We start from the raw sequence: 144,179 nt of genomic DNA on the forward strand, positions 1-144,179 counted from the left end.
ACAATAGTCTAACCTAGAGATTTGTTAGTTAAATAATTAATCAACCTAAAATAGCTTGTGCATTCAGAGAATTCGAGTTACTCAGCTGAAGTGGAGATGAAAAGGTAGTGCATCAGTTGTATACTAGTCCTGAGTGCATAGGTGTTGCATGAAACCAGTGATCAATCCTTGGGAATTGTCCAATCAATTTGGAGTAAATTCCTAAAGAATAGGGGATGATTTCCTCAAGATTTGCACAAGGAAATATCAGGCTAGGTGAGATGATATTTGTCTAAGTGTTGGCTAGTTTTCCATTGACCAGAGAGAACAAATATTCTTTTGCAGGTTGAGCTAAGAGCTAGAGCTAGCAATTGTAATAGATTCTCTATTCATCTGATTAATGAAAAGAGGCTTGAGGGATTTTTCCTAGTTCAGTTCCCCTAGAAATCACCATGTATTTGTGGTTTTTCTTATTTCATGTCTATTCATGTTATTCCAAATTGTGAATTTCATTTCGTAGATTAGTAGAGTAGAATTGTGTCTCTTGATTTTAGATTAAATTTCTTGAGCAGTTGCAATTCTATCAAATTTCTACAATTCCTATAATGCAATGTTATAGAATTTAGAAAATTTGCAATCCTAAGTTGGAAAGAAGAAATCCTATGACCTCACATTATGTAGGAAATGATTGATTATGCAACTTCAATGGTAGACCCAAAAGAAAAACCCATTTGTTTGGTGTTAGTTGAGGTGCCTTGTTTGGTGGTCCAAATTGGAATGCTAGTAGCTTGGATGACGTTAAAATATCCACATAATACATTATGATTAAATTATTATTCATAGAAAAAATTGAAGACTAATGAGGAAAGAAATGAAGGGTTACAAATGTGCAACGACTAAAGTAGCATTTGGAATGCTCGTTAGGTTTGCAATATTATTTTCCATTGTTATAATGGCAGCCTTTGTTATTCATTTAGGTACTGATACAGGATAATCTATTCTTTGGATATCTTGTACTTAACTAGACCATTATATTATGGAGTTGGGGCCCTAACCATGGTGACATATATCACATTCCCTAGATATATTTGTATCTAAAACAAAATGGAGATTGCAAGAGATATTAGTGAGGGTAGACCTCTCATTCTCTATAGATATTTACACATGATGGGTCTACATGTAGTTGACATAATTGCTTGTAAAGGGCCTCATCTTTTCTAATATATTAAAGGAAACTCATTATTTGATTTAAAGAAAACTCTGGATATTCTTAGAATTAGTCAAATGATGACACGACATATTTAGATGCACATAAGATTACTATTAACATGATGGAAGTTATGTAACTTCCTATTAGTTATGCTCACATTTGGTTGTTCCGATATAATTATGATTGTAGAACATGAACATGTTGGATATCACCATGAATGCTTGCAAAGGTTTACCGAGTTGGCTTCATGCCATTTCTTTGCATTTGAAGAAACAATTTTAGGGAATTATGGAGTTTAACAAGAGAATTTGTTTTTACATCCCATTATCATAACCAAACATTGGGAATCGGGGCACCATAATAACCACCTTGGGTTATCGGGTTAGATAAGGGGGTATGTTACAGGAATAATGAAGAAAGAGTTTTCTTTAGGGATCTCTTTGAGGAGGGAATTATGTTTTAACTTTCACCTTGCGAATCATTAGCAAGTGGGAGTCATTTGGTCATCCATTGGGTGACTCCTTGGGGGCTTGCATCATGGTGTTGGAACAAGGCAGGAATCCCAAGGTGGATTGGGTATAAGGGGGAAAATAGATTATTGAAAACGAAGGGGGAAGTGATCATCTATACTATCAGTGTTAAGTCATGTTGTGATATTTGGGTTCTCTAACTGAATAAACAAATATGGTCCTTAGAGGCTTGGAATTGGTTATGGGGAAGGGGAAATCTTGGTTCCATTCCTCTTTAGAATCTCCTCTCATCTTGTTAGGATTTTTTCAAAATACATTGAACAACAGAAGGATTATTAGGAGGACTTGAAATTAGTGTTATAGATGACTAATCCTAAAAGTGAAGAGAGAAAGCTTCTTTTGAAAAAAATAAATAAACTACAAGATGAAATTCTCAACCTGCAATTGAAGCATAACAAACCTAGATAAATCTTAACTCTAGAACTACCAATCACCAAGAGGTATAAAATATCTTTTCACTCTAAAAGAGGTTTGCATCTCAAGAGATTTGATCCCTCTCAACTTGGTAGATCTGTAGGTAAGATGGATCTACGCTTGTTTTATTATTAATTAGAATTAGAATTATTCATTTTATATATTTTATTTTATTTTATTTATATTTTTAGTTTTATGTAATTTGACCAAGTCAAAATGTTTAAAGGAAAGTACAACATATTTGAGCTCCTCTCCATGCACTTACTTTTAACCTTTTATTATTTTTTAATTGAGGTCACATGTAAACATTTACATACAACATCTCCCCAATACCTTTTTGTTTTTAGATTTAATTTAAGATATCTTATAAAATATATAAAAAAAAAAATTGTAAGCTTGGTGTTGCCTTTCTATTAATTTTCATAAATAAGGCAAGTTAAATCCATATATCCATGAGTTAGGTGGCCTCAACCTTCCTAGTGGGAAACCAAGTTTGTTGGCCACCTAACTGCAAAATAAGCCATCCTTAAACAAAAAAACATAAGTCTTTCCAGCCATGCAATATACACCTAAGAGTCTTTGTACTTCCTATTCTCTAGATAACTGTAAATGTAACTAATAAGAAGTCTATAATTATATAACATAAACATTCAAAAAAAAGATCATGGGTGCAATGTCACTGTTCATCATCAACAAAATCTATCAGAGTGGGGTCCTTCACTGTAGAACCAGGCAGCTCCGAGTGAGGAATACATGGGACGTGTTGCTCAATCTAGCTCAACCTTCCACTCTGATGCTACAACTAAAACTGGATTTTTTACAATTCCTTCGTTAAGTATGACTTCTCTGAATGCCCCCGAGGGGTTGCACGTAGGTATGGATGAAACTATTCCATAACCTTCATTAGGATAATCTTCATCATCTAGAATAGATGCATAGTCTGATTATACTAGGTTACTCTTCCTCTAGTATGACGAGGATCCAGGGCCACTGCTTGCCACTCATCCAGGTCCAATTCAAAATCTTCCACTATCTGTCAGATTTCTTCTTCTCATTCTGTTATTAATTGCTTGACCAGGTTCAAGCTACTGTTGTGGTAAGCTTGGGTTGCTTCATCAATGATACACAAGGTTGTCTTACACCCAAGTCACGTCCTTGTCACCCTGCTAGAGGAGTTGGGTAGGCTACTTGGAGACAGGGCCACCTTTCTCTATATCCCTTGACCACAGTTCCCTCCTCCATTGTTCCTTATCCCCTTCGCTCGAGCCATTTTACTGCCTCTGTCTGTCAATTTCTCTTCTCTTCCCTATTATTTCACCTTTGCTACTACCTAAGGTTGTAGGTTCGGTGCTCGACGCAACCAACGGTCTTACCCCCACTGCAGACCTACTACAAAGTCAAATGACACCAGCTGAGTGAGGATCCCCTTCCACTATCTGCTATGGATTGAATACCAACACAGGATTCTAATATCCTCATGATTTCAAGCCTTCCTCTGCCCATTGCAGAGCTTAAATGAGTAGTATAGGGCCATACCGATTATCACCATGTCATCCATAATACATTTACAGTTTCCAACATAATTCAAATTCATCAACCAAACACAATTACTAAGACTGGAGTGGGTTGCAGGCCTGCTGCGAGGCTGAGCCCCTCACCCACCAAACCCCCTGCATAAAAACCCCTTACAGGATGCTTAGACACTAGAATTTAGACCCATATTGACCAAACTCAGCTTCAATTGCTCAACATAACGCAATAGCCTCCCCAAATCTATTGGGTTTTGTTATATTCTTTCCACGACTAGCCCCAGTAGTTAAACGAGCGGCTAGAGGGGGGGTGGATCGCCCCCTTCGTTGCGTTAGGCGTAGCGAGGGGATCACAACGGGGGTGGTAGCCCCCCTCTACGGAGTCTAGGGCAATGCCTCAAGATTTTTTTTTTTTTGGACCCTATATTAGGTCAGCAGACCTACCTATGGTTTTGTGCATGGATTTCGCACACGGTTTTCGGTGCAATGGTTTTCGTTCCATGGTATTTTGTATATTCGGTCAAGGGAACTAAGGTTATGTTCTAATCCAAGGTTAATGGATTGGGGTTTATGGATTCTTTGACATGTATATATATGTAATGTAACATTGAAAGGAGCATAATGAAAAATCAATGTGGTAGTCTTGATTTTGGGATCCAGGGGAAAATCTCTGTGTATATTTGTTTTATGTGTTATTCTCTCGCCATTGTTTATTTTCTATTTTTAGAATTCGTATGCAGGTAATTTTTGTATAGGGTTAAAACCTACATTCTATAAATTGAGTACCACCCTCGCTAAGATTCCCAACCCAAGAAGTTTGAGACCAGAGGCCCAGACTGACCCAAGGCTTGGCTGCCTTCTCCCCTACCCACCAGATGGTATATCTGGGGTTTCTTGATCCCCTGACTCTCTCTTTACCAACACTGGATGAAAAACCACCCTAAGCTCTACAGAGCCAACCCCCTGTCCACTCTACCAGCCCCTTGGGAGGGGGACTTACACCATCCCAACACTCGAATCCCTCTACCATGCACGTGCCCATCAAAGGCAAACATATCACAAATTCTATAGATGCGGGGACAAGAATGACAATTGACACCGACCCGACCTAGATGATCTGATTTAGAATATAAGATTGTTGGGCTAAGATCCTCATATTAGAAACAAAATGCTTTCATTGTGCTTAAGGATTCATGAATTTTTTTTTCATGTGAAATGATGAGTTTTTATATTATTTTTATGAGAAATTTAACATAAATACGAGACTAAACAACAACATAAACATGTACAGAACATCATCAAAAATACATTATAGTGGGAACATGATAAAGGAGTTCACCCCTCCTAACTACGTCTCCTTGGTCTAGCTTCCAATGGCTTGGGCATCTCTATTATGCTCAAAAGTGTAAAAAAATATGTTTACAATGCTCAAATGCTTTTAAAACATACTCCAATGAGTCCAGAATGTCCAAAAAGTGGCTCTCTATCCTCTTTTTGCATCAAATTTGGTGGAAAACTGAAGAAGTTGTGACATCTCCTCGTTCTCCCAATATTCGCTCCACAAATTGCATCATTTTTTCCATGAACCTAGAATTTTGCTCCAAAATTGTGCTAACTAGGTGAAAAAAATTTTGCGCCACTGTCCATAATCTATCAGCATCGATTGTTCCATCGAAAATCACAATCGGAGGAGAACCAACAGTCTTATGGTCTGTGAACTCTTCGGGGTGATCTGTGATTGCGACACGACGGACCTAACTGAACTATTAACTAAAGCCCATAATCTTATCAATCTAAGATCCATCACAATTCGCAATCAATGGAGTCAGGGGGTAACAGATATATGGGACTCTGCACTTCTGTGATGTGTGATTATGATTATCACATCAAAACTCATGTATGCTGGGGCCGATTCATTAATGTCGACCCGCCTGCGATATGTTAGTTAAGAATCAACTTGCGAGCGTGGTCGTAAAGCTTGGTGTTGTTGTGGGTGAGGTCATGGGTTAAACCCCGACCTTCCCACATATAATTTTATTTGACCTTTGAGAGGGCACGTGGCGGCCTCTGGGTTTGCCACGTGTCACCCTCTCCTTTGTCCACCTATATAGCCTTCAACAAAATGCATCCTACCAACTCATTCTTGTACAAACGTGCCACATGGAACTCAACCATTCATTGATGAGATTACAGTGCTACCTCAGTTGCATAGTCAGCACCAACTTGGTAGCCTAGTCAGCAGTATGGACTGCCTACTAGGATGTCCCCTTCTTTTCCAAAAAATTTACTTGTTTGCAAAAGTGCACAAAACACGTTTCTGAAGCCATATGGTGTCTGTTTCATGCAAAATGAGTTGTGTCAGATTCAAGATGATAAGCACTATGTGGTCATTCAGGTTCCACACCATTATGACAACTTTGATTTTTGAGCATAATTTTGAGCACCTAATCACTCCTCCCCACTGGAAGCCTTTTGGACCCCAAAATATCACTTTCAATTTTCCAACAAGTGAGGGTACAATTCCCTCACCTTTCCAACCTCTATCCATTTGGATTTTAAAAGATTTGTACCCTTGAGCCCCACTCTAAGATAATCAACACTTCCCCTTTTTGATATCCTTGTTCTTCTGTCAAGTATAGTGTCTTGCTAAAGCTCATCAAAGAATTATGGAGAAAAGTATTCAATAGATGGAATTTGAATATTATATCCTTGATCTTCAATCAAAGGAGGCTCATACAACCTTAAATTATCAACATTAACGACATCACAAATTTTCATATATGAAGGCAAATCCAACCTGAAGGCATTGTTACCAATCTTTTCAAAAATTCTGAATGGACCATACCTAATTGGTTTTAGCTTTTTACATTCTCCTTGGAGCCTCTTTTTGTTAATGTGAAGCCAAACTTCATCACCAACTTGGAACTTGTGATCTTGATGATGCTTTTCATGCCTTACTTTGTACTTTCTTTGGCTTTTCTCAAGTTGTTCTTGAACCTTTTGGTGTACTAATTGGATTTGTTCGATGAAATTTCTTGCTTTGTCTATGTCACTATGACCTTCAATAGCAACATCTTTGCCAAAAATAAAATCCAAAGGGGATTTAGGCAAGTATCCCAAGCATGCGTCAAATGGTGAAGTTTGAGTTGAAGAGTTCTTGGCTTGGTTGTAAGCATGCTAAATATAGTGCAAATGGCCATCCCACAACTTAGGATGCTTGTTGCAATACCCACAAAGAAGATGTATCACTATTCTGTTCACCACCTCTATTTGAAAATTTGTTTGTGGATGAAAAGTTGTACTCTTTTTTAGTTTGGTGTCCATGAATCCCCACAAGCTTGACCAAAAATTCCCAACAAAGCGAGAATCTTGATAACTAACAATGGATGAGGGAAATCCAAAATGCACCCAAACATTCTGAAAGAATAACTGAGTAGTTTATTCAGTTGTAACTTTCTTTTTACATGGCATCAAAATACACATTTTTATGAACCTATCCACAACTACATACAAATAATCATGACCTCTTTTTGAAAATGGAAGACCTCCTACAAAATCCATAGAAGCACTCTCCCACGACTGTGAAGGAACTAGAAGTGGTGTGTACAATCCTAACTTCCTATTTCTAGGCTTACTGATTTCACATAATGAACATCCTTTAATAAATGACACACACTTTCAAGCATACGAGGCCAATAAAAATACCTCTGTAGATGTGCCACCGTCTTACTTACTCTGAAATGACCAACAATAAGAGAAGTATGTGCCTCTCTTATGATGTTAACTCTTTCTCCCTATGGAATACAAAGGTTGCCAAGATGGTACAACAAGTTATCATGCAAACGATAATCCAATTCCTCTACTTGGTTACCTTGACCCAAGGTTGCATAAACATCTTGAAATTCATTATCTAAATCATATTGCTCAATATAAATTTCATGTAAAATGGAATTATGCTTGAGTAAAGTAGCTCCACTAACAATAGGCCTAGAAAGCATATCAAAAACTTTATTGTAGATACCTTTCTTATACCTGATTACCAAGTGGAATTGTTGAAGAAAACCCATCCATCGGAAGTGCCTTGATTGTTGCAACTTTGATTGAGATTGCAAGTATTGCAATGGTTGATGATGAGTGTGGATGACAGTTTCCTTACCCATCAAGTAGTGTTTCCATTTTTTCACACTTTGCACTAATGCATACAAATCCTTGTCATATGTAGGATAGTTCATCACTGCATCATTAAAATTTTCCGAATGAAAACAGATAGGATTACCATGTTGCATGAGGACTACACCCATGGTGTAGTCACTAGCATCAGTCTGAATCTCAAATGACTGTTTCAAGTTTGGAAGTTCAATTAATTGAGATGTACTAATCTTTTCCTTCAATGCAACAAAGGCCTTTTGTTGTTTGCCTCTCCACTGAAAAACAATGTTCACACCTGTCAAAACATGCAAAGGAGCTACTATAAGAGAAAAATTAGCAACGAATTTTCTCTAATATTGGGTTGCTCCCAAAAAAATTCTTACCTCAGTAACTATCTTGGGCCTTGGCCAATTCACAATGACATCAACCTTGGAGGGATCTATTTTCAACTCACCTCCTCCAATAATATGACCAAAGTAAACTAAAGAAGTTTTTCCAAACTCACACTTTGACATCTTAAGATACAATTGTTCTTTTTTCAAGACATCAAGTACTTTTCTTACATGCATGACATGTTCATCACGAGATTTACTGAAAATAAATATGTCATCTAAGTAGACTATGACAAACTCATCAAGGAATGGCCTCAACACATCATTCATCACATGCATGAATGTAGCAGGAGCTTTACATAAACCAATTGACATAACTAGCCATTCAAACAAACCTTGTTTTGTTTTGAATGTTGTCTTCCAAATGTATCCTTCAGCTATTCTAATTTGATGGTAGCCACTTCTTAAGTCCAACTTAGTAAAATACCTTGCATCTTTCAATTGATCCAGTATATCATCTATTCGAGGCAGTGGGTAACAATTCTTTACCGTAATTTTATTCAACGCATGAAAGTCCACACACATGCACCATGTTCCATCCTTATTTGGCACAAAGACAATAGGCAAAGAACATGGCAAGGAAGATGGTCTTAGGCTCCCTTTATTCAACGACTCTTGAATTTGCTTCTTAATTTCTGCGCTTTCCATCACTGACATCTTGTACATGCCAATGTTAGGAAGAGGACAATCTTGCTACAATTGTATCTCATGTTGGATTCCTCTCTTGGGAGGTAATCCCTTTGATTCCTGAAACATCTCATCATATTGGTTAACTACGTCAACCAATTTAGATTTCAAATTTGAATAAAAACTTTTAAAAGCTTCATTATCAACATTATTCTCGGGTTTGATCATTAGAAGCACAAAATTCTCGCTCGAATTCACTAGTCTTTTCATCTTCCCTACATTAACAAGCGAAAGATTTATTTTCTTGCTATGAGCTCTCACAATATATTCTACTCCATATTTGAATAAATGATATTTGTTTTCATGTCTATGGAAGATATCTTTTCTATCATAAAGGTACGGGTTGCCAAAAACTATGCCACAGATATCTAACAGAACAAAATCAAGCTCCAGTTCATCTATGACATTTGCAGTAATGGAAAATTTCAGTTTACACTTTCTAGTAACCTGCAATTGCGCACTGTCACACACCCATCCAAGTGGATATGATTTATGATGTGGAACAATTTCCAAGTTTAAAATTTTGACAATGTTTTCAAAGATAAGATTGGCTTGAGAGCCACTATTGAAAAGTGTATCAATCTTGTTGTGTTTTGAGATCACCCTTATGTGAAAAAGTTCTATTCTCCTCTTTTCATTTGGAGTTTCATTTTGTGAGTTTGAAGAACTAGTGCTAGCAATGGATTATTTTCCTTTTAACCCCATGGTTGTGATTTTAGTTTCATCACCTGAATCGGATCCCAAATCCTGTTGAGTGGTTGTAGTTGTCTTTTGTTTTCCCTTCTTGTTGTTTCTTTTTGGTCTCATTTCAGGATGAAGCTTCCAATAATGAACTTCATCGTGACCCTCTTTGGAACAATGTTTGCATGTAACTTTATCTCCTTCTTTTTTGATAGAATCATTTTTCTTTTCCTTCCCTTTACTGTTAAATGGATTTTTGCTACCTTCTTCTGGGGTGTTTTTCCCTCTTGCATCAAGATGAGTGGCTTGGGGACACACATCATCTAGATTATTGGGATTAAACATTAAGACAGTATGCCTAAGGTAACTGTGTAAACCCCCTATGTACTTCAACAATGTGTCCTATGATTGCAAATATACACCAAAAATCAAAGACCTTTTTCTGAATTCTTGGGTGTAATATTGCACATTCTGACCTTTAAGTTGTCTAAAGTTCTGCCAATTCATGATGGCTTTTTGCATATAAGCTAAAGGGTAGAATTTTCTTTTGATTGCAACAATGAAATCATTCAAAGAAATTGATATCTTACCATGTTTTTTAATCTCCTCTTGGGTCTTTGATTCCCACCATACCAATGTTGCACCCTCCATTATCAAGGAAGCTAACTGAATCTTTATGTCATCCTCTTGAAGGTTTTCAATCCTGCAATAGACCTCCAACTAATGAATCCAATTATCAAGCTTCTCTACATTCACTTCACCATTACATGGGAAGCTAAAATTTAACATCAAGTTTTAAAAAAGGTGATTTACTAGTTCCTTTTGAAGTATGATGATGAGTATGAGTAAGGGTTGTGTTAGTGGAAGAGGGTGAATATGCTTGTGAAGAAGAGGATGAAGAATATGGTGGAGAGGGTGGAGCTTTGTCTCCATTTCCATTAACTTCTTTTCCATTACCTCCTCCTAAAGAGCCTTCTCCTTTGGGACGTTTGGAACTTTCCCCTTGCAACCTGGTATTCCTCTCTTCATAGAGGACCTTTACCATCTTTGTCATATCAAAGAAAGCCTTTCTGAAGGTCTTCTCATCTTCTGTCATGTTTGTATTTATCCTTCATGAGATATGATCTCTGGATCCTTAACTGCAACTCGAGGCTGAACTGGTGTTGAAGATTGTGGCAACCTTGCTCTCCTTCCCCTTGACCCAACTTCAGGGCTTCCAGCCAGCTTCTCTTCTCCTCTTTTGAGTTTTAACCTTGTAAGCATGACATAAACTTGCAAATAGATAAATCCTTCTTTCAAAAAGAAAACCTAGTGCTTTGATACCAAATTGATCTAATTTAGAATATTACATTGTTGTACTAAGATTCTCCTCATATTAGAAACAAAATGCATTCATTGAGCTTAAGGGTTCATGAATTTTTTGTGCGAAATGATGAGTTTTCATGTTAATTTTATGAGAAGTTTAACATAAATAAGAGACTGAACAACAACATAAACATGTACAAAACATCATCAAAAACACATTACAATAGGAACATGATAAAGGAGTTCACCCCTCCTGGGCTACGTCTCCTTGGTCCAACTTCCAATGGCTTGGGCCTCTCTATTATGCTCAAAAGTGTAAAAAGATGTGTTTACAATGCTCAAATGCTTCTAAAACCTACTCCAATGAGTCCAAAATGTCCAAAAAATGGCTCTCTAGCCTCTTTTTGCATCCAATTTGGTGGAAAACTGAAGAAGTTATGACCTCTCCTAGTTCTCCCAATATTCGCTCCACAAATTGCACCATTTCCAGCATGAACCTACAATTTCACTCCAAAATTGCACTAACTAGGCGAAAATTTCACCACGCGGCGATCCATAATCTATCAGCACCGATTGTTCCATCACAAATCGAAATCGGCAGTTTTATGGTCTGTGAATGCATCAAAGCGATGTGCAATTACGATATGGCGAATGAGAGGAAACTATTAACTAGAGCCCATAATCTTATAGCGTCCATGGTCCATCATAATTCACAATTAGCAGAATCAGGGGGTAACAGATATACGGGACCCTGCACTTCTGCAATGTGCGATTGTGATTATTGCATTGCATGTGGGTATGTTGGGGCCAATTTTTTAATGCCAACCCGCTTGCGATATGTTAGTCAAGAACCAACTTGTGGGTGTGGTAGTAAAGCTTGGTGTTGTTGTAGGTGACGTCGTGGGTTCGACCCCAACCTCCCCACATAAAATTTTATTCAACCTTTGAGAGGGCATGTGGCGGCCTCTGGGTTTGCCACGTGTCACACTCTTATTGGTCTGCCTGTATAGCATTCAACCAATAACATCTTGCCAACTCATGCCTATACGAACATGCCACATGAAACTCAACCATTCATGATGAGATTACGGTGCCATCTTAGCTACACAGTTAGCGCAAAAAATTACTTGTTTTCCAAAGTTAACAGAACGTGTTTCTAAAGCCATACGGTGTCTCTTTCGCATGAAATGAGTTGCGCCAAATTCGGGATGACGAGAACTACGCAGTCGTTCAGGTTATACACCATTCTGACAACTTTGATTTTTGAGCATAATTTGGAGCACCTGATCACTGGAGCTCGATGAGGCCATGCCTCTGGCCACTCCAAAAACTATCACCCCCAAGCCCAAACATAAGAAAATCCTTGTCACAAGGCTACATATTCATCATAGTTTTTATTGAATTTGCAAGGTGAAGATTGATTACATACCAGGATTCACTACTGAGGTTTGTCGACATTGACAACCTTCGACTACAAGTTTCCTCTAATTTCCACCTCCAGAGGGCCGTTATCACCTACAATGCTCTCATTAACCCTCGAAACAGGTTTTTTCCCTCTCTAGATGGCCTTATCACTTTGTTGGTCCCATGCAAAAACTCCTGCATGCTTGCCGCCACCATTCCAAGTGTTGGCTGCATGCGAAGGGTGGTGAGGACACTCCTAATTAACTGCATGATGTCTTGGGCTGTACACCCCACTAATTTTGGCTCACACCCCGATTGGGGAATCTTATAAAATATTTTCATTTTGAAATGAGTTATAATTTTTGGGGATGTGGTATTGATAAGCCATGGTATTGGCCCATGGTATTGTAACAAAGTCTATTTACAAGTTAATAGCATCCATGGTAAAATGAGGGTGAATAACCATGGTTAAGAATCTTGTTATATTGTAAGTATCAAGTTTTATGTTCTTATTAATTAAATTTAAATATCATTACCTTAATCATTATTTTAATTTATATGGTATAATTAATCCGAATTTATAACTAATATTTATATGTTATATATTTTAATGTGACATGTATATTGTGATTTTGTTTTATCTAAAAAAATGTTCGTAATTTTATTAATAAAAATAAAATTCAAATGCAAGTTGTCTTTAGTGAGACTTTTTGAAGCTTTTCCAGTTGGGTTTTCTCGTCTAATTTCTCTAAAACCCAATAGGAATTTATTGAAATCACAAGCTTGATGGGTAACCCTGCACAATCCAAGTGTGTTAGGGGTTTGGGTTTTCTCGTCTAATTTCTCTAAAACCCAATAGGAATTTATTGAAATCACAAGCTTGATGGGTAACCCTGCACAATCCAAGTGTGTTAGGGGTTTGGGTTTTCCAGGGTGTTGAATCCATATATACAGTAAAAAAAAGTAGTTTAAATAAAGAAAATCAAGATTTCACCTCAAATTTTTCCATGGTGGAAAAATATAAAAAATTATTGAATTTTATTATTTTTATTTTTTAATGAGAATTTTATTATTTTTATTACATTTAACATTTTATTATTAAATGAGGAAACATTTAAATGTTTACACTCATTTAAGGACACTACACCATATCCCCCAATGGTTAAATTTGATAGTTATTTACTTGTGTTTCACTTTTTTAATCGTCTTATACTTGTATTTTTAAAATGGACGCGTCATAAATGACATTCAGTTACTTTTTAAAAATGTCAATGATGTCTATATTTAGAATTCACACACACACACACACACACACACACACACATATATATATATATATATATATATATATTCTAACTAATAAATGAAATGACCTTTCTTAATGTATTTTTGTTGTTGTTTATTTTAACCAAAAGATGGCATATATTTTTAAAACATGAGTTTAATTTGTAGAATTCTACTGAAAAAAATGTTTTTAGGGTTCTAATTCCATTTATGCATTCAAAAATGTATTTTAAATAACAAAAAATCACAATCTTTCTTGATATTGTATTTCATAGTTAGAATGCCCATATATATACTTTAAGTTCTAGATAAACAATAGTTCTAACTCTTAAAATTGGAAAGCTAACATGTAGTATGATCTAGTAAATCTTTAAGATAATATATAATTTTAGCATAAAATTTTGATATTTCTATAATATAACAAGGAATTTTGATTATTTGATTTTTGTTCAAAGGACGTTCTTCAAGAGATGTAATCATTTTGGCCGGGTCCAATTACATAAAAATAAAAAATAAAACAAATAAATAAAATGATAACAATAATAATTTAATAATAATAATTAGAATGAAATTGAGGTGGATGTGCTTAGGTTTTAACAACCATAGTTTTACCATATATATATATATATATATATATATATATATATATATATATATGCTACCCACCCAAATCCATCTTAACTCCAGATTCACCAAGTGCTAAGATGGATCTTTTCACTCTAAAAGAGGTTTTCACCTCAAGAGATTTGGTCTCTCTAGTCCCTTCTTATATTTAGAGTTAAGATGGATATAGGTTGGTTCCATAATTAATTATGGATTCAAACTTTATGGAAAACTATAAATCCCATATGACTATTCAATTGAAGTTTAATCCATTTCTATATATCAATCTAATTAATCACAACACACCCGCTTGATGCTAATACATATTTGTTTTAATGCAATTTTTTTAGATGGATTCTTTTATTTTGATTATAATTGATATTAACGCCCATAGGTCTTTGGATTGACGATGAATGGGTGCACTGTTAAAGCACTCCTTATGATAGGTCACTGGTTCAAATCCCCGTGGGTGTTTACCTACCAAAAAAATTATTTGTAACTATAGAGTTATGAACTTTTTCAATGAGAAATTTGTAGCAAGAGGAGAAGAAAGTATGATCTTTAGTTTAAAAGCTCTTCACATATATATATATTTAAGAATTTCCTAATTTATAAATTGAACAAATATATTCCTTCTTTTTTATTTTACAAATTACTTTTCTTCACATATTTAGTTTTAATTAGTTTTAATTACTTGGGTCATAACCCTATATATATAATAATTAAGCATGTAAATAATATATATATGATAATTAGGCATGCAAATGTTATATATGATAATTAGGTATGTAGATCGTAATATTGATTTTTCCTTTTCACTAAAATGCAAATTGCTTGCTCTTTTATTGATTTTCACACTTTTATTTTTACGGCTATAATCTTTATCATATCAAAGATTGAATAGTTATTATATAATTTCAAAATAACAATTTAGATCACTTTAATTTCTTTTATCTAGCTTAAATTTTAGAAAGTAGAGAACCGTTTCTAAAATTCCTAAATGTGCAAATTTTATTCTTTCTTCTATTAGAAAATAGAAATTATAAACCAAAAATATAGTGGAAGAAGTCTTTTTATGGATACCCAAAGGGGTGTTATGGAGGAATGGTTAGAAAGAAATCTCGTGAAGGAATTATTTAGTCGTTGTGACTAATGGATCTCTACTCAGTGACAATGATTGATTACACTATGTATAGTAAGTTCTAATGATTATATTCTTTGAAATAATGGATCCACTATGAAATATATAATTTCTCTATTAAATTCTAAGTCACTTGCAATTAATAGATCTCTCATGAAATCTATATTTTTTTTGGTTATATTATAGGTTCAATAAAGTTGTAGTAATGTTTTTTTCAAAAGTTGTGACAGGGTTGTGTTGAGAACTATTCTTGGAATCTAGTTTAATGTTTAATTTTTTTTGATAATTAATTGGGAATATTAGATGTTTTTTTATTTCTTATTATGTCTTCTTCATCAAGTAATTATACAAATGTTCAAAACTTAAAGATTTCAATGAGACTAGAGACATTAGAAACTAGGCTAGAGGTCAAGGAAAAACCCACAAGGGGAAAGCCCAACAATCCTTCTCTTTGTTGGAAATAACACTGAGAGGGGGTGAATCAGTATTATCTAGTTCTTTTTAATAAATCTTCCTTATTTATATTTTGAATTATTCTTGTATGTCAGTACCATAAAACAATGAGCATGAGCAAGAAAAATAGATAGTCACACCAAAGAACACCAGATGTAAGGTGGAAACCCAATGTGGGTGAAAACCACCTGCTGCAATATGTCTCTATCTTCTTTCAATTAGAAACTCCTTTTACAATGATTTTGTACTGGTGCAGTCCTTTACCAATACGCAGGCTGCAACCTGCAGAGAGCTACAAATTCTCTCTCGTTTTCAGTCTTTCTTGGAAGGGAGCTACAACCCCCTACTTCTTTTCTTTCAAGGACCACTTTTCATAAATTTTCAAACTGGATCCATGAACATCAAATGATCATCAAGTACAAGTAAATCACCGAGTCAACTGCAGTAACCAGATCAATAGTAACAGTAAACTAGACCCAGAACACCTTATCAACAGAGAAAAGTCAGTCAAATAAATGCCTTAAGAGAGGTACGCAATTTTTCTTTATCTGGCATGCGTTGCTACGCACTTCACCTTCTGCGCCTCTGCGTATCCCCGCAGAGAGCCTTGAACTGCACTGCGTATCCACACACTATTCCTTCAAACGCGTCGCGTACCTTCACTGTGCCCACGCACCCACTGCTTCTATCGCGCCGCGTACCTACGCACCTGCGGCTTCTATAGTGCCGCGTACTTTCACTGTGCCTCCGCACCTGAACCTCTGTCGCACTGCGCCTTCTTCTGCTCTGCGTACCCACGCACTGCGCCTTCTTCTGCTCTGCATACCCACGCACTGTGCCTTCTTCTGCTGTGCATACCCACGCACTGCGCCTTCTTCTGCTGTGCGTACCCACGTACTTGCACTGTTAATCACCTGCGTACCTCTGATTAGGGCCGAATTGGCAGTCACCCAGTGTGCCCCAGATAGTCAGATGCCCAGATCTGATCATGCACTCGAGAGATCACACTTCATAGATTCACTTTCAACTTCACTTTTATATAGATCAAGCTTTTAAATCTATAACCCAATATTTCAGATCTTAAGATATTCAATTTGCAAAAGATACCTTAGCCAAGTGATCTCCTTCCCTATTTACAGTCAAGCCCTTATTCACACCATGGGACAAAACCATCAATAACTAATACAAGGGATTCAAGCCGGGGCAAAATTAGATCTTGTACCACGGGCCAAAACCATAGAATCAAGAATGGCGGGCTAAATACCACGGGCCAAACATAAGAAACCCCACGTGAGCGCGCTTCTTTGCCTTGAAGTGAGTGAACTGGGGGTACGCACCTCATGAACGGGTAACCTGCGGGTATGAACGCACTTCCTGGCCGGCGTACCTGCGGGTACGCACCTTTTGAACCATTCACCTGCGTACCTCTTAATTTCCAACATTTTGAGAGCCTGATCAGAGCATTGCCACTTGAGGGTGTTGCCATCAAGTACAACATCTGTAACATAGAGCCATACCAGAATCATAATGCCAACAATCTCCCCCTTTGGACTTGATGGCAACCTCAAGATCCTCAACGTCATTCTCCCCCTTTGACATCAAGGGCAAAGGGGTATGCTCCCCCTAAGAACATGCTCCCCCTGACTATAAACCAGATCTGCAAAGAAGAACCATAATCCACCAAACACCATAAATGACCATGAAAGAGATAGAGACATATTGCAGCAATATTCAGACCAGCATCCATGATCTCCTTCTGTACGTCCTCCATAATGCCAACAATGCATAATATGCTCCCCCTGAACCTATGCCATTCGATCTTCGACCAGTTCGCAACCCAGCACATGTACGCATATGCCCCAGATGATCCTTGCGTACAACCAACAATCAGAAGAGATTCAACAATATGATGATGCATCAACAACCCCCAGCTTTTGCCTGAGGTATTCAAAAGTCTCCCTGGGCAATGGTTTGGTGAGTATATCAGCAACTTGTTCCTTAGAAGGAACATATTCCAACTTGACCTTTTGTTCAAGCACTTGTTCCCGGAGAAAGTGATACTTGATTGGTATGTGCTTGGTCTTTGAATGCATGACTGGGTTCTTTGAAATGCTGATTGCACTTGTATTATCACATAAGATGGAGATGGGTGGAATACAAGTGATTTGAAAATCTTGCAAGGTCTGCATCATCCAAAGAAGTTGAGTGCAGCAAGATGCAGCAGCAACATATTCCGCTTCAGCTGTAGACAAGGCAATCGAACTCTGTTTCTTGCTGAACCAAGATACTAATCTGGAACCCATAAAGAATGCACCACCACTTGTGCTCTTCCTGTCATCCATGCTTCCGGCCCAATCTGCATCTGTATAAGCATGAAGTGTGAGATCTGTATCTCTAGGATACCATAAGCCATAGTTTTGAGTTCCTTGAAGATATTTGAAGATTCTCTTTACTGCCTGAAGATGAGTTTCCTTTAGATTTGCCTGAAATCTTCCAACTATTCCTACTGCATGCATTATGTCTGGTCGGGTACCTGTCAAATAAAGTAGACTTCCAATCATAGATCTGTAGGTTGGTTGATGCACTGCTGCTGATTCATCATTTGCACTGAGGCTACATCTTGTGACCATGGGTGTACATACTGGTTTTTCATCTTCCATGCCATATTTCTTCAAAATCTGCTTGAGATACTTGGTTTGAGACAAAAAGATCCCTCCTTCTTTTTGTTGGATTTGCAAACCAAGAAAATATGTCAATTCTCCCAGCAAGGACATTTCGAATTCTTTCTGCATTACCAAGGCAAAGCTTTGACTCATAGCTTCTTCATTGCTGCCAAAGATAATGTCATCTACATACACAACAAGTATTAGCAATTTGTCGTTTTCAACTTTTATATAAAGATTGCTATCTGCTGATCCTTTTGAAAAACCTTGTTGATGAAGATATTTGTCCAAACGATAGTACCAAGCCCTTGGAGCTTGTTTGAGACCATAGAGAGCCTTTTTCAATCTGCATACAAGATTTGGATCATTTCCAAGAATGAAACCATCTGGGTGCTCAATGTATACTTCTTCTTCCAAGTCTCCATTCAGAAAGGCTGATTTCACGTCCATTTGAAATACTTTGAAGTTTTGAAAGCTTGAGAGAGCAAGGAACTTTCAGATGGCCTCAAGTCTTGCAACAGGAGCAAAAGTTTCTTCAAAATCTATTCCTTCTTGCTGCGCATACCCTTTACAAACAAGTCTGGCCTTGTTTCTAATTACTTCTCCATTTTCATTCAATTTATTTTTGAAGACCCACTTTGTCCCTATAACATTCTTATCCTTTGGTCTAGGAACCAACTCCCAAGTGTTGTTCTTTTCGATCTGCTCAAGTTTTTCATCCATTGCTTTGACCCAACATTCATCTTTGCATGCCTCTTTCACATTTTGTGGTTCAGTGGAAGAGAGTAATGCCAAATAGCTTGAAGCTTCTGCAATTGTTCTTCTTGTTTGTACACCTGCTTCTTTCTGCCCCAAAATCTGAGATTCTGGATGATTCTTCTGAACATATCTGGATGGAGTCTTCTCTTCTATCCTTATCTGCTCCTCTGGTTCTTCTTAAGGTTCTTCTTCTTCATCATTCTATCTTTGAGGGTAGTCTTCATCTTCTTCGATATCTTCATGATTTACTTGCCTAGGAATGTATCCCTTCTCATCAACCACTACATCAATGCTGTCAACAATTCTTCCAAGTCTTTTATTGTAGCACTTGTATGCTTTGCTGTGTGGAGAATAACCAAGAAGAATGCCTTCATCTGCTCTAGGTTCAAGTTTGCCGAGTTGCTCATCAATATTCTTAATATAGCATTTGCTCCCAAAGATTATGAAGTGCTTTACCGAAGGAGTCTCACCATACGAGAGCTCATGAGGAGTTTGAGTGCTGTTCACCCGGACATTTGTTTTGTTGAGAATAACAACCGCAACATATGCAGCTTCACCCAAGAAAGTTGCGGGAGTTCTAGACTCATCAAGCATAGCACGAGCCATTTGTTGGACTGTTCTGTTCATTCTTTCCACTACTCCATTTTGCTGAGGAGTTCTAGCTGTAGAGAATTCTCTTCTTATCCCATGTTCTTCACAGAAATCGAAAAATTCATTTGAAGTAAACTCCCCACCTCTGTCGGATCTGAGGCACTTAATTTTGTATCTTGATTCATTTTCAACCAAGGCTTTAAAGGATTTGAATTTTTCGAATGCTTCATCTTTGTGCTTCATAAGTCCTAACCAGACAAACCTGGAGAAATCGTCAATGAATAATATCAAGTATTCTTCTCCTCGAGGTGTCGTTTTCCTGAATGGTCCACATACATCTATATGTACAAGCTCAAGAGGCATGCTAGCTGATCCTTCCTTCTCTGGAAAGTTAGTTCTGGTTTGCTTTCCAAACTGACATGATTTGCATATGGTGTTGTCTGGAATTTTGATATTTGGAAGACCGCGAACTGCCTGATATTTGCATGCTTTCCTTATTTGTGAAAAGCTTAGATGCCCCAACCTCCGGTGCCATAACCAGTGTTCATCATCCTTGCTTAGATAGCATTGTTGTTGTCCTTCTTCAAATATGTATAGATTATTTGGAGTTCTTTCACCTTTGATCACCGTTTTACCTGTATCAAGATCACGAACAAGACAACCACTTGATCTAAATATCACCTCGGTTCCTTGATCACACATCTAGCTGACACTCAGAAGATTATGCTTCAATCCATCAACATACAAAACATTTCCAGCTTTGACTTTTTCTTTTAACTGAGCAGTGCCTTTTCCTTTTATAGCTGCAGGAGTATCATTTCCAAAAGAAAATTTCTTTCCCTTTTCTAAAGCAGAATATGATTCAATTTTTTCTTTATCACCTGTCATATGCTTCGAACATCCACTGTCAATGTACCATAGATTTTCCTATCCCTCTGCATAAAATGCCATCCCACATGTTTCTGTTTGTGGTTCCTTTATTCTCCATGTTTTGGTGCTTGAGGCTTGTTCCTTTGTCTGCTGAAACCTGCTCCTGCATTCAGAATCTTCATGACCAAAGTTATTGCAAATAGAACATTCAACTTCATTTTCAAGAGCCGAAAAGTTGTTATAGGTCCTTTTTGTAATCCCGGTCATACTTCTTTGTTTTTGAGCTTCTCTAGTCATGATTGTTTTATATGCAACACATTGAGTTGCTTTGCGACCAAAGTTATGGCAAGAGAAGCATTGTCCATTGAAGAAACTTCTGCGGTTATTAAATCTTCCGGCCAAATGATTGTAATTTCTATTGTCATCCATTCTTGAAGCAAATTGAGAAGATTTTACCTGTGGCTGGTTGTAGCTTTTGTTAATCCTTAGGACGGATTGCCCCTGGTTTACCTGATAGTCTTTGTTTGATGTAATTCGTCCCTGCTTTATCTGATGATCTTCATTGTGCTTTTGCTCATTCCTTCTTGCTGCATCAAGATAACTCTTTGAGGTGGATGGTTGAGAAGTTTCTCCATTATAGCCCAGACCTGTCTTGTTTAGAGGAGAACGCTGTACATTGATGATCTCATCCAGAGTTTCAGATCCTTTGACAAACTTAATATTAATAGCCTTTGTTTTCTCAATCTCTTTTCTAAGACCAACAATTTCACCTTCTAACTTTTCAAGATATTTTTCATTTTCATCAATTTGAGATTGTAGGGTATCAATGATCATATTCTTTTCTTCTATACATGTCTTGAGTCTAGAAATTTCTTCATAAAAGCTATCCACATCTATAGCATCCATGTAATCATCATCTTCAAATGCCATTAAAATTTTATAGTCATTACCTCATTCATCTTCATCACTATTTGATAGACCATCACTATCTTCATGAGTGTAGTAGCTTTTCTTATTTGCATTTTGTTTCTTGTTCCATCTAGCAGGTTCCTTTCCTTTCTCAATCTTATCCTTATGCGGACATTTCGCAGCATAATGTCCTACTCTTCCACAAGCAAAACATTTAAAAGGTAACTTACCTCTGAACCTTCCAGTACCCCGTTGAAGATTTCTGACAAAATTTGATTCTTCTTCTTCTTCTGGCACGTGACTTGCTTCATAGTAGTATCCTTTGCCTGAAGCCTTGAAAGCAGCTTCTCTCCTGTTTGATGGACCTCCCTTTCTCATTTCATAAGCAGTTAGAATTCCGTGTAGCTGAGACATAGTAAGAATTCGTAGATTTTCCTTTTCTTCTATTGCAGACACTTTAGATTCAAACTTGGGGGACAATGATCTTAAAACTTTTTCAACCACAATAGCCTCTTTTATTTCTTCACCCAAGTTTTTCATGCAATTAACAATCTCATCCACCCGAAGAAAATAGTTAGCCACACTTTCATCATTATACATTCTGAGATTCTCATACTGAATCTTGAGGGTTTGAAGTTTAGCACGCTTTACCTGTTCATCTCCTTCGTAGCTCAAGACAATCTTGTCCCATATTTCCTTTGTGGATTTATATTGCATAACCTTTACGAATTCTGTTTGAGATAAGCATCCCAGCAGAGTATTGACTGCTTTAGCATTTGTTTCATATTTCTTCTTCTCGACCGAATCTGTAGGAGTAGCTAAAGGAAAAGTGTAGCCTGTATCTATGATATCCCAAACTTCTGTACTAAGAGATTGAAGATAGGCAGTAACTCTTACCTTCCAATAATTGAAGTTTGTCCCATCAAAAATTGGTGGCCTCATTGATGCTTCCCTCTCGTAATTGCTCATGATAAATGATCTTCCTTCAAGCGATCAAGCTTCTCTGAAGGACCTGCTCTGATATCAATTGTTGGAAATAATACTGAGAGGGGGGGTGAATCAGTATTATCTAGTTCTTTTTAATAAATCTTCCTTATTTATACTTTGAATTATTCTTGTATGTCAGTACCATAAAACAATGAGCATGAGCAAGAAAAATAGATAGTCACACCAAAGAACACCAGATGTAAGGTGGAAACCCAATGTGGGTGAAAACCACCTGCTGCAATATGTCTCTATCTTCTTTCAATTAGAAACTCCTTTTACAATGATTTTGTACTGGTGCAGTCCTTTACCAGTACGCAGGCTACAACCTGCAGAGAGCTAAAACTTCTCTCTCGTTTTCAGTCTCTCCTGGAAGGGAGCTACAACCCCCTACTTCTTTTCTTTAAAGGACCACTTTTCATAAATTTTCAAACTGGATCCATGAACATCAAATGATCATCAAGTACAAGTAAATCACCGAGTCAACTGCAGTAACCAGATCAATAGTAACAGTAAACTAAACCCAGAACACCTTATCAACAGAGAAAAGTCAGTCAAATAAATGCCTTAAGATAGGTACACAATTTTTCTTTATCTGGCATGCGTTGCTACGCACTTCACCTTCTGCGCCTCTGCGTATCCCCGCAGAGAGCCTTGAACTGCACTGCGTATCCACGCACTGTTCCTTCAAATGCGCCGCGTACCTTCACTGTGCCCACGCACCCACTGCTTCTATCGCGCCGCGTACCTACGCACCTGCGGCTTCTATAGTGCCGCGTACTTTCACTGTGCCTCCACACCTGAACCTCTATCGCACTGCGCCTTCTTCTGCTTTGCGTACCCACGCACTGCGCCTTCTTTTGCTCTGCGTACCCACGCACTGCGCCTTCTTCTGCTCTGCATACCCACGCACTGCACCTTCTTTTGTTGTGCGTACCCACGCACTTGCACTGTTAATCACCTGCGTACCTCTGATTAGGGCCGAATTGGCAGTCACCCAGTGTGCCCCAGATAGTCAGATGCCCAGATCTGATCATGCGCTCGAGAGATCACACTACATAGATTCACTTTCAACTTCACTTTTATATAGATCAAGATTTTAAATCTATAACCCAATATTTCAGATCTTAAGATATTCAATTTGCAAAAGATACCTTAGCCAAGTGATCTCCTTCCCTATTTATAGTCAAGCCCTTATTCACACCATGGGACAAAACCATCAATAACCAATACAAGGGATCCAAGCCGGGGCAAAATTAGATCCTATACCACGGGCCAAAACCATAGAATCAAGAATGGTGGGCTAAATACCATGGGCCAAACATAAGAAACCCCACGTGAGCACGCTTCTCTGCCTTGAAGTGAGTGAACTGGGGGTACGCACCTCATGAACGGGTAACCTGCGGGTATGAACGCACTTCCTGGCCGGCGTACCTGCGGGTACGCACTTTTTCAACCACTCACCTGAGTACCTCTTAATTTCCAACATTTTGAGAGCCTGATCAGAGCCTTTATCTCCTTCTTTTTTGATAGAATCATTTTTCTTTTCCTTCCCTTTACTGTTAAATGGATTTTTGCTACCTTCTTCTGGGGTGTTTTTCCCTCTTGCATCAAGATGAGTGGCTTGGGGACACACATCATCTAGATTATTGGGATTAAACATTAAGACAGTATGCCTAAGGTAACTGTGTAAACCCCCTATGTACTTCAACAATGTGTCCTATGATTGCAAATATACACCAAAAATCAAAGACCTTTTTCTGAATTCTTGTGTGTAATATTGCACATTCTGACCTTTAAGTTGTCTAAAGTTCTGCCAATTCATGATGGCTTTTTGCATATAAGCTAAAGGGTAGAATTTTCTTTTGATTGCAACAATGAAATCATTCAAAGAAATTGATATCTTACCACGTTTTTTAATCTCCTCTTGGGTCTTTGATTCCCACCATACCAATGTTGCACCCTCCATTATCAAGGAAGCTAACTGAATCTTTATGTCATCCTCTTGAAGGTTTTCAATCCTGCAATAGACCTCCAACTAATGAATCCAATTATCAAGCTTCTCTACATTCACTTCACCATTACATGGGAAGCTAAAATTTAACATCAAGTTTTAAAAAAGGTGATTTACTAGTTCCTTTTGAAGTATGATGATGAGTATGAGTAAGGGTTGTGTTAGTGGAAGAGGGTGAATATGCTTGTGAAGAAGAGGATGAAGAATATGGTGGAGAGGGTGGAGCTTTGTCTCCATTTCCATTAACTTCTTTTCCATTACCTCCTCCTAAAGAGCCTTCTCCTTTGGGACGTTTGGAACTTTCCCCTTGCAACCTGGTATTCCTCTCTTCATAGAGGACCTTTACCATCTTTGTCATATCAAAGAAAGCCTTTCTGAAGGTCTTCTCATCTTCTGTCATGTTTGTATTTATCCTTCATGAGATATGATCTCTGGATCCTTAACTGCAACTCGAGGCTGAACTGGTGTTGAAGATTGTGGCAACCTTGCTCTCCTTCCCCTTGACCCAACTTCAGGGCTTCCAGCCAGCTTCTCTTCTCCTCTTTTGAGTTTTAACCTTGTAAGCATGACATAAACTTGCAAATAGATAAATCCTTCTTTCAAAAAGAAAACCTAGTGCTTTGATACCAAATTGATCTAATTTAGAATATTACATTGTTGTACTAAGATTCTCCTCATATTAGAAACAAAATGCATTCATTGAGCTTAAGGGTTCATGAATTTTTTGTGCGAAATGATGAGTTTTCATGTTAATTTTATGAGAAGTTTAACATAAATAAGAGACTGAACAACAACATAAAGATGTACAAAACATCATCAAAAACACATTACAATAGGAACATGATAAAGGAGTTCACCCCTCCTGGGCTACGTCTCTTTGGTCCAACTTCCAATGGCTTGGGCCTCTCTAATATGCTCAAAAGTGTAAAAAGATATGTTTACCATGCTCAAATGCTTCTAAAACCTACTCCAATGAGTCCAAAATGCCCAAAAAATAGCTCTCTAGCCTCTTTTTGCATCCAATTTGGTGGAAAACTGAAGAAGTTATGACCTCTCCTAGTTCTCCCAATATTCGCTCCACAAATAGCACCATTTCCAGCATGAACCAACAATTTCACTCCAAAATTGCACTAACTAGGCGAAAATTTCACCACGCGGCGATCCATAATCTATCAGCACCGATTGTTCCATCACAAATCGAAATCGGCAGTTTTATGGTCTGTGAATGCATCAGAGCGATGTGCAATTACGATACGGCGAATGAGAGGAAACTATTAACTAGAGCCCATAATCTTATAGCGTCCATGGTCCATCATAATTCACAATTAGCAGAATCAGGGGGTAACAGATATACGGGACCCTGCACTTCTGCAATGTGCGATTGTGATTATTGCATTGCATGTGGGTATGTTGGGGCCAATTTTTTAATGCCAACCCGCTTGCGATATGTTAGTCAAGAACCAACTTGTGGGTGTGGTAGTAAAGCTTGGTGTTGTTGTAGGTGACGTCGTGGGTTCGACCCCAACCTCCCCACATAAAATTTTATTCAACCTTTGAGAGGGCATGTGGCGACCTCTGGGTTTGCCACGTGTCACACTCTTATTGGTCTGCCTGTATAGCATTCAACCAATAACATCTTGCCAACTCATGCCTATACGAACATGCCACATGAAACTCAACCATTCATGATGAGATTACGGTGCCATCTTAGCTACACAGTTAGCGCAAAAAATTACTTGTTTTCCAAAGTTAACAGAACGTGTTTCTAAAGCCATACGGTGTCTCTTTCGCATGAAATGAGTTGCGCCAAATTCGGGATGACGAGAACTACGCAGTCGTTCAGGTTATACACCATTCTGACAACTTTGATTTTTGAGCATAATTTGGAGCACCTGATCACTGGAGCTCGATGAGGCCATGCCTCTGGCCACTCCAAAAACTATCACCCCCAAGCCCAAACATAAGAAAATCCTTGTCACAAGGCTACATATTCATCATAGTTTTTATTGAATTTGCAAGGTGAAGATTGATTACATACCAGGATTCACTACTGAGGTTTGTCGACATTGACAACCTTCGACTACAAGTTTCCTCTAATTTCCACCTCCAGAGGGCCGTTATCACCTACAATGCTCTCATTAACCCTCAAACAGGTTTTTTCCCTCTCTAGATGGCCTTATCACTTTGTTGGTCCCATGCAAAAACTCCTGCATGCTTGCCGCCACCATTCCAAGTGTTGGCTGCATGCGAAGGGTGGTGAGGACACTCCTAATTAACTGCATGATGTCTTGGGCTGTACACCCCACTAATTTTGGCTCACACCCCGATTGGGGAATCTTATAAAATATTTTCATTTTGAAATGAGTTATAATTTTTGGGGATGTGGTATTGATAAGCCATGGTATTGGCCCATGGTATTGTAACAAAGTCTATTTACAAGTTAATAGCATCCATGGTAAAATGAGGGTGAATAACCATGGTTAAGAATCTTGTTATATTGTAAGTATCAAGTTTTATGTTCTTATTAATTAAATTTAAATATCATTACCTTAATCATTATTTTAATTTATATGGTATAATTAATCCGAATTTATAACTAATATTTATATGTTATATATTTTAATGTGACATGTATATTGTGATTTTGTTTTATCTAAAAAAATGTTCGTAATTTTATTAATAAAAATAAAATTCAAATGCAAGTTGTCTTTAGTGAGACTTTTTGAAGCTTTTCCAGTTGGGTTTTCTCGTCTAATTTCTCTAAAACCCAATAGGAATTTATTGAAATCACAAGCTTGATGGGTAACCCTGCACAATCCAAGTGTGTTAGGGTTTGGGTTTTCTCGTCTAATTTCTCTAAAACCCAATAGGAATTTATTGAAATCACAAGCTTGATGGGTAACCCTGCACAATCCAAGTGTGTTAGGGGTTTGGGTTTTCCAGGGTGTTGAATCCATATATACAGTAAAAAAAAGTAGTTTAAATAAAGAAAATCAAGATTTCACCTCAAATTTTTCCATGGTGGAAAAATATAAAAAATTATTGAATTTTATTATTTTTATTTTTTAATGAGAATTTTATTATTTTTATTACATTTAACATTTTATTATTAAATGAGGAAACATTTAAATGTTTACACTCATTTAAGGACACTACACCATATCCCCCAATGGTTAAATTTGATAGTTATTTACTTGTGTTTCACTTTTTTAATCGTCTTATACTTGTATTTTTAAAATGGACGCGTCATAAATGACATTCAGTTACTTTTTAAAAATGTCAATGATGTCTATATTTAGAATTCACACACACACACACACACACACACACACACACACATATATATATATATATATATATATTCTAACTAATAAATGAAATGACCTTTCTTAATGTATTTTTGTTGTTGTTTATTTTAACCAAAAGATGGCATATATTTTTAAAACGTGAGTTTAATTTGTAGAATTCTACTGAAAAAAATGTTTTTAGGGTTCTAATTCCATTTATGCATTCAAAAATGTATTTTAAATAACAAAAAATCACAATCTTTCTTGATATTGTATTTCATAGTTAGAATGCCCATATATATACTTTAAGTTCTAGATAAATAATAGTTCTAACTCTTAAAATTGGAAAGTTAACATGTAGTATAATCTAGTAAATCTTTAAGATAATAAATAATTTTAACATAAAATTTTGATATTTCTATAATATAACAAGGAATTTTGATTATTTGATTTTTGTTCAAAGGACGTTCTTCAAGAGATGTAATCATTTTGGCCGGGTCCAATTACATAAAAATAAAAAATAAAACAAATAAATAAAATGATAACAATAATAATTTAATAATAATAATTAGAATGAAATTGAGGTGGATGTGCTTAGGTTTTAACAACCATAGTTTTACCATATATATATATATATATATATATATATATATATATATATATATATATATATATATGCTACCCACCCAAATCCATCTTAACTCCAGATTCACCAAGTGCTAAGATGGATCTTTTCACTCTAAAAGAGGTTTTCACCTCAAGAGATTTGGTCTCTCTAGTCCCTTCTTATATTTAGAGTTAAGATGGATATAGGTTGGTTCCATAATTAATTATGCATTCAAACTTTATGGAAAACTATAAATCCCATATGACTATTCAATTGAAGTGTAATCCATTTCTATATATCAATCTAATTAATCACAACACACCCGCTTGATGCTAATACATATTTGTTTTAATGCAATTTTTTTAGATGGATTCTTTTATTTTGATTATAATTGATATTAACGCCCATAGGTCTTTGGATTGACGATGAATGGGTGCACTGTTAAAGCACTCCTTATGATAGGTCACTGGTTCAAATCCCCGTGGGTGTTTACCTACCAAAAAAATTATTTGTAACTATAGAGTTATGAACTTTTTCAATGAGAAATTTGTAGCAAGAGGAGAAGAAAGTATGATCTTTAGTTTAAAAGCTCTTCACATATATATATATTTAAGAATTTCCTAATTTATAAATTGAACAAATATATTCCTTCTTTTTTATTTTACAAATTACTTTTCTTCACATATTTAGTTTTAATTAGTTTTAATTACTTGGGTCATAACCCTATATATATAATAATTAAGCATGTAAATAATATATATATGATAATTAGGCATGCAAATGTTATATATGATAATTAGGTATGTAGATCGTAATATTGATTTTTCCTTTTCACTAAAATGCATATTGCTTGCTCTTTTATTGATTTTCACACTTTTATTTTTACGGCTATAATCTTTATCATATCAAAGATTGAATAGTTATTATATAATTTCAAAATAACAATTTAGATCACTTTAATTTCTTTTATCTAGCTTAAATTTTAGAAAGTAGAGAACCGTTTCTAAAATTCCTAAATGTGCAAATTTTATTCTTTCTTCTATTAGAAAATAGAAATTATAAACCAAAAATATAGTGGAAGAAGTCTTTTTATGGATACCCAAAGGGGTGTTATGGAGGAATGGTTAGAAAGAAATCTCGTGAAGGAATTATTTAGTCGTTGTGACTAATGGATCTCTACTCAGTGACAATGATTGATTACACTATGTATAGTAAGTTCTAATGATTATATTCTTTGAAATAATGGATCCACTATGAAATATATAATTTCTCTATTAAATTCTAAGTCACTTGCAATTAATAGATCTCTCATGAAATCTATATTTTTTTTGGTTATATTATAGGTTCAATAAAGTTGTAGTAATGTTTTTTTCAAAAGTTGTGACAGGGTTGTGTTGAGAAACTATTCTTGGAATCTAGTTTAATGTTTAATTTTTTTTGATAATTAATTGGGAATATTAGATGTTTTTTTATTTCTTATTATGTCTTCTTCATCAAGTAATTATACAAATGTTCAAAACTTAAAGATTTCAATGAGACTAGAGACATTAGAAACTAGGCTAGAGGTCAAGGAAAAACCCACAAGGGGAAAGCCCAACAATCCTTCTCTTTGTTGGAAATAATACTGAGGGGGGGGGTGAATCAGTATTATCTAGTTCTTTTTAATAAATCTTCCTTATTTATATTTTGAATTATTCTTGTATGTCAGTACCATAAAACAATGAGCATGAGCAAGAAAAATAGATAGTCACACCAAAGAACACCAGATGTAAGGTGGAAACCCAATGTGGGTGAAAACCACCTGCTGCAATATGTCTCTATCTTCTTTCAATTAGAAACTCCTTTTACAATGATTTTGTACTGGTGCAGTCCTTTACCAATACGCAGGCTGCAACCTGCAGAGAGCTACAACTTCTCTCTCGTTTTCAGTCTTTCTTGGAAGGGAGCTACAACCCCCTACTTCTTTTCTTTCAAGGACCACTTTTCATAAATTTTCAAACTGGATCCATGAACATCAAATGATCATCAAGTACAAGTAAATCACCGAGTCAACTGCAGTAACCAGATCAATAGTAACAGTAAACTAGACCCAGAACACCTTATCAACAGAGAAAAGTCAGTCAAATAAATGCCTTAAGAGAGGTACGCAATTTTTCTTTATCTGGCATGCGTTGCTACGCACTTCACCTTCTGCGCCTCTGCGTATCCCCGCAGAGAGCCTTGAACTGCACTGCGTATCCACACACTATTCCTTCAAACGTGTCGCGTACCTTCACTGTGCCCACGCACCCACTGCTTCTATCGCGCCGCGTACCTACGCACCTGCGGCTTCTATAGTGCCGCGTACTTTCACTGTGCCTCCGCACCTGAACCTCTGTCGCACTGCGCCTTCTTCTGCTCTGCGTACCCACGCACTGCGCCTTCTTCTGCTCTGCATACCCACGCACTGCGCCTTCTTCTGCTGTGCATACCCACGCACTGCGCCTTCTTCTGCTGTGCGTACCCACGTACTTGCACTGTTAATCACCTGCGTACCTCTGATTAGGGCCGAATTGGCAGTCACCCAGTGTGCCCCAGATAGTCAGATGCCCAGATCTGATCATGCACTCGAGAGATCACACTTCATAGATTCACTTTCAACTTCACTTTTATATAGATCAAGCTTTTAAATCTATAACCCAATATTTCAGATCTTAAGATATTCAATTTGCAAAAGATACCTTAGCCAAGTGATCTCCTTCCCTATTTACAGTCAAGCCCTTATTCACACCATGGGACAAAACCATCAATAACTAATACAAGGGATTCAAGCCGGGGCAAAATTAGATCTTGTACCACGGGCCAAAACCATAGAATCAAGAATGGCGGGCTAAATACCACGGGCCAAACATAAGAAACCCCACGTGAGCGCGCTTCTTTGCCTTGAAGTGAGTGAACTGGGGGTACGCACCTCATGAACGGGTAACCTGCGGGTATGAACGCACTTCCTGGCCGGCGTACCTGCGGGTACGCACCTTTTGAACCATTCACCTGCGTACCTCTTAATTTCCAACATTTTGAGAGCCTGATCAGAGCATTGCCACTTGAGGGTGTTGCCATCAAGTACAACATCTGTAACATAGAGCCATACCAGAATCATAATGCCAACAATCTCCCCGTTTGGACTTGATGGCAACCTCAAGATCCTCAACGTCATTCTCCCCCTTTGACATCAAGGGCAAAGGGGTATGCTCCCCCTAAGAACATGCTCCCCCTGACTATAAACCAGATCTGCAAAGAAGAACCATAATCCACCAAACACCATAAATGACCATGAAAGAGATAGAGACATATTGCAGTAATATTCAGACCAGCATCCATGATCTCCTTCTGTACGTCCTCCATAATGCCAACAATGCATAATATGCTCCCCCTGAACTTATGCCATTCGATCTTCGACCAGTTCGCAACCCAGCACATGTACGCATATGCCCCAGATGATCCTTGCGTACAACCAACAATCATAAGAGATTCAACAATATGATGATGCGTCAACAACCCCCAGCTTTTTCCTGAGGTATTCAAAAGTCTCCCTGGGCAATGGTTTGGTGAGTATATCAGCAACTTGTTCCTTAGAAGGAACATATTCCAACTTGACCTTTTGTTCAAGCACTTGTTCCCGGAGAAAGTGATACTTGATTGGTATGTGCTTGGTCTTTGAATGCATGACTGGGTTCTTTGAAATGTTGATTGCACTTGTATTATCACATAAGATGGAGATGGGTGGAATACAAGTGATTTGAAAATCTTGCAAGGTCTGCATCATCCAAAGAAGTTGAGTGCAGCAAGATGCAGCAGCAACATATTCCGCTTCAGCTGTAGACAAGGTAATCGAACTCTGTTTCTTGCTGAACCAAGATACTAATCTGGAACCCATAAAGAATGCACCACCACTTGTGCTCTTCCTGTCATCCATGCTTCCGGCCCAATCTGCATCTGTATAAGCATGAAGTGTGAGATCTGTATCTCTAGGATACCATAAGCCATAGTTTTGAGTTCCTTGAAGATATTTGAAGATTCTCTTTACTGCCTGAAGATGAGTTTCCTTTAGATTTGCCTGAAATCTTCCAACTATTCCTACTGCATGCATTATGTCTGGTCGGGTACCTGTCAAATAAAGTAGACTTCCAATCATAGATCTGTAGGTTGGTTGATGCACTGCTGCTGATTCATCATTTGCACTGAGGCTACATCTTGTGACCATGGGTGTACATACTGGTTTTTCATCTTCCATGCCATATTTCTTCAAAATCTGCTTGAGATACTTGGTTTGAGACAAAAAGATCCCTCCTTCTTTTTGTTGGATTTGCAAACCAAGAAAATATGTCAATTCTCCCAGCAAGGACATTTCGAATTCTTTCTGCATTACCAAGGCAAAGCTTTGACTCATAGCTTCTTCATTGCTGCCAAAGATAATGTCATCTACATACACAACAAGTATTAGCAATTTGTCGTTTTCAACTTTTATATAAAGATTGCTATCTGCTGATCCTTTTGAAAAACCTTGTTGATGAAGATATTTGTCCAAACGATAGTACCAAGCCCTTGGAGCTTGTTTGAGACCATAGAGAGCCTTTTTCAATCTGCATACAAGATTTGGATCATTTCCAAGAATGAAACCATCTGGGTGCTCAATGTATACTTCTTCTTCCAAGTCTCCATTCAGAAAGGCTGATTTCACGTCCATTTGAAATACTTTGAAGTTTTGAAAGCTTGAGAGAGCAAGGAACTTTCAGATGGCCTCAAGTCTTGCAACAGGAGCAAAAGTTTCTTCAAAATCTATTCCTTCTTGCTGCGCATACCCTTTACAAACAAGTCTGGCCTTGTTTCTAATTACTTCTCCATTTTCATTCAATTTATTTTTGAAGACCCACTTTGTCCCTATAACATTCTTATCCTTTGGTCTAGGAACCAACTCCCAAGTGTTGTTCTTTTCGATCTGCTCAAGTTTTTCATCCATTGCTTTGACCCAACATTCATCTTTGCATGCCTCTTTCACATTTTGTGGTTCAGTGGAAGAGAGTAATGCCAAATAGCTTGAAGCTTCTGCAATTGTTCTTCTTGTTTGTACACCTGCTTCTTTCTGCCCCAAAATCTGAGATTCTGGATGATTCTTCTGAACATATCTGGATGGAGTCTTCTCTTCTATCCTTATCTGCTCCTCTGGTTCTTCTTAAGGTTCTTCTTCTTCATCATTCTATCTTTGAGGGTAGTCTTCATCTTCTTCGATATCTTCATGATTTACTTGCCTAGGAATGTATCCCTTCTCATCAACCACTACATCAATGCTGTCAACAATTCTTCCAAGTCTTTTATTGTAGCACTTGTATGCTTTGCTGTGTGGAGAATAACCAAGAAGAATGCCTTCATCTGCTCTAGGTTCAAGTTTGCCGAGTTGCTCATCAATATTCTTAATATAGCATTTGCTCCCAAAGATTATGAAGTGCTTTACCGAAGGAGTCTCACCATACGAGAGCTCATGAGGAGTTTGAGTGCTGTTCACCCGGACATTTGTTTTGTTGAGAATAACAACCGCAACATATGCAGCTTCACCCAAGAAAGTTGCGGGAGTTCTAGACTCATCAAGCATAGCACGAGCCATTTGTTGGACTGTTCTGTTCATTCTTTCCACTACTCCATTTTGCTGAGGAGTTCTAGCTGTAGAGAATTCTCTTCTTATCCCATGTTCTTCACAGAAATCGAAAAATTCATTTGAAGTAAACTCCCCACCTCTGTCGGATCTGAGGCACTTAATTTTGTATCTTGATTCATTTTCAACCAAGGCTTTAAAGGATTTGAATTTTTCGAATGCTTCATCTTTGTGCTTCATAAGTCCTAACCAGACAAACCTGGAGAAATCGTCAATGAATAATATCAAGTATTCTTCTCCTCGAGGTGTCGTTTTCCTGAATGGTCCACATACATCTATATGTACAAGCTCAAGAGGCATGCTAGCTGATCCTTCCTTCTCTGGAAAGTTAGTTTTGGTTTGCTTTCCAAACTGACATGATTTTCATATGGTGTTGTCTGGAATTTTGATATTTGGAAGACCGCGAACTCCTGATATTTGCATGCTTTCCTTATTTGTGAAAAGCTTATATGCCCCAACCTCCGGTGCCATAACCAGTGTTCATCATCCTTGCTTAGATAGCATTGTTGTTGTCCTTCTTCAAATATGTATAGATTACTTGGAGTTCTTTCACCTTTGATCACCGTTTTACCTGTATCAAGATCATGAACAAGACAACCATTTGATCTAAATATCACCTCGGTTCCTTGATCACACATCTAGCTGACACTCAGAAGATTATGCTTCAATCAATCAACATACAAAACATTTCCAGCTTTGACTTTTTCTTTTAACTGAGCAGTGCCTTTTCCTTTTATAGCTGCAGGAGTATCATTTCCAAAAGAAAATTTCTTTCCCTTTTCTAAAGCAGAATATGATTCAATTTTTTCTTTATCACCTGTCATATGCTTCGAACATCCACTGTCAATGTACCATAGATTTTCCTATCCCTCTGCATAAAATGCCATCCCACATGTTTCTGTTTGTGGTTCCTTTATTCTCCATGTTTTGGTTCTTGAGGCTTGTTCCTTTGTCTGCTGAAACCTGCTCCTGCATTCAGAATCTTCATGACCAAAGTTATTGCAAATAGAACATTCAACTTCATTTTCAAGAGCCGAAAAGTTGTTATAGGTCCTTTTTGTAATCCCGGTCATACTTCTTTGTTTTTGAGCTTCTCTAGTCATGATTGTTTTATATGCAACACATTGAGTTGCTTTGCGACCAAAGTTATGGCAAGAGAAGCATTGTCCATTGAAGAAACTTCTGCGGTTATTAAATCTTCCGGCCAAATGATTGTAATTTCTATTGTCATCCATTCTTGAAGCAAATTGAGAAGATTTTACCTGTGGCTGGTTGTAGCTTTTGTTAATCCTTAGGACGGATTGCCCCTGGTTTACCTGATAGTCTTTGTTTGATGTAATTCGTCCCTGCTTTATCTGATGATCTTCATTGTGCTTTTGCTCATTCCTTCTTGCTGCATCAAGATAACTCTTTGAGGTGGATGGTTGAGAAGTTTCTCCATTATAGCCCAGACCTGTCTTGTTTAGAGGAGAACGCTGTACATTGATGATCTCATCCAGAGTTTCAGATCCTTTGACAAACTTAATATTAATAGCCTTTGTTTTCTCAATCTCTTTTCTAAGACCAACAATTTCACCTTCTAACTTTTCAAGATATTTTTCTTTTTCATCAATTTGAGATTGTAGGGTATCAATGATCATATTCTTTTCTTCTATACATGTCTTGAGTCTAGAAATTTCTTCATAAAAGCTATCCACATCTATAGCATCCATGTAATCATCATCTTCAAATGCCATTAAAATTTTATAGTCATTACCTCATTCATCTTCATCACTATTTGATAGACCATCACTATCTTCATGAGTGTAGTAGCTTTTCTTATTTGCATTTTGTTTCTTGTTCCATCTAGCAGGTTCCTTTCCTTTCTCAATCTTATCCTTATGCGGACATTTCGCAGCATAATGTCCTACTCTTCCACAAGCAAAACATTTAAAAGGTAACTTACCTCTGAACCTTCCAGTACCCCGTTGAAGATTTCTGACAAAATTTGATTCTTCTTCTTCTTCTGGCACGTGACTTGCTTCATAGTAGTATCCTTTGCCTGAAGCCTTGAAAGCAGCTTCTCTCCTGTTTGATGGACCTCCCTTTCTCATTTCATAAGCAGTTAGAATTCCGTGTAGCTGAGACATAGTAAGAATTCGTAGATTTTCCTTTTCTTCTATTGCAGACACTTTAGATTCAAACTTGGGGGACAATGATCTTAAAACTTTTTCAACCACAATAGCCTCTTTTATTTCTTCACCCAAGTTTTTCATGCAATTAACAATCTCATCCACCCGAAGAAAATAGTTAGCCACACTTTCATCATTATACATTCTGAGATTCTCATACTGAATCTTGAGGGTTTGAAGTTTAGCACGCTTTACCTGTTCATCTCCTTCGTAGCTCAAGACAATCTTGTCCCATATTTCCTTTGTGGATTTATATTGCATAACCTTTACGAATTCTGTTTGAGATAAGCATCCCAACAGAGTATTGACTGCTTTAGCATTTGTTTCATATTTCTTCTTCTCGACCGAATCTGTAGGAGTAGCTAAAGGAAAAGTGTAGCCTGTATCTATGATATCCCAAACTTCTGTACTAAGAGATTGAAGATAGGCAGTAACTCTTACCTTCCAATAATTGAAGTTTGTCCCATCAAAAATTGGTGGCCTCATTGATGCTTCCCTCTCGTAATTGCTCATGATAAATGATCTTCCTTCAAGCGATCAAGCTTCTCTGAAGGACCTGCTCTGATATCAATTGTTGGAAATAATACTGAGAGGGGGGGTGAATCAGTATTATCTAGTTCTTTTTAATAAATCTTCCTTATTTATACTTTGAATTATTCTTGTATGTCAGTACCATAAAACAATGAGCATGAGCAATAAAAATAGATAGTCACACCAAAGAACACCAGATGTAAGGTGGAAACCCAATGTGGGTGAAAACCACCTGCTGCAATATGTCTCTATCTTCTTTCAATTAGAAACTCCTTTTACAATGATTTTGTACTGGTGCAGTCCTTTACCAGTACGCAGGCTGCAACCTGCAGAGAGCTAAAACTTCTCTCTCGTTTTCAGTCTCTCCTGGAAGGGAGCTACAACCCCCTACTTCTTTTCTTTAAAGGACCACTTTTCATAAATTTTCAAACTGGATCCATGAACATCAAATGATCATCAAGTACAAGTAAATCACCGAGTCAACTGCAGTAACCAGATCAATAGTAACAGTAAACTAAACCCAGAACACCTTATCAACAGAGAAAAGTCAGTCAAATAAATGCCTTAAGATAGGTACACAATTTTTCTTTATCTGGCATGCGTTGCTACGCACTTCACCTTCTGCGCCTCTGCGTATCCCCGCAGAGAGCCTTGAACTGCACTGCGTATCCACGCACTGTTCCTTCAAATGCGCCGCGTACCTTCACTGTGCCCACGCACCCACTGCTTCTATCGCGCCGCGTACCTACGCACCTGCGGCTTCTGTAGTGCCGCGTACTTTCACTGTGCCTCCACACCTGAACCTCTATCGCACTGCGCCTTCTTCTGCTTTGCGTACCCACGCACTGTGCCTTCTTTTGCTCTGCGTACCCACGCACTGCGCCTTCTTCTGCTCTGCATACCCACGCACTGCGCCTTCTTTTGTTGTGCGTACCCACGCACTTGCACTGTTAATCACCTGCGTACCTCTGATTAGGGCCGAATTGGCAGTCACCCAGTGTGCCCCAGATAGTCAGATGCCCAGATCTGATCATGCGCTCGAGAGATCACACTACATAGATTCACTTTCAACTTCACTTTTATATAGATCAAGCTTTTAAATCTATAACCCAATATTTCAGATCTTAAGATATTCAATTTGCAAAAGATACCTTAGCCAAGTGATCTCCTTCCCTATTTATAGTCAAGCCCTTATTCACACCATGGGACAAAACCATCAATAACCAATACAAGGGATCCAAGCCGGGGAAAAATTAGATCCTATACCACGGGCCAAAACCATAGAATCAAGAATGGTGGGCTAAATACCATGGGCCAAACATAAGAAACCCCACGTGAGCACGCTTCTCTGCCTTGAAGTGAGTGAACTGGGGGTACGCACCTCATGAACGGGTAACCTGCGGGTATGAACGCACTTCCTGGCCGGCGTACCTGCGGGTACGCACTTTTTGAACCATTCACCTGAGTACCTCTTAATTTCCAACATTTTGAGAGCCTGATCAGAGCATTGCCACTTGAGGGTGTTGCCATCAAGTACAACATCTGTAACATAGAGCCATACCAGAATCATAATGCCAACACTCTTATAGAATTTGATAAAAATGAGAGATATCTAAGACCAAGACCAAACTCCCACAAAGACACCAATTCAAACCTTCCTCGAAGTCTCCTCCAAAAATTATTCAATGATGGTCAAACTCCTTCAAAATGTGGTCAAACTCAAAATTTTGATCTTGCAACAGAGGCAGCCTGCAATTACCTCTTAAAATTCAACCCTGTTCCACATAAATTTCATCACATGTGTGAGCTAGAAATTTCATCACATGCATGAGCTAGAAATTTCATCACATGTATGAGCAATAGTAGGGTAGAAAATTTTGATTTTCTTCTTATGTATTGACTTCCTTCTCTCTCCTTTGACTTTGGCCTTCTTTCTTCTTTGTTAGGTGCATAAGATACTAAATGATGTGATGATTGAATGAGCACTCCAAGAGGTCCTCCTATCTCACATATATAGCTATCGTGGAGGGTTGAATAGGTGCCACTAGGTCGACTTCACCATGGAGGGCCCACTTGATCATCTTATGGGCTTAATACTTGAAAATAAAATTTCAAATTCTCTTTCTTACAAATTTTCAAATAGGACACGACTCAAATTAATTTTCTTTTGACTCTAACCATGAAGAACATGCTTTGGCAAAAATATAAATATAATAAATATAGCAATGATAAATTTATACTAGTTCTAACACCAATGATAAAAATAAAGAATATTGTGTGCATCTAAATTATAATATTCAAATGACATGAATAAATAAATGTTGAATGTGACTTGAATGCAATTTAAAAAAAAAAACCATCATAAAATTTTTACTTGACATGCCATAGTGTCCTTCAAATTTATACCTTGTCTCCCCCATAATTTTTACTTTTAGATTTAATTTTTAAAATGTTATAAAATAAAATTAAAATAAACTATTTATAAAATATTATGGTTTTAAAATGAGTTATGGTTTTTGGGCATGTGGTATTGATAATCCATGGTATTGACTTATGATAACAAAATTTATTTTCGTATTAAAAATAAAAAATTAGATAAATCTTATTTAATATTTTTCCAATCATATATAACTTATATATTAATTATTTATTAATAATAATAATAATTTAAAATAAAATTATTACTTAACTCGTTTTATGATTAAATTATTTAATCATAAAGAGTATTTTGATTATTATCATAAATTAATGCAAATTTAAATTTGTATCAACTATTCAATTTGAAATTAATATGAGTAAGCTAACAAAGAAAAAAACGGATTTACTTTGTTGTTGACTGAGTCATCCACAAAATATGTGTTTATCTCCCATCCCGCACTGTCACTCGAAATACCAGTGATTTGTCAGCAGTTCGCTTCACGGCTACATAGAGCCCGAGATTCCCACAAGTTGAACATTTCAAAGTTACGCGTGTAATAAAGCATGAAAGTTTGAGGCCACGTACAGGCAATTGTAACAACACGTAATCATTTCTGTTCGGCCATTAAAAGGAGTTGAAACACACTGAAACCGCAGTGAATCTGAACCAGTGAAGGGCGAGCTCAACCGAGATGAATCAGCGAAGGGCAAATTTGGTGACGCGAGTTGTGCTGGGTACCATGCCGAGTATGGATTCTTTTGTTCCCTTGTCAGGACAAATGCACACTGTTCGTCGAGTCAGCAACGTAAAAAGCAGCAGCACAGGCGAAGAAAAAGAAAAGGAAGGGGGAGATGCAGGTCCGGCAACTTCAACATCAAGTGGGTATGGGAAAGTCCAGGAAAACCCTCGCGGTGTGGCAGAGGAACAACAAAAGGCTTGGAAATCCCAACAGGAAAATGATGATTTGCTGACATTCAAGGACGCTGATCTTGACATGTCCAAGAGAGCTCACCCTTCCGGTGGTGGCTGAAATTATATCAAACTCATCTCTGCTTTGCTGAAATACCAGGCATTCTCCCTTCATTTACCTGTATGTGAATATCTATAGGGTTTTTTGTGGCAAGCAGTATATTCAGTTTTTGATACTTAATAAAAGAGATATGTATATGTACTGTTTATACCTGATGACAGAGATGAGCTCTACGGTATCAGCGGTAATCCTAGAAGCCATTTTAGCAAAAAAACTGGTTCTATTTTGGTTGGTTATGGCCATGTTTGGAAATGAGGGTTGTTCAGGGACTATAATTTAAACTTCAATAAGGGAAAAGTTTTTGGGAGTAGACATCTTTCTAATACTTTAATATTTTTTTCTGTAATTATATCTTTTAAATAGATTTTTTTTTTAATTATTTCTTTTTTAAATAGAATATTTATATCCCATAATTATATCTTCTAAATAGAATTAAGATAATTATATCTTGGATATATTGTAAATTCTACAATATATATAGTGTATGCTTTTACATCAGAACAAAGTGTATGCTTTTTACATCAAAATAACCTATTATGAGAATTTATTTACTTATGTAACTACTTACTATACCATTCTAATTCTTATGTTGGATTACTATTGGACTTATCCAATCTGACTCTTCCACAGGAAATATCAGTCCAGCCACAAGCATCCTATTGATTTCTTCCTTGACTTTTTTCTCACTCGACGATTCAGTCAGTATGGCCTTCTTTTGATTGGGTTGGCATGGCATCTGGTTTCAGCTCGATCCACATCTCGCCAATCTCTCCCTTAATCCCTTTCATCTCAGTGAAGTGAAGTTCTGTGGGAATAGGTCTACATATTTTTGAAGTAGTTATATCCATAAATTAGTTTATGCTCAATATAAATTGAAGTAGTTACATTTATAAATTAGTTTATGCTCAATATAAATTGTAAGTAGTTACATGCATAAATTATCAATTTATACTCAATATAAATTATCAATTTATACTCAATATAAATTATCAATTTATACTCAATATAAATTGAAGTAGTTACATCTATAAATTAACAATTTATACTCAATATAAATTGAAGTAGTTACATCTATAAATTAACAATTTATACTCAATATAAATTGTAAGTAGTTACATGCATAAATTATCTCCGTGTGAAGTTTTGCTCAATATAAATTGAAGTAGTTACATCTATAAATTAGTTTATGCTCAATATAAATTGTAAGTAGTTACATGCATAAATTATCTCCGTGTGAAGTTTTGTGGGAATAGGTCTACATATTTTTGAAGTACTTATACTGATAAGTAGTTACATCCATAAATTAGTTTATGCTCAATATAAACGGTAAGTAGTTGCATCCATAATTTAGTTTATGTTATGCTCAATATACATATTAATATACATATTTTTGTAGTTACATCCATAAATTAGTTTATGCTCAATGCTCAATATATTAATATACATATTTTTGTAGTTACATCCATAAATTAGTTTATGCTCAATGCTCAATATAAACGGTAAGTAGTTTCATCCATAATCTATTTTATGCTTAATGCTCAATATAAACGGTAAGTAGTTGCATCCATAATTTATTTTATGTTATGCTCAATATACATATTTCAATATACATATTTTTGAAGTAGTTACATCCATAAATTAGTTTATGCTCAATGCTCCATATAAACGGTAAGTAGTTGCATCCATAATTTAGTTTGCTCAATATACATATTTCAATATACATATTTTTAAATATTTTTAAAGTAGTTGCATCCGTAATTTAGTTTATGTTATGCTCAATATACATATTTTTGAAGTAGTTGCATCCATAATTTAGTTTATATTATGCTCAATATACATATTTTTGAAGTAGTTTTTGAAGTAGTTACATCCATAAATTAGTTTATGCTCAACATATTAGTTTATGCTCAACATATTTTTGAAGTAGTTACATCCATAAATTAATTTATGCTCAAAAATATAATTTATGCTCAACATATTTTTGAAGTAGTTACATCCATAAATTAATTTATGCTCAATATTAGTTTATATTGAATTTATGCTCAATATAAGTTTATATTAAATTTATAACTAATATTGAATTTATGAATTTATGCTCAATATAAGTTTATATTAAATTTATGCTCAATATAGGTTTATGCTCAATAGTTTATGCTCAATATTAGTTTATACTCGATATAAATTGTAAGTAGTTACATCCATAAACTAATTTATGCTCAATATAAGTTTATATTGAATTTATGCTCAATATAAGTTTATATATTAAATTTATGCTCAATATAAGTTTATATTAAATTTATGCTCAATATTAGTTTATACTCAATATAAATTGTAAGTAGTTACATCCATAAACTAATTTATACTCAATATAAGTTTATGCTCACTATAAATTATAAGAGTATCCTTGTAATATTGTGAGAGTTCATTTATCTATCAACTATACTTTGTTTATATTAAATTTATAACTAATATTGAATTTATGCTCAATATAAGTTTATATTAAATTTATGCTCAATATAGGTTTATGCTCAATAGTTTATGCTCAATATTAGTTTATACTCAATATAAATTGTAAGTAGTTACATCCATAAACTAATTTATGCTCAATATAAGTTTATATTGAATTTATGCTCAATATAAGTTTATATATTAAATTTATGCTCAATATAAGTTTATATTAAATTTATGCTCAATATTAGTTTATACTCAATATAAATTGTAAGTAGTTACATCCATAAACTAATTTATACTCAATATAAGTTTATGCTCACTATAAATTATAAGAGTATCCTTGTAATATTGTGAGAGTTCATTTATCTATCAACTATACTTTAAATTATATCTTTTACAAATTTCATATATCCAACAATACCATAATTTATCCAACTATACCATAAATTAAATTTATTATATATATATATATACTACAAATTTTATATATCCAACTATACCATAAATTATATTGAACGATAAACGATATGAACCATATAAATTATATTGAACGATAAACGATATGAACCATATAAATCAGTGATATTGAACGATATAAATTATAATATCATAAATTATATTGAACGATGAACCATATAGATCAGTAGTGTTGAACGATATAAATTATAATGAAGTATATAAATCAGTAATATTGAACGATATAAATTATAGTGAACAATACCATAAAGTGAACAATACCATAAATTATATTGAACGATGAACGATATGAATCATACATTGAACGATGAACGATATGAATCATACAGATTAGTAGTATTAAACGATATAAATTATACTGAACAATACCATAAAATATACCATATTTTTATACAAATTTTATATATTTAATTTACAAATTTTATATATCCAACAATACCATTATTATAGTTGTGTACAAATTTTATATATCTAACAATACCATAAATTATAGTGAACAATACCATAAGTTATATTGAACGATGAACGATATGAACCATATAAGTCAGTAGTATTGAACGATATAAATTATAGTAAATATAAATCAGTAGTATTAAACGATATAAATATATGAACCATATAAGTCAGTAGTAATGAACGATATAAATTATAGTAAATATAAATCAGTAGTATTAAACGATATAAATTAGAGTGAACAATACCATAAATCATATTGAACAATATCAATCATATAGATTAGTAGTATTGAACATATGATATGAACTATGTCAGTTTTGTACAAATTTCATATATCCAATAGGGGCTTTATTGAGTGTGCAATACCATATCACAAGTATGGGGCTTTATTGAGGGAGCAATACCATATCACAAGTATTTATAATGGGGTAATGAGGTATAATGGGGATATATATTGAGGAAAAAATGATATAATATATTCAACATGTCATAGGGATAAAGGGTTGTATATTGGAAGGTATAAAAAAAAAGTTTGTATATTGGAAGGTATAAAAAAAAGTTCAAAAAAAAGTATAAAAAATGTTAATGAAAAAATTGGTACCTACAATATCTAGGAAAAGTAGGGGTTTAGAAATTGGGAAGTTGTATTAGGTTCATATTGTTACGAGATTAAGTAATGTTATTTTTAGAGACATTTTCCAATATGTAGTCAAATTAAGAGTATTGTTTAGTATGCCACGAAAGCACGTGCAAGCACGTGCTATATCAAAGTTTCATTGAGTGAAGCACCCATGACTATACCATAAATTATATATATTTTTACAAATTTTATATATCCAATTATACCATAGGTTCATATAAATCAGTTTTCTACAAATTTTATATATCCAACTATACCATGAATTATATAAATTATATATTCTTTTACAATTTTTATATATCCAACAATACCATAAATTATAGGGAACAATACCCTAAATTATATTGAACTATATGAAACATATAAATCAGTGATTTCATATATCTAACTATACCATAAATATAAATTATATATTTTTTATAAATTTTATATATCCAATTATACCGTAAATGACAGTGAAGAATATGAACCATGTAGATAAATTTGGTATAATTCAATTTGGTATAAATTATAGTGAACTATATAAACCATATAGATCAATTTGGTATAATTCAGTTTGGTATAAATTATAGTGAACAATATAAACCATATATCAGTTTTGTACAAATTTCATATATCTAACTATACCATAAATTATATATTTTTGTAAAAATTTTATACATCCAACTATACCATATATCCAACTATGCCATAAATTAAATTATATATTTGTGTACAAATTTTATATATCTAACTATACCATATATCCAACTATGCCATAAATTAAATTATATATTTGTGTACAAATTTTATATATCCAACTATACCATATATCCAGTTATATCATAAATTATATATTTTTTTACACTATACCATAAATTATAGTGAACAATATGAACCATATAGATCAGTTTGGTATAAATTATAAATTATATATTTTTGTACAAATTTTATATATCCAACTATACCATAAATTATAGTGAACACCATATAGATCGGTTTGTTATAAATTATAGTGATCGCTATGAACCATATAGATCAGTTCAAGGGTGCAACAGAGCGTTTTTCCGAATGACACGAGTTGGTGATAGGTGGTATCATAGCTAATAATCAGGTTTTGCAGAAAACGCTGATGAATGACGAGAAGCTAATCCCACTACACTAACATGAAATGTGGTATCAGGCGCTGGTGAATTGTGATGAGAAGCTGATCCCACTGCACTAACATGACAAGTGGTATTAGAGGTGATCGAGACAAGGAATCTGAAAGGTGATTCGGATTGACAGTTTATGATCTATACTAGATCACAAAGAAGGCTGATGGAAAAGATGGCGGAGGAACCTTAGGTTGTGACATGTGAATCTAGTCATAATGCAGGTGAAGCTTTTCTAAACAAGGTATTGGAACAAATGGAGGAATTGCGTTCTGACATAACTTCGATGAAGGCCGAACATGAAGGCTGTGCAAAAGTGATTGAAGAACTTGAAGAACTCAAGGACTGATATGAGTATAGAATGGAAGTATATGCAAATGGAAGAAGAGGTGAAGAAGATTGGTGAAGTAAGAGATCAAGGTTTGGCTAAAATCTTGGATTTGCAGCAAGCTCTTGACGAAGCTTGAGATGAGATCGCGGTTTTAAAGAAGGTCGTGAGACACAACTCAGGTGGAGGAGTGACTATGTCAAAATCGAAGAGCCAGATTCTTATGATGGTACAAGGAGTGCGAAGACTCTTGACAACTTTCTATGGGACACGGACCAGTACTTGGAGCGCTTGGGATTATCCGATGAGGAAACCAAAGTGAAGGTAGCTGCTCAATTCTTGACGAAGGATGCTAAGATGTGGTGGCGAAGAAGGATGGACCAAATTTCCAATGGAAATGCTAGGGACATAACTTCATGGGATGAAATGAAGAAGGCTTTGCAAACCCACTTCACTCCACAAGATGAAACATGGGATGGAAGGTTGAAGATAAAGTATATGAAGTAAATTGGAAGTCTGCAGGCATATCAACAAGAGTTTGTAAGTGCAGTTTTGGAACTTCCAGACATGGCAGAAAGGGACAAGGTGTTCAACTTTATCATAGGTATGAAACCTTGGGCGTGGAATGAAGTGAAGAGACAAAAGATTAAGACACTTGAGGAGGCTTTTGCTGCTGTGGATCGTTTGGTAGAAGACTTTGATGAAGGTTTTGATGAGAATAAGAAGAAGTATGACAAACCAAAAGAGAAGACTATGAAAGAGGAGACTTCGATATTGAATGACAAGTCGAAGACGAAGAAACCCTTGAAGTGTTGGATATGTGAGAAACCACATACGGTGAAGAATTGTCCTTCTAAACCAAAGGTGGTTGCCATGAAACAATCCAATACAAAGAGAGAAGAAACTTTTGTAGGGGTTATGCAGATATTGGGAGCTGCAGTGGCCATGGAAGCGGTCTCTAGGAGAGATCCTGAGAGAAATAGGTTGGAGTATGTTGAAATGAAAGTTGGGAGTGTGGATGTGCTTACTATGGTGGATAGTGGAGCAACTCACAACTTTATGAGTGAGGATATTGCAAGAAGGATTGGGCTGAAGTTTGTACCAGTGCAGGCACAAATGAAGACAGTGAATTCTCCTCCAAATTCTGTGATTGGTGTAGCTAAAAAGGTGGATGTGACACTTGGTGAATGGACAGGGAATGTCGATTTCACTATAGTGCGAATATATGACTATGATGTTGTACTAGGTATAGAATTCATGAAGGAATTCGATGCGATGATTGTTCCCCATATGAGGAAACTATAAATTTATGACGGACGAGAGGATGTACCCATTGGTGTATTGACTGTGGTAGTAACTAAGGCCGAGTGTCAGCTAACAATGATGAGTATGGAGGAGAGAAAGAAAGATGAAGAAATCTGTAAGTGATTGTCTGTTGTAGAGACAGAACTTATGGAGCAGTCACAAGTTATCAACGAATTGTCAAATAGCATATTAGATTTATCTAGGAGGTTGGAGGCAGTGGAGGATGACGATGACGATGACGAAGAGTATGTGAGGCTTAATGTTTAGGTAGAATATCGGGAGGCATACTTGCAGAGAATGGAAGTGGAGGATCCGGATAGGTGGATTGAGTTGATATGTGAGGGAGAGCCTTCAGGCTTTGCTCCCTCCTCATCATCTTAGACTATCAGGGAGCATGAGGCTCATTGTTAGCTGCTCATGGCAGTGAGTCTCCAAACACTTTGAGCAAGCATCTAGGGGTGAAATGACACAGGTTGACAGACAGCATGCGGTGGACAGTCATGACAATGTAGGGGGCATGAGTTATTGTGGAGGCAATGCATGGTTGGATTAACTACCCAACTAATCACCGACATGAGGGGTACCAGCACATGATTCCTTGCAGAATAGTGGCATATCTATGGAATGAGAGATGGTTGAGTAGTGGACATCTGGACTACCCATGTACATAGTTGTGTGGATGATATCTTGGCGTCAAATGGTTGTTGGGATGGAAGATTGTCAAGGATGACAATGACTTCAGATGGAGGGGGATGTAAGGACCACGAGCTGCAGGAGGAAATGCGAGCGGAGGTGACGAGTTGGCGAGTTGCGGCATGGTGGGAGAAGTGTTGAAATTCGACCAAGTGTGGGAGCGTTTGGATATATACACTGTGGGTGGTCTCAGTGGGCTAACGAGAGGGCAAGACAAATGATAGACACACATGAAGGTTGGGTCAGCCGACGGGCAGGCCGACCCGTTCAAAAAATTAAAATGGATGAAATGGTGAAGTATGGAGGTTGGACAACATAAGGATGCAATGGTTCAACGTTGGGCAAGCCATATATATATGAGTGGCTTGGCGTGGACCTAAGGAATCATTCATTCAAGAAATCAAACGCACAGTCATAAGGTGAAAGGTGAAGTGCATGGGTTTGAAGTTTGAAATGAGTGAAGGTACAGGTAGACGAGTGCACGGCCGAAGCACCGAGCTAAAATGAAGTTGTTCGAAGGTGTCGTGAAGGAAGTCGTTCGAGGGCGTCGTGCAGCAAAGTCGTTCGAGGGTGTTGTGCAGAAAGGTCGTTCGAAGGCGTCATGCGAAAAAGTCATTCGAAGGCGTCATGTAGAAAAGTCGTTCGAGGAGGTCGTGCAAAAAAGTCATTCGAGGGCGTTGTGTAGAAAAGTCGTTCAAAGGCTGCATGCAAAAAAGTCGTTTGAGGGTGTCATGCAGAAAAGTCATTCGAGGGCATTTGTGAAGGGTCATTCAAGGGTGGTCGTGTAGAGTCGTTCGAGGGCATTCAGGCAGGGTCATTCAAGGGCGCGACAGGGCGTCTGTTCGAATAGTCATCCAGGAAGTCGTTCGAGGGCGTAGCAGGGCGTCCGTCCGAATGGCACGAGTCGGTGAATGGTGGTTCATGTGAAGTCTTGAATAGGTGCACAGTGAACGACTCGCCATTGGAGACTTAGTGAGTTGGGCATTCGGTGGAGAGTGCCTACCGTTGGATGAGTTTGATGAGTTGGATGAGTTGAACGAAACATGTTCGGGTGAATGCTCAGAGGCAAAAAAAGAGTTGGGCAGAGTTGTTCGAACGACCGTGTGGGCGTGCCGACAAGCTGGCTAAACATGTTGTGCTGGTGAATGTAAAAATATTCTAAGTGTAAATCTGGGGTTTCCTCAGGATTGTAACTTACATGTATGTTGTTGTTGTGGGCAAGCTCATTACAGGGAGTTTCCCCTCCCAGTTATACTGTTGTGCATTTATGTTAATGCTGATGAATGTTTAACTGCTATTTTATAATGAATGAAAGTACTTGGTAAAAGAGAAAAATAAACCAAGTATAGAAAGTAGGCATAGTCCACGATCACAAGTATTGGTGAAAAGGAAGTGGTCGGTGGTGCCGCACCTCCTATAGTGCGGTTGGAAGAGTATCGCCAGTGTAGGAGCGTGACACCCAACATGTCTGTGCACCAACTACTCTGTTCTTCTCACTGTAAATATGGGCAAAGGAAATCTTCTTAAATGACACTTTCAGCTCACTGATTTGTTGTTTCTAGTGAAATAGAGAGGGAGGACCAAAAGAAGTGAGCCCCTGTATCCACTCTATAATATTTTTGGAATTGCCAACAACATGTAACTCCTTGATTGTCATCCAATTAGCACACCTCAGAAGCTCCCATAAAGGAACTTATTCTTATTAGTCCTTGCCTACAACAATGAGACTATAGCAATTAACTGTTGATTGATTTCCTATTAATTTGGGTGGACCAATCTATTTAACCAATGTTCTTAAAAAAAATCGGTCAAAAAAAAATTTTATACAAAGTTCTGTTGTGGAGGTCTTAGTGTAGGGTTTCATTTTCATATCTAATTGCCCCTTTTAACATATCCTAAGTTGTTAAAAGGGGTTATTTGTTCTTTGCTTTCAGCCTGGAAATCTTCAATGACAACTATACGACAATCCTAGTCTTACATTTGGAGAACCCTAAATTAACACCTATCACTCAATAGGGTTAGCTTGGAAAATGGTTTTGCAGAATAGGCTCCAGCTGGCTAACATGCTCCCTCTCCTACGCAGCTTGAACTTGCCAGTGGCAAACTTCACCTTCTTCTCGAAAACTTCAAGGAAGGTTGAACACAGCGTGAACGTGCCATTGGTAAACTTCACCCTCTTCCAGAAAAATTCAAGGAAGGTTGAACATGGAACCAGAAAACATGTAAACAGGAAATACCAAAGGTGTTAGAGTGTACGGGTTGACTCCTACAGGTAAAGGAGACAAAAGAAGGGAAGTTCATGAAAAATCAGGTGTGTTTAAGAAAAACCTAATTCCTTACCTGACCTCGTACTTCTCTTGCTTGGTCTAGTTCGGAATTGCCATGAAACTACATTAAATAAATCATTCTGCTAGACGTATAGAAGGTGATAAGTATATATCTACGATGTATGGTCGGGCTAACCCCTAATACCTGAGCTGGGTATTTTCATATAGTGCTTGATTCAATCCCCTCGAGCGAGGTACCTAATACTAGAGTCTTATTTGTTTGGTCTTGAAAGGTCAACCCTCCCTGGCCAAGCACAAAATCCATATGCCTCCGCCATATCGAAATGTTGCAAGGGTCAGTTGCAGTAGCCACCATTGCTATCCCGGAGAGCATAGTTTGGTGGGCAGAAGTTAGTGGCTATGACCCTCACTATCCTGGACAAGCAACACTCTGGATCGTCGTTACATTTCATTTCATAGCAGGCTTCGTAGCTGAGTCCATTGTTGAAAAGAATAATACTCACAGTTTGAAGTATTAATGCCATAATCTTGGCTGTACAGGTTCCCATATCCACACGCCCCTCCTGCAAACAAGCATATATGAAAAATCAGAGTACAACTAATTTATATTCACAAGATAAAGAAGAAATCAGAATGAAGCCAGAATTCAGATTAATTTGTATGGCCGACTCAGTTTTGCAAGCAAATGTCATGCATACTTACGTGCAGACTTAGGCCATGCTAGGGGACTGCTTTAGGCATCCCCCTTATATGACTGACTATCCATTTGGGAGCCTTTATTGGAATTTCAAACAGTTCCTAAAACCAAACTACAACGTTACTTACAACCTCAAGCTTTGAGAATTCTTTTCTGTTTGATTTGATCAATGGAACCAGGGATCTACAGGGGTTGGTTGTTTGCCATTAAGCTACAATCTCATTTTCAATTTCATAGGCTACCTTCTTCGGTACCCATATGTGTATTGCAGGTTTTGAAAACAATTGATCTTTCTTCAAGTTTGAGATATATCCAGAATCTGCAATCCAAAGTCCAGGACGTTGGACAATATACTTTTATTTGAAATAATAGTTCTACCACAATTTTATAGTTTCTTTATGAAAATTTAATTTAATTTAATTAAATTGTAGATTGGTAAAATATTTTAAAATAAGTTCTGATGCAGAGGTTAAGTGTTTCACCTCAAATTCCAAAATATTTACAGATATATACATATTGTGTCCTTTTTAATGTAAATTTCCAACATATTTACCAATTATCCATTAAATTCCACAAAATTTCCAAAATCTACCATATTAAATTTCCAACCTATTTACCAATTATCCATTAAATTCCACAAAATTTCCAAAATCTACCATATTATAAACAAAATTTTGAAATATGTTCTAACCAAATGTCCTACTTACCCATAGTTTTGGAACCATCTCTGCCATCGTAGAACGTGGCATGGCCAGATTTCCAGCCACCGTATCCATAAGCTTGAGCAACCATCCATAGTAATCCCTGCAATGAAATTAGCACAATGTTGTGTAACTGAGCCATTAGTCTGCAACGAAACAAGCTCGACAATCCAATGACTAGTATCATTGATTACAAAAATCAATTTAATGCATAGCATCTACTTTAAACAAATGAAGGGCTTCCATCATAGCTGAATAAGATCAAACGAAAAACAAACAAAGCTTTCAAGCCAAAGACTTTTCCCGTTGGAAAGTTAACGAGCAAGTGGTCCAATATATAGAACCAGCCCCTCGATCTGTTCCATAGCATGCATTTTCAACTCGTTTGATTATGCCATGGTGAACATGCCTATGCCTAGCGCCACACCGAGAATTAATGGGGTTGTTTCTTTTAGAAATACAAAACCCTGCACGTGCATGGACTCTGTTTAAAGTACCACCGTGGACACCATCACGTGGAGCTGGTGGCTTGCTATATCTACTACAATATGGATAAATTGCCAACATTTTGCAACAAGATGCATTCGGTGAAATATCGTTTTCTGTCTATTACACAATCTTGTTGATATAGTTCGGGAGAAAACAGAATGTGAAAGAAATTTTCTGCCTATTACACAATCTGGTTGATACAGTTCGAGATTAAATGGAATGTTAGAGAAATTATTGTTTCAATCGTATTTAAATTTTACAGGCCATATATGTTTTTTAAACGGGGAAATGGTACTGATTAAATATTGTTCTAATCGTTGTTGGATTTTACACGATATATAGATTTGTTAAAGCTTTAAGTGACAATGAAAATATTTGAAAAATAAAAACAGTATTATAAGTCATATTTAAAACTAAATTTGTGTTTCAATAAATTAAGGTTAAGGATGGGTGCTTCTCTGGAAAAATAAGTTAACATTCTAAAAATGCATTTGATAGGACCGATTCTTCTATTACAAATCTGCAATTGTTACCATATTCATTGAAGACTATGTTAGAGCACCCAATGGCCTATCCAAAGTATTTAATGTGGCTGGCCTGAAAAAGTATTGGTTTCCAGTGTCAAGAATGCCCAAAAATGTTGAGAACTGGCCTATTATAGCAGACATGGTAGCCCAAACTCAACGTCTCATAGTATTTACTTCAAAGACTTTGAAAGAAGCATTACAAGGCATTTATTACCAGTGCAAATATGTTGTTGATTTAAGCAGAATGGAACTATAATTAAACTCTATGCTACAGTCTACTAGGCTTTATAGCATGATAGGAAATTAAAGAAATGTGAATTTAGAGTTGTTTGAGTGGTTTTTCTTTTGTTTCAGGTTGGGAGTCTCCCTTTCAACAACTACTCATGCTAACTACTCACAATTCATTTGTTACTTTTATTATATTATCTCATAGGAATAAATTTATCCATTTCCTATTTGAATGACAGAAACCATATCGATTATTAATTTATGTTTTAAAAAATATAATATAAATGTAAAACGTAAAGTTCTTGATGGTACAAGCAAGAGAAGATAATAGTTTGTCTTTATTTGTTGCTAAATAGTTATGTTACATTTTCTCAGTTGGTAAGATAACACGCCATTGCCAATTTTTATAATTTTTATATTTGAAATAAATCACTGAAACTATATGGGATTATTGATTTATGAGTTTAAAAGAAATAATATAAATGTGTAAAACCTAAAGTTACTCACCACTAATTACTCACAATTCATTTGCTATTCTCTTCCTATTCTAGGAGAACGGAGTTACACTGGGACTCAACAGTTGTCACCCTCAAATCCTATTAGGCTGCATAATAGGAAATAAGGAAATTCAAAATGTGAATTTAGAGTTTTTTTTATTGGTTTTTTTTTTGTTTCAAGTTGGGAGTCTCTCTTTCAACATCTACTCATGGTACGGTCTTTATTTGCCAATCTTTAGCTCCCTTTAGCGTTTAAATCTAAAGTAGTAGATAGATAACAAATATTCATGGCTAACTACTCACAGTGCATTTGCTATTCTTAGAAAATGGACTCATGGTTGTCACCCTAACAATATAGCTTAATGTATGGTCTTTGTTTGCCAATCTTTAGCTCCCTTCAGCATTCACGGTTGTCACCCTAACAAGATAGCTCAATGTATGGTCTTTGTTTGCCAATCTTTAGCTCTCTTCAGTGTTTAAATCTAGAGTAATCTAGACTAGTAGATAGATACAATCAAAGAATTATTCAAATTGTAGTCGAATGCACTCTTTTGTCTATTCTATTTGACTCTATCACATATAAAAAATGTATCAAATTATATATCTTCCACCCTTATCTATTATACACATTTTGCAAATGGCTTGATTGCCATAAATATCTTCCATGGTTATCTATTATACACATTTTGCAATTGCCTTGATTACCATAAATATGCATTATAGCAAATTTAAAATAGATTATACCAAATGTAAAATATGTTTTTTCAACTATTATACACATTTTGCAATTGCCTTGATTGCCATAAATACACATTATAGCAAATGTAAAATGGATTATACCAAATGTAAAATATGCTTTTTCAAATCTGCAGGGACTACTATTGCATGCAATCTTGTCCCTGCCAAGAGAAAGTTTGCAATGATTGTGTTTATTCTTTTGATGATAGCTTCAATATGCATCTAGTATATAGAGATACCCTGCAAAACTGCTTTGATCGTGACCAATCTGCCACCCAGGGTTAGCTGCCATTTATGAGCCCAAAAATTCAATTTTTCCTCTAGTTTCATAGTTAGCCACTCCTAATCCACACATTCATATTTGTTTTGCTTCAATATAAATCCCAGATTTTTAAAACCTCAGCAATTGGTACCACTTTAACTTCAAATATTTTGGCAATCTCCCCCACTGATACCGCATCCAAGCAGTCAGTGATCAACTCTCAACTTTTCTCTATTTGTAATTAGCCCTGACAGTAATACAATGGAAAGCCAAAATCTGAAAGTAATACAATGGAAAGCCCAAATCTGAAAGTAATACAATGGAAAGCCCACCATTCGTTTCATACAGTAATACAATGGAAAGCCAAAATCTTAAAGCAATACAATGGAAAGCCCAAATCTGAAAGTAATACAATGGAAAGCCCACCATTCGTTTCATGTCGGTAGTTTTTTCCTGTGAGATCTGGTATTGCACTTATCCATATAGATGGATTGGAATACTCTCCGACGTAGCACCTATGACTGAAATCGTAGTCAGAGCAGCTTGACATGCATCGTGGTTACTCGAGAGGAAATGGGGTGACATGTGGCATATAAGTTGTTTCCAAATAAATAGGTTACATTAGAGGAAGCTTTTGTAGGGTAGGAAGGGTCATTCGTCAAAGGAAATGATGGATGATTTGAAATATAAGCATGTTTTCTAAGAAAAAAATTAGGTTTGCACTAGTTCATTTTGGTTGGTTGTGTAGAGTTCATTGGGTTTGTTGTGAACATTACTAATAGATAAATGTAGGTAGTTTGGGTAATCAATGATGGTCAAAGGCATCGAAATATATACGTGAAATGTATTTCTTTTACATCTCTTACATATTAAAAAATAATAATTATATATATTAAAAATTAAAATTAATGAAATGATAATATGCACTTTGAATTCACGTCGAGAATAAGTTCAAAAATTAAACAAAATTGAAATATATATATATATATAAGTTGATGTTGATTTTTTATTAGCGAAAATATATTACATTATTAGTTCAGGGAAACTAGATAATCTCAACTTCCTTAGTGGGAAACCAAGTTTGCTAAAAACTAGATGATCTCAATATGCCCGGTAGGAAACCAAGTTTGTTGACCATCTAGTTGCTGAGTAAGTTGTCCAAAATTTGTAAATCTGCAAAAGTTTCAAATTGACACAAAGAAAAACATTATCATCAAATCAACTAACACTACGCGGCTTCCCAAAAGAGACTTTAAGTGAAAAGACAAAGAAACCACTCATCAGATGAATCGACAGGAGCTGAGGCTTTTGCACTAGAACTCGGAGGAGCTGAACAAGGGATATATGGTATGTGCTACTCAATTTTGGTCATCCTATTATCCAAATGGATCATATGGAATCTCATATGCTATTGATCATTCCTAATACCTATCACACTATCCAAAATTCTTGGTTTATTTTGTTGCCCTCCCTTAAGTGTTCATGCCAACAAGGCCTTCATTTTCTAGTATAGAGACAAAGTTTGGATGTACTGAGTATGCTGTCCTCTGGTGTGTCTAGGGTTTGGGATGAGATCGTTAAATTCATTTATAAGTTTCACATCTGATGGTGGTCCTTCAATGTTTTCCATGGATTCTTCCCATCCCTTTATCCTATTGCAAGCCACGATAAAGGTGGACTCTCTATATGTCGTGGCCACCTCTCGACCCTAAATACGACCCCAACCTCTTTCACATCCATGCCATGACCTATTTTTTTTACCACCTCTCCCATGTAAGGGTGATCTCACCGTATTATCAAGCAAGGAGCCCTTGAACCTGAAGCTACAGAATAAAACTCCCTGCTTAGTGCAATGATATATGAGGTTTCACTACTCTGTGGACTCAAACTTGAATAGAAATCTTTAGTGGCGAATAGTGTTGCAGTAGTAGTTTTCCGAGCCTTGTTGAAACTAAATAAAGACAAAATATTTCAATATTACAAGCATTAAACAATAAATTTTCCCGTAATGGAGGATCCCGCTAGCCACCAATTTCCCCTCCATCATATCATGTGATTAATCCAAAGATACCAAATTTTAAAATGAACAGTAATAGAATGTAAAACCTCTCCATCCACCATGCAAATTACAACCCTTTGCTAGGACTTAAGCCTTGTTGCAAGGTTGATACAAGTACAGATGATTAGTTTTCTTCCTAGCAGGACAAATGATTTAGTTGTATGATTGGAATTATCATCCCCAACATTGAGATTAAGGAAATTGAGAGTTAAATAGGCTAGGGTGGCTACATTATTAACATTTTCCAATATAGAACAAAGATGTAGCCTCTAAACCCCCATAAGCAGAGCATGTTTTGGGTTCAAAAAAAATGTGATTTTGGTTACCTTTCCTTCTCGTCCCTACTCAACTTTCCAAGGAGAAAAAACCAAGCACATAACAAATGACACTTGAACTGATCCATGAAATTTTCCAAATAAAATTTCCTTTCAACAAGCACATCTCCTCATTCAAAGAAATTTCCATAATCCAAATTCCTTCAAAATGGAAATTTCCGAGACGGCTTTCAAGGAAGTGAGAAGGAACATAACCCCAAAAGTTGAAGCAGGTGCCATACCTAAGTTGCATCGCTCCTTCCACATTGTATCTCCTCACCAATGACCGATGAAACTGGTGAACCTATCTTGAAGGCAACTTCCCATTTAGGATTACCAACCTGTAGTTACTCCACATCACACTCCATGTCAGGTATAGTCTTGAAATGAACACCCTCGTCCTCTCCATGCTTCACCGCATGTGATTGCATGTGCGAGGGTCACCACACCGCCCCTTCCATTCATTACGTTCTTTAATTCCATCACAAAAAATGATCAAATCCCAATAGATCCCTTGGGCTTCCTCTCATCCCCATTGAGGAATCCATCTCTCCCTAGATTATATTTTCCTAACTTGTTGTTCTATCTTGTTCAAGGATTATAATGAGATTTTGGACATCCTCGTACTCTGTTGCAAGATGCCAAGTAGTTTCCAGTCATTGGCCAACATGTGTACACCTCGAGTTTTCAAAATAATATGTTTCTTTGTTGGCAGTGCGCCTTGTGTGGACATAGATCACATAATGAAAATCTTGAAGAAATTGATCAATTTTGTGTATTAGCCTAGACAGTCTCCATATTTTTTCCAACTTTTCACTGCTTGTCCCCTGTAACATCTTTTGAATTGTGTTGATAGCAAGGCAAGAGTCACCATCCCCCATTAGCTTAGTGAAACCCTTTGCCTAAGCTATTGTCAAACCCTTTTCCAATGCATAAAATTATGCCTCATTGTTGCTAGCCTATCCACAATCTATGACAAATATTTTTAACACTCTGTTGTTCCTATCTCAAAGAAGCCCCCAAATCCTGCTTCTCCAAGGTTATCTTTTGAGGCCCCATCAAAGTTTATCTTGATAAAACCTTCCAATGGGTGTAGATAGTTGGCATTTGATGTATCTAGAAACGGAATAGGCTTCAAAGCCATCTAAGCTATACAGAGAAATGTTTAGAGCAATTAAGATCTAAGCTTCATGAGGTTGGACCTACCAATCATTAGGGGCCATGGTTTTTCCAATATTGTTTCTCAAATATTTTGGAGAATCCCCTGCCATACTGTCAGGTCCCTACACTACTAGTGTAACCCCTTATTTTTATTTTATTTTTCTCATTAAAACTATTCTATTATTTACAGGAACAAGAAAGAGAGTTACATTCACAGAGTCATTTTACCAGAGGCCAAACTGTGGCACTTTGGAATGGGAGTAATCAAAAAGAGCAGCCCTCGCAGGGGCTCCACGTCTGAGCAAAACAACCCACGCAGGGGCCCTAAACCACAAAAGTGCAACCAAATCAAACTAGACATCCCGCGCAGGGGCTCTGGACCAAAAGTGTTCATCCCTCGCAGGGGCATCAAAAGACCTTCAGCAATATCCCTTTCGGGCAGTACAGACATAGCAAGAACAGACGTTAAGCCAACATGACATAAACAGAAAACCAAAACAAGACCTGAGCAGCGCTGGAGGATGTGATGCTGAACAGATGGACGGCTATTCGTCCGGCTCCTCCTCGACCACCCTGCACCAGCCATACTTCTCCATTTCCTCTGCAGTAGGAAAGGAATCCATGTTGACATTGTCCCCCTTGGATGTCGACACCTCCTGAGTCTGAGGAAGGTTAGAAACATGCTCTGGAGCATCCGCTGGCATCTCCTTGACGTCCTCTGAGCTCCCGCCCGGGTGCTTCCCCTTGCTGTGATGACCATCGCCATCATCCTGAGATTCCTCAAGGAAGAGAACCGAAATGTGGGCATTGATACGGGGTTTGTCCAGAGAGCTACTAAAGGTGAAAATGGCAGAACCGAAGGCAGGCATAGGTGCCGGATCAGAATCTGGGCTACTGGAGTCCATGAATTGGCTTGTTTGGAGGGGGTTGGCCTCAGCAATTCGATGGCAATGGCAACGACAACAGTGGGATTGGGATTCTTCGACTGGAGGACGTGAAGACCCTCCCCGGGCAGAACCTCGACGGCTGAGCAAGCGCTGTCGAGGCCTAACCATCTTTGCAAGAGCACCGGGGGTATGGAACAATGCGGAATAGGATGGCTTTTCAGACTTGAGACGGCACCCAACAGACTTGAGACGGCACCCAACCAGCCTTTCAGACTTGAGACGGCACCCAACAGACAGGGGGATGGCAAGAGCTGTTGCCCGGAGAACCATAGACCAGGCAAGAGCCTGAACTCCGAAAACCAAATACTGAGCGTGAACCAGCGCATGGCGAGCCGACCCACCACCTTTTTTAACCTCTTCATCACCTCCTCGAGTCCTGTTCTCCATAACTGCTCGCTGCAGTCGCACCAGTAACCCGGACAGAGCATTGAATTGCTTCTGTTGTTCACCCATACTTTTATTCCTTGGCGGCGATCCTCGTATTAATTTCCCGCCTTAAGCTTGAGGCAGCACATGGCTAGCATGTGGCTCCTCATTACCACACGTCGTGTCACCCGCATCCGGGGTAACCCCTTATTTTTATTAGTGCAACCCCATTTTTATATTATTTTTCCCATATAGTCCCCATGTTGTTATTATTATGCCCCATAGAAGCCCACTATTGTTATTGTTGTGCCCCTACAATATTATTGTTATGTAGGCTTTGATTGTATTGGGACCCCTTAGACTCCTATATATAGAAAGGAGGTATTTTCATTTGTATCATCCAATAATTGTTCATTTGTGTAATGTAAAGGAGGTTTCCCCCTTGAAGAGGCTGATTTTGAAGTCATTGATCTATATTTTCTATCTTTTTGTGAGCTGGTTTCATAACATTTGGTATTAGAGCTCTGGATTCTAGGGTTTCGCTGCTCCAAATAGGTCATCGTAGAATTTTCGCTATAAATTTTTCTCTACAAAGTTTCAGAACCTAAAAAAAAATCCATTTGAGCAAAAGTCATTCTAAACCTCGAGTCTGAATTTCAAATCTTTTCTCGCTACATTTTAGGAGATATGATCTGAGGAAGTTATGGTTTTTGAAAACTCCATAATTCCATATCAAACAGGCCATCATGGAATTTTCGGTATAATTTTTTTCTACGAAGGTTAAGACTCTTAAATTAAAACCCATTTGAGCTGAAATCGTGGTGAATCTTAGGTTAGAACTTTAGATCTTGTGTCACTATATTTTCAAATATACAGTCCAAGACATTTAGGGTTTCTGCAAGCTCCCAAATTACATCCCAAACAGGTGACCTTTGGAAAATCGTCATAACTTTCTCTCTAAGCATCAAATTGAAATTTCATCTGAATTTATAGAAATAGGACAAACTGTACTTTTCTGTGTATTTTTTCAGGTTTGAAGGTCGAAATAGTGACACGTGGAAGGTCATACAAGTTCGCTCTACTGAACTAGTCTATAATCAGGTCATCATAGGAGATTTGGCATAACACTTTCTTGAAAAATCCAATATTGATCAAACTAGTGGGGTTAGAAAGAGGACTCAGAGAGCTACCACAGGACACAATTTCAGAACTTGGAGATCCAAAATTACAGAGTTACAATTGTTTCAATATTGAGCTCCTAAAATCAAGAAAAAGTGATCTGAGGAAGTTTGATGGCAAGGATCCAATAAATTGGATACTACAGATGGAACAATATTTTGATCTACATGATATACAAATATTACAAAAGGTACATATTGCATCTTTATATTTAGAATTGAAACAATTTTTATGGTATAAAGGGCTTTCTTCTCATAAACCACTTGTCACTTGGTCAATTTTCACAGAGGAAATGATAGCATTTTATGACGATACAAAGACAAGTACCTTCTTTAGCTAATTGATAAATCTCAAACAAAAGGTTTCAATGGCAGAGCACATTGAGGACTTCCAAAACTTGAATATAAGGGTAAATGGTATTCCAAAGAAGCAAATGATTGATGTCTTCATAGGGACTTTAAAGGATAACATTCAACATGAGGTTCATCTTTGGGAACCTGATTCATTGGAGAAGGAATTCAGGTTGGCAAGAAAAATTGAAAGTGGAATTGTGGAAACAAGGAATCCTACCACTCACAACTATAAATATGGAAGTGTTTTTTCTCCTAGCCTTCCACAACCTACAAGGTTTACACCACAACAATTGGAATAAAAAATAGAAAAAGGGCTTTGTTACATTTGTGATAGCAAATACCTTAAAGGTCATAAGTGTGTTGAGAAGAAATTATTTTACATAGATTGTGAAGAGAAGGAATAAAAGGATCAAGAAACATCAAAAGAAGAGGATATACACCAGGAACCAACCCCATAGAAAGAAGAAATGAATCCAACCATATCTTGTAAAGCATTGGCAAGAATTACCATCCCTCAAACTCTCAAGATAGAAGGACATATAAAGAAGAAAAATGTTCAAGAAGTGATAGATCACATCGAGCATCAAGAAATGAATTCGACCATATCTTGTAATGCATTGGCAGGAATTACCACTCAAACTTTCAATATAGAAGGACACATCAAGAAGAAAAAGGTTCAAGCAGTGAAAGATCACATCAAGCATCAACAACAAGTTCTCCAACTTTTAAAGGATAAGCCCACTTTGATGAAGAATAGAATGAAACAATAGGCAGATCAACATCGCAACAAAATAATTAGGTACTATGGCATACAAACAAACATATAAACAAATGTCCCTCATGTAAGCTAAAAAGGATAATAAATTATCACCAAAGTATTATGGTCCATACAAAGTGTTACAAAATATTGGTAGTATGGCATACAAATTGGAGCTTCCTACATCTTCGTGAGTGCACTTGGTTTTCCATGTCTCATGCTTAAAAAAGGTTATAGGTGAGAAGATCCTACTTCAAACAATATTGCCAGAAATTGACAAGGAAGGAAAAATCATATCAGAACTAGAAGCAGTTACAAGAACAAGAAATTGACCACTACGAAATCGATCAATTTTAGAGTATCTCATCAATTGGAAGAACTTACTCATTGAAGATTCCACATGGGAAGATGAGAATTATATACAGAAGCATCCATAACTACTCAAGCATTGAGGACAACACTTTTTGAAGGAGAGGGGCATGTTAGGTCCCTACACTACTAGTGTAATACCTTATTGTTATTAGTGCAACCCCCTTTTATATTATTGTGCCCATATAGTCCCCATGTTGCTATTATTATTCCCCATTGAAGCCCACTATTGTTATTGTTGTGCCCCTACAATATTATTGTTATGTAGGCTTTGATTTTATTGGGACACCTTAAACTCCTATATATAGAAAGGAGGTCTTTTCATTTGTGTCATCCAAGAATTCTTCATTTGTGTAATGTAAAGGAGGTTTCCCCCTCGAAGAGGTTGATTTTGAAGTTCTTGATCTATATTTTTATCTTTTTGTGAGTTGGTTTCATAACACATAATTGTTCCTAATTATGATAGATGTTCTTGAAAATTCATCGATTTCATTCCTTCCAGCTTTCCCATAGCAAGAATATTGGCGGTATATTCCAAGCTCTATTGACCACTAGGCTAGAAAATGCAACCATTCTCCATAGATCCAAGGTTTCAAGGATACTTTGTCGGTCTTGATCTGTGTGATCAGACAAATAGTAGTTGTTCTACCAAAGGTTATATGCAAATGAGCAAGTGTTCAGTAAGTCCTCCATTTATTCTTCTTGTTGTCTACATATATACAATATGATGGCCTAATATGTTCTCTATTCTGGAGTTGATCCCAAGTCAAAATTGTTCTTTTGCACACTAACTATAAGAATTGAGATATTTTCAACCATAATTTTTATGTCCATATTTTTCTCCATAGAGATTCTCTCCGGAGTTAATGATGGTTTTTTGTGAGTTGATATGCTTCATTAAGGGTGAACATGCATTTAGGTTGATGCCCCCACTGTAATATGTTTGTATTTGTTGCCTAAGGGATCCTTATTGAATTTAATTCTTGTTTGAATATTTCCCATTTCCCTGTATCCAATGGGTTTTGTCAATCATCCATGTCTTTCCATACTCTCCACTAATAATCCATATCCCCTCGTTGTCGATATTTGTTAACTATATTGTCTCCTTGTTGCATGTTGTAGAGGAATATCTTTGTAAGTTCATTACGATTGCATAGTTTTGGTCTTTGTTTCCATGCATCATGCCAGAAATGGGTGGTCTCTCCATTCTTGATTTCCCAAAAAACATGTTCTTTTATGATATTTCTATTTTTTTTGGCGAGATTCCAAGTTGATGACCCTGTCGAGTAATTTTACGTTCTAAGGCTATCAATTTGTGAATTTGGGGCATCATATTTTCTACTCTAGATCTTCTTTCATATATCATCTCCCCCTTGAAGCCATCACCACGAAAGCTTTGCACCTAAGGCTTGGTTGATGATTTAAGGGTCCTAGAAACCAAGCCCACCAGTTAGTTTGGGTTTAATCAGATGGGACCAAGCCACTAAGGCCCAATTTATAACCTTCTGGGATCCACTCCAAAGGAACTTGTTGAAGATATCAGTCATGAATTTGCATACATTCTTGGGGGTAGATAGAACTGATATATTATAGTGGTATCGATTACAACACCGATTTAATTAGAACCAATTTGTCGCCCTAATTTAGGGATAAAAAATTGCACTCTTCCAGCTTGGTTGACAACTTTTGTATGATTTCTTTTTTAGAAATATTATTTCAAGGAGTTGAAGAAAAAGTATTTGACCGAGAGAGAGCCCACCTTAAAACCCAATGTCCTCGCTAAGAAGGATTGGGTCATGATAGAAGTATGGAAAAATAATATGTTAGGTTTCTCTTTGTTAATGAGGGTCCCCAAGGCTTGCATAAAGTCCACAAGGAGAACCTCAATTATTTTGATTTCCCACATGAAAGCTTTACAAAATAACATAATATCATTAACAAATTGCTAGTAAGTTAGACCTAGGTTTTCCCCCCATGGTCTTAACCCCTTGACGGTGTTATTTCTTACAATAGTTTTTAGAGATATCCCTAAGCCTTTGGATACCAAGATGAAGAGGAAAGGGGATAAAGGATCACCTTACCGCAAACTGTAGGAGGGATTAAATGTGGAAGACAAGGACCCATTAAGTAATATGGATAATTTGGGCATTGAGATGAGGGAATGGATCTAGGAGATCCAACAATATTCAAAACCAAATTCTCTAAGGACATTAAGGAGATAAGCCCAGTCTAAATAATAGTATGCCTTCAAGATACCTAATTTTATCATGATACCTAGCAACTTATTCTTCTTGAGTGTGTGAACCACTTCTTGGGATGTGATAATTCCATCCAAGACTTGTCCACCCTCCATGAAGCTAGTTTACTTATGGAAATAAGTTTTTTGAGCAAAGATTTTATCCTTTTAATTACCATAGTGATAATTTTATAAATAACATTACACAGGTCTATAGGTCAAAAACCACTGGGTTCATAAGAACTATTATATTTGGGAATAAGGTTAAGGAATGTGGAATTTAACCCATGACATCCTTGTTGAAGTCAACACACTTCCATAACCACCCCATGAACGTTTAGCCCTAGAAAGTACCATGCACCCTGGTAAAATTATGCAGTGTAGCCACTAGGTCTTGGAGCTTTATTCCATGACATTTTCATCACCACTTCTTGAACCTCCTGAAGAGTGACTTCTCTCATCAGTTCTTGATTCTGATCCCTAGAAATAATTAGCTTGGGGATGTGTCTTGTAATGTAGTCTATGGATGCACTCCTATCATAGACTAGCTCCATGAGGAGGTTATGAAAGTATGATGCCATTTCATGTTATATGTCCACATGTTGGATCATTTGCTTCCCCCCAATCGTCTTTAATGAGAATATGCAACTATGTAAAAACTTTGTGTTCTTATCCCCCTATTTGATTCATTGGATTCAAGGCTTTTTCTTCCAAGGAATTTTCTCTTGCTTGCAATGTTCCTCTAGTTTGTTTATAAGCTAACCCTCCTCTTAAATCAATTCTTCCATTTTTCCTACAATAATCATTTGTTGTTGAATTTGACTCATATGACCTTGAAGCAAATTCTCATCCTACATTATATTACCAAAATATTTTTTGTTCCAATATTTGATTCATTTCTTAAGTTCTTTCAGCTTGAGCTAGAAAGTATGCATTTTATTCCTCCCCTGAATGCTTGTCTCCTCCCACCATCATTTGACTTGAATTGAAAATCTCAAGTCTCTCAACCAAAATCCTTCAAATCTGAAGGGGTGATTCCTGGGTGTGATTTTCATATCCAGTTCCAATCTTACTAACCAATAATCAAATCCCATGCATGGTGGTAAGGGAGCTTCCATATATATATATATATATTCCCATTATATTTTTTAAAATAAGGAATCTATCTAATCTGCAGGGTACCCAGTGGTTACCCCCTCGACAATTGTTCCAAGTATATACTCCATTATTAATTTATATATCTACTAAATTGATATCTCTAATTAGATCTATGAAGTGCTATGTTTCTGGACCAAGTTGGTGGATCCCTCCTTTTTCTCTTCTAGGAGGTTATTAAATTGAAGTTACCACCAACTATCCAAAGATCATCATTATAAAATTCCCTGATTACTTAAATGTCCCTCAGAGATCCTTCCTTTTCCATAGGAGTATGGGGCCCAGAAACTTCTCTAGGAGATACGATTTCCCGCATTCCTATATATATAGATATTCCTTATAGGGCTCTGCAATATGCTATCACATTATCAAAGACAATCTCTACTAGGTTCCAAAGGATTGTTATTCCTCCGGCACTACCCTTGGCATCTAGTGCCATTACTTCATATTTTGAATCATGTTTAGATATTATTTATTATATTCTTTCTTCTGAAATTTTGTTTCTTGTAAAATAATAATCTCTAGTTGATCTTTACTAATCTTTCCTTCCAATATCTCTACTTTGAAGGCTATTGAGGCGATGGATGTTCCATGTTACTATTTTCATTTAAAAAGTTTATAGGATGGTATAAACATCGTTGAGAGAAGTATTAACTATTAAACACAACCATGGTGAAGACAAGAGTGTGAAAGATAAGCATTGAATGCATATATTATTCACATGATATACATTTATAATACATTGGGGTGAATCTTGGATTCATATTCCAAGGTCTCTTGGATTCCCTTTGATTGTTAAACTTCCTCACCATAACCCTTAGTAGATTAGGTGTCCAACATTTCCCCCCTTAATTTGAAGGGGTATGTATGAGTCAAAGAAGAGAGTTGTAATACGAAATGTGCAAAAATGCATGGAAGCACTAGGTTGAATGTGCTCTCTAAAATGTTGACATAAGGTGGTGGTTTAAAGATGACCACCAACACTGAAATGCTTAGTTTTGTTCCCTAAACTCTTCCAAATATAGCAAGAAGTCGAAATATTATGCTAGAGGAAGTGTTACTAATTCTTTGGAGAGGGAGATCTTCAACGTAGAAAAGGGATGTCTACAAGCTTTGATGGTTTAAGGATGACCACCAACTCTAGAATTTTTAATGAAATTCCTGGAACTCTTCCAAAACTGGCAAGAAGTTGAAGTCTTCTGCTAGAGGAAGTACTCCCAATTCTTTGAAGATGGAGAAGCTCAAGCTGAAAAGGAAGGTCTCAACCCCATATGGATGGTTTAAGGCTGACTACCAACCAAAGGCATGCTCAGGGGCATCTTTGTCTCTGGATGCAACTTTGAATCTGGTACGGGAGGTTGTGGCTCAGGCCTGCTTGATTTTTTGTGTCTTTGGCTACAACTCTGAATCTAATACGGGAGGTTGTGGCTTAGGCCTACTTGATTTTTTGTGTCTTTGGCTACAACTCTAAATGAGGCAGTAGGTTCACATTGTGGCTCAGGCTCTCTTAAACTTTTATGTCTCTAGCTACAACTTTGAATTAGGCAGTAGGTTCATATTGTGGCTCAGGCTTGCTTGATGTGGCTTTGAAGCTTGTATATGATCATCACTCCCCCCCTATCATATACAAGGTGAGAAGATGGAGAAAAATCAACTGCAAGACTATTCAATATTCTAGAACAGGTTCTAACATATGATTGAAATATATTCTTGGTTGTTGAAGCCCATTACCAAGAAGCGATCCATCCAAGATGAATCGTTGTTCTTGCAGGAGGCTTGTTTTTGAAGCATCTATTTGAAGAATGAGTGGTTTTATGACTGTTCACACATGGATGAAGATAAAAAGAATGACCTTTCATATGGTTGATGAGGTCATAATGTTGACATTTAAATTTTTGTTGTTGCTATTGTACAAGAGGAGCAGAATCTGGAACATTTGAAGGTGAACTGTCATGAATAAATCCAACGCTCTAAAACTGTATGTGATTTACATAATCTAGAATATGAAAGGACGCATCCTTGTCATATCCAAGACCAATTATGTGCTTGTTATGGAGAAGCTCTTCCCAAGGTCTGATCATGGGCTTGGGAAGTGTATGTTGAATCTCTGCTTCTACATGCAAATATGCTCCTTCATTAGGCACTAAATCTGAATGAACTTCAACATTATTGACTTGTTGTTGACAGGAGTCCGTCTTAATGTTCTGAAAAAAAATAGGTTTAGGATGATGACTCCACTGTTGTAATTCTACTTGCTAAAGCTGACATTCAAGCTCCAAAATATCTATTTTTTCTTGTGTATTCTGCAGATAGGTTTTAATATCACATAGAGTGTTCTTGCTGATTTTCACTATGTCATCAACGTTAGATTGTATCAGAGTTTTTATGAACTCTAATACTTCACCAATTCGATCCATTTTCTAGACAACTCAAGTAAGAAAATACATGTTTCTATTTCAACCGAAAATGCACATGCTCTCCATTTTAGTTGGCGTTTTTTCTATAATAGATGAGGAAGACTTAGATCTTCCAAAGAAAATATTTACACTTTTATGTAAGAAAAATAACTCTAAAATTCCTACCAAAAGTTAGGAATTCAAATCTGCAATGCAAGCCCTCAAATCTAAAATCTTAAAGGTCTTATATCCATATTTTTAGTGGAGAAAGTATGAGACCTTTGAAAGGTGTTAAATTCATAGAGACTACTTATACTCACTATATTATACCTTTTATTGGAACTGTTAGGAAATACAGAATTAGAGAAATACTCAAATGCTTACGAATTAGAGAATTTGGCTAGTTCAAGCACCTTTAGTTGAAATGTTTAAATGGTAGTGGTTGGTAGACAAATTGGAACACAAATCTTTTCGATTATGATATTTGTGTTGCATACACGGATGCAAATAGATGTTCTAGACACTACAACTGCTACAATACTTCTTGAATGAATCACAACAATTGTCCCAAAGCCATGCCCTGCCATAACTGGTGCTATTATGCATGCCTTAGATGCGATGTCTACCTCTTCGTTGAATGCAACTGTCACTCCCGCTTTGAATCTAATCAGCTAGTTTTGGCCACATTTGACTCAATGGAGAGCCTATTACATGCACGTTATTAGGGGTTAATTAGCCCTGGTCCCCAATTTCAACTCCATCTCATTGTAGTCATGCATATCAAAGCATAAAGGATCCCTCATATAATTGAAACAGGGGGCTTGTTATATAGTTCTAAAAGTGACAAAGATTAATAGAGTAGTGTGCCATTAGAATCACGATGGATCAAGGTTCCAATCTCATCAACCACACTTTCTATGAAAAATTTGACTCAAGTAATGACTAGCAAGAGCTCGAAGTCGTTCACACACACATTTCAAACCCATTACTCTCAACCATGGAGAGAACGTGGTAAACTGGTGGAAGAACATGTTGTTTTCACTGTAGAAAATAATCATGGTTCTCCAACAATATAGAAATAGTATTACACTGCATTAGATCATATGATGAGGCCTTCTTGGCTGGATTCACAATTCCTCACGATCCAACTAGTAAATTTCAATAAATAAGATATGTAGGATTTGACAAGTTGGTTATGGTGGATTTGGGCTCCCTTTAACTGTTCAACTTCCTCACCATGACCCTTCGTGGATTAGGTGTCCAGCATTACCTACCCAATATTTACCATATAGTCCCCAACCAATTGTGTAGATCCTTTATGGCCTTACATCCTCTTTTCCTACTTTTCTTTGGATGTGAAATATGTTCTATATTACTTGAGTTTTTTGGGTTGGTCTAGTTGTTCAGAGGCTTTTGATTAGTGGAAATATGGCCTTGTTGACTATGCATTTTTTTGAAATACCTCATGGTAGATCCTCTTTCAGTCTTCAAAAATGAATCATGAGTTAAAACACCTCCATTCCATTATATATTTTCAATACTTTCTCCTCGTTGCTAAATTCCTCTATCATTCTATCAACCTCCATATCTTCAACCTCCTCTATGTTTATTTCATCTCTCAACTCATTTGGCTCATTCTGCATCTTGTGCTTCAACTTCAGATTATGACTCAAAGAGACCTTTTATTTTACAGTATGTTGTGGACAAAGCTTCATATTCATTACCTTTGGATTTGGGTTTATGGGATTTCTCTTATAATTAAACACCTTTTGGAAACCTTCATTTTCTTCATTGATTTTCGGTGTAGGTCATTTTTCCTCTTGAACTTGTAGATCTTATTTGTTTAGAGGGAAATCCCTAAAACTATTTTTGTATTCACGACACCGACAAAATCTGAAGGGCACATGCTCATAATCTAAGGATTGTTTCCAAATCTCGTCGTGAATTTCTAGTTCTATAGATTCAGGCACGGGTTCCGTCATATTTATATAAAAATGGAGATACACACATATGAAGAATAATGACCTATTTTGGAGGAGTCCGTGATTTAAGAAAAAACTTTCGATCATGTTTCCAATACATTCTAAAGTTTTTGGATCCCATAAGTCCATTGGAAGGGAGAACAATTGAACCCAAACTGGGGCTGTCATAAATTTTTCTTGATCTTGGTTGTAGCATTCCTCTTATTATCTCATGAAAAGGCCTGGATTATCGAAAAAATAAAGACCATTTTCAAAGATCTTGAATTTGTCTTCCATATTTCTAAATATTACTATAAAGAAATCCATTGCCCCCAATTTTAGATTTATATGCCCCATGGGTTTCCATTTGGTTTGGATCCGTTTTACTGGATCTCTTTCAGAGGGTCAGATTCCAATAGACTTACAAATAAGACCATGATCTTTCATGTATTGTCTATAATTCTCCATCTTGTTGTTGTGGATCACAAACTTTGGCTTCCTTTTTCTACTCTTGGTAGGCATTGTCCTCATGTCTTTTCTTGCCACTATGCTCCTAGGTTTATGGTTCTCTTCCTTGATATGTATTAGATCCAACTGCTCCTATGTTTTCGTTCTTATATCCTGAGATGGATTTTCTATAGGAGGGAATATCTCCACGCCACCCCCTCCCACCCACCCCCCCCCCCCCCCCCCCCCCCCCCCCCCCCTTCTACCTCACTCATACGTGGAACAAGGATCTCCCTTTATTGGGGCCATACTCCTTTTAAATGTTAAATGTACTAGATTTAACTTATTCTATGATTCAGAAACTCTACAACATACTAATAACCCTAGTAGAGCTCCCTAACCCAATAAATTTTATATATATATATATATATATATATATATATATATATATATATATATATATATATATATATATAGTTAAAAACCCACATACTAAAAAAAACTAAAAAGAAAACTTACATACTTAAAAAACCAAAACTTAATTCATAATAAAAATATTTTATATATTTTAATTTAATTCTCTCTCTCTCTCTCTCTCTCTATATATATATATAAAGTTTCAATTATATTACCTCACAAAATCAAGATTCTAATATATGAGTCATCCATTCACTGGCATCATACTTTATGGTAGATGGGCTCAATCTACCAAATGGGAAACCAAAGAATTTTGACCATCTATTGATAGAATAATTTGTCCAAAACTTTAAGAGTTTTAATAACTATAACATTATTGAAAATCCTAGTGCATAATCACAACAAAAAAAATTATTGCAAACATTTAAAAGCTAGGAACCAAAATAGGTAACACATGCTAGATCTTTCAGTCTAGAACCTAGAGGAGATCACATAGTTTAAATGCATGGAATATGCCACTCAATTTCAGCTAGACGAGCATTCATTCTCTCCATACAAAATCATAGGTTTCATTGTTCACGTGTCAAATCTTCGAGATTTACAAATACATTGTACCTTTTAGCCTGTATCCCATTAACGACCTTTCCCAACAGGGTTTTCATATACTAGTAGAGCGATAAGGCTCCAAATACTACTTTTTCCTTCCCTTGGGGTGGCCAGGGTCAAGAAACCATTGTCTGACATCCTCCATGAGCTTCGAATTAGAGAAATATTGTTTGTCTCTAGCTATGATAATCTCTAGGTGTTGGATTTCATTGTGGGTTTCTATGGGGGTCGACGAATGAAAGGTCTTGATAGCCTCTTGGGCCTATTTTTGGACTTGGTTGTGTCTTTGAGGGCCGAGAACTTGAATTTTTTAACTCTTTATGGAAATTACCTACAAATAAATTCTTAAAAACAGAAAACATACAATGGAGAGAACATAAAATATGAAGAAATTAATAGAAATTTGATACTACTGATGAGATCGAACTAAAATAAAGAGATTACAAATTTCATCTATAATACTATGGAATGGAAATCACAATTCAGAAACACATGCAAGGAAATTCAACCATCAAAAAAGCAAGAGCACAATGATTTACAGGGGAACCTAGCCGGGAAAAACCCCTCCACTACTTTGCATTAATTCATATGAGAAAGAGAAACAATTGCAATGTCTTTCTTCAACCCTAAAGCACACTCTGCACTACAATCATGTTCTCCTTCTTCTTGATTTCCTCTAACCAACACATAGCCCATTCAAGCCTCAACCAACCTCTTATTTCCTTGCACAATCCTGGAGGAGTTAGCCCCTAAAAACTAGGAGAATTCCCTATTTCCTCACGCAATATTTTGAGGAATTGATCATCTGCTTAGTGCAAAATCATTGTACACTCAATAATATACAAATATAAATACAAATATTCTTTTTCCTCCACTCCAACTAGGAAATTCGAATTCCATGCATGATTATGCCTATTTTTAGTTGATTGACTAGTTTAACTAAGATATCATTGGGTTAACAACAATTCTACTACTCAACTAACCTTCAAATGACTCAAATAATGACTTGAGCTCAGTTAACTGAGTTCAACTAACAAGAAATCAACTATATTTCTAAATCTTAGCAATATTTACATGAACAAGTATACTCTTAGCCTACAAACTTGATTTTATTGAGTTAAATTATAGACAAGGCCATGTTACTCTAGCTAACTACCATCCAAGATATCCTACTAATGTGGAAAATTGAATTACCCAATTTTACTAAGTCACAAGTAAAAATTGAGCCTTTTCTTGCTACATTTTTAACACTCCCTCTTAGCAAGAGAAGGGCTCTGCACAACCCCAATCCATATCCCATGGAATGTACTGTAGCACTACCTCTCACTGTTGTTCTTGCTACTCCAACAATGGCAACTGAGAAGCATCCAAAATACTAAATCACATGTTTCTTTGTAACCATCTAGTAGGAAAATTGCACTATTGTTGATTTTGCACTGTGCCTCCTACACTAGTGTCAACATTTCTCTGTGCTCCTTAGCATTTGACTGCACCAATTGACATTGATCCTTCTGCTACTGAATACTATGGGCCCTTGTAGAAAGGTAATGATCCATGAGGAAAGTAGACTACAACTGCTACTTCTCTCTTATGGATCCTTCCCAATTTTGAAATTCTAGGACTAAGGCTCTACATTTCCCTATGTACTCTTGCAAGTGTAGTTGCATGCATGGTGAAGTCTACCTCTACTTGTAGATATTTTTCAACCTAACTTCAATCTATTTCACTTTCTCGATAGCCACATGCTTCATAAATGATTTACCCTTATTGAATACAACATCATAGCCTTTATCCTCCAATACAGCTACAAAAATCAAATTCTTCATTAGCCATGACACATACATAACATTTGGTAGATGAAGATGGTAGCCCAAATCCCTCTTAAAAGTGATAGTATCATTTCCTTGAGTATTATACTTCCCATCATCTCCAAGTTCTATTTGCATCTGTAGATACTTCTCCTCTAGGCTACTGAAGATTTCTTTGTTTCTTGTCATATGGTATGAGGCACCAAAATCTAGGTACCAATAACTCCCTCTTATTGTGCTTTCCATGAAATCATAAAGGGTGAAATATAACTTGAATTTAAATTTCAGGGCATCTCCTCCTGCTCCTACTATAGGATCCTTGTTGTATTTCCTATGTGGACACATGGTTGCATAGTGTCCATATTTATGGTAGCGAAAACATTTTATTTTTCTTAGGTCCTTCTTGCCATTGTTCTGGATAGACTCTAGCTCATATTGGGCCTTCTTGCCCTTGACCTTCTTTCCTTTACAACTAGAAAAAATCCTCTTCCTCTTCAAGTTTGGATGTTACTCCATCTCATTGTTCCTTCAAATTTCTTCCTGCACCAAATCAGACCATAGTCTCTCCTAGTTTGTTAATTTTGTCCCTTCCATTTTCAAATTCCTGGTAACTATGCTAGGATTTTGGAATGACTAGGAGAGCTAGGTTCACTAGCTCCAAATATGGTATATTTTCTCCATCTCCTCTAAGCTCATCTTGATGTTGAGTGAATCTAGAGAGGTAATGTGGAATGGTTTCATTTTTTTTCATGTGGATGTTTCTGAGCTTGTCCCTCAATTCCAATTTCCTGTCATCACTACCATTTTCGAAAAGCTCAATGAAGGTCTTACACATAGAAAATGGAGTCTCCTTTCCATGTAAATTCAATATTATGTGGTCTCTCACACCCTCCAGGATGATCCTCCTAGCTTTTGCAATATCCTTCTTCCACTGGTGTTGTTGGGAAAAGTATCTATTCAGAACGCCCCTATCCCACTCTAAGGTGTGATAGTGCCTTAGCAACAAACAAGGAAAACTATTTTCGTATTCTTCTTTATGAAATGTAAACTAAGAGGAAGGATGTAACTAACCTGTGTCTTTCGCTAGTTTGTTGATCCACTCGCTCTCCTCTTTGTTTGCTTCCCGCTGCCTGATCCCTTACTAGCCCAGCTTCACCAAGTTCCTGCAAGATCACAGAAGACGAAAACTACACAAAAGACATAGATTTACATTCATAACTAGCTTAGGATCAGATTTAAGCTAAACATGCAAATATAACAAAGCATCATTGATATACAAGCATATAGGAGAAACTCAAATAGTTTTATTGATATGATAAGAAAGTCCAAGAGGAGATACAACCAAGTGAGTCCCAATCCAGCATCTACCTCCCAGCAAAGGAATCCCTTCCTCTCCTCCAACAAAGCATAAATCACCCAATGCACTAATCTCAATCTCAAACCAACAACAATTCTCTGCAAAGTCCAAATTCCAGCCTCTTGGATCTCTGGGATGAGGGATCCATATATAGATGTAAGCAAAGAGGATGAGTCAGCTTATGTTTTGACTTGTGGCTTCTCTCTGTCAGTTCTTGTTTCCACTTGGAGGCTGAGAGCCTCTTACTCATCCTTGATCGAACTGAGTGAGGCAAGTGTCATTGAGGAAGATTCTGGAAGCTTCCATTGTCTGTACACCTCGCGGAATGACACTGCCATTTGGCATTTCTCGCTCAGCGCACCCTAGTAGTGCATTTAGGTGCGTTGCAACGCACCTAGCTAGTGTACTGGGGTGCTTTGCAATGCAGGCAGCTAGTAGAGCATCTGAATTGATCCTGAATTGACTGATTCTGAGTAGTTTTTGGTGGAGAACTTCTGGGAGAAGCTGTCATTGGTTGACCTTGTTCCTTTAGGGGCAGGAACAACACTTTTAGGGACTTTGGATCCCTTAGATTATGGAAATTTCATGCTCAAAGTTGCAAGGCACAAAAATGTCTATAACAGTTGCCCCCTAAAGTATGAGGCCGTTTATCGGGTGAAATGCTTTATTAGGAGGATCCGAAGTTCTTTCAATGCTGGGGGGAGACCTTTAATAAGATACAATACAATACATTATTTTTCATACTGTTTTCATGATCTAGCTGAGGCGGGCATTCCCATGCTCAGCTTTATAAATTCATTTATATGTACATAGGATAGACAATCGTCTGATGGTAGACTGATGATTTTGATGAAATCATCATCCTTTTGGTAGGATGATTATCTGTGCTGCAATGCTGTACATGTCAATGTCTTTATTTTTCCTGAATATATATCGCAGCCCGGATGGATGAAACTAGATACGGGGTCTTCAATCTCGTCCGATCTTCACTCTAAGTACAAGTCGATCCATGTGAGAAATGTTCTGAAGTCGAACATGGAAAGACATCGCTTGATTACCAGTCAATGATGTAAAATGTTAACAAGCGTGAGAGGAATCACCGATAATGATAATGACCCTCAAGGTACTGCAGTACAATTCACGTGGTGTGAATAAAGGACTTGGCGTCGAACACCACGCAAAATCTTTCGGTTGAAGGTCATTGATGTATACTTGTCGCCGGAAGTGAGAAACTTGCCATTGAGGCATGCAAGCTTCAAAGTACTGAAGGGGTGTTCCTAGATCAACTTCTTGGATAATGAGCTGATGTCGACAAGAAGCGATCCGTCAAAGGAGGGCCTTAATGTATCCCACATCAGTGACATGGAAACGAGCAAATGATTTTGATGGAGGTGAAAACCATCTGATGATATATGGTTCAGGGTGGCGGTCATGAAAGAATGAAGTATAATGTATGGTAGTGGATGGGACACGGGTGACTTCTTTGGATGACTTCTCTTGAACATGTCGGCGACACTTATGTGATGGATCGGTAGCATTTACCCCAAATGTGGATGGTATGGCGTGACCATGGTGATGTGACCGGTGAATGAAACAACCCAACCCGACTCTGGCATGGAGTGGAAGTGTCATGTTCAAGAGCGACTTGCTACCAATAAAGTTTCTTTGAGTTTTCTTCCCAATTTTTCCCCAGTCATTTCTGACCAGTACCTCTTTATTTTTGTCAAGCTTGAGGAGGATAACATATGCTTGTTCTATAATTTTCCCTTCGGGCAAACCCATCGCTATGTTTTAACGAGCCTAGCGATAGTGAAACTCGTTCTCGTCTAAAGACAAGTTTGTCGCTATTAATCTTTTTAACGAGTCTAACGATAAAGATAACTCGGTCCTTTTCCTTTTTAGGGAGTCTGAAAAGGTACGTAAAGATAACTCCGGAATTCCTTTTTCGTCATCTAATCCCTTAAGTCCGAAAAAGTATAAAACAATACAGAAGGGATGAATTTTCGATAGTTTTAACAAGCCGAACAAAACAAGCGCTCGATCTTTTTGTGCAATAATCCCTCAGGTCCAAAAAGATTAAAATCTAGAGGAGGGATAGCACTTCCTGTCGCTTTAACGAGCTGGAAGGCCAAAACTCAGCAATCTTTTCATATTTTACGAGTCAGATGAAAAGAGCTTAAAGAAGACTCGTCTTTTGAGGAACGAGTGATAAAACGGGTAGCAGCTGATTCCAGGTAAGGGTTGGAATTTTCCAATCATGGCAGTGTCACAAGGATGGCTAGTGAAATCACTCTTCGCAGCCGTTCCTCAAAATGGGTAAACAATCAAATGGAGGTGAATGATCGGCCAATGGAAAAGTGGAGGTGACGGTGCAAACACGACCAAGGCTTTAATGGCTGATAATGTTACATTCACGGTGGTTATTTACTGGAGGGTAGTTCATTTTTTAACGAGCTTAAACGCGGATTGAAACACTTGCTCGGTCTTATGTTTATTTTTTAACGAGCATGAACTATGTGCTAAAACTGCTCGATGAAGTTTGCATGCCCCCAGCATAATAACGCAAATCGAGGTGCATAAGTTCGCATGCCCCCAGCATAATGACGCAAATCGAGGTGCATGCCCCCCAAGCTTCATTGCATTCAACTCAGTGGTTGGAATGAAGGTTTACCTTTGAGATTTGGAAAGGGGGTTTGTTTCATTTTTTAATGAGGTTGATACAGTAAAAGAACTTTCCTCATGACTCCTTGTTTCATTTTTTAACGAGGTCGACACGGGATAAGAACTGTCCTCGGAGTCCAAATTCATTAGATATAGAAGGTTTCATATTCCACTGTGGCCACTTCCACCAGATTACTCAGAGGCGGTAGGGCAAAAGTACCCATTATGGCAGGGTCTTTTAGGAGACCTACTCCGATATTTTGGAGTGAATGATTGCTTCCATGGATCATTGGAATGCTTCCCGTAACTTGTGAACTGTTGGGGAGAAATGTTTGTTGGTCGACGATTGTAATTCCTCCTTGGAAGGGAAAAGCAATCTTCCTGAAGTAGGTCGACACAACTGCGGCCATGGCATATATCCAGGGTCTTCCCAATAGGATGTTGTAATCAAGGTTTCCGTCGATTACTTCAACATCAATTTCTACTGTTTTCCCTCCTAGTTCAACTTTCAAGTTACTTAGGATACCATATGGGGTATATGTCCTTCCGTTGAATGCTTTTAATGTCGTCGAAGATCGCGACAAGGTTGGAGATCCTAAAGTTTTCTAGCAACTCATCAACATAATGCATGTAGATGCCCCCTCATCAATAATTGTTTGATGAACAGTTTTGTTGAGGGCTTTCACTTGAATAAGGAAAGCTAGTTGAGCTGGTAACTGAGGGTCATATCCTTTATGATCAAAGGCCACAAGATTGGAATCCATTGGGTCAATCCCACCTATTGCTGATAATAAAGCTTGCTCTTGGGAGAGGCAATTTTGCAGTACCTCAAGTGTCGACATAGCGGACGGCGATTGGGCCAGGTCCTCTATTATATTATAATTCTGTGCTATTTTTGCACGAGGATTAAATGTCGATTTGTGCACTACTCCCTTTGGCGACTTTATCATTTGTTCAGGAATGATGGGTGGCACAACTTTGGTCAAAGTTGTTGTCGAACTACTAGGTTGTTCATTAGCCTTGTTATTTGACACCTGTGGATTCCCGTAATCTTTATTCCTTGCCAAAGCATCATTTTGCTGCTTTGAGATAGACAACATAAGCACTTGGGATCGGGAAGCATTTTGATTAGCAACCAGTTTGGTTCTCGGGCTTGGAAACGGATCAGTCAATACTGCTGAGGTTTTTAAACTCTTAAAGAGTTTCTTAACTTCAGTTTTGTGTGGAAAATCTCTCGTCCGATGATCCTCATCGCATATATGACACCCCGCAGGGGGTTTCCTTTTTCTCCCTTTCTTTTTCTTCTTGCCCCCTGGTTGCTTCAGTTGTTTGCCCTTGTCGGCCGACACGACATTTACTTCTGAGGCAAGAAGTTCCTCATTTGCATTATGACTAGAAATCTTACAGGCCTTTTTAGATGTAGCCTTTGTCGATTTCGTGTCTGTCGTACCAATCACGTCATTGCTCGCATGAGAGTCATTGTTTGATTTAGGAGGAGGAAGAATTGAGAATTCCGGTCTAGGGGCGTCAGGTATTTTGTCGTAGAGCGTGCCGGACTGAGTGTAAATCAAGTCCAAATATTGCGCACGAGCGATAACTTGCTCTTCTGTTACGACTCCCCCCTTTGCCACATCTTCCGTGATGGAAGGTAGTAATGACTTGATAAACCATTCAGCTAAGAGCTGATCGGGGACGTACGTTTTTACCATCCTATGACGACGTCGCCACTCATGTATATGATCAGATATGTGAGTGGCTGTTGTCTGTTTGAAGTTGGTAAGAAGTTCTGTTCCTGTTTCGTACCTTATTGGTAACTGAAAATGGGTTAAAAAGGTTGTGGCTAAGGTACTGAAGTTGTCGAACGAAGCTCTAAGCAATTTGATGTACCATTTTGCCGCTGGACCCGTTAACGTCCTCTGAAAGAGGCGAAGTCTTATCGAATCATCATTTAGAGTGTTTGATGAACACCACAGATGAAAGGTCATCACATGATTCGACGGATCTTCACCCGGATTTCCATTAAATTTAGGAATATCTAACGGAAGTTTATGCGGAATCGCTGGCTACCAAGGGGCATAAGCAATTGGATCATTCGTCAGCCGGTTTAGATCTGGTAATTCTAGAGTTGCTACAAAGGGCAACTGTTGATTCAGGTTAGGCGGAGCATACCCAGGATAAGATGGAATCGCCTGAGCAATGGGTCTTTGCATACCAGCATAATGTATTTGATGCTGGCAACTTTGACAAGGTTGATGGGCATAACCATTATTGTATGGTTGTTGATAACCGCTTTGGAAATGCAGTTGCCCATTACTTACAAAGACTTGTTGCTCAGGTCCTTGATATGATTGTTGGAATTGCGGTTGTTGAGATTGAACCAGCCCTGGTTGTTGGACCATTTGCTGTTGTCCAATACTGGATGATTGACCAAGATGAGGAGTCATAGTACTTGTTTGAGCTTGAGTCGCTCCAGATAAGGAGGCACTAACCTGAGGTTGTGATTGAGTTGTTGAGACAAGAGGTTGTTGTATTGCAACCTGAGAAACTTGGGGTTGACATACAACAGGTAGCGCTTGTACTTGCGACGCAATCACCATACCAGGTATAGTGGGAATATTCGACACAGGGTGGACTGGTTGCATTGAATATGCAACCCTTGGTTGCTGAGGTAGTATTGGTACCCAACCACTGGATGTAATTCCAATTTGACCTGGACTTTGTTGTAAACTCCCATATGGTTGTTCTCCGGGAGGGAACAATGAAAAGGCATACTACCCTCCATATGGTGGAAATCCAGTACTTAAAGGGTATATTGGCCTTTGAAGACACATTGGATCGATTTGTTGAGTTTCAACATAAGAAATACCAGATGATAATCCGGATGAAGAAATAGGAACTGACCATGTCGTCGAAACAGTCCTTGATTGGACTCCAGCTTGTTGTTGATAACTAACCGGGACAGATGATATACCATCGAACATCGTTGGAGTAGTAGCAGGAGGCTCTGCCGCTGCTGCATCGGATGAAACAGTCCTGGATGTCGACGGTTGTTCAGACATATTTAGTCTATCCAAAAGATTTTCTAGCGATTCTACAAGAACTTGCGATGAAAAGAGACTAACTTAGAAGACCAACGAGGGAATGGTGATGATTATTCCGTTTAAAATAAATTTTAACACGCTTTGACACAACTTTGTTTTTTCAATTTTAAAGAGTTGAGAAGAAACAAAAGATGACTCTAGTCTCCTTCGATTTTTAATGAGCCTGAAGTGACAAGTGCTCAGATGGACCTTTTCCGTTAAGGAGTCTGAAAAGGAACGAAAGGGACTGCTCTGGAGGTCTAGGTAGAGGGAGTGCCAAACCAATCGCAAAACCGCAGAATACTTTTTAGGGTACGGGCGGTCAATCTTCCTGAATGCTGTGTTCAGTGCATTGCGATCAGTAGGGCGGCCGACACGGCTTCCTATGGATAAAGGTTTTATGCCTATAGGGGTCTCCCAATATATACTCGACGGTACGTGGGAGCACAATCCGTACTGGCACTTATCGTCTCTCAGGAGGAATCACCTAACCATCAGTGAGGCCAACAGTTACCAGGTTTTACGACGCCGGAACACGTCTCTAGCCTAGACCTCTATGTTGTGCGTTAAGTTACAAAGCGTTGTTAAGTTCATTAAATTTATTTTAGGTTGATCTTTCTTAGAAGTTTGCCTTTTTGGATCACCACGAGATGTAGATACAATCCTAAATGCAGTCTAAAGATGATAAGCAAGCTTTTATCTCTTTTCAACAATGAAAATCCTAGCTACAAGGGGAAAAGAAAGACACAATCTTTTCTCAAAGAGCATAGAGCACACTGTAAATGCACTTTTCCTAAATCAATCCATACAAACTGTCAAAATGCAAATGCACTTGTGCATGTATTTGTTTTCACTTTCTTAATATTGATGCCTAAAAAGAAAGTTGTTGTACAAATTTGAATTCGATTTCAAGTGAAAAACACAAACAAGCTTCTTTCGAAATCAAAACAAAGTAGAGACGATTACGACACTTTATGATTTTAAAATAAACACTTGTTTCGACACTAGAAATTCATAAATTCAAACCAAAAGGCAAAAGTAAAAGCGTAATCAACTGTCAACAGCAAACAAACTCACTCCTAAGATCAAAACGACACTTACGACAGGTCTAGATCTAAGGGCGACAGTATGACTAGTTTACTTTTGTAATGGGAAACTGCAAATGATGTAACAAATACACAAAAACAAATACAGTTTCTTTTATACAACTGTGGCAGAATTAAGGCAAAGAAAATGGGTTTTCAGATAGGTACACTCACTGATAACAGGCTACAAAAATCAGAGATAAAACTGAACAAAAAGAAGCAAGGAACCACAGCTGCATAGGGAAAAGGCTGATCAGCGCACCTGTTGCACAGAGAAACTGAATTGCAGTGTAGGTAGCCCTCTCAGGACCTGCGTTGAAATGCAGAGTCTCTTCACAGAGCCTGCGCTGAAGCAGAAACGAGAATTGTCTCTGGGTTCTGGGTCGCGGTTTGCAGTTTGATCTAAGGTTTTTGGCCGGATAAAAGCTATCAACAAGGTACAATTAGAGGGATGATTTAAAGGAGGACTAAGAGCTATCACAAAGGGAAATTAGAGCATTTGTGGATTAGTTGTTCAGATCATAAACAGACCCAGTGAATGGACTAGAGTAGCAGATCTCTACTTTGCATTTGTAAATGGCAAATGCAGTTCGATTCGCCACTCCTAAGTTTATGAGAAGAACAACAATACAAACACAAATAAACTAACTAGATACGGTCCCCAGCGGAGTCGCCAATTTGTTGTTGGGAAAAGTATCTATTCAGAACGCCCCTATCCCACTCTAAGGTGTGATAGTGCCTTAGCAACAAACAAGGAAAACTATTTTCGTATTCTTCTTTATGAAATGTAAACTAAGAGGAAGGATGTAACTAACCTGTGTCTTTCGCTAGTTTGTTGATCCACTCGCTCTCCTCTTTGTTTGCTTCCAGCTGCCTGCTCCCTTACTGGCCCAGCTTCACCAAGTTCCTGCAAGATCACAGAAGAAGAAAACTACACAAAAGACATAGATTTACATTCATAACTAGCTTAGGATCAGATGCAAGCTAAACATGCAAATATAACAAAGCATCATTGATATACAAGCATATAGGAGAAACTCAAATAGTTTTATTGATATGATAAGAAAGTCCAAGAGGAGATACAACCAAGTGAGTCCCGATCCAGCATCTACCTCCCAGCAAAGGAATCCCTTCCTCTCCTCCAACAAAGCATAAATCACCCAATGCACTAATCTCAATCTCAAACCAACAGCAATTCTCTGCAAAGTCCAAAATTCCAGCCTCCTGGATCTCTGGGATGAGGGATCCATATATAGATGTAAGCAGAGAGGATGAGTCAGCTTATGTTTTGACTTGTGGCTTCTCTCTGTCAGTTCTTGTTTCCACTTGGAGGCTAAGAGCCTCTTACTCATCCTTGGTCGAACTCAGTGAGGCAAGTGTCATTGAGGAAGATTCTGGAAGCTTCCATTGTCTGTACACCTCGCGGAATGACACTGCCATTTGGAATTTCTCGCTCAGCGCACCCTGGTAGTGCATTTAGGTGTGTTGCAACGCACCAGGCTAGTGTACTGGGGTGCTTTGCAACGCAGGCAGCTAGTAGAGCATCTGAATTGATCCTGAATTGACTGATTCTGAGTAGTTTTTGGTGGAGAACTTCTGGGAGAAGCTGTCATTGGTTGACCTTGTTCCTTTAGGGGCAGGAACAACACTTTTAGGGACTTTGGATCCCTTGGATTATGGACATTTCATGCTCAAAGCTGCAAGGCACAAAAATGTCTATAACAACTGGGCTAACTGTTGTGCATATGATACTGCTGGTTTTGGAATGTTAGTTTTTGTGTACTCCAAAACTCCATTATCATCAATTACAACTTCCATCCCATCCTTCCAAGCTATGAAATTTGAGCTTCCCTCCAGGGCATACTCCAATCTCAACCTGTTGAAAGACATTTTCCCGCATGGAAGAAAAACTGCTTCACTAAATATGCAAATTGAAATCCTTGAAGGAGATCTATTGATTGGTTTCTAGTGTGATTTATACTCTGATACCATGTAGAAATTAATAGAAATTTTCTACTACTAACGAAATCAAACTGAAATCAAGAGATTAAAATTTTCCACTACAATACTGTGGAATCGAAATCACAATTTAGAAACACATGCAATGATATGCAACCATCAAAACCATAAGAACACAACCATTTGCACGTGAACCCAATTGGGAAAAACCCCTCCACTACTTTGCATTAATTCAAATGAGAAAGAGAAATAATTACAATGTCTTGCTTCAAATTAGAAGCACACCCTATATTGTAGTCATGTTCTCATGCTTCTTGACTTTTTCTGGCCAACACTTAGCTAATTCAAGCCTTAGCTAACCTCCTATTTCCTTGTGCAATCCTGGAGGAATTATCCCCTAAAAATAGGAGAATTACCTATTTAGGAATTGATCACCTTCTCAGTGAAAAAGAACTCTACACTCAACGGTATAAAAATATAAATACAAATATGCCTTCTCCTTCACTCCAACTAGGCAATTTGAATTCCATGCATGACATTGTCTATTTTTAGTTGATTGACTAGTTTAACTGAGAGATCTTCGAGTTCACAACAATTCTACTACTAAATTAACCTTCAAATGACTCAGCTAAGTACTTGATCTAAGTTAACTGAGTTCAACTAACAATAAATCAACTAGATTGCTAAATATTAGCAATATTTACATGCACAACTCTACTCTTAGCCTACAAATTCATGAGTTAACTAGTAGACAAGGCCATGTCATTCTAGCTAACTACCATCCAAGTCACCCTGTTGATGTGGAAAATCGAATTACTCAATTTGAATAAGTCACAAGTAAAAATTGAGCCTTTTCTTGTTATATTTGTAACTAAATATACATAAAGATTGTTCTCTTGGAACACAAAATCAGGAAAACCAGATTAATTTTTCAATATATTCCTTTTAATGTTACAATACATTATATACATGTCGAAGAATTCATAAACCCCCAATATATTAACCCTGAATTAGAACATAAATGTAGTTCCCTTGAATAAATATATAATATACCATGCACAAAACCATCACGTGCAAGAAACATGCACAAAACCATGAGTAGTTTCACCCACCATCTTAGGGTCTACCCAACCATCGTTGGGTCGTGAAATGAATATAACACATACCCAAAATTCTTTGACTTTTTGTTTTCTTTGCATACATGGGGCCGCGAGAGTACACAATCATCGATCCAGGGCCATAATGCCCATTTTTTCTCTTCACCAAGAAAAAATAGCAATGCTCAAAGACTTTGTTAATACATTTACAACATTCTTCAAAGTGTCCACCTTTACTAATAACACCTTTTTTTATTCAACAATATCCCGCACAAAGTGATATTGAACATCAATATCCTTTTTCTTTGAATGATAATTAGGGTTCCTTTCCAAGAAAATTTCACTTTCGCTCTCGCAATCTATCCTTATAGATTTTTGTACCAACCCTTACTAGAACACAATCTTTGCAACCAAACTACTTCCTTGCTTACATGAGTGGTTGCCATGTATTTAGCCTTTGTAGTTGAAAATTCCACTACATATTGTCTCTTGCTCATCCAACTGACTACTCCTCTAAATAGTTAAACACATACCCACTTGTAGATCTTCTCTGGTCCGAATCTCTATCCCAATCTGCATCAATAAAGCTACATATGTCCAACACTTTGTTCAATCCTAGTCTTCCTTGGTAGCACAAACCATAATCACTAGTTCCATGGAGATATCTGAAAACTCACTTTACTATTGTCCAATGCTTCTTCCCTAGTTTTAACATAAACTGCTCAATACTCCTATTGCATGAGTAATTTATGGTCTCATATAAACCATTGCTTACATCAAACTGCCAACTACACTTGCATATGGAACATGAAATGTGTCGTCTTCCACTTCCTGTGTCTTGGGACACTATTGTGCATATAGTTATGTCATAAGGCATTACCCTCTTGGATGAAATCCCCTCCTACTATTACTTTGTGCCATCCAATTAGTTGTTAGACAATTGAAAGGTCTTTTATCATTGGATCCCATAGTGTAAACTGTTAATAGACTCCTTGATTTATGCCACCTTAACTGACTCGCTCATTAATTTTTGGCTTCTTCCATTGGATCCCACCCTACAAATTGAACTATTAGCCTCCTCGATTTATGCCAAGTCACTCGTTGTGCCACCATTCCACTTGTTGATTTCTCCACGTGCTTTGCTTGCTTTCTCTACCAAACAATATCCACGTTCCACCATTTTCGTTGCGAAAGATACAAAACTAAAAGAATATTTGCATGGAGTGAACCTAACGATATGTGTTGCACCTTCGTCTATTCGTTTTGTAGAGGTTGATCTACCGTATGATGCAAGTCAAATTATGTAGGGTTTATAATGTAGAGTTACATATAAACCGAGATTTTACAACAAACCATTTTATCGCGCCAAATCAACAATGCGTTGATCCACACTTTGACTTCACAAACTTCAAAATTGGTCTTCGAAATGTTGTATACAAAGATCAAATTTGCAAATATATTATATATCGTGGGAGCTTTGACTAAACAAACCCTCTCTCCTTTCTACATGTTTACTAAGCTATGCTCTTCATTTTTTTGAAGATACATGGCTTCTCTTTTCAGTTTGTGTGTATGATTTGAATACAATTTATGAATTCTTGCAACTTTGTGGATTTAATTTTGGAGTCGAAATAATTATTTGCAAGTGCAATGTTGTCTCAATCTCTCCTTCAAGGAATCCACTACAATTTCATGACATTACCACAAATAGATAGCTCTATTTGTTTTGATACTCTAATTAGGACTTTAATTCAATAACATCAATTTCCACAAGGTATTTTAATACTTGTAAAGTTAAATAGGAAATGAATTTCAAATTTCTTAACATTTTTTTATTTTAATATTCAAGTATACCATCGATGTCATGCTTAATGACCTGGATCATATAATATGGGATTTCATTAGAATTTCAAATTGCGACACGAAATCATATAATATTTATCTTAAAGCATATTTTGGTAGTGAAAAACCGAATTATGGAGATATCTTAGGAAGCGCAGTAGGAATTACGAGGGTTTGCATGGCCATTCTCATGGCTATTGCCTTCATTCTCGTAATCTCCTGGTTTATAAGAAGTTTCCTGAAATTTTCTTGGAAACATCAAACTGGTCAGATTCAATTCTTGCTGAAGAAAATATTTTTGTTCCATTATTGGTTGCAAAGATCGAAGCCAACCATGCTACCTATTTCCGTTAATGATGCTCCCGGAAAAAAAAGGAAGCTTTCATTGGCCCCTATCAATTTAAGATGCAGCTTGTTTTTTGCTACAATAATTCTTAAGGAATAGAAAGGGTTAAGGTGTGGTTTGCATGTGCATTCATCAAGAGTCTTAAATTTACATGTCATATGGATGTTTATTGATTTCAGTATGAAATTAGAGACATTCTTTCCAATGAAGGATTTTAATTTCATATCTGTATCACACAAATATGCATAATGATTAGAGGAAATCTAACTCTGTGATTGCTTTTTTCTGTTACATGGGTGTCCGTAAGGTTTGTATATGTTGTTTTTAAATGATATAAACTTTGTATATGAAACCAAATAAGATCAACACACTTACGCTTTTTTCTAAGTTCCTAAGAGTACTCAAGAACAATGGTCTCTAGCACCCACTGGAAGGGAGCTACAACCCCCTTATCATTAATTCCTTGAGGATCACTTTTTACAATATTTCAAACTGGATCCACCTAATCAAAACATTACAACTTGTAGGCCACATTTTATCAAATTTTCATACTGGACCCACTACTATCATGAAATCACTAAATCAACTAAAGAAAATCAATCACTCAATCACATTGCAACCAATCAAACTAAACTAGAGAAGATCATGTAAATGCATTGTTATTCATCATGGTGTACACTGTTATCTATCACTGAAACCAACCATTTCCATTGCAAACCCTGATAAACAATATGTCAAAATGTATATGCTACTATTATGAATAATACTTGTGTATATACGTGTTTTTCTTTAACCGAACCTATGTACAGATCTCAAAACACTAAACCTTCAAATTGAATCACCACACTCCTGAAATCAATCACAAACACATATATCCTTCATCAAATATTTCTGAGCTACTTACAGATCATTACATACCAACATCAATACAGTTCAATATTTCATTCACAAACCATTCAACTCCACCAGAACTGTCACATACAAATTATTATGAAGAAGACATTACCAACAAACAACAACAATCATAGAAAGACTTATCAAACATCATTAACTGCTCATACTTCAGAAATCCTAGCATATGTACACAACCCTTACAAAATACTTATGCATGTGTATGCGCCTTTAAAGAAGTATACCCATGCACAAATATATTCATACTTCAGAATTGATACGTGACTACCTAAAGGAAGATATGCCTATGTATGCACATTTTCCGAGAAAAACTTGTGTACATATATTTAGTTATTGACTTATTCCTTTGCCGCACCACAAAACTTTAGTGAACCCCAAATATAGGAAAACCAAATAATAAGTATATGTTATAAAATTAATATCACAAATCAACCCATAAGAAATTCATATAGTCATTTCAGATCTAGAAGATCAGATAGCACATCACATTCCTTTGTGTAACCTTATTTCAGATCAAACAATTCATCAACAGCCCAATACTTTCCCCCTAAACACTTTGACCTTCATCTCCTTATATAGCTTAGGCCTTATCCAATAACATGGGCCGAATCCTTAGTAATTTCAACGTTATTCCTAGGTGGGATCAAATATCCATTGTCGTGTTCATTACTATGGGCCAATACCATGGTAAAGATCCCTGCTATTTAGGATACCATGGTGCAGAAACTTTACGCCCTTTGTCTACTCCATACCCTCATGTGTATGCATATTTACTTCAAAGAACGTGCATGTATTTCTCAAAAAGTCACCTTCATCATTCTTCTATCTCAGGACTACTATGCCTTTGTCCAGACTCTCTGTCACATGTGTACTAGCTTGTAAAATCATCTTGTTATCATGATGTTGCCAATCTTCATCAAGTAGGTTGCCATCAAGGACAACGCATTTGTCATAATTCCAACTATCTTCGCCTTTGGACTTTATATAAACCACTATGGTGTTTGGTTACCAATGATCTGTAGATACCTATAGATATACCAAGCTACTCTCAAAGAAGTCTTTATCCAAACACCAAACTACTCTCTCACTTTGACATCACTGTTGAATGGGTTGCTGTAGAAGGGAAAAGGGTTGACCAATTCTAAATGAAGTGTTGTAGATCACAAAAATGTGTGATGTTGAATACTAATCACTCAATGTCGACCATGCTCCCCTTGAGCACATGTTGAATGTTTTGAAGATATATAAAGAAGTAACCATACATGACCTTTCCTATCACCAATAACTTATATTGACCAATCTCCCAACATAGTGGGGTTACATATGTGACTCAATATTACATCAAACCCCCAACATGATATGACATACATAATTGACTTGACCCTAATAGTCCATTCATGATGGAATATTACAATTATTACATCATAGGTCTTTACATGACCTTTACATGAAATGATAGATACAAAATTTATAGCCAAGACCAAAGAACTCAATAGTGAGGTAGCAAAAACGAGATAGTCTTCAATAAAATATACCATATAGGATATATACTATAAGCATCGGACAACAAAATCATGAACCCCATCAAAAAGTAAGTCAACAATTTTAGCAACATGTGTTTCTTCAGTAGCATAATCAAGAAATCATAATGCCAACAATGTACTATAAGAAGCAAGGAAAAATTCTCCCCCTAAACTTGTGCCAATTGTTCACTGTCAAATCTGATTATATCAACTTATTCATCAGTCAGGTCATCAAAGCAACTTCATTAATCAAAGCATCAATTTCTTATTGGAGCAACTAATAAACCAAAGGTATCTGATAATTAGCAGACTATATCTAACTAATATCAGAACAAGAAAACAACATTGTCAAAAGCATATCATAACTTTTATTTGAGTTAGATCTATTGATACTTCATCACAGGGAAACATATGTGACTGTAGGGATAAAAATATGCATATATATATGACTGTTCTTCATCAAATCCACGTATTGACAGTAAAATTAAATAAATTTCACTTTCTGCTCCCCCTGAACTTGAAGAATTGGTCAGAATGATTAACAGTGATGAAGCAAAGACCACTCCTAATTTCTGTCTGAGATATTCAAAGGAATCATGTGGAAGAGGCTTTGTAAATATATTTGCAACTTTTCCTCTTGAGGGAACATCCTCCAGTTTGACCTTTTGTTCAAGCACTTGTTCTCTCATAAAGTAACATTTGATTGGAATATGCTTGGTTTTTTTTATAATGTATGACAAGATCTTTAGAAATACTTATGGCACTGGTATTATCACATAGAATGGGAATAGGTGGAGAGAAATTGATTTGAATATCCTGCAATTTTTGCATCATCCAGAGAAGTTGTGTGCAACAAGATGCAAGAGAAACATATTTTGCTTCTACAGTAGATAAAGCAATGGAGCTTTTTTTCTTAACCATGATACCAAGCGGGGTCCCATGTAGAATTCTCCTCCACTAGTGCATTTTCGATCATCAACCTTTCCCGCCCAATCTGCATGTGTGTAAGCATGAAGAGTAAGATCTGCATCTTTGGGATACCATAAACCGAAGGCTTGAGTTCCTTATAGATACTTCAATATTCTCTTGACTACATGAATATGAGTTTCTTTTCGATTTCTTTGAAACTGTCCGACAATTCCAACTGCATCCATGATATTTGGTATTATGCATGTAAGATAGAGTAATCTTTCAATCATATATTTGTATTATGGTTGGTTGAATGGATGAGAATCATCATGCGAACTGATATTACATCCTGTTACCATTGGTGTGCATACATGATTTTAATATTCCATTCCATATTTCTTCAAAATCTTCTTGAGGTACTTTGTCTGTGAGAGGAAGATACCATTATTTGCTTATTGTACTTGTATACCAAGAAAATATGTTAGTTCACCAAGTAGGGAGATTTCAAATTCTTGTTGCATGACAGAATAAAAAATTTGACTCATAGACTCTTCATTGCTTCCAAACATGATGTCATCTACGTAAACAACAACTATTAAAGTTCTTCCATCATCCATCTTTATATATAGGTTTCTATCTATAGACCCTTAAGTGAAACCTTTTTGTTGAAGATACCTATCAAGATGATAATACCATGCTCTAGGAGCTTGTTTTAACCCATATAATGCCTTCTTGATTTTGAAAACAAGATTTTTATCATTTCCTAGAATTAGCCCTTAAGGTTGTTCAATATGGACTTCTTTTTTTATGTCTCCATTTAGAAATGCAGATTTAACATCCATTTGATATAATTTGAAATTATGAAAGGTTGAAAAGGAAAGAAACATTCTTATGGCTTAAAGTATAGCTATAAGTGCAAATGTTTCTTCAAAGTCTATTCCTTCTGGTTGAGCATAGAATTTGCATACGGGCCATGCTTTGTTTTTAATTACCTCTCCATTTTTGTTCAATTTATTTTTGAATACCCATTTTGTCCCAATAATTTTTTTATCATGAGGTCTTGGTACTAATTCCCATGTATTATTATTTTCTATTTGGTCAAGTTCTACATCCATAGCCTTAGCCCAACATTCATCCTTTCTTTCTTGAATTCATTTTTTGGTTCAATTGTGGATAGTAAGGCTAGATAACTAAGGGTTCCAACAAGAGCTCTTATAGTTTGTACTCCGGCTTCCTTTTCTCCTAGAATTTGAGATTTTGGATGATTTTTCTGAACATACCTTGATGGAGTCCTTTCTGATGCTTTTGTATTATCAATTCCTTCTTCTGATGCTTCACTAGTTTCTTCTCTTACATCCTTTTCACTAGTTGTAGAAATACATTCATCATCTGCTGGTGCTTCCCTTTTGGTACCTATGCATGCTTCATTGATCACAACATCAATACATTCAACAATATTTTGAAGTCTTTTATTGTAGCATTTATATCCTTTACTTCTAGAGGAGTATCCAAGTAGAATTCCTTCATCTACTCTAGCTTCAAACTTTCCAAGCTTATCATCATTATTCTTTATGTAACATTTTCTTCCAAAGACTCTAAAATGATTGATAGTTGGAGGCTTACCGAACCAAAGTTCATGAGGAGTCTTATCACTGTTTACACGAATATGGGCTTTGTTGAGAATAGTCACATCTGTATGTGTTGCTTCTCCCCAGAAGGTATGAGGTGTCCCAGACTCATCAAGCATGGCACATGCCATTTGTTGAATTGTTTTGTTCATTCTTTCTGCCACCCCATTCTTTTGAGGAGTTTTATCTATAGAAAATTTCCTCTTGATGCCATGTTGTTCACAAAAGTTGAAAAATTCATCTGATATGAATTCTCCTGCCTTGTCAAATCTAAGACATTTGATTTTTAAATATAACTCATTCTCTACTAAATAGTTGAAGACTTTAAATTTATCAAATGCTTCATCTTTATGTTTTAATAAGCCAATCCAACACATCCTAGTAAATTCATCAATGAATAAGATGAAATATTGTTCTCCCCGAGGTGACCTTTTCCTCATAGGCCCACACAAATCAGTATGAATAATTTCAAGTGGATTACTTGTGGTACCTTCATTGGCATTGAACTGAACCCTGGTTTCTTACCGAATTGACATGATTTTCATATGGTACTTTATGTTATTGAGATGTTAGGTAAATCATGATTAACTCCTAGCTTGCTTGACTTATTTATTTGAGTGAAGCTTAGATGTCCCAATATTTTATGCCATAGCCAACTTTCTTTTGATTTGATTAAGTAACATTGTTCTAGACCGCCTTGCAAGACATAAACATTATGAGGAGTTATTATCCCCTTTATTATGATGTTACCTCTATTGAGATTCCGAACCACACAATTCTTTGATATGAAAATAACCTCATGTTCTTGGTCACACATATGACTAAAATTCAACAAGTTATCTTTTAATCCATCAAAAAAAAAATCTAGCTTTAACCTTTTCTTTCAGCTAAATAGTTTTTTTTTTCCCTTTGATTGCAGCAGGTGAATTATTTCCAAAGGTTGCATTCTTTTCTTTTCTTATTTCATTAAAGGACATAAACTTATCTTAATCACCTATCATATGATTTGAGCATCCCCTGTCAATGTACCACATATTTTCTTGATCTCTGGCATATAAATCCAGATCACAATTTTCAGATTCCATGGTCTTCTTTTTACATACCTTTGATGTTGTTGCCTTTTGTTTAGTCTGAGGTATTGATTGCATTTTTCTCATGCATTTAGGTTATTTATGCCCAAATTTATTGCAAAAGGAACATTTAGTTTCATCTTGAAGAGGTGAGAATGTATTAAAAGGGCATTTCTTTACCCCAATCTCATTCTTTTGATTTCTTGCTTCTCTAGTCATGATAGTTTTGTAAGAACTGCATTGAGTAGCCTTATAACAAAAATTATGACAAGTGGAGCATTGGCCATTAAAGTAGAAGTTTCTAAGAGTATAGTACCTTATTTTTAAGTTTTCCTTTTGATTGTAGTAAGGGAGATTTACCTGAGAAGTATTTGATCCTTTATTATTTTTTTGATAGCTAGAGTTTTGTTGACTGCTTCCTTTTACTGCATTGAGATAGATTCATGTACCTATTTCAGAAGGCTTTACAGTCTTTGATGATTCTCCACTATATCCAAGACCTATTTTTATGAGAGGAGGGTGTTGCACTTTTATGATTTCATCTAAGGTTTTAGATCCTTTAGCAAACCTAAGATTTAGACCTTTTGTTTTCTCAAGTTCCTTCCTTAGACTTACTATTTCTAGTTCTAACTTTTCATTATGCTTCTCCTTTTCTAGGATTTGTTTCTTTAGAGCTTCTTCTACTAATTTAGCTTCTTCCAAATCAATTTTAAGATGAGTTATTTCTTCAATGAAATTATCCTTTTCTTCTAAGGCATTAATAAAAACATCATCAGACTTATCAATACATTTATCTTCAAATTCCATAAGTAATTGGTATTCTTGATGAAACTCACCTTCTTCTCCATTTGAAAGACCATCACTATCTTTGTGAGTGTAGAAAATTCTTTTGTTTTCGAACTTTCCTCTAAAATTTACTTTTGTTGAATTTTTCCCTTTCTGATGGTTTTCTTTATAAAGACATTTAGCAACATAGTGACCAACTCTTCCACAAGAAAAACATTTGAAGGAAAGCTTACCTTTGAACTTTCTTGTACCTACTTGAAGTTTCTTCATGAAGTTTTTCTTTTCTTCATCTGATACATAACCTAGTTCCTTAAATTCCTCCTTTTATTTTCCTTTAGAAGTAGCCTTGAATGCAACTTCTCTAATATCCGAGGGAGCCGCTTTTCTCATTTCATAAGCTGTTAGAATCCCATGAAGTTTTTCAACAGTAGGTTCTTCAAATCATGCATTTCTTCAATGGAAAACACTTTAGAATCAAATTTTCGTGTTAGAGATCTTAATATTTTCTCAACCAGAGATGATTCTTTTACTTTGTCAACAAGATTTCTCATCTACTCTAAGAAAGAAACTTGCAATGCTTTCATCATTATGCATTATGAGAGTTTCGTATTAAATTATAAATGTTTGAAGTTTGACACTCTTTACCTTGGTGTTTCCTTCATAACTTTGGATGATCTTGTCCCATATAGGCTTTGCGGTATTCAGCTGCATGACTTTGACAAATTCTAATTCTGCCAATCTTCCTAACAGATCATTAACAACTTTTTCATTGGTATCATACTTTTTAGTTTATGCTTCATTTGTGGTAATGGTAGATGGATACTGATAGATTCCTTCAACAATTCCCCAAATATCAACTCCAAGTAACTGTAGGTAAGCTCTTGTTTTGACCTTCCAAAAAACTAGATTGGATGCAATAAACAATGGTGGCTGAATAGATGTTGTTCCCTCTTGGTTTCTCGCCTTAATGAATCTTCCATCAAGTGATCAAGCTTCTTTTGAAGCACTTGATCTAAAACCAATTGTCAGGAAAGATACTGATGGGAGCGGGGGTTGGGGGTGAATTAGTATTTTAATAACTTAACCTTCTCATTTCATATTCATATTTTTGTACGTGACTTTGATGAAGAAAAACTACATATGTATGCTACTGTTATGTAGACAACCAACATATATATAGATAACTATCTTTTCAATTAATTCTTCATCATTTTCACTTGAACCAGTGTATCAGTCCTTCATTAGGCATTAATTAAACAATAATCAAGTGTAGTAAGAATATAATAATAATCGCACATAGTCAACACATATGAACACCGAGATTTTTGGTGGAAACCAAATGTGGAGAAAACCACCGCTGTTATGTCTCTTTCTTATTCTTCAAAAAAATATTCTTTACAATCTTATACTAGCGTAGACTTATACCAATACGCAAGTACCCACCCGCAAAAGGATTACAACCTTCTCTCGTTCTCCAACACCTACTGGATGAGAGCTACAATCCCCTTATCTTAAATTTCTTAAGGATCACTTTTCACAATATTTCAAACTGGATCCACCTGATCAAAACATTACAACCTCTAGGCCACCTTTCATCAAATTTTCATATTGGAACTAATACTATCATCAAATCACCGAGTCAAATAAAACAAATCAATCACTGAATTACATCGCAACCAATCAAACTAAACCAGAGAAGATCATGTAAATGAACTATTAGTCATCAAGTTGTACATTGTTATCTATCATTAAAACCAACAGTTGCCACTACAAACATTAGTCAACAATATGTCAAAATGTATACACTACTATTATGAATAATACTTGTGTATATACATCTTTTTATTTAACTGAACCTCCATACAGATCTCAAAACACTGAACCTTTAGAATAAATCACTGCACTACTAAAATCAATCATAGACACATATATTCTTCATAAAAAATTTATGAGCTACTTATAGATCATTACATACCATCATTAATTCAGTTCAATATTTCATTCACAAACCATTCAACTCCACCAGAATTGTCACATACAAATTATTATGAAGATGACATCATCAACAAACAACAACGATCACAACAAGACTAATCAGAGATCATTAACTGTTCATACTTCAAAAAGCCTAGCATATGTAAGTGACCCTTACAAAATACTTCCACGTGTGTATGTGCCTTTAAAGAAGGATACCCGTGTAAATATATGTCCATATTTCAGAATCGATATGCGACTACCTAAAGGTAGGTTTGCATATGTACCCGCCTTATCTCGGACAAACTTGCATACAAATTTGTAATTATCGATTTATTCCTTCACTGCACCAAAAAACTTTAATCAAACTAAAATCTCGGAAAAGCCAAAAATAAACATATGTTAGAAAATTAATATCACAAATCAACCCATAAGCAAATCATGTAGTCATTTCAAATCTACAGGGTTTCATCCCACATCACATTCCTTTGCGCAACTTTATTTCAGATCAAAAAATTCATCAATAGCCCATTACTTGCCCCATAAACACTTTGATCTTAATATCTTTATATAGCTTAGGCCTTATGCAATAACACGGGTCCAATCCTTAGTAATGTCGATGGTATTCTTGGACGGGATCAAATATTCGTTGCCATGCTCATTACTATGGGCCAATACCCTGGTAAAGATCCCTAGTATTTAGGATACCATGGTGCGAAAACTGTACGCGCTTTATCTTATCCATACTCGTGTGTATACAAGGATTTGCTTCATAGAACCCATGTGTATTTATCAAAACATCACCTTCATCATTCTTTTGTCTCTATACTGCTATTCCTTTGTCTAGACTTTTTGTCACATGTATACTAGCTTGTAAACTCATCCTGTTGTCATCATGTTGACAATCTTCAAGAAGTAGGTTTCCATTAAGGACAACAGATTTGTCATAATTCCAACAAATAGGAGAAGGAGAGGAGGAGAATTTTGTCATAGGAGAAATAGAAAAAGTAGATTTGAATTGGAAGTGTACACTGTAAATGCAATGCATGTAATTGTAACTTGTCCTCAAACTAAAGTGACCTACTGAGAATGTAAAATATGCTAATAATTCTCTCCCTAGGTGCTAATATCCCAAGTGTATGGCTACAGATGTACTAATATTATGAAGAGTCAAACAAAATTGTTGTTTTTCTACTTATGAAATGTAGATATGTTGGAAAAAAACCGAGTAGCACTCCTCTTCACACCTATTGTTTTACTCATTGTGCAAGTACTAATTTACTAATTCACCGCCAATAAGACAAATATCACCTTAATGCAATTATCATCAAATTGCATTTGTTTTTTACTTGGAATAATTGACATGTAAGGAGGAAATAGGCTTGAGGGAGAGTGACCCTTCTCATAATTAGTATTGCTCATAAATATGAGTCTTAGATATACTTAAATAACTCACGACCACAATATTTCAAATAAGCATACACTTGTGTCATCATTTGTATTCATGTCACCCTGCCTTGTAAATAGACATTTACCCTACGTAATGCTTCTTTATTCCTCTCTATAGATTGAACTTACTATTTTATTTTCATAATATATTTTATTTATATCACCTCAACTTATACTTCACAAGGGGCTTCTTGAATTATTTGAGAAACAACTTTTATTGATGTCTCAATATTGATGATTCTTTTGCTTTTCTCAAGAGTTTTTATATTATACATATTCTATATTCATTTTAATCTCTCACCTCTTGGCATATACCCTTGCATATCTCTCCTTTTTGCGAGAGGATATGCTCTTTAAAGAGTTAAATATTCTTTTTGTAATTTCAATGTTCTACAATCAATGGAAACCATTTATTTGACCTAGATATATTTCTGTTAATGATACAAATGTTGTTGTTTCATTCCACATTGTACTTTTCTATGGTATATCATAATGATCACGCATTTATTGAAACACAATATTAAATATTGAAAAAATTGTTTTATTTGTAAGAATTATCAAAAGACATTAATGTTAATGTTGATTTCCTAGTTTTTATTGTGAACAAGGTTATAAGAAATCTCATTGCTTTATATTATTGGTTTTAGAAATTGTTATTAGGAAAATGTTGGGGTAATTCTTAAGCAATTATGCTTTGAATTTTAATTATGAATCTGTTGAGTGGATCATTGATACCTAGATCTTGCCACAAGAATGTTATGAATTGTCCAACACAAGGAAAGTTGAAAAGGGGAATTCAAGTGGGTGAATTGATCGATTAAAAAATGTAGAGGAAGAGTGGAGAACAATGGAAAGGCTTTCATGTGTTTCAAATGGATTGTATCCCTCTTAGATGGGGTTTAAAAATTTCTACTTTGTAATGTTAATAAAACAATAGGAATTCAAAAATTGTATTTCTAGTTTACAGGAAATTTATTGCATGCATTTTGTGAATTGTATACATATACTTTCAAGGATGTGACTGAAATATGATATGAAGTGTATAAAATTTCGTTTGTTGCAGAGTTAGAAAGAGTGTTTAAAATTTTGGTCACATAAAAATGTTGTAGAGGAAAATCTAGTAATGTTGAAATTATATACATGAAAGAGAAGAAAATTTGAGTTTCTTTGCTCGCCTAGTATTAAAGTTGAAGATGATCAACTTAAGGGGAAGTTAAAAGAGTATGAGAGTTGGCTAGAACTTTGACAAATTTTAGTAAATTGGTAACCTTATCCTTTATTTGAAATTATTTAGTTGAAAGACCAGAAAATTTGAGTTTCCCTGTTCACCTAATATCAAAGTCAAAGATGATCGTTGTAAGGGGAAGAAAAAATAGTATGTGATTTTGCTAAAGTATTTGATAAATTTTAGTAAAGTGGTGACCTTATGATTTATTTTAAATAGCAGAAAATGTTTGAGTCTCATTAATGGTATATAGTTGAAAAATTTTAGTGTCATTCCCTGACATGAAATTAAAGTTGGAGATCATTACTACAAAGGAAAGAGAGAAGAACATGGAAATTTGATTCAAATATTTTATGACAAAAATATAAATACACTGCAATCTAGTAATATATGAGGGTAGTTTGAAATCAAAGGTGGAGATTATTGGTACAATGAAAGAGATAAGAGCATGGAAATTTGATTTAAATATTTGATAAATATTTAGAAATATTTTATGATAAGAATATAGAGATACTATAATCAAGTAAAATATGAGGGTAGTTTGATATAGAATGAAAAATAAATTTATTAGAATAAAATATGTATTTTAAGATTTAAGAATATGTTTTATATAAAATTATGATCTATTTTTTTGGTTGACGAAATTGTAATTTCATATTATTTAAATTGTATTTTTAATGCATAAATGGATTTAGCATCTTGAATGATCTGGGATCTTTTCTTTAGTGATGTTAAACATAATTTCATAAAAAAACAACTAAAACATAAATGCAACACTTATGAAGAAGAAACACATAAAAGATACCATAAAGATAATGATCAATATTTGATAATAGAGTTCACTCACAATGTGTGAGTTGCGTCTCTGAGTCCATCTTCAAAGTGGAGAGGCCTCTTCATTTTCTTAGCAAAAATAAATACAAGTACATGGAAAAATACATGATTATACCTCATTTCTGGGAATGACCTGAAAATGGGATGTTCAAATCCCAAATATAATTGCACTAGTGAAATCCTTGCAAAATTATGAGTAAAATGAGTATAAACTTGACCAGATTATGACACTGTCAACTCTGGACCCGCTCAGAATCTCCAAGATTTCACAGTGGAAAGAATATATGAGAAATATTCCATGGAATATACAACATAATATTTGGAAAAATATTCCCCTCGGGATATGTGCCTAGCAGAAGGTTTCACAGGCCCAGTTCCGTCGCCCGCACGGTTCCTCCGCTCTGTGTTTTTCCCTCCTCCTCTCCATTCCATGACATGCTCCTATCACTATGCTATTGAATAGTTAGCACAATTTTAAATAGAATGGGCGTCAAAATTAGTTACAAATTTGTTGGTTGGCAGGTTGGTTGGCACGTTATATTTGGTTTGTTGGTGGTTGGGAGGGTTGTGGGTTGAAACCTTGCAGACTTGACCTTTTACATTAAAAAATAATACATTGTATATATTTTTAAAATGTTTATTAAAACCGCTGCCAACTTTGGTAGTGTTATCCATGATAACTCCTAGAAATAATTTTTACTTTTATTAGTCATTTTATATAAGGTTTTATATCACTACTATTTGCATTTGTCTATTGTTTTTATGAAAGAGGTTGTTGTACTTTTCATTTGGAGATTAAAGGAGGAAGAACAAATCCAGTTTAAATTGTTTTGGAAAAATTCCCATTTTCTCTAAAACCCATTTCTTTCACAAATCCCATTTCATCCTTTGTTTTTAAACTCTATCCATTTCCATTTCGATATTTTTAACTATAGTTGCATTACATTTAAACATTCAGAAATCATGTCGTAGTTCTTCTAAAGGGTTGGGATCTGCAAAACCATATTGTTATCGACCCCTTCCCTTTTGTGATACAATATCCTCCCGTCTCCCCTCTCCTTTTGCGATTATGATATCACAAATCACAAAGTCTCTCCTCTGTCGATATCGCAAGTCTTCCCCGCCGATTTCGATATCGCATAAGTCCCATCACCACTCCTCTATCGATGTTGCATGTCCTCCCTGCCGATTGAAATATCGCATAAGTCTCGTCACCACTCCTCCGCCAATATCGCAAGTTCCACTGCTGATTGAGATATTGTAAGTCCATTTTCCGATTGTCGATTGTGATAAAGCTTTTCAATTGTGATAAATTCCTCCCTATCGATTCTAGTAATTCCTTCCCCTGCCGATTGTGATAAAGTCCTCCTTGTCATTTCCAATAATTCCTTCCCCTGTTGTATGTGATATCGAAATCGGGCATAGCACAAGTCATAAGTCCCTCCTCCACCGAACTCCCTTCCGACTTGCTATTCTGATGGACCCAAAAAGTTATGTATTATGGTTTCGAGAAATTTCAAGTCCAACATATTGTAAAATTATCATAAATCAGTGTTAAAGTCCCCTCCACTGCTTTGCAATAGCGATATGCGAAGCCCCCTTTTGGATGCGATAATTTATGTGACATATTGTATTAAATTTTCACGTCCGGATAGTCGGTAAACACCATGAAACAAGGAAAAAGGCCCTCTCCTATATTGCGATTGCAATATCAGCAGGCCTAGGTCAAGGATCATTAAAGCATCCATTTCGTCTCCACTCAGAGGACAATGAGGGTATTTTTAGCATATATCCAACAATACAGTCGTCAAACATAATGCAGAAAAAAGGGGACAGTGAGACATAGAGGACAATGAAGACACTTCGAACATGTTTTAATCAGCAAACAACACAGTAGGATTCAAAGGGCCAGATGTTCTGAATTTCCACAAATACAATGCTAACACTTGAAGTAGTTTTCCTAAATTATTGTAACAGTTAGATAGGTTCTTTTTAAGTGATTCCTATTTGTATTCAAACTCTGTTAAAATAGAAAATCTCTATGAAGGCTCAATGTTTTATTAATCAAATAGGATTAAATCTCGTATATGTTGATCAAATCTAGCCCATGTGGAAGATTTTGTGAAGGAGATATCATTCTATATATGCATGGTTTCTTGGCTTTCAATGGGGTGTGGGGGGGGGGTCGGTGGTGTGAGAACACCACTTTTTTATACTTTTCAGTTAATAAAAATACACTTTTGTAGCAATACTCTATTTTAACCTAAGATTCACTTTTGGTTTTAGTTCTATCCTATCATGTTTCTATGTTGTTATCATTTTTCATAGCTTATTTGATTACTTGAAATTCAATGTTATATTGCTCCAACTTCCTTCAATTTGTTTTGATTACTATAAATGTCCATATTCACATTAATAAATCAAAAAATACCTCAACTTCCACAAAATAGTGTTGTTTGTAATTGATTTTATTTAATTGAGTCTATGCCCAATGGTGGTTGTCCTCACACTCTTTCACCTGCAAAATAACACGAAACACAGAGTTAGACATCTATATTTTTGAGCTTATCATAGTTAATTTTTTAAGTATATTGAGAGAGCCCTCTCAGATTGGAAGGGATAACTTCCAGTTAAAAATTGGTTTGAAATAGTTACACTAGGTTGAGGTTAACATAGCCTATCCTGTCCTAGTTCAGTGATAACATTTTGGTGTGTCTGTCAGGAGCCGGAAAGCTCCTTTTCCCGAATTTTTTTTAGTCTCTTCATTCTGATTCCTGAGGATAACAGGAAATCATAGTTTTCTAAAGGTTGTGATATTACCCCGACAACTCCAATCTCAAAAGATCCAGAAGATCGAAACTGCATGGTGACTCCACTGCTTGAATATTAGTAACTTGAAGAAGTTCCAAGATGAGTTCTACTGTAAGAAGAAATGTCACGTATGCTCCTATGGATCGATCTCACATCTATGGTTTTCCAAATCTTATTCCTTGTGTTGATTGGTCAACTCATCTTCCCATGTTCAAGGATGAAAAGAAAGATGATGTTGATCTACATTTGGTTAAATTCCACATACATGTATGTAGATTGAGGGTTGAGTTTCCTGAAGATTGTCTCATGAAGATGTTTATGGCTACTCTAGAAGACAAAGCTAGAGTATGGTATAAAGGGTTGTCATCAGGAAGATTGTGTTCTCTTAAATATTTCCATAGATTTTCTTTTGGACATTATGGGAAGACTCATCCTTCATCACCATTGTTTCAAGTTTGTTGTAATTCTTGGAAAGTTCACATTCAATATCTTGAAAGTATTAATGATGATGTAGAATGTATGGATGATGAGGAGATGTTAGAGGCACTTTATGAATTTTCTTCTTAAGCTAGTTGTCATGATGATCAAGAAGTTTTCCAACAATCAGATGTCTCTTCTTTAGTTGAAGATGAAATGGATCAACAAATTGATAGTCAAGTCATATTACATGAAATCAATGAATATTTGCAGCCCTGTCAATCTATATGCAGTCAAAGGTGTGAGTCCTTCTATGAGATTTTATGTCAAGAAGAAACTCCTCAAGATCAAGTTGTTGAAAATACATGCATGAAGATTTTGAATAGAGAGGTAACACGTGAAGAAAGTTGTCTACCTAGATAGGATTTTTTTTGTTGAAAATAATAATGATATTGTCCCGGTTAAAGTGCATCAAAGTTCACTTTTAGGTAAACCTGAGTTACAAGAAGAGCTGAATATACAGGTTTTACCTATTCTATTTGAGGATCCTCAAAATGAAATGGATGAAATGCATAAAGTTGTTTGTATAGGATTTGTTAGTGTTCATACTAAAGATGACATTCCTTAAGCAAAACTACCAAAGTTTATATCTGATTTGTTTGATAAGAAAAAGAGTAGTTTTGATACACACAATATGGATGCCATGTTTGAAGATATTCAAGGATGCATGGATGGTTTTGTTGATTTACATAGAAGGGAAGATAAATATATTGTTGACTTTTTATTTGATGATGTTCTTGGAATTGAAGACATAGGACAACAGGAGCAATCAGTTATGAATGAATTCAGTCCTCATGGTGTTACTCATCAAGAAAAGGTGCTTTTTCATGATTTTCAAGATTGTTTGGTAAGTCTATTCCAATCATCAGTGAAGGTGGAGTTTATTTCATTTACAAGCTCAGGTGATGGATTCAGTTTTTATTCTGAGTTGCTAATAGATGAACCACTACTGATTTTGTTCAAGCATAGTCAATGAGCCATGGTGCTGAATAAACTATTTGACTGGCTATAATGGAGGTTTCATATTGCTTGAATTAAGCAAGCAAATTTTCAGATGTTAGAGTAGGGTCATTGGTACATAAATAAGCTTGTTGGGAAAGTATTTCCTTTAGCTTTAGGAAACATTTTACAGTTTTATTTTTAGTTTGGTGAAGTGGGTTTGAATGTAGTCTTAAGATTGGGATCAACCCAATGGTTAGGCAATAGGTCTGCTGGTTCATTAATGCACCACATGGGTGAAACATCCCCATTGGAGCCATTGTTATCCATGATAACTCCTAGAAATAATTTTTAGTTTGATTAGTCATTTTAAATAAGGTTTTTCACCATTGCTCTTTTCATCTATCTGTCATTTTTCTGAAAGAGGTTGTTGTACTTTGCATTTGGAGCTTAATGGAGGAAGAAAAAATCTAGTTTAAATTGTTTTGGAGAAGTTCCCATGTTCTCTAAGCCCCATTTCTTTCACAAATCCCATTTCATCCTTTGTTTTTAAACTCTAGCCATTTCGATTTCAATATTTTAAAATCTAGTCACATTCCATTTAAACATTTAGAAATCATGTTGTAGTCCTTTCAAAGGGTTGGGACCTGCAAAACCATATCATTATCAGCCCCTTCCCTTTTATGATACAATATCCTGCCATCTCCCTTTTCCTTTTTCAATTACGATATCGAAGATCGCAAAGTCTCTCCTTCGTTGATATCACAAGTCCTCCTTGCTGATTGCGATATCACATAAGTCCCATCACCACTCCTCCGCTGATATCACAAGTCCTCCCCACCGATTGCGATATAACATAAGTCTCCTCACCACTCCTCCACTGATATCGCAAGTTCCACCTGCCGATTGCGATATCGTAAGTCCCTTCTCCGATTGCTGATTGCTATAAAGCATTCCGATTGCGATAAAGTCCTCCTTGCTGATCATGATAATTCCTCCCCCTGTCGATTGAAATATAGCAATTGGGAATCGCACAAGTCATAAATCCTTCCTCCACTGAACTCCCTTTCAACTTGCAATTGAAATGGACTGGAAAAGCTATGTATTATGGTTTTGAGAAATTTCAAGTCTGGAATATTAGGAAATTAATATAAATCAGTGTTAAAGGCCCCTCCTTTGCTTTGCGAGACTGATACGGTGAACCACCCTTTTGGATGCGATAATTTATGTGACATATTGTATTAAAGTTTCACATCCAAACAGTCGGAAAACACCATGAAACATGGAAAAAGGCCGTCTCATTTATTGCGATTGTGATATCAGCAGGCCCAAGTCAATGAGAATTAAAGCATCCATTTCTCCTCCACTCAGAGGATAGCGAGGATATTTTCAGCGTATATCCAGCAACACAGTTTTCAAACATAATGGAGAGAAAAGAGGACAACGAGACACATAGGATAGTGAAGACACTTTCACCATGTTTTAATCAGCGAACAACACAGCGGGATTCAAAGGGCCAGATGTTCTGAATTTCCACAAATACAGTGCCAACATTTCAAGAAATTTTCCTAAGTTGTTGATATAGTTAGATAGGTTTTGCTTTAAGTGATTCCTATTTTTATTCAAACTCTGTTAAAACAAAAAATCCCTATGAAGGCTCAATGTTTTATTAATCAAATAGGATCAAATCTCCTAGTTGTTGATTGAATCTAGGCCAGTTGGTAGATTTTGTAAAGGATATCTCACTCTATATATGTGTGGTTTCTTGACTTTCATAGGGGGGATCAATGATGTGAGAAAACCACTTTTGTATACGTTTCAGTTAATAAAAATACAGTTTGCAGCAATACTATGTTTTAATCTGAGATTCAAATTTGGTTTCAGCTCCATCCTATCATGCTTCTATGTTGTTATTAGTTTTCATAGCTTATTTGATTACTTGGAATTCAGTGTTATATTGCTCCAACTTCCTTCAATTTGCTGTGATTAATGTAAATGTCCATATTCACATTAGTAAACCAAAAAATGCCTCAACTTCCACAAAACAATGTTGTTTGTAATTATTTTTCTTTAATTGACTCCATGCCTAATGGTGGTTATCCTCACACTCTTTCAATTGCGAATTCACATGAAACATAGAGTTAGCCATCTGTATCTTTGAGCTTATCATAGTCAAATTTTTAAGTATTTTGAGAGAGCCCTCTCAGATTAGAAGGGCTAACTTCTAGTTAAAATTTGGTTTGAAGTAGTTACTATGGGTTGATGGTTAACACAACCCAACCTGTTCTAGTCCAGTGATAACAAGTAGAATGCTGCCAGATTTGACAATTGCTATCAATTTTGGCCTTGGAGCTTAGCTAAAAAGACCGCCAAATTTAGTCACACGTTGTCAAAGTTAGGCCAGACCACCAACTTGGTGATGATCTAAATTTATCTGTAGCATAACTAAAATTTTCTAATGCCAAATTTGACTGAAACTTTGACCGACTATAGATTTTGTATATGAACTCAGATTGAGGTGTTGTTTGTGCCGTTAGAATCATCTTAGCAAGATATTTAACTCGATCTTTGAATAAATTTTGATCTCTAAAATGGGCCTCAAAACAAAAATGTACAACCAAATCAGATTTATAAGAACCAATAGGATTCAAGATGATGGTGTCAACCATGAGGGATGATTCACTTTTTTTTGGAGTAAAAAGGTAAAAAGATTTAAAAATACTAAAATAATAAATCTACTTTTTTGACTCGTATTTTCAACTTATCTCCCTATATTTTTACTCAAATTTCAAGCAAGATCACGCGTTAGATGCAAAATTTAATTCTTCATCGAAGGTGTACCCATGTGGCATGCTTTTGATGGACTGTGCTACATGAAAAATGAGAAATAAATGAAAAATTTGATTGAAATTATGTTTTTCATGTATTTCTCATTTTTCATGTAGCAAGGCCCATAAAAAATATGCAACATGGGTACTCATTGGATGAGGAATTAAATTATGCATCCAACAAGTGCTCTTGCTAGAAACTTGAGTAAAATGATGGGGATATAAGTTGAAAATACGAGTTGAAAAAGTAGTTTTTTCCTTTTTCCTTCTAAAATTTGTTGATGCAATCTAATCTTATTTTATTATTTCCACTATTATTTTATAATATTCCTTAGGAGGCCCATTTTAGATCTCAAAATTTCTCTAATGGTTGTTTTTTCTAAGATTTTAGGACTTCAATTTTTATGCCTTTTGTGATCCTCCTGGATCAATCCTTCCCACTAAGAAGCTTTTCGGCCTCCAAAAGCCTTATCAATCAATTGGTAGGTGACAAAATTTCTCCCTCACTTTCTCCTTTTCAATCCATCATGCCTTGCTAGGATGCAATTCTTTGAAACCAACTTGAAGGTATAGTTCGACATCTCCCCTTTGTGACTTATTGGTTCTTCTATTTAGGATTATATCTTTGAGCAAGTTGTTCAAGTACTCTAGAGAAAAATCATCCACTGATGGAACTTGACCACTCTCCTCTTGATCCATGATCATAGGGGGTTCATAAATTTTCATGTTCTCAATGTTGACTACATAATCCATCTGCATATATTGTTATGCAAAATTGCATGATTGCAGACAAACATGAATTCCCTAGATCTAGTGGTCTGATTTGGAACAACACAAGACAAAAATCATGAATTTTTCCTTAGAGAAATTAGAGTATGGGAAGGAATCCTACTTATAATTTGTATCAAGCCTTCCTTTCCTCCTCGATTGTAAGCTCCAAATCTAGCTCCAATTGGTATAATTAGAATTTTCACATACGACAAAAACAAGAAAATCCACAACATCCATGTAGAAAAATATAAGCATTTAAATACATGAGTGCAAACATAACACAACAAATATTGGAAACAAAAGTACTCTTTATATTAACAAATATAGGAGATATTTTTCAACCATAAATAGTAGCTGACTTTGTTGATGTCTCCCCAAGTTGACTTGTCCTTCCTTGTAATAAAGAACACCTCAACATCAACCCTAATGGGTGAATATGATGACTCCTTTAGGCTCAAAGCAGTAGCATAAGGGTGATATCAATCTCAAAAATCCAAACCAGACCTTATGGGAGGCAGTAAATTTATAGGAGGATTGTGGTATTTTACGAATTCTTATCTAATTACCAATATAGGCTTGAGATCCACTTAAGAGGGGAATATGAGCTCAAGGGATAAGATTTAAGGTCTCCATGGTAGGATTTGAGCTCTCTATCCATGGTAAATAATTAAAACTACCTTGGAAGCTTATGAAATAGGAAGCTTTGGAAATATTTTTTTTATTTTTCCCGAATTTCTAGAATCAATGCACCTATAGAAGGGAGAAAAAAGTATTGATAAGCGTGGTCTAATAGTTATGAAACATGCATTAAATGTAGGTGCTTAAGGAGGAAAGGTGCACTGGGATAAAAACAATGTTTTTGAGCTAATTGCCCAAAAACTCATACTTTTTGGAGAAGTGATGCTTAGGTATTTGTGAAGGGGTTATGAAAAAGTGTTCCAGGATGTTGACTCATCTAATTTGTAGGCCTATTGCACTAATGTTACAAAATGGCTTGTAACAGATTTCCCCCTAAAGTACAAAGTCAAAAGCAATGGTCGAAGACTAAAGTGTTTTACCTTGTGACAAGTCCAGATCAAGAACAACACATCAATATCATGATTTTTTACAACACATTTTCATCATGATATCATTGTTCAGGGAGGCATACCCATGCTCAGTATATAAACCAAAATTACATGTATAATTTAAGAAGTTTCGTCCACCAATGACAAAGTGTGGACCTGTGCTTGGATAATATTTTGTATGATCATAGTCATCATACTTTTGTGATCTTGTATTAATCTTGAAACACAACCCAGATGGATGAAACTAGATCCAGGGTCTTCTATCTCATTCACTTGATCTCTTAATGTATGAGTCTAACCATGCAAATAAATGATTTGGAGTCGAACATGGTAGACACCATCTGCTTACCGACCAATGATTTAATCCATTAACTTACACAAGAGAAACCACTGATGATGCTAATGGATGTCAAGTTAGCATAGTACAATCTATATGGTGTTAGTAGATGCGCTGAAGTTGAACACAACGCAGAATATTATGGTCAAGGGAAAATGATGAGGACCTGTCACCGAGAGCAAAGAAACTTTCCATTGATGTATGCAAGTTATAAGGTACCAAAGGGATTTTCTAAGTCAATTGCTTGGATAATGAGCTGATGTCGATAGGAAGTAACTCGTCACAGGAGGACCTTGAAGTATCCCCCATCAACCACATGAAACATGTATCAAGATTTGGGATAGAATCATGTTGTTGTAAAGTTGGTTTAGGAATGGCATACATGAACGAAGGTTTAGTATTGTAGCAAATATCATCTGAAGGACTTCTCTTGAACATATGAGTGACACTTTATGGAGTTGGAAGCATTGACCCAAAATCATATGCGAAGGCTTTGATATGGTGTGATTGTTGGACAATTGGCATTATATTATTGGTTAGTGGCACTTGGTATGTTGGCATTGATGTCAAGTGGAGCAATGAGGTCAGAAGCAACAAATGTTAGCATTAATTTGAGCATGATTGTTCAGGGGGAGTCCCATGGTTGCTGCAGTGTTTTGTAGAGAATCATCATAGTAGCAAGGTTAGTGGAGAAGCCATAAAAATATGATTATGATGGTTGGAAGTCCAAAATTTTGGAGGATATTATGTCTTAGGAGACCAACTCAGATGTATATGGAAATGACTTCATCAGATAGTTTTTTGGAAGAGCTTTCCAGTGGTATGTTGAAGTCCTAAAAAGGCCTTCTGGTGCAGGAGTTATAGGTAGTTGAAGTTTACAGATAGAGAAGTCCATTCCTTGAGACTTAAGCATATTTTGAACCAAGTCAAGTCTAGTTCGAATTCATACTTAATCAAAAGTCGGGCCAAGTTGGAAGTTAGGGTCATGTAGTAGAGTTCACAAGAGAACATCCTGACTCCCCAATCCTCGACTTATGTGGGACCATCTCTAAGTCGGAAGTCAGGCCTAGTTGGAGGTTGGGGTTGTGTAGAACGATTGGCAGGAGAAAACCCCAACTCCTAACACCTGACCTATGTGGGAGCCAGTACATATGTCGTGGCAGATGACGTAAGTGTGACAGGACAATACAGAGGACACATGGTAGGTAGATTCAACATTCTTGGGTAGCCTATTAGGACAAATATAGGCGACACATGTCACCATACAAAAGGTGCCACCTGGCCTAGATGATGTCATCATGACGTAAGATGGTGATGTGGTAGAACCTTGAAGTTTTAACCAAGGGAAGGTTTTGTGAATATTTACCCATATATTTGGTCTTTGGCATTGAAATTGATAAAATGGGCCCATAGCAGTGGAAAAGGATTTAAGTTGGGCCTATACGAAAGCCAAATGTCGACGCAAATGTAAGCGCATAAGAAAACAAAATGGGGCCTGCTCTCGACCTCCTAAACTACATTGGAAGGTGTGCCCAGGACATGGTTATGTAGTATCTAAAGGATTTGATGCTGAATGAAATGTTGTCTACAGGAAAATTGAGATATAAGGAAACGAGGACCTCGACCTATCACATATTGATGTCTTTTGGCACAATCAATCTAGAAGTTCTCCTTATGCCATGAAGAGATAAATGAGAGTAATGGAGATTAGACCAAGCTTAAGAAATACATGTCATTTGTACATGAAATATTTTAATGGAGGAGATATTTGAGTGTGTAGGCGAACTAAGAATTAATTCTCAGAATGGCAGAATTGCTATAACCCACTCTCGAATTTAATACAGTGACAGTGGCTAGGTGTTGCCATGCAACACGAGAATGGAGGATCCTTTCATGAGTACGCACTAGGGAAGACTGAAGCACATATTGAGCATTGCTAAACAACCACAGACATTGAGTGAACTAAGCCTACCTACAAAATTGAATTCGGATGCCCATCGTCTGTATTAAATCAGTTGTCATGACTGAGAAAACAACCTACAACAATATAAAAGAGTCTTGATATTTTGGGTACATTCATTGCATTAATTATAATGCAGCTACATTTGGATCCCATTCTCAGTGATTAATGCAATAGTAGTGGTCTTGTAGTCTAAAAGAATAGCAACATAGATATCCATGTAGTCGTACGCTTCCAACCACTATGTTGTAGAGACAACATCGATTAGAGCATAGGAGAGGACCAAAAACCTGGAGAGCAGTTATGCAAAGTGGGGGAATGAAAAATTGTTGAGTGACAAAGAGTACAGTGTTGTGGGTGTGTGACTAAGCTAAGTGTCACTGAGTAAAGGTGTATCATAGGGTTGAGACCTAAGTTGGGTGAGTTGGAAAGAGAACAATTTGAAGGAGAACTAGGGAGCTGAAGGAAGGGAACTGATACTAGAGCAAGTAATATTTAGAGCATAGTTTGAAGGAGAACTAGGGAGTTGAAGGAAGGGAATTGATACTGGATCAGTTCATATTCTCTCTCTCTCTCTCTCTCTCTCTCTCTCTCTCTCTCTCTCTCTCTCTCCTCTCTATCTATCTATCTATCTATCTATCTATCTATCTATATATATATATATATATATATATATATATATATATATATATATATATGCATTCGCCTTTGTTTTCAGTTTGAAAATTGTATGAAAAGTAAAATAGTGTCTAGGGCAGGTATTGGCCTACATTCTAAAGAGGTGGGTTCCTCTTGGAAAGTAGTGTTTTTCTATATTAAGGGGGTTGGTGGATCTTGTGAGTGGATGCTCACAAACAAATTGATGTAATTTAGTATGCTCTTAATTTACATCATAACAACAAACAAATTGGTGGTTTTTTCCTTTTGGGTTTCCACGTACAAATACCTATGCCAAAATATGTATGCTTCTCATGTGTTGGATTGTATGTAAATCTCAATGCCTTACCTTGTTGTTCATTTTTATTGTGTATAAAATCTCTCACAAGTAATTGACCGTAGTGAAAAGAATCAAAGACTTATACTTAAACTTTTAAAGGACATGTTGGCTTAGTGGGTCCTGACCTAGGTTTAGAGTAAGATTTCCAAAAAAAATCCCTGCACTATTGGCCCGTTTAGCATCAATCCATGGAGCATGGATTGAAGTCTCACCTGAAGCGGTATGGGGGATGCTAGAACCAAGCTTTTGCACCTAGAGATGGTTATGATGTTGTTTAATACCCTTTATATGCTTTCACGTAGATCGATAAGCCCTTGAGGCTTATCGATATAACTTCCTCTTACCAACCTCTAGACCTTCACGAAGGTCTACGACTGTCTTTCACAGACCCTAAATAGGTGAACCAGTCACTTACATGCCTATGTTATCACTCCTAAGTCTGTTATTACCTAGATCAGCTTAAGTGTCTGATAACTTTAGCGTGAATTAAGATATTCTTTGTGTAAGAATATATTATTACTTGTGTTCATATAACAATGTAAAACATACAAATCCGCGCATCAATACAACATTAAATCATAAACCCATTATTCATCATAACATAAACACATTAATTCATCACAAAAGTAAATGGATAAAACACAGATATTTCCAGAATAGTCTCTTTATTGATACTTCAGATTTTCTTACAGACTCAAAACTACCCTGCGCACTCAGTTGCAGTGGTTCATGCACTCAGTTGCAGAATCTACTTAGGCCTTTGCACACACAGTTGTAGAGCCTCTATTCTACTATAAGACTCTTTGCTCTTAGCTCCTATTGATCCATTACATTCGTCCTCAAAACTTCCATGAACTGGAATGAAGTGCCTTAGACTCTCTAAGACTCTCCCTTTTATACAATCCCATGGTCCGAGGACCATGGGTATGTCTATACAAGACGACAAAGCTTACATAAAAGAAGGGTAAAGACCCTTTCTGACACTTTACATCTACGCGCTCCGTGATCATAAGTTGCCGAGACTTTACACTTTACATCATAAAAACTTGGGCTTTTGCCCCAAAATTGACCTTAGCGAACCCTATCCCAATAGGCCCCCAACACAAATATTGTGACTTACCCTCGAGTCACTCTACTGGCATGGAGATCTTACTGTGAAGAACTCCCAGATCAACTTGCTCCACTGCAACTTCAGTTGTGCACTGCGTAGCTGCCTGCTTGACCTGCTCCACTAGTTGCTCGGTTGTTGGTCCTTCACTATCTGCCTGGATCTTCTACTGGGATCTCTGCAAGCTGTCCAACTTCTCCCCAATGGTGGCGGAGATCACATAAGCCTCATCCAGCCAAGGCCCCAATCTAGCCTTGAGTACTGCCTCTTTCCACTGCGCTACTTCCACCTGTTCTTGTAGTTGCTTTGCCTCCTCCAGCTTTGCCAATCTTTGCATGACAACAATGGTGTGCGCCATTGCCTTTGCTTCATCATACTACTTTTGCGGCTCCCGAGCCTATGTTCAACCTCTGCAGGTCAGGATCTTCCTTTAGACTCATGACTAGTTCCATAGACTACTCAAAGAGCGCAATGCATTCCGTCACCGCAACATCTACTGCAGCGACTCCATTCCTCACAGTAGCTTCACACTATTCTTTGACTTCTAATGGAGTTGAAGGTTTTGTCTTCAACTCAAGCTTTGTAATTTTTAGGTTCAACTCAAACTAGCCCTTTTCCATCTCGGTCTTTGCGCCATGCACACCTACAGCCAACTTCTGAATCTTGGCTTCCATCATTGCTTCTTCTAGGATATGTAGTTCTAGAATGGTTCTACATGATTCGGCTACTATTGTGGAGGTGTCCTCATTCTTCTTCTGAACCTTCTTCCAGGCTTCCAGCACAGCTGTCTTCTCAAAAATATCTATTCATTCTTGATTTTTTGCTCACTAATCATGCACAGTGGGTGCTTCTCTCAGGCTTTAAGCTCATCAATCACACCTGCTTGCAGTGTGTGGAGAAATTTTTTAGGGAGCGTGTCTAAGTTTAGTCCAACATTACTAAAAGTGATGACTATAGCCTTGTCAGAATTTTCCTTCGCGCTCAAGGCTCCATTAGATAGCACGACTACCCGAATATCCAAAGAGAGAACTAACTTCGTTGCTGTCATTGTCCTCAACACTAAACTAGTTGAGGCCGCGTTGCTCTGCCCTGCTCCTACCTGTAGTCTGGTTGTTTGGATCTACATCTCACATAGACTCGTTTGAATGGCACTTAATGCCTGCTTCTGCTGCTACTCAAACTGCTACAACAATTCCACTGTTGTATCCCTTACCTTGTCCCCAATGTCATCTAGGTCACCCTCTGTCAAGGTGATCATGTCTAGCAACGACTTAGTGGCCTTGGTATTCTTTCGTGGTCCTTCTTTTTCTTGTTCCCTATTCCACTTCACTCGGAAGGGAGTGCTTTCCAGATCTCCACCACCCTGTCTTGATTGCTCCTCTTCCTCTATCTGTGGTGAAGGATATTTCTGACTTCTTTTAGAGTCGTGCTCTTCCTCCTATTCCTTGGTAGCGTGCTCTGCTTCTACACATGCCTTCTCCTCAGTATCCTTATTCTCTTTTCAGCCAACTGCTGAACTTTCAACCAGATCGCTTCCTTTTTATGCTTTTCCGTAGAATTACTAGACCCGGTGGACAAGTCAGATGTTGTGCACCAATATTCTGGCCAACACTCGAGGACCGTTGCAATTGCATCATCCGTCGTGAGGCATGGTAAATCATACCACTTCTATTCTGGGTCCTTTCGCGCCTGAATGGAAATATGGTGGAAGTCCACTATGAACTCCTCAAAAATGGTTGGTGACAACCATGGATTCTAATTGATGGCCATATTAATGCTCATTTCCATCAATACTCAAAATACCTTGCTCTCCCAGACCCGCTCAATGTCCTTTGTGGCCCATAGCAAAGAAAACTTTGCTGCTTCTGGAAAATCTGGTGCAATTAGAGGAAATTGGTTGTCCTCTGGCAACTGCCATGTGACTAGAACAATCAAAAGTAAGAGCCATGAGTAGTGAAATGTCTTGCTATAGTCCTGTGCCTCCCTGTAGTTCACGAGGAACTCGCTGCACATGTAGCACACCCAGTTGAATTGTACGCCCTCTGCGAACTAGGCTGCTAGTGAAACAACTGGTGTCGGCACTTCGTTTATGTGACACTTCCTCATTACCTTGATAGCCAAGATCTAGGCAGCCACCTTCACCGAAGGGTCAGTTATGCTTGAAATTTAATATCCGCGCAGCTTCTTGACAAGCTTAAACTTGTCCTTCATCCACTCGGCGAGGTCTCGCTCGCCTATCCTTCCACCAAATGCCTTGGCTGGATTTAGCCCTGAATGTGGTAGTAGGGTTATCCCATGGATCAAAATGTCGGTTATAGGGATTGGCTCCTCCAACCACAGGAACTTGTCATGCACCAGGCACAACAACTATTTGATAACAATCAAATTTATGGGAGCGCAGTGGTAATGCGACACCCATAGCAGATTCAACAATCCTGACTTTTCTAGCCCACGAATCCACTTCATCAGCTCTAGCACGGTGACACCAATGTCCTTGTAGAATACTCGTTACATGAAATTATCAGTAGCTAGGTGGAGGAACTGCTCAATGTCTCCCAAGTCTCAATCTTCAAGCTTCAAATGTGGGACTCGTGCTAAGCGCAAACCTTCAATTGTGATATTATTCGGTAGCATGAGTGTGTTAAGAAGAAACTTTCCCTCATCTGGGTCCTTTGGGACCTTCACCTTGCCCTGACATTGAGGGATGTATTCTAGAAGCTTCGAAATAGGGTCTACCCAATTAATATCAATGTCCTCTACGCCCTCATTGCCCTCTATATCGACCACTTTTCCCTTTTCCAATGCAATTAGCTTTTCTTTCCTATGATGTTTCCTTTGTGAATCACACACTGAAAATGTATTCTTTTGTTTATCCTTCTTCGGCTTGGGAACCTCTCTTGCTAGCATAGGCTTCGGCCTAGGCGACCTCAGGAATTTTGGCACTGCTACTGGAACCTACATGCTTACAACCTTAGGGGTAGCTCCCTCAGAGGAAATAGACCCTCTAGCACTTGTAGTTTCCATGGGTTCAGACATGAAGTTGTTAATAAGTGGCTGAGTTTCCATAGGTAACCTGTCAAACACAGAACTAACCACCAAATCGTCAAAGAACACACGATTCATGCACACTAGATAGCGCGACACATAAACTCTTAGAATGCAAAGTGTCTCTCATTGCATGACCATCTGTAATTTATATGCAAGTTCGAATTCAAATTTGACCATTCCCCACAAAATCTACTGATAAATGCTAGATTGGTGGAAGATTTTCAAAGATCTCATTCTTAAATTCAGCCTTAAATGTCACCCCCCTGCTCCTCTTAGCCATTTTCTCACTATCAAATCATGAACAGTGACGGTAATGGCCACTTTCTAGCTACACTATGCAGTCTCTCGTCCTATAGCGTAGCTCCCTTCATGTGTTCGCTGACTCTGTCCTACACAGGCCCCTCATCGCGTAGCTCTACAACCTAGGCAGTGTAGTTTATAGTCCCACGCCTCCTTGCAGCTACTTGGAGCACTAAGACTATGCTACTGTCATATAGTTTTCTGGACGGATCCCTGGTGTATGGATTCAATTGGCTGCCATTTACCTTTCCAAGAAATGGATCTCCATTCAATTTCACCAGCTGAACTACTCCACTATCAGTAATCTCCTTGAACACCTATGGCCCTAGCCAATGCATCTGAAACTTTCTTGGAAATTTATCAAACTTTCTGTCATATAATAAAACTAAATTGTTTACCTTGAAGGTGCGTAGTTTTATGTGATGATCGTGCCATGACTTTTTGTGCTCCTTCCGAACTTGTTGATGGAATCTGGCCAAGAATCTATCTTCCTCCAGCTCAGTCAGCTACACGATCCTCTCTTCTAAGGATTTGTGATCTTCCATACCTATGAATATTGCTATTTGTAGACTAGGGACATTGTACTCCATTGAAATCACAACTTCTACACCATAGATCAATCAAAAAGGTGTCTGTCCAACCCATAACACCACTGGTATGCACACGTCCCAATCATTCCTCTACATATTGCAAACCTTTGTCAGTGCATTCTCCAATATCTTATTAAACTCTTCCACCATTCCATTAGCCTGAGGGTGATATGGTATGCTCTTTGGATGATAAACTTGGAATTCCTCCGTCAACGCACTGGTCATTTCATTAAGGAAATTTGTACCGTGATTGCTCATCAAAATCTTCAGGAAACCAAACCTAGTCAGCACATATCCAAATAGGAACTTCGTTGTTGTTGTCCTTGTACAATCCTTTACAGGTTGTGCCTCCACCCATCTAGTCAAATACTCAGTCGCGATGATGATATACCGCGCACCCATCTTCTTTCCTAGAGGTTAAATCAGACCTACAAAATCAATTGCCCACTTTTCAAATGGCTGCAATGACAATTGCGGATTCAGGGGCATCTCATTCCTCCGCAATGCCCTACCTGCCCTTTGACATTCATTGCATGCCCTACAATAATCTTTGGAATCCTTATGCAATGTTGGTCACCACAACCAAGCACGTAAAATCTTCTACGTTGTTGCTTTTCCTACATAATAGCCTCTCGTAGCCTCTCCATGAGCTTCGGCTAGGATGCTGCTTCGTTTAAACTCAGGAAAATAACGTCACAATATCTCATCCACTCCCATCTTATACAAGTGACCTGCAATAAGGGAAAAATATGTCGTGTGCACCTCCAATTCCTTATTTTGTTGGCTGGTGTACACTTCTGGAGTCATTCCTGTAGTCAGAAAGTGTATGATATCTACCAAATGATTGTAAGCTATGCCCACCACAAAGAGTTGCGCGTCAGGAAGTCATTCCTCCAAATTGGTAGGCTCCTCCCTTGTTTCAATGCATGACAGATGATCTGGTATTGCATTCAATCACCCTGGCTTCACAGTGACTTCGAAATCATATTCCTAAAACAACAGTAGCCATCTACATATTCCCCCCCAACACAGGCTTGTTGACTAGGTACTTTAATGCAGAATGGTTTCTATACACCTTAAAGTGTCCATCTAGCAAGTAGTTTCTGAACTTTTCGAGAACGTACACCATAGCCAAACCTTCACATTCTATCGTTGAATAGTTCTTCTCAGCCTTAGATGACTTCCTTCTTGCAAACGCAATAGGGTGATCCAACTCTCCCTCACCGGCCTATGTCAGTACTGCTCCCAGCGCAATACATGACGCATCCACATGCACATGAAATTCCTTCTTCCAATCTAGGAAGACTAGGATCAGCGCGGTGACCATCTTCTCTTTTAACACATCCAAGATCTGATGACATTCTTCATTCCAACAGAATGTAGCATCCTTCTTCAACAATTTTTCCATCGTTGCGTTAATCTGGACATAACTCTTGATGAACTTTCAGTAATAACCAGTATGCCCCAACATTGCACGCAACTTTTCAACACTTCTTGGCACCTCCAAGTTGATTATAACCATGATCTTAGCTAGATCCACCATTAATCCTTGTCTGCATACTACATGACCTAGCAAGATTCCGAAGGGAACATAGAACAAACATTTCTTCAAATTTAGCACGATCTGATACCTTCGACATGTATCCAGCATCAAGCGTAGACTAGCTACATGGCATTTCACCAGCCCAAACACCATCCAATCGTCAAAGTATACCTCCAAAAACTTGTGAATGAATTCTTTGAATGCCATGATGACTACGTGCGAAAAGATCGATGACGCATTCTTCAGTCCAAAAGGCATTATAGTATACTGAAATCATCCCCATTCAGTCACGAAGGTCATCTTACTCCTATCTTCCGGCGCGATCTTGATCTGATGGTACCCCGAGAACCCATCAGTGAATGAATATGCTTCATGTCCTCCTACATTATCCAACACTTTATCAGTGAACAGAGTCTGAAAAGGATCATTCACACAAGCATCATTCAGCTTCCTAAGATCTACACATATCCTTATTTCATCCTTCTACTTCTTTTCCTGAACGACCATCGGACTTACCTAGTCGAACTCTTCCAGTGGTTCAATGATTCCCACTGCCATCATTTTTTCCAATCTAAGCAGACCCTTTCTTTGTACTTAGGATTGAGGTGATATGGCCTTTGTGTCACAGGCTTCAGGTTTGGTTTCAATGTTATCCTCATTACCCCTAAATCACCTATAATCCCTTTTAGGTCTGATAATTTCATAGGGAACAAATCCTAATACTCGTCAAGCAGCTTAGCAACCTTAACCATCGTAGTGTCATGCCAGTAGTCCCCTATCTTCGCAAAATTCGGTGTCGCCTCTATCCCATTGTTTACTTGTCTCATTTTTAGTGGCATGGTGATATCCGGATTCTCTATCTGCGGCTCCTCGACTTCGCAGTGACCTTCTATCTCTAGGATATTAACATTCCTTGGATCCTCCTCTTCTTCTTCAGTAGTCACATTGTAGCACTCCAGTGCATGGCGCAACTGGGTGGTCCAATCTGGTTGAATCAAATGCAAGGGATCTTGCGGGACTCTGAAGATTGCTGCTTTGACCTCCTGAAATGATTCATCAATGCACTCGACTCCATCTTCAAAGTTGAATGTCATCAAGAATCCCTGTATCAAAATATCCCATTCGTTAGTGCCATGGTGGAGCTCTGTCTTCAAGTACCAATTCATAGGTATTACATCCAAGGTATGACATAACAGATGCACCCAATCTAGTTGCAGTTCTTCTCCATCAACATCAGTCCATTTGGATAAGTGATCACGTGGATCACTCCTTCCATCATATTTCTCTGTCAATCGTAACTTTGGGCAACCAAACTGCACCCTCATCATTCTTATATATTCATGCCATCCATCGAAATTGTCTTTATGCATACTCCACCATCTTGCAGGCATAGCACGCAACGCCAAGTCCAAGGCTTGGAAGCGGTGCTTCTCTGGAACATCCCTTTCAAATGCATCTAGAAATTTATCAACATCGGTTAAACCATCATAATAAGGCAGACTTCTTACCTTCAACGATACGCAGTGTAGTGATTTGGTCATCATGTTACATCATAGCATAGGCACTTCATGTAATCTATTATTCTAGTGCTCCAATTCCTCATCTGAATCTGATGTGTAGGAGCTCTCACGGTCCCATGCAATACGTACATTAGTTGTCGGATTCACCTAATAATTTTCTTGTGTCGTTATCTTATAAATATGTTCCAAATCATCGTACCTTCATAATCGCGGACTGGTTCAGTATAGATAGTCCTTCTGCAGGGTCCAATAATACTACTACGCAGAGCAATTTTCTTTCAAATGACACTGTCCACTTCTTCAAATTGATCACCCCGTTCATGTCAATAGCCCAGTTGATCCCAAGGAGTGTGGGGTAGGGATTTCTTTCATCAACAATCTCTATTACTTGAAAATCCGCCAATGCGCTCACACCTTCAATATTGATAGTCACTCCCTGTAATCTCCCCATGGGGATAATCTTTTGCTGATTTGGCATCCTCAATTAAATAGGAGACCACTACAGTGCAGGTTTCCCCATTCTCTCCCATGCCTGTTTCGGTAAAACATTCGCATCTGACCCAAGATCCAATATAACTTGGTTCATTTTATACTTTCCTATTTGCATGGTGAGCCTCATCTCATGCCCTATTCTTGCCTTATGCTTACCAATTTTCCTAACCATGCACTATCCCTCAGGAGCATTACCAACACATTTATTGGTCAACTCCTATAATCCCTTTACGGCCTTGATATTGCATAGTAGCTTCATACAAGTCTCCAAAAAGGTAGTAAGCATGGATGGGTCCATATCTTGAGGCTTCTTATCCTGAATTTCTAGGTAGAAGCCCCAACGAAGCTTTTCTTTTCTTCCATGAAGGTTTCATTCGCGTACTCAAAATCAAAGCCAACATCCTTTTCTAAAGCTTTGTAGACCCATTCACCTTCTTCAGGCCGCTTTCCCTTATCTTCTGCAGTTGTCATTCCACTTTGCAACATAATATTCACAGTGGGGTTCTCTTTGTGGGGCTTAGCCCTCATCATCCGCAGGTTCTGTGTAGGTTGTTGAGGTTGCATCCCCTTTTCACACATCTTATCTATTAATACAAGGTAATGTTTTGTCGCATGGTCAAACTGGGTATAGTATTAACACGACAGGCACATCAGGTTCATGCATTCTCATGTGTAGTGTCATAGACCTCCACAATTGTAGCAAATAACTTGCCCCGACCTCTCGCAGGTCCTCCTCCACTTCGGCCTCATCCATGCTCGTGATATCCTCCTCACAACCCCCCAGTGCCTTGATCCAGAGGTTGAGTTTCTATTTGCATTCGATACATGGGCGTTTTCTCCATAATTAACTCATAACTATCGAAATTGTGCTCATCGTGGCCTACAGATTGGTAGAAGTTGCAAAAGAGCTGTTGCGATGTCTGTACCAATTTTTGTAGCAAGTGGAAATTATTTGTTGCATGTTTTCCAACAACTTGATAGATACCACACCATAATGCAGGCCCTGCACTTGGACCTTATTGAAGTTCTGGCCTCAGAGGCATTGACCCTCCTCCTGCCACATAATTCATGAAGACAAGGCAATGATCCTTATCATGCCCTTGACTCTTACATTTCAAACACCAAACCTCTTCACGCACCTCTGGCCGAGCCGCTCTATCCTTCTTTAGAATTTGGAATTCTAGGCAAAGGTTTTTTAACTCTGCGTGAATCTGCTGAACTCCCAAAGAAACATATTGAATTAGTGTGTCGTGCAATCTCATCACAATCTCCACGGCCTTCGGCTGGGTCCCAATCTTTTGTTTTGATAAAGCAACCCTCAGATGAGGCAAGAGCGAAGCCACAAACCATTTGCGGTCCTGCCCATTGGTAAGACTCATATTAGCTTCGCAGATCTTGCACTTGAATCTCTAATCCAGCTCCTAGGGCATCTCTCCAGGCTTCAACATGATCTCCTTGAATCCAATGATTGATTGTGCTTCATAATTGGGCCTACTAAATTCCTTATTCAACATAGTCTCAATGTCTGCCAACGTAGCCATCGGGTTATTAGTGTAGTACTTAATGTACCATGTTAGCGCATGTTCCTGTAAGGTAGTAACTAATGTGGATTTCTTCATCTGATCATATGTAATGCCCTGGGCTTCCCACAAAGCCTTCACGATGAACCAAAACTCGCTCGAGTCCTCATTCCCCAAGCCCTTGAAAACAGGAAATTTTACCAAATTCGCCATATTGAATGGTGGTGGAGGTGGTGGTAGTGTGGGCAAAGGTGTATGCGGTGGAGGTGAAGATGGAGGTGGTGTGGGTGGATGTGGTATTAATGGGAACCCTCGCCTTATTAATTGAACAATGCTCTGTGGAGAAGCCTGTGATGTTTCTTCGTCATCACTTAGAGGCTCAATCAATGGGTTATATTTAGGTCCTGTTCCTTTTCCATCCCTGAATAAATTTCCACTTCACGTAGCTCCAAACATCAAGGTAATTACATAACCTGCTTTTCGCACAAGAGAATTTTAATCCAAGTATTCAAAGACCTTAAATACTTATCTCGCGGTGCTTTGTAGAAGCGTCATTCTGCTTCATTGTAGCTTACCAAGGTATCAACCGTGAACTCTATCACAAATCCTCCTATGATACGATCAAGCTAGTGCTCGATAGTGTGCGCAATATTATCTTCAGAGGATTCCAATCTTCGCACTAACTCTAGGGTCCACACTATCAGACATTCAAGCCTCCACCTTCCTTGGTCATTTTCCAATTTAGCGATCCACTCGTATAATTCGATCGGGAAGGAATAAAAGAAAATTTTGTGTATCTCTGTGTACAGATACTTGTCCAAACACTATTATTTTGTTAATCGTGGGTTCTTGTTCTGTTGCACCACGAATTCGTGGACCTTTCTATCCAACCAATATTCAATTTCTTTCTTAGTTGGATTCTAGTGATGCGACATTGCACATCTCTTTATATAGATCCCGATCCCAGAAACAGAACCATTTGTTGGCTTAGTGGGTCCTGACCCAGGTTTAGAGTTAAGTTTTCCAAACAAATCCCTACACTACTGGCCCTTTCGGCATCAATCCGTGGAGCGTGGACTGAAGTCTCACCCGAAGCAGTATGGGGGGATGCTGGAACCAAGTTTCTACACCCACAGATGGTTATGATGTTGTTCTATGCCCCTTATCTTCTTTCGCTCAGATCGATAAGCCCTTGAGGCTTATTGATATAAATTCCTCTTACTAAACTCTAGACCTTCGCGAAGGTCTAAGACTATCTTTCGCGGGCCCTAAATAGGTGAACCAATCACTTACGTGCCTCTGTAATCACTCTTAAGTCTGTTATTACCCAAATCGTCTTAAGTGTCTAATATCTTTAGCATGCATTAAGATATTCTTTGCGTAAGAAGATATTATTACTTGCATTCATATAACAATGTAAAACATACAGATTCGTGCATCAATACAACATTAAATCATAAACCCATTATTCATCATCAAATAAACACATTCATTCATAACAGAGGTAAATGGATAAAACACACATATTGTAGAAAAATCTCTTTCTTGATACTTCAGATTTCCTTACAGACTCAAAACTACCCTACGCACTCAGTTGCAGGTAGGGAAAATTTTAGGGGTTAATATTCGCCCATGGGCTAATTTTCTATACTTTTTCCAAAAAATAGATTCGCTAATTTCCATTTTTTTGTAAAAATGGTTCACCCAAATTTTATAGAATGAAATTATTTTACCCTAAAAATCACTAAAAAATTATATATAGACTATATAAAAATATTATAAATTTGAATATTTTTACAAAAATATCTCTAAACATTTTATGGATTTCATATTATGTACTAGTGGGATTCGATAAGGTTTCTAAAATTTAAGATAACTTTCCATCCTTAAAATTTTCCCTGGTTGCAGGGGTCCATACACTCAGCTACGGAATCCACCCTAGGCCTCTGCGCACACAGCTGTAGAGCCTCTCTTGTACTCTAACACTCTTTGCTCTTAGATCCTATTGACCCATTACATTTGTGCTCAAAACTTCTATGAACTGAAATGAACTACCTTAGACTCCCTAAGACTCTCCTTTTATACAATCCCATGGTCCGCGGACCATGGGTAGGTCTATACAATCTGACACAACTTACATAAATGAAGGCTAAAGACCCTTTATGACACTTTACATCTACATGCTCCGCGATCATAGCTTGTGGAGACTTTACGCTTTACATCACAAAAACTTGGGCTTTCGGCCCCAAAACTTGGGCTTTTGCCCCAAAATTTACCTTAGGGGACCCTATCCCAACAAAACCTCATAATCCCCTCCCAATAGTTCCTTATTCCAACAATTGGTATGAAAGCCAAGTTCCTTCAAGAATAGTCTAATTGCTGGAAAGTAGATCCATAAGGAATTATGTTTAGGTAAGAGAGTCAAGATGCTTACTCAAGGAAGATACCAGTCTTTGATGGGACAAACTATGCCTTTTGGAAATTTAGGATGGAAGCTTATCTTATGTCCCTAAGAGTATAAGTTTGAAGCTTTGTACTAGTAGATTATGATGTCCCTGATGTCCCTCCCATTGATGTAGATGGTAAAACATTGTATGGAAATAATGCTAAAACCAAGAATGTCATTCTCTTTGGCTTTAGTCAATCCAAAGTCGTAAAGGTTATGCACTATAATTGTACCAAGGAAGTGTGGATGAAGGTCAATTAGAGTCATGAAGGAGATTATGAAGTCAATTAGGCCAAAAATCAAACCTTCAGAATGAGGTTTGAAGCTTAAAAATGAGTGAAAAGGAAAGCATAGTAAAATACTTCCTCAAAGTTGATGAAGTAACCAATATGAACAAGTCAAGGAAGGTATGGTTGTTAAAAAGGTCTTAAGATCTCTACCCATGAGATCTATTTCCAAAGTCTCTGCCATTGAAGAAATGGATTATTTAAAGAATCTCAAGATGTATCAGATGATTGGTACTCTCACAACCTATGAGATGAGAGTAGGAAGAGAGAAGTATGCCAAGGAGGTAGTGTTAAAAGTGTGCTATAAGGACAAGGAGCATAAATACTATCAATATTGCTCCAATTGTGAATTTGATCACGATTTTCCTTACTTTTCTATGAAACTAAAGCATGCCTTAGGACAATATAAAGGGAAGTTTCCCTTTAAGTGATTTGATTGTGTAAGAATTCGACATTTTTTGTCCAAGTTCCCTTACAAAGAAAGCACAAAAAGGGAAGATGATCAAAAAAATAGAAACAAATCTCAAGTACATCAGAAGAAGAAGTTCTATAAGAAAAGGGGGCTCTACTCCAAAGAGGATAGCTCAGCACCAAAGTTAGACAGTGAAAACTCTTCAGAAGATGATTCAAATAAGTATTTACTCATGGCATTTGTAGAAAACTCCTAGAAACAAATTATTATGGACTATGAAGGGGAAGAATAATAAGAAGTAGGAGTATTGGACTTTGAAGGGGAACTCATCAGTGCTCTTGATGAGTTAAATAAGGCCAAGACAAAGAACAGGCAGTAAAAAGAACATTTGCAGTGTGCTGAAGAAGGTATGCACAACTCATAAAATGAGGAGTTTGTTGATAAAAAATAAAAACTTGAAGAAGCCATTAAAAGAAAAGATAGTTTAGCCCTTCTACTATAAGAAAAACAAGGAACATGTGAGAAACTAGAAGAAGAGAAAAAACATTTAAAATAGGAGTTGTTCAAGGTAAAGAAGGAAGTGATCTTGAAAACATGCAAGGATGAAACTATGTCCTTGAAAGTCAAATTAGAAGAATATAAATGAAAGGAAGAAGTCATTCATGATTTGATCCATAAATGGAAAGAGAATTGTTAGAGTCTTCAGGAATAGGTCATCTCTCTGAGAATGGATCTTGAGAACATTGAGATCGAGAAAGGTATAAACGAAAAATTCGCAAAAGGAACAAGAAAGCTAGATCATATTATAAACAATCAAAGGTCTTCAGGAAACAAAAGAGGCCTAGGATACCCTAGACCACAATATATTCTATGGGAAATATTAACTTCAGGTTCACAATATTTGAGTAACCTCAGAGCTATGCAAATATGTATCAAGAAAGAATAAATCAAGACAAAATGGTAGCAAGCTAGAGAGGATCCCATCACTGAAATAATAATTCCATCCACCCCAATGAGCCACACCAATGGAGAATGAATCGATCAACTAGACAATGGAGGTACCTTCATGCACAAACTCATGAAATTTTCAACTTCATGTAGTCTCATTTATTTTATGGTCATTGTTATAAATGTCACATCTCTGGACATAAGGATGTTTATTTTACAAGGATCAAAGTTAATATAGATAAAATTTACAAATACAATAAGTATCAGAATTTTAGATCTCAAAACTCTCGTCAGAGATCGAAATGCGTTCTCTCCCCTAATGAGTGATGTTGAGTGTTCCAAATGTAATAATTTTGGGCACAAGGCAAGTGAGTGTAGAAGTAGGTTTAAGTACCCATTAAGTCCCAGAACACTTGGCAGCCAACTTTTCAAAAGGATATGGAGAATTGGAAACGAAAATCTGGAAAGAGCATGGAATGTGGGCTTACTCTATCAACACATAATCAAGAGAACAAATCGTATGTGGATAGTGTTTGTTCCAAGCATATGACTATGGATAAGAGAAACTTTTTTGTTGCTAAAATAAAAGGGCAGAGGAAAAATTGTCACTTTCAGTAACAATGCCTTAGCAAGAATTAAGGGTCAGGGCATAGTCAGTCTTGATCAAAAGACTAAATCCAAAAATGTATTGTATGTAGAAGTTCTCAAGCACAACTTTCTTAGTGTAAGCCAGATGTGTGATAATGGCTATAATGTGACATTTCGATCTAAGGAGTATGAGATCCGAAATGAAAAAAATGGAAAGATAGTGGGAAAAGCAGTCAGAACTCACAATAATGTATATGTGTTTGATGACTTGAGAGTAAGCTACTATTTGAGGAAGACGAATGAAGCCTAGTTATGGCACAGTGGACTTGGCCATATAAATTTTGACAGTCTAATAAGAGTAAACAAGCTGGGAGATGTGAGAGGATTTCCAAAAGTGTCAAAGTATGATAGTTCAATTTACATGTCATGCCAATTTGGTAAGCATACTAGGACTCATTTCATGACAAAAGACTTCTCTTCAACTAGACCATTGGAGATAATTCATACAGATATCTGCGACTCAACTAGAGAAAAAATCCCAAGAGGAGAAAGGTAATTTATGTTACTTATTGATGATTTTAATAAGGCCACTTGGATCGTGCTCTTAAAAGAAAAATAAGAAATGCTTAAACATTTAAAAAATTTTAAAGCTCAAGTAGAAAATGTGAAATATCTAAATATAAAATTCTTAAGATCAAATAGAGAAGAATACACTTCAAGAGAGTTTGAATAATTATGTGAAGAGCATGGTTTAAGGAGGCAATATTCTATGGCTAGAACACCACAACAAAATGGAATAGTTGAGAGAAAGAATAGAAAAATCTAGGAGATGTCCAGAGCTATGATGGATGAAACATATGTACCTCACATATTCTAGGGATAAAAGACATAAGAAACAATGTACCTATCAAATTGAACACAACTCAGGCCTAACAGTCATAAAAATCCCTATGAGTTGTGGAGGCAAGACCTACATCAATTAAACTTTACAAGGTGTTTGGGAGAAAATTCTTTATCAAAAGGAATGATAAAAATCTTGGAAATTTTGATTCACAAGTTGATGAGGGTATACTACTCGAGTACTCTGCTCGAAGTAAAGGATACAAGTGTTATAACAAAAGGAAAAACAGGGTTGAGGATTACATTAATGTAGTAGTAGATGAAATAGATTCAAAACCTGAGTCCTCCAAAGGAAAAATAAAATCATATGGAGAAGAGAGTTCAACCATCCAGTCCTCAGATCATGATGAAAGAAAGTTAGATAATGAAGACATAGAAATGAGCACAACTCCAAGGCACAAAACACTTTCCAGGTATGTACAGAAAGAACATATTGAGAGACAAATTCTTGGAGATCAAATACATGGTGTTTAGACCAGGAGGAAATTTGTTGGAAGTTCAAGTTGTGCAAATATTTCTTTGCTATCTCAGGTTGAGCCTAAAAATATTAGTCAGGCAAGTGAGGACAAGTCATGGGTGAGAGCTATGAATGAAGAACTTGACCAAATTAAGAAGAATGACACATGAGATATTGTTCGAAGACCTAAAGAGAAAAATGTCATAGGTACAAAATGGGTCTTCAAAAATAATCTAAATGAGAAAGGTCAAATAATTAGGAACAAAGCTCGATTGGTCTGCAAACGGTATTCCTAGATAGAGGGGATAGATTTTGAGGAAACTTTTGCACCAAAAATGAAGGGTTTGTGTGCAAAGTGAAAAGGCCTTATATGGACTCAACAGGATCCCAGAGCCTAGTATGCAAGGCTGGATTGATACTTTCAACAAAATTTCTTTAAGGAAGGAAATGTAGACAACAATTTGTATATAAAATCCGAATATGGTCATCTACTGATTGTATTAGTGTATGTGGACGACATAACCTTTGGTAGTGACCTAGAATGATTGGGCCATCAGTTCACAAACAATATGTAGATTGAGTTCAATATGTTCATGATAGGAGAACTATACTTCTTCTTAGGATTGCAAATTTCTCAATAAAAAAATGTGTTATTTATCTCCCAATCCAAATACCTACGAGAAACTCTGAAGAAGTTTGGTTTGGGGGATTGCAAGCCAGTTAAAAAGCCCATGGTTATACGCTAAAAATTGGGCAAAGAATAAAAGACACCATTGGTAAATAAAAATAACTATATGTTGAAAATGGCAACAAGAAATGATAAAAATAGAAGTGCTAAAAATAGCACTGCTATAAATAGTAGTTCGAGTACCAATGTTGGACATGAAAACAAGGAATGAAAAATGGAAGTGCTAAAAATAGCATTGCTATAAATAGCATTTCGGGATGGATTCCAATTTTAGTTAGTCCCTGAACTAAAATTGAGAAGTAAAATTCGAATTTGATCTTAGCAATTGTTTGTAAAATAATTTATTAATTCATCTTGAGTTAATTGGTTGTAGAAATTCAAACATGAAGTCTATGTGGGGACATGCAACAATTTCTCCATTGATTGATGAATTTATCCCTTAGTTAAGGAGATGAGGATGAGTTGTATCTTGAGTTGTAATTAGTTGGCTCAATTAAATGAGTTAAGTCCAGTTAGATTAGTTCAAACAATTTGTTGAATTAATTGTGAGTTCAGTTAGTTAACGCATGCATGGATGTAACTGTTGCACTTAAGATAACTGGATATTCTCTCATAAATAACTCATGCATGTCAGTTCAGTCAGAGACCCAGTTGAGATCAGAGGAAGGGATAGTGTACTATCAGTTGGAGGACTTTTCCTATATAGGAAACTCATCCATGCAGAAGGATCTTATCTCCTTCAGGATTGCACAGTTAGATCAGAGGTTAGTGAGTGTGTGAAGAGGCCAATTCACACAGGTGGTAGCACTGGACCCCAAGGAAAACTGCACAAAGAAATAGGAGGCTTGGAGGGCAGAGGAGAAGGTTTCTTAGAAGCCTTTGACTGTCTATGAGCAGCAATTTGATTGCAGAGAGAGTAGGATAGCTTGTGAGCTTATTCTTTTTGTAATCTAAACATATTTCCATTTGTATGATAATACAAAGATTGGGGGTTTAGACTGAGGCTTTCCCCGGAGTATTCTTTTGTGTTCATGTGTGATTGATTTCTCATTCTCTATTACATGTGTTCTATTTGATCTTGCTCAAAATCGATTAAGCTTCCACAAAGTTTGTTGTAGAAGTAGATCAATTATTTTGCTTTAGTATATTGCATTATCATGTGATCTACAGTGGGAAATTCTACATGGTATCGAGGAAAAGGTGATCAAATTGAAGAACAGTATACAAGAAGGGAGAAGTTCAAAGTTTGAGGTTCCTGATTATAGAAATCGAGTTCTTATCACATCTCAATTTCACAAATGGCGTTCAACGGTTTAAGACTTGAGTATGCCCTTGATGGCAGCTCGAATTATATAGCCTGGAAGGATCGCATGGAAGTAGTATTAGAGGATAATGGTCTAAAGGAATTCATTGATCAGGAAGTCCCCAAGCCGGCAGTGGCTAATGCTACAAAATTGGTGGAATGGAAGAAATGTGTGGCTAGAGAAAGGAGAATCCTCCCGGAGGGATTTTGAGACCACATCGTATTGAGCCTCCATGGGAAGGAGACACCATTTTCAATGTGGAAAACATTGAAAGATATATATCAGAACAACAATGATTAGAGGAAGTTGGCGCTGAAAGGCAAGCTTCAAAAAATCAAGTGTGAAAAGGGCGACACAATCTCTACATATCTGAACAAGCTCACCACCTGTAGGGATGAGCTTGGAAGTGTAGGGATCATGACAATTGATGATGACATGGTGAGTCTTGCTCTCCTTGGTCTTCTTAAGCGTTGCCATAGCTACCAAGACTCTATAAATGGAAGAGAGAAACTGCCAGATTGGGAACGAATTTGGTCGGATATGATGTAGGAGGAGATAAGAAGAAGCACCAGAGATGGTTCTTCATCCAAGGAGGGTGAAGAAAACTGTGCCATAGCAAGTAAGGCAAAGAAAGGGAAGGAGAAGGATTCTCATCCAAAATCGAGTTCTTCCCATGGTGGGAAGAAGTTTGACAAATCGAAAGTGTGATGCTTTCATTTTCATGAGGTGTGCCATTTTGCAACAAATTGTCCATTGAATAAATCCAAGATGGGATCCAAGGAAGGATCTGAAGGTGAGGCATTGGCCTCATAGTTCAAGTTGGATTTCACCCTCTTCGCATGCATGGTTTCATCCATGGTGGGATGTGGTTGGTTTCTTGAAAGTGGAGCTTCTTTCCACATGACCGATGACAAGAGTTTGTTCAGTGCCTTGGAGGAGAAAGATCTCCAGATACTCATAGCGATGGGTAATGATGAAAAGTATAGTGTCTCAGGTGTAGGCATGGTTGTTTTTTAGAGGGAGCATGGAGCTCGCACTAACTTGACCAATGTCAAGTGTGTACTAGGACTGAGGAAAAATTTGGTGTCGATCGCAATGTTGGAAGACAAAGGCTATGATGTATTCTTTAGTAAGGGAAAGGTTTTCCTTCGACACATCACCACTAGACAGGTGAAGCAGATCGGTTCACAAGTCAATAACCTATATTCTCTTGAGGTTCAAGATGCATGCAAAGCCTTGATGAGCAAGGAAGTTGTTGGAGAGTTGGTGGTTGAGAGAGAGAGTACATTACCTCTCAACATGCAATGCCAGAAGAAGTCTCAGACAATTGTGTAAGATCCACAATTGGTGAAGCAACTTCAGGAGGTTGTGGAGCAGCCACAACTAGAGAACCTGAGAGGAGATCGAGTAGAGACATCTACTCATGCAGAGACCTCCAGTAGGGGGAAATTTCAAACCAAGTGGGCAGAGGGATCACATGCATCTATACCTCCAGGTAGGAGGTCAGGTGATGTGGAGTGACAGTCCCAAGAAGGCTGGAATAGGGGTAGGATCATTGAGGTACCCAACCTCTTTGATTAGACCTTGCTACGAGAGCCCCAAGGAGGAGTAGCAGGACTAGATGAGTGGGTAGAGATAGATGCGGATGGAGTGGCAGAGAGAGCTACAGTGCAGGAGTCCCAAGACTATGCAGAGCTAGCAAGCTGCAACAATACAAGAGGCACAGGAGTGTTACACCAGTGTAGGATGGCACAAAGAGGTGTGCAATGGTGCAAGATGCATGGAGTGTTGCTACAGCTTAGAGGTCAGAGAGGGAGCACTTGTCAGCAACAAATGGAGCTTCATCATCAGAGGATGTTTCTAGCCCAATAGGAAGGTCAATTGGGAGTTTTTTTTGTTTCTAGAGTTGCTCGAGTAACAACACTTGGAAGAAGTGTTGCATGCAGAACATTCCAAAGGTTTAGGATCAGGTTCAAGTTGAATGCATTTCTTGTTTAGAGGGAGTGTTTAAAATGGCAACAAGAAATGATAAAAATAGAAGTTCTAAAAATAGCATTGCTATAAATAGTAGTTCGAGTACCAATGTTGACATAGCAACAAGGAATGAAAAATGGAAGTGCTAAAAATAACATTGTTATAAATAGCATTTCGGGATGGATTCCAATTTTAGTTAGTCCCTAAACTAAAATTGAGAATTAAAATTCGAATTTGATCTTAGCAGCTATTTGTAAAATAATTAATTATTTCATATTGAGTTAATTAGTTGTAAAAAATCAAACATGAAGTCTATGTGGGGACATGCAACAATTTCTCCATTGATTGAGGAATTTATCTCTTAGTTAAGGAGATGAGGATGAGTTGTACCTTGAGTTGTAATTAGTTGGCTCAGTTAACTGAGTTAAGTCCAGTTAGATTAGTTTAAACAATTTTTTGAATTAATTGTGAGTTTAGTTAGTTAATGCATGCATGCATGTAACTACTACACTTCAAATAACTGAATATTCTCTCATAAATAACTCATGCATGTTAGTTCAGTCAGAGACCCAGTTGAGATTAGAGGAAGGGATAGTGTACTATCAGTTGGAGGATTTTTCCTATATAGGAAACTCATCCATGCAGAAGAATCTTATCTCCTTCAGGATTGCGCAATTTAATCAGAGGTTAGTGAGTGTGTGAAGAGGCAAATTCACACAGGTGGTAGCACTAGAGCCCAAGGAAAACTGCACATGGAAATAGGAGGCTTGGACGATAGAGGAGAAGGTTTCTGAGAAGCCTTTGACTGTCTATGAGCTGAAGTTTGACTGCAGAGAGAGCAAGATAGCTTGTGAGCTGATTCTTTTTGTAATCTGAACATATTTCCACTTGTATGATAATACAGAGATTGGGCTTTTAGGCTGAGGCTTTGCCCAGAGTAATATTCTATGTTCATGTATGATTGATTTCTCATTCTCTATTATTATGTGTTCTATTTGATCTTGCTCAAAATTGATTAAGCTTCCACAAAGTTTGTTGTAGAAGTAGATCAAGTATTTTGCTTTAGTATATTGCATTATCAAGTGATCTACAATTGGAAATTCTACACTATAGATCAATGATAGGAAGCTTGTTTTATCTCACAACTTAGAGACCAAACATCATTGTGGCCAAATTTCAAGCTTCGCCCCATGAAATTCATGTCATCATTGTCAAAAGGATTTTCAAATATCTTCAAGGGACAACAAATTATGGACTGTGGTATGCTAAAAGAAAAGAGCTTAAGTTGAAGGTCTATATTAATTCTAATTGGGCAGGCAATATTGATGATAGGAATAGCATGTCTAGTGCAACATTGTTTTTTGGAAAATGCTTAGTGTCCAGGGTTAGCAAGAAACAAGACTCCATTTCTTTATCAATTGTTGAAGCAGAGTATATTGTAGTTGCCACTTGTTGCTCACAAATTCTATGGATGAAGAAGATCTTGAAGGATATTAAGATAGAGTTGAATGGTCCCATTCCAATCACGAGTGATAATACTAGTGCCATCAATATATCTAATAATCTTGTCATGCACTCAAAGACCAATCACATCCCTATCAAGATCCATTTCTTAAGAGAATAGGTTTCAACTAGCATTTTTCGACTTGAATATGTGGCTACTAAAGACCAACTTGCAGACATATTTACTAAGTCACTGGAAAGAAAACCCTTTGAGTATCTTAGGCAATAGCTACTTAGCATGTGGGATCAATTGAATACTAAGTTGCAGTGGTTCATGGGGAGTTTTCAAGAGCATCCTTTTTTATTGATACAAAAGGGGGAGAATATTATTGGTGCTAGAGAATACCATGTCTAGTTTGAGGGGGATATTACCTTATTTCCATCATTGCCAAAGGGGGAGATTGTTGGACAATTGGAATTGTATGATTAGTTGGTGGCACTTGGTATGTTGGCATTGATGTCCCCTAGACTAGAATTGAGGTCAGAAACAATATATGTTAGCATTGATGTGAGCATGATTTTTTAGGGGGAGTCCCATGGTTGCTGTAATGTTCTATAGAGAATAGTATCAGGATTATTGGAGAAGCCATAATAAGATGATTATGATGGTTGGAAGTCCCAACGTTTGGAGGAGATTATGTCTGAGGAGACCAACTCAAATGTATTTGGAAACTGAACTTCATCGGATAGTGTTCTGGAAGAGATTTCCAATGGTATGATGAAGTCCAGAAAAGGCCTTCTAATGAACAAATTACATGCAATTGAATTTTTCAGCTAGAGAAGTCCATTCCTCAGGACATAGGAAGATTTTGAACTAGCTCAGGCCTAGTCGGAAGTTGGGACAAGTCAGAGGTCAGGCCTGTGCAACAGAGATGGTAGGAGAACATCTCGACTCCCTAACCCCCAACTTGTGTGGGACCATCTCTAAATTAGAAGTTGGACCTAGTCGGTGTCAGGGTCATGCAAAAGAATCTAAAGGAGAACAACCTAAATCCTAACCCCTAACCTATGTGTGACCTAGTATAGGCATCATGGTAGATGACGTTATTGTGACATCATTGTACGTAGAACATGTGGAAAGAAGATTCAACATTCTTGGGTAGCTTATTGGGCCAAATCTAGGTGACACGTGTCACCATACAAAAGGTGCCACATGGCCTAGATGATGTCAGCTGATGTAAGATCGTGATGTGGCAGAACCTTGAAGTTTACACCAAGAGGAGATTTTTCTTGTGAAGCTTTAACCATGTATTTGGTATTTGGCATTGAAACATATAAAATAGGCCTAGAGTAGTGGAAAGGGCTTTAAGTTGGGCCTATAAGAAAGTCGAGGTTTGACACAAATGCAAGCACATAAGAAAACAGAGTGGGGCTAACTCCCGACCTCCCAACATACATTGGAAGTTGTGCCTAGGACATGGTTATGAAGTACCTAAAGGATTTTACACTGAACAAAATGTTGTCTATAGGAAAACCGAGATACAAGGAAACGAGGACCTCGACCTATCACATATTAATGTTGTATGGAATAGTGAAACCGGTTGTTCTCGTCAAACCACAAAGAGATAAATGAGAGTAATGGATACTAGATCGAGCTCAAGGAATCCATGTTTTTTTTACATGAAAAATTTAAAGGGAGGAGATCTTTGAGTGTGCAAGCGAACTGAGAATTAATTCTCGACATTGTAGAATCACTATAGCCCACTCTAAAATTTAATACAGTGACAATGGCTTGGTGTTGGGATGTAACAGGAGAATGGAGGAGCCTTTCAGGAGTACGCACTTGAGAAGAGTGAAGCATGGAGTGAGCCTCACTGAAGAACCATAGACATTGAGTTCACTAATCCTAGCTGTAGAATTGAATTTGGATGCCCTTCTGCTACATTAAATCAATTGTCATCACTGAGAAAACAAGCTACAACAACATAAAAGAGTCTTTCTTTTTTAGGTACATTCTTTGAATTAATTATAATGCAGCTACAGTTGGATTCCATTCTTAGTGATTAATGTAATAGAAGTGGTCTTGCATTCTGATGGAACAATAACCTGGAGATCCATGTAGAAGTATGCTTCCAGTCAATATGTTGTAGAGACAACATCGATCATAGTGCAAGAGAGGAACAAAACCATGGAGAGTAGTTATGAAATGTGGGGGAATGAAAAATTGTTGAGTGAGAAAGAGTGCAGTGTTGTGGGTGTGTGATTGAGCTAAGTGTCACTGAGTAAAGGTGTATCATAGGGTTGATACCTGAGTTGGGTAAGCAACAGAGAGAATAGTTCGAAGGAGAAATAGGGAGCTGAAGGAAGGGAACCAATACTAGAGAACATCATATTTAGAGCATAGTTCAAAGGAGAACTGGCGAGCTAAAGGAAGGGAACTGATACTGGAGTAGTTCATATTTGTTTTTATATATAAGCATTCACCTCTATTTTCAGTTTGAAAATTGTATGAAAATTAAAACAATGGCTAGAGTAGGTATTGACATGCATTCTTAAGAGGTGGGTGCCTCTTAGAAAGTAGTGGCTTGCTATATTAAGGGGGTTGTTGGACATAAGATAAACCAACACTCCCTGTGATCCAAAATGGATCTTGGATAAACTAAACCAACACTCCCTGTGATCCAAAATGGATCTTGGATAAACCTCTAAGTCTAAAAGACTTCATATAAGAGGTAAAAGGTGCTAAATGGCACAAATCCTTTGTAAATCTGAGTCGGATAAAGAAAATGGTCAAAGCGGAATTTTATATAAATATCGCATCAGAAAGGTTCAAAGGGAGGACTTAAGCAAAGGTGGAAGGACTACACGATAGTGATCTCTGATATATCGCATCAGAGGAAGGCCTCCATGCGATATCGGAACCCTGGGCAGAGCGACTTGCGATTGCAATGATTGGATCAGCGAATTGGCATGGGCGATATATATCGGATCGACGCAGTCTAATGGAAAGTGTTATAGATCCCTGGGCCATTACAATTGCGATATGTGATACGCTAATATCGATGATCAGTGATCGGCGATCGATGATCGGGATCACAAACATACAAAGGGCCATCGACATATGCGATGAGCGATGATGCGATCACATCTAGACCATTGGATTGCGAGCTCGATTGGACGGTGGAGATTTAATGGGGAATATTGCATCGCTGTTGTGTTAAGTCCATGGACATGGACCTCTTGTTTGTGCAATTGCGATTTGCGATGACAGGATGGACCTGAGAGGGATATACATGGAATTGAAGGCCATTTCAAGTCCGGATTTAAGGCCCATTATGTGTTTTGCCTGTGTATTCTGCTAATTTTTGGGAATTCTGAACAGGAAGGCCAAACGACCGGGTTTCCCGTGCGTGACGATTCCTTTGTAATTGTCCCTATTCTAAAATCATTATGCCACACTTTAAGTGGGCATTTTGTAACAATGATGTGTTTTGTAACAGTAATTCATAGAGCCACAGATCCAAAAGCCAAAGGACCAGACGCAGAGACAAAGGGATGATTGCATAGAGAGGAAGACAAAGGGCTAGTCGAAGAGACGTGGAGCCGCCAAGAATGATTCCTCATGTTTTCACATAGAGAAATGGACAAGGAGTCGTAGAGCCGGGAGAATGCCTCACAAAAGCCAGAGAGCCACGTGAAAGCAAGGGCTGAGGGATTTTGATAATCTGCAGATTTTAATAGAGAACTCCAAGGCTGAGAGCTGGGAGAGTGGAGAGCAAGAGGCTGACAAAAATGTAGCGGCTAGAGTGTTGAACCGAAAGCGTAGCCCGAGAGCTCACACTATAACATCCCATAGCCGTAGAGATGATAGAGGCATAGATCCACGAGAGGTTGGGGGTGAATTTCCAAGGGATGATTCCTCAGGATGAGGAAGGGACAGAGAGCCAAAGAACTTGAGCACCGAGAGCCAGAAAGCCTGAGAGCTTCAGAGCTAGAGGTCCAAGCAGAGGTAGAGCTACCAGAGATTGGAGGCAAAGCCAAATAGACAAAGCCAGATAGCTAAGAGAGCCAGGGCCAGATGAGCTAGAGAGCTGAGAGCCAGAGCCAGTTAGCTAGAGAGCCAGAGCCGCAGAGCTAGAGAGCTCAAAATAGACTTCTAAGAGCCATGGGCTGTAATGAAGTTAAAAATAGAAAAGAGATCAAATGATCAAGTTGTTGCTGGTGTCTGATGTGTGCTGCAGATAGAAGAAGGAATTCCAGAGACAGTAAAAGAATTCTGAGGGAGTTGGTGCAAGCCAGGAGCTCTAGATAGCCCGGAGCACTGATTGAAGGAATCTGGTCTAAAGAAGCCTAGATCTTTTTGCAGAATATGGTCAGCCAAGAGGATAAGATGGTATTCTAAACCCATAGGTTCAATTGTAAACTAATGGAGTTGGGTGTGGAACTTGTAAAAGAAGTTTACCATAATCCCAAAGAGCCTAGTAGAGTTTATTAGAGCTCATGGAGACGTAGCCAAAGATATTAGGGTGAACTCCTAATTAAACTTGTTGTCTTTATGGTTTGTTTATTTGCTGCATTTTGCTGTTATGTGTGTTTATATATCAGTTTAACCAAATAAACTTAAGGCAATGAAGCAGTTAAAGGCAAACACAAGCATACACCTATTTCAAGCACTTTTAATTCCACAATTATCAATCATAAGCATAGATATGGGGAATATATATAAGCTTTTGAGTGGGATAGGTTCTTGTAAGCTGACAAGAAGCCTTTAATGCCCCATTTTCAGATTAGGTGGTATTAGAGCCTCAGGTTAATTAACCCCACCTTCAAAGAAGGTGCTATTAGAGCAGGTGGTATCATGAAGTAGATTGTAGCATGCTGCAAGTGGTACCAGATCAGAATGCTCGATTGACACAACAATCTATATGCTTGTTTGACTTGAAAGGTGTTCAAACAGTAGCAAGGATTTTGTTGTTTGATTGTTTGTAAACTGACTGTTGTTTGAGTTTGCAAAGGTGAAGGGAAAGCTACTGATAGCTAAGTCTAGGAGAGGACAAGAAGGAAGAAGAGCTGACAGCATTCTCCTTATCCAGAAGGACCTCAAGACAGTCATTGAAGCACAAGAGGTTTGTTGCAAAAGGATGCTTGTCTTTTGATTTATTGCATTTCTTTGCTAATGAGATGCAAGTTGTAGGATGGAAAAAGTTGAGTAGGTAGACTCACTTTATTGCTGCAAACATTATGTTCATTTCAGCTTCGAAACTACAGTGTACTTAAGAAAAAATTGAAGGATGAAACATTATATTTCATTTCAACTTCTAAAGTACAGTGTGCTTAAGCGAAAGTTGAAGGATGAAATGCATGAATGAGAATGATGTGCATGAGCATAGAGATGCTGATGATTTCCTTGTATTTGAACATGTGTGTGTGATTAACTTGAAGGGTTGATTGCTTTGTTTTTAAACATGAATGTAATATCAGGCTTGTTATCTAGTCCATCATTTGTAAATGCAGATGTAAAGACATGGAGGTGTTCACAAGATGTGAAATCTATTTCTTTTGTTGAAGCAGAAGTTTAGGCCATCTAGTCGTTGTTGACAGTATGTCAAACAGGTACAAAGGAAAATATTTTGAAGTAGATGTAACTTCACATTGGTTTGAGCCACCTTGGATCAATGATCAAGGAAGAGAAGTTCAAACTACCTTCTGTAACCTTCTCAGCAGGAGTTCTGCATGAATTCAAGGTAGAAGACAGTTCTTCCCTGGAGGACCAACACATCCAGGAAGGAAAGTGTTGAAAGGCTTTGGTTCAGAGGCACTATGCAAGGCAAGTGTATGGAGGCTGAAATAAGAGGGTGAGGTACTCTCATTTACTGTTCAGATTAGTATATCAGTCTTTTGGAGTCTAAAAGCTTTTTAGTGGGAAGGCATGATCCAAAATGGATCTTGGATAAACCTCTAAGTCTAAAAGACTTCATATAAGAGATAAAAGGTGCTAAATGGCATAAATGCTTTGTAAATCTGAGTCGAATAAAGAAAAGGGTCAAAGGCGGAGTTTTATATAAATATCACATCAGAAAGGTTCAAAGGGAGGACTTAAGCAAAGGCGGAAGGACTCCCCGATAGTGATCTCCAATATATCGCATCGTAGGAAGGTCTCCATGCGATATCAGAACCCCGGGCAGAGTGACTTGTGATTGCGATGATCAGATCGGTAGATCAGCATGGGCAATATATATCGAATCGGCGCAGTGTAATGGAAAGTGGTATAGAGCCCCGGGCCATTACGATTATGATATGCGATACACCAATATCGGCGATAGGTGATCAAGATCACAACCATACAAAGGGTCGTCGACATATGCAATGAGCAATGATGCGATTGCATCTAGACCGTTGGATCGCGAGCTCGATCGGATGGTGGAGATTTAATGGGGAATACCACATCACTGTTGTGTTAAGTCCATGGACTTGGACCTCCTACCTGTGCGATTGTGATTTATGATGTTAACATAGACCCGAGAGGGATATAGATGAAATTGAAGGCCATTTGAAGTCTGGACTTAAGGCCCATGATGCATTTTTCCTATGTATTTTGTTAATTTTCAGGATTTCTCCATAGTAATGCCAAACGATCAGGTTGCCCGTGCCCGCTGATTCCTTTGTAATTGTCCCTCTTCTAAAATCATTGTGCCATGCTGTAAGTGGGCATTTTGTAACAATGATGTGTTTTATAACAAGAATGTGCTATGTAAAGCGTAGACCCATAGAGCCAAAAGCCAGAGGGCCAGACGCAGAGACAAAGGGATGATTTCACAGAGAGGAAGACAGAGAGCCAGTCAAAGAGACGCAGATCCACCAAGAATGATTCCTCATGATTTCACATAGAGAAATAGACAGGGAGCCACAGAGTAGGGAGGATGCCTCATAAAATCCAGAGAGCCACACGAAAGCAAGGGTCGAGGGATTTTGATAATCCGCAGAGTTTAATAGAGAAATCCGAGGCTAACAGCTGGGAGTGCGAAGAGAAAGAGGCTGACAAAAATGTAGTGGCTAGAGTGCTGCACCGAAAGCGAAGCCCGAGTGCTCACGCTATAACATCCCATAGTTTTAGAGTTGATAGAGGCATCGAGCCACCAAAGGTTGGGGGCGAATTTCCCAGGGATGATTCATCAGGATGAGGAAGGGACAGAGAGCTCGAGAACTTGAGCACCAAGAGCCAGAAAGCTTGAGAGCTTCAGAGCCAGAGGGCCGAGTAGAGGCAGAGCTACCAGAGGCTGGAGGTAGAGCCAGACAGACAGAGCAAGATAGCTATGAGAGCCAGAACCAAATGAGCCAGAGTGCTGAGAGCTAAAGCCAGTTAGCTAGAGAGCCAAAGCCGCAGAGCCAAAGAGCTCAAAACAGACTCCTAAGATCCATGGGCTATAATGAAGTTCAGAACAGCAAAGAGATCAAATGATCAAGCTATTGCTAGTGTTTGATGTGTGCTGCAGACAGAAGAAGGAATTCTAGAGACAGTAAAAGAATTCTAAGGGAGTTGGTGCAAGCTAGGAGCTCAAGATAGCCTAGAGCGTTGATTGAAGGAATCTAGTCCAGAGAAGCCTAGATCTGTCTATAGAGTATGGATAGCCAGCGGGATAAGGTGGTATTTTAAACCCATAGGTTCAGTTGTAAACTAATGGAGTTGAGTGTGGAACTTGTAAGAAGTTTACCATAATCCCAAAGAGCCTAGTTGAGTTGACTAGAGCTCATGGAGATGTAGCCCAAGATATCAGGTTGAACTCCTAATTAAACTTGTTGTCTTTATGGTTTGTTTATTTGTTGCATTTTACTATTATGTGTGTTTATATATTAGTTTAAGAAAATAAACTTAAGGCAATGAAGCAGTTAAAGGAAAACACAAGCATAAACCTATTTCAAGCACTTTTAATTCCGCAATTAACAATCATAAGCATAGATCTGGGGAATATATATAAGCTTTAGAGTGGGAGAGGTTCCATTTTTAGATCATCCTGTGTGTTTCGTGACATGGACTAACCACCTCTTGTGGATCCTTATCTCTAGTGTTACGATCGTTGACTAACACCTATGGGTTTTGGTCTAATGACAATCGTGATTCCCAACAAGTTGTATCAGAGAATAGGTCACGAGTTCGATACACAACTAGCACACATTGCAGGGGAGATTGTTGGACATTGGATAAACCAACACTCCCCTTGTGTTACGTGACATGGACTAACTGCCTCTTGTGGATCCCTATCTCTGGCGATGCGATCGTTGACTAACACCTGTGGGTTTTGGGTCAACGACAATCGTGATTCCAAACTGGGGTTGGTGCCTCCTATGAGTGGGTGCTCACAACAAAATTGTTTTAATTAAGTAGGTTCTTAATTTAGATCATAACAAGAAACATATTAGTGGTTTTTTCCCTTTGAATTTCCATGTAAAAATACCTATGTCAAAATGTATATGTTTCTCATGTGATGGATTGTATGTACATGTGAATGCCTTATGTTGTTGTTAATTTGTATTGTGCATGAAAGCTGTCACAAGTAACTGAATGTAGTGAAAAGAATCAAAGGCTTATACTTAAAATTTTAAAGAACCTCACATTTATTGATTCACCCCCCTCTTAGTAATTCCTTATTCCAACAATGTGATGAATCGAAGAGACAAGAAGATTTCCAAACCCAACAGTCATGGAGATGAAGTGAAAGAGTGTCATGTTCAAGAGCGAATCATTACCATTAATAGGTGAAGTACCCTGTTTTCCCAATTTCCCCAACCATTTCTAGTCAGTACCTCTTTATTTTTACAAGGTTAAGGAGGATAACATGTGCTTGATCTATAAGTTCATCCTTCAGATGAATCCATCTAAGTATTTTTAGAAAACCCATAGAAGGAGTGGTTCGGTCCCATCATGTTTGATGAGTCCAATGTTAGTTAATTATTTTATGAGTCCAGTGGAGGTGTAACTCAACTCCTTCTTCATGTTTAGAGAGTTTGAAAAAGAGGCAAAAAAGAAAATTCCAAAGGTTCCATTTTGTAAATGTAACAGCCCTGGTGAAAAGTTCATGTAATAAAAGTTAATAAAGGTAAAATAAGACCACGGGTAAGGGACACATATTACAATTTGAATGATTGGGTAAATATATCCTCGTGAGCATCATTGTATGTGTGTTTTGGCTAAGGAAAATTAGCAAAGGATAAGGTGAAGAGATAAAAAGGCAAAAAGGCATTTTTGGCACATGTATTTATGAAAATAAAGGAAATTAGGAGAAAAGAAAGGTGAAAGGTCACAGGTTGCATGAGAGGAGGAAATTGAAGGAAAATAATGGAAAATGAAGAAAATAGAGGCCCCATTCATAAAAAGGCTTCTCAGGATCAGTTAGTAACCTTTTGTCAGTTCAAGTTGGGAGCTCTCTCATTATTCTCTCTCTCTCTCTCACTCTTGGTCACTTGGAGTTTTCATGGAGCACTCTAGTTTAGAGCAAGGAAAAAAAAGGAAAATCAAGCAAAAGAAAGGAAAAGAAAGCAAGGATCAAGGAAAGGAAATCAAGACTCAAACAACTTCATGAGGAATACTTGCAGGTAACCTTTTGCATGTGTAATTTCATAGCTGGTTTCGACGTGCATGGATTTTTATGTTGGTGTATGGTTCTCTTGTTGTCGATGGCATGGTTTTGTTAGGTTATGATAGTGAATTTGAGCCTAGCCTAGCATTTTTCTAGATTTCATGGTATGTTGGGATGTTTATTTCGGTTTTTGAGCTTTGGTTTGCTAGATGGATTTCAGAATCTGGGATAGAGGTGGTCTCAAAGTTCATTCCCAAAGGGCTAGGAATCCCTTGACCGGTTTTGGCGGGATACTTGGTAAATCTTGAGGGAGCAGTTTTGATTTAGGGTATAGTGATCTAGGTTTGGATTGCAGTAAAGCTTGAGAGACAAGGAGATGGAAAATTCCTCATGGATAGTGATGGATTCTCGATGGCATTCCAAGTTCTCTTTAGTTGTGATTGGAGCACCAGTTTTGGTGTGATCACGGTTTGATAAGGGTGGAGGTGATTTAACCTCTGTATTCCCTCAATTGTTCTTGGACTGGTTGTTCTATGAGATCCCACACTCATGCTTGGAATACGACATGGGGGTGACTGGATGAAAGAGAGATTTGGTTCAGCCATGTTTATGGTCAAGTGGTACATGGAAGTCCCAGACCTGGTTGGATTTGCCTATGAGTAATAAAGGCTAAGTTCTCTTACTTTTGCACTGATTTATATGTGGATTTATTGGCTATCATATCTCTGATATTTATATGGTTTTATTCTAGTTATAAGCATGGTTGAATGATTGGTTTATGTCATGGTTAGTTCATATTATTTACTTGTAATTGTCAAATGGATGGATGCAAGACCTAATTGATGATGTAGTAGTTCAATAGAGAAGGAGGTGATCCCTCTAGTTATGTTTCATAAGTTATTTCAGTCATTTATGCTCTATCTTGTATCCTATATCTGTAGGTTGCATCGATGCCAAGTGTTTGATAGAATGTCAGTCCCGGTTGGGGATGCTCAGGCCTAGTCTTAATGGTGATTTTTTTATTGATCAGCATTGTTATCATGTAAATAACAATAGTACACATAGGTTAGAGAGATCTGAAACTATCAGAGATGGTAGAATGTTGGACACTTCAGATAGGAGGGGTGATAGACATAGGTATTAATCTAGTTATGGTTCTGATAGACATCATGATTGTCATCATTATCATCTATATAGGAGGAATGATAGGGTATACTTTCTAGATGATTTCAAGAAGGAAAAGCCACCTAGCTTTGATGGAGAGATGAATAAATCGTAAGATGTGAATGCTTGGTTGCTTGGCATGAGTAAATTCTTTATATTACATGATTACTCTGAAAACATGAAAGCAAGGATATCCCTTTTCAGTCTCAAAGGTAAAGAATATATTTAGTGGGAAGACGTGAAGAATGTCAAGGACACACATGAGGATGATTTGAATTGGCATGCATTTTAACGGCTTTTCAAGTAGAAGTACTTGTCTGAGAGGTACTATGATGATAGAAATAAGGAGTTTTATGAGTTGCAGATGGGTTCTATGATAGATGAGGAGTATACTAGTAGATTTTTGGAGTTGTTGAGATATGTTCCTTACCTCAAAGATGAGAAGCCAAGGTTTAGAGATTCATCAGTGGATTTCCAGTTGCATACAGATACCAGAATGAGTTTGATGAGTCTAGATCATTGGAGGAGGCCATCTGAAAGTTGAAACATTGTTATGAACAGTCAAAGCACAAAGTTGAGCCAAAACATGACTTGAAAAGAAATGACAAAGCTAAAGGAAAATGACCATCAAAGAGAGGAAGACCTCAATATGCAAGTGAGAAAGACAATGTAGTTCCTTACAAGATATTCAATACAGTCGAGAAAGGACATGGACAGAAGTAGGCTAGAGGCGATGGTAGGGAACCATTGCAGTGTTGGATATATGGTAAGGATCATCGTAAGAGGGATTGTCCATCGTATCAGAGTGGTAGTAGACCCCAGATCCACAGTGCTCGAGAGGCACATATAGTTGGTGATGTTGGTCATAGGATTCCTCATATTTATGCAGTTGTGGACAACAAGCAAGCGAATCATCAGGCATCGATCATTGAGACGAATGGTAAGCTTTGTGATCAAGTTGTTTCTATTTTGATTGATCCTGGATCTAACTATAGTTATATTAATCCTGATTTGGTGGATAAGTGTTGTTTGAGAAAAGAAGTCCATGTAGAATCTTGGTTGGTACAGTTGGCTACAGGTACAAAGAAGCGAGTTCACCATTGGGTAAGAGCTCGTGCATTTGAGTTAAATGGTATGCCTATAGCAACACATTTGAATGTACCACCATTGGGCATTTTGGGTATGGATTGGTTATACCTCCATAAAACCAAAGTGGATTTCC

At 37.3% G+C, this 144,179-nt stretch overlaps 1 protein-coding gene across 1 annotated transcript; it reads left to right on the plus strand.

The window, feature by feature from the left end:
- Positions 1 to 39,893: 39,893 nt before the first annotated feature.
- Positions 39,894 to 40,443, plus strand: LOC149220316 (uncharacterized). The gene has a single exon (XM_089382789.1). The coding sequence runs from the start codon at positions 39,947 to 39,949 to the stop codon at positions 40,283 to 40,285; it is 339 nt and encodes a 112-aa protein (XP_089238915.1). The 5' UTR covers positions 39,894 to 39,946; the 3' UTR covers positions 40,286 to 40,443.
- The last annotated feature ends 103,736 nt before the right edge of the window (positions 40,444 to 144,179 follow it).

This window comes from Pinus tabuliformis, chromosome Q (genome assembly GCF_031772625.1).
Source record: "Pinus tabuliformis cultivar Carrire ecotype Pingquan chromosome Q, CPIR1, whole genome shotgun sequence".
Taxonomy (NCBI): domain Eukaryota; kingdom Viridiplantae; phylum Streptophyta; class Pinopsida; order Pinales; family Pinaceae; genus Pinus; species Pinus tabuliformis.

Excerpts from the sequence above, each read along its gene's own strand:
- LOC149220316 (XM_089382789.1), top strand. The coding sequence starts at position 39,947 with ATGAATCAGCGAAGGGCAAATTTGGTGACGCGAGTTGTGCTGGGTACC.